At 42.8% G+C, this 144,179-nt stretch overlaps 2 long non-coding RNA genes and 1 other non-coding gene across 3 annotated transcripts in view; 1 reads left to right on the forward strand and 2 right to left on the reverse strand.

Annotated features, from left to right (window-relative positions):
- Window positions 1–2,324, reverse strand: part of LOC122460810 — a 22,108-nt gene extending 19,784 nt beyond the window's left edge. Inside the window, exon 1 of the long non-coding RNA XR_006282325.1 lies at window positions 2,284–2,324. This is a non-coding gene — a long non-coding RNA (uncharacterized LOC122460810). The remainder of the gene's footprint in view (window positions 1–2,283) is intronic.
- Window positions 2,325–14,984: 12,660 nt separating this feature from the next.
- TRNAQ-CUG lies at window positions 14,985–15,056 on the reverse strand. The gene has a single exon. It is a non-coding gene; the product is annotated as a tRNA-Gln (tRNA).
- A 13,872-nt stretch (window positions 15,057–28,928) lies between these two features.
- Window positions 28,929–55,823, forward strand: LOC122460708. The gene is made up of 4 exons (XR_006282165.1): window positions 28,929–29,246; window positions 45,483–47,856; window positions 54,943–55,144; window positions 55,532–55,823. It is a non-coding gene; the product is annotated as an uncharacterized LOC122460708 (long non-coding RNA).
- Window positions 55,824–144,179: the final 88,356 nt, after the last annotated feature.

Here is a 144,179-nt window from a genome sequence, read left to right on the forward strand (position 1 = left end):
TTCCATGGACAGGGTTATTAAAAAAAATACCTTAGCTTTCTCATTTGTTTTTCATAATTCATTGAATTCTTCTTACCATCCCATCATTCCTCCAGCTGCTGTCACAACTTTTATCCATCACCAAGGAGCTCAAACTGTTGATCAATCAGTCATCGTGCTCCGGGGCAAGCTGGCGTGTCATGTAAACAAGCCCTTAGATACAAGTTAGTTTCAAACAGGAGAACATCAAGGTGTGCCAGGAACTCCATATAGCGGGTTAGTGGGTGGCAAGTTAGTGCGCTACAGATTCACACTCTGGCTTGCAGTGCTTTCACACACTATGTAGACAAGCCCTAAGCTCAGAAACATGATAGACGCTGTCACTCAGCCTCTATGCCTCAATGTACCCATCTGCAAATAATACTAATCAACCACATGTTGATCTTGTGCGGCTTGCTTAATACAATTTTGATCCTTGGATGAATGTTGCTTTATAAGTGCCATGTATTTTTTTGGGTAAGTCACCTGACCTTGGGGGTCTGATCCTGCAAATACTTATTGTAGTGCTTGATATCTCAAGTAGTCCTTTTGAAGTCAATGGGATCACTCATGTAGTAAACAGTGAGCACTATGTTCAGAAATAAGTTATTTTGGTTTAGTTGGGTTTGGGTTTTTACGGGATTTGTCAGAGTGGATTGATTTAAATCAAGGTGATTTAAAATTAACTTTTCCATTTGTATTTCAATTATTTTCTAAATAAAGGTACATTCTCATTGTTTGATATAACTATTAAAACATTTTGATTTATAACTAGATAGAGCAGGGGTGGGCAGACTATGGCCCGGGGGCCACATTCAGCCATCCAGCCGTTTTAATCCGGCCCTCAAGCCGGGGTTTGCCCCACTCCATGCGGCTCCCAGAAGCAGTGGCATGTCCCCTCTCTGGCTTCTACATTTAGGGGCAACCAGGGGGCTCTGCATGCTGCCCCCACAGCTCCCATTGGCTGGGAACCATGGCCAATTGGAGCTGCAGGGGCAGTGTTCAGAAGCACCTGGCTGTGCCTCTCTGTAGGAGCTGGAGGGGGGACATGCCGCTGCTTCTGCGAGCTGCTTGAGGTAAGTGCCACCTGGAGCCTGCACCCCTGACCCCCTCCCGTTCTTCGACCCCCTGCCCCAGCCTGGAGCCCCCTCCCGCACCCTGAACTCCTCATTTCTGGTCTCACCCCTGAGCCTGCACCTCCTCCCGCACCCCAACCCCCAATTTTGTGAGCATTCATGGCCCGCCATACAATTTCCATACCCGGATGTGGCCTTGGGCCAAAAAGTTTGCACACCCCGAGATAGGGTCTTTACACTAGATTTGGTACATCTTTTCCTACCTAGGAAGGTAAAACACTATAACTACATACATTTATTTAAGCAATTGTGTAGCTTAATATCTTGAGATTCTTATTAATTGTACATTTTCACTGTTGGAAAATGGTGAATGATATGTTGGTTATTTACTACATAATTAACTTTTTGCTCATGTTTTCTGTTAAGCTACATTAGGATCGTAATTGGAATTTAATTAAACACACAAAACAGCATATAACATTTATTTTTAGTAAACAAAACAAGCCCCTAATACAGAATATGACCTATTGTGCTGTATTTATAAAGCTTGCCTTCAAAAGTTAGATATTTTCCCCCTGATTCTTTGTTTATATAGAAAAGCAGCCTTTAACTCAAAGTTTTTGATAGAGGTTCATGGATTTGGCATTTTTTTTAATTTAAATGTATTATAAGTTTAGGCCTTAACAAATTTTGTATTTAATTCAGATTTCATTTTAAACTGGTTTATTTTTAAACAGAAGAAAATATAATTTAAATAAGTCAAAACAATCCAAATTTATTGATTTATTTATTTTCAAAAGAATCATTGATTTTTATCTACCCTGGGATTTGGCCCTTGGATTATAACATCTGGTTTCTTTCAAGCTGCTTTACATTTTAAAGTGTGGCTTTGTCTATATATTTGTCTATACACACACAAAATGGGAAATGACTACCTAGGAAGGAGTACTGCGGAAAGGGATCTGGGGGTCATAGTGGATCAGAAGCTAAATATGAGTCAACAGCGTGATACTGTTGCAAAAAAAGCAAACATCATTCTGGAATGTATTAGCAAGAGTATTGTAAGAAAGACATGAAAGTAATTCTTCTGCTCTACTCCACGCTGATTAGGCCTCAACTGGAGTATTGTGTCCAGTTCTGGGCGTCACACTTCAGGAAAGATGTGGACAAATTGTAGAGAGTTAGGGACTCCAGATGTATTAATCTGGCCCTCAAGCTCCCACCAGGAAGCAGGGTCTGGGGCTTGCCCTGCTTTGTGCGGCTCCTGGAAGCAGTGGCATGTCCTCCCCTCCGGTTCCTATGCACAGGGGCAGCCAGGGGCTTCCATACGCTGCCTCTGACCCAAGCGCCACTCCCACAGCTCCCATTGGCTGGGAACCACGGCCAATGGGAGCTGCAGGGGTAGCGCCTGCGGACGGGGCAGCGCATAGAGCCTCCTGGCTGTGCCTCCGTGTAGGAGCTGGGGGGGGGACACATGCTGCTGCTTCTTGGAGCTGCTTGAGGTAAGCACCCCTCAGAGCCTGCACCCCTGACCCCCTCCCATGTCCCAACCCCCTGATCCAGCCCTGATCACCTCTGAGCCCCTCTGAGCCCCTCAGTCCCAGCCCGGAGCACCCTCCTGCACCCCCTCAGTCCCAGTCCGGAGCACCCTCCTGCACCCCCAACCCCTCATCCCCAGCCCCACCCCAGAGCTCGCACTCCTGGCCGGAGCCCTAACTCCCCTGTCCCTGCATCCCAACCCTCAATTTTGTGAGCATTCATGACCCACCATACAATTTCCATACCCAGATGTGGCCCTCGGGCCAAAAAGTTTGCCCACCCTTGGATTAAGCACTGGAATAAATTGCCTAGGGAGGTGGTGGAATCTCCATCATTGGAGATTTTTAAGAGCAGGTTGGACAAACACCTGTCAGAGATGGTCTAGATAATACTCAGTCCTGCCTTGAGTGCAGGGGACTGGACTAGATGATCTCTCGAGATCCCTTCCAGTTCTATGATTCTATATAAGCAAAATTAATAGAAAACCAGATTTAGGGTAGACTACTGGAGATATTCTGGCTCTTTATGGGTATGGTCTACTGCCCTGGGTGAGAGTAAGTAGCATTGATACATTTTGACCTATGTGTTACTAGTGAAATAGCCACCTGGTTGGCCGTCCTTATCGCCGTCTAGGATAGCTTCTTTAGAACAGGCATTTTATAATGCTAATTAAAATTTCCAACTTGGATTCATTTATTTACTAATTATGTTTCTCTACTGACTCAAGGAAAAATGAGCATTTGTTCTGAACATAAATCATTATCTGTGGAATATGAACATCAGGAGAGCAACAAATTAAGAATATCTTCATGAAATACCTGGGGAGTGGGGAAGGAGGGGAAAAATCCAATTTTGAAAGTGGTCTGAGCCTAAGAGACCGGAATAAAAAAAGCATGAATTGCTTAGTCTTCAGTAAATTTCCTACACTTGGGATGAAATTCACTGATCATGTGCAAAGCCTGTTCAAAGCTTCCTGCACCTGTGAGGCTCTGTTTTGGGGCTGCAGAAGGGTCTTTAGCATCACTGTAGGATGGTGTTCAATGCTGTTCTAGAACTGGCAGGTCCATAGTGGGAGGCCAAATGAAAGAAAAGGCCCTTAGCTGCAGAGTTTAAAACAAATCAGAACTATCTTTCCTTGCCAGGTCTTTATCTTCCACTCTTTAAAGTGTGCTCAGACCCTCCCCAGAGTGGTATGCCTCAATGACATTGTAAAGTAAACAGCACGGCATAAGGAACAAAATTGAGAGAAAATAACAGAGAGTTATTTGTCCCATATTTCTTGGAGGGACCCTCCCAAGTCTCTTTCTGTTCTCTGGAAACTGAGAATGAAGCTCTTTATTTACCCCATCCCATTCCCAACAGGCTTTGACAGAACCATAGAAAACATCTTAGCTGCCTTTTATATCCCAGCCTGCCCTGCTTATCTAGTCCTGTGAGAGAGAAGCTGGCTAGACCTACCTAAAGGCAGCTCACTAGAGAGGGCAGAAAGGGGCACCAGGCCCTCCTGCTTGTGGAACTTACCTCAAAGATGCTAAATCAGTGTTAGTGGGATGGGCTTTCTCATTCCCCAAACTGCCAATGTGAGACCATTGCCAATATGACCAATCCCAGATGTTCAAAAAATCACGAGGTAGGCCCCAAAATACCAGGAGATTGGCTTAAAAGTCATGAGATTTAAAAATAATAATACATTTTTTGGTTTTTGAACTTCTCGTGTGCACTCAGGTCACATTTGCAAACTTTTCTGTGCAACCTTGAAAGCTAGAAACTTGATTTATACTTTAAATGTCAGCTGAGATTTTCACATAATCACTTGCCTCTGGCAACTGAGGCCTGAAATAAAACCTCAACTATATTGAGATTTGTGATAAAGTCGTGGGAGCTGGTAATGCTATGTGACTTCTTCTTCCTGAGGAATCTCATCCTCTGGCTCGCAGCTATTATTCTTAGAATGGAGTAGGACTGGCTCACAACGGTTATGCTCTTAAACCTTAAAGGGCTGGTTTGGTATCAGAGATGAGCCATCGTACCTACCTATGGGGGTGTGGGGACAGAGTGAGGGCAGTCGCTTTAGCAGAAGTTACTGACTGAGCATGCTCAGTCTGTGTGAGCAGGCTCCATATAAGTCAAGCAGGAAATCTGGGGGAGCATGTGACCCCTCTTGTACAGCCAGTAACAGGGAGGTGCGGAAATAGTGTGGGAAAAGAGGCCATAGGACACACAATTATGCAGATCCAGTGGACTTAACACTTTTTGTAGAGAGGACACAGAGGTAGCAGTAACTATCCACCCTATCAATTGAAGTAGTGGCTGTCTTGCATCCGATCACATATTAAATTCATTCCACCTCATTTCCTGGTTACTGCCCAGCACAAAGCTCATTTAATTGATGTCTCTTCTAGTTAGAGTGCAGTCTTCCTGGCTTGTTACACAGACTCTGAATAAAATACATGTCAGGTTAGGAGAGATTTGCATTTAATCTTCAGTAAGGAAATGAATACTCTGTATACCAGTGAAGGTTATTAGATATTTCCTCCATGTTACACATCACATTGAATCTGAATACAACTCAGAAAGGAAACATAAAACATGGAAATTACAAAAGGGGCTGGGAAGCAAAACCACACAAATTTTTCTTAACAGGACTTATTTCACTTCTCTGAGCTCTGTTTGAAAAACCCAAAGGGTCTCCCAGGAATATAGAACCACAGGGTTAGAAGGGACCGCAAGGGTCATCTAGTCTAACCCCCTGACAAGATTCAGGATTTGTTGTGTCTAAACCATCCAAGACAGATGGCTATCCAGCTTCTTTTTGAAAACCTCCAGTGAAGGAGTGTCCACGACTTCCCTAGGCAGTTTCTTCCATTGTTCTACTGTTCTTACAGTTAGGAAGGTTTTCCCGAGATTTAATGTAAATCTGCTATGTTGTGGTTTGAACCCATTGCTTCTTGTCCCGCCCTCTGTGGCAAGAGAGAACAATTTTTCTCCATCTTTTTTTATGGCAGCCTTTTAAGTATTTGAAGACCCTATCATGCCCCCCACTTAATCTCCTCTTTTCCAAACAAAACATACCCAGGTCCTTTAGCCTTTGCTCATATGACTTGCATTCCATCTATTTGATCATCTTTGTTGCTCATCTCTGAATCCTTTACAGTTTCCCTACATCCTTTCTGTACAGTGGTAACCAAAACTGGACACAGTACTCCCGCTGAGGCCTAATCTGCTCCGAGTAGAGCAGTATTATCACCTCCCACGATTTGCATGCTATGCCTCTGTTAATGCAACCCAAAATTGACTTTTCTTTTTTTGCAACAGCATCCGCATTGTTGACTCATGTTGAGGTTGTGATCCACCACAACTCCGAGATCATTGTCAGCAGTGCTGCTGCCAAGCCAGTTATCCCCCATGTTGTATTTGTGCATTTGGTTTTTCTTTCCTAAATGTGACACCTTACATTTGTTGACTTTCATTTTGTTGTCTATAGCCCAGTTCTCCAATTTATCAGATCCAAAGTGTTTATCATCCAAAGTGTTTGCAACTCCCCTTGCTTTGTGTCATCTGCAGATTTGATCAGTATGCTCTCTGTTCCTACATCGAGGTCATTAATAAATATGTTAAATAACATAGAGCCAGAACAGATCCCTGTGGAATCCCATGTGAGACCTCCCTCCAATTCAACATCATTCCTTTAATAGTTACTCTTTGTGAGAGGTTGTTTAACCAATTTTGTATCCATTTAATGGTAGTTCTACAAAGCCCGCATTTCTCCAGCTTACTTATGAGAATGTCATGTAGGACTGTGTCAAAAGCTTTGCCAAAGTCCAGGTACATTATGTCCACGATATTTCCTCTATCCACCAAACCAGTTACCTTGTCAAAGGAGGAAATCAATCAGGTTTGGCGGCTAGTGATCACTCCTTGATCCTCCAGGTATTTGGAAATTTAATATTTTATATACATTGCTCTAGTAGCTTCCCAGGTATCGAGGTCAAGCTGACTAGTCTATAATTCCCTGGCTTCTCCTTTCCCCCCTTTTTAAATATGGGCACTCCAATAGCCTTTCTCCCATCTTTCAGGACCTCTCCTGTCATCCTTGAGTTTGCAAATATTATTGCCCGTGGCTCTGAGATTTCTTCAGCTAATTCCTTCAGCATCCTGGGGTGAATAGTTTCAGGCCCTGCTGACTTGAATTAATTCAAATTGGTCAGAAGTTCTTTGACCTATTCTGTAGTTATCCTGATCTGCATCCCTTTCCCTTTATAAAAAGAAAAGGAGTACTTGTGGCACCTTAGAGACTAATGACCCATCACTCTCACAGATCTTGGGAGACAGGCCAGTCCTTGCTTACAGACAGCCCCCCAATCTGAAGCAAATACTCACCAGCAACCACACACCACACAACAGAACCACTAACCCAGGAACCTATCCTTGCAACAAAGCCCGTTGCCAACTCTGTCCACATATCTATTCAGGGGACACCATCATAGGGCCTAATCACATCAGCCACACTATCAGAGGCTCGTTCACCTGCGCATCTACCAATGTGATATATGCCATCATGTGCCAGCAATGCCCCTCTGCCATGTACATTGGTCAAACCGGACAGTCTCTACGTAAAAGAATAAATGGACACAAATCAGATGTCAAGAATTATAACATTCAAAAACCAGTTGGAGAACACTTCAATCTCTCCGGTCACTCGATTACAGACCTGAGGGTGGCTATCCTTCAAAAAAAAAACTTCAAAAACAGACTCCAACGAGAGACTGCTGAATTGGAATTAATTTGCAAACTGGATACAATTAACTTAGGCTTGAATAGAGACTGGGAATGGATGAGTCATTACACAAAGTAAAACTATTTCCCCATGTTATTTCCCCCCCACCCCACCCCCATTGTTCCTCAGATGTTCTTGTTAACTGCTGGAAATAGCCTACCTTGCTTGTCACCATAAAAGGTTTTCCTCCTTTCCCCCCCCCGCTGCTGGTGATGGCTTATCTTAAGTGATCACTCTCCTTACAGTGTGTATGATAAAACCCATTGTTTCATGTTCTCTGTGTGTGTATATCAATCTCCCCTCTGTATTTTCCACCAAATGCATCCGATGAAGTGAGCTGTAGCTCACGAAAGCTTATGCTCAAATAAATTTGTTAGTCTCTAAGGTGCCACAAGTACTCCTTTTTTTTTTTTGCAAATACAGACTAACACAGCTGCTACTCTGAAACCTTTCCCTTTATAGTCTATGATAACTCTGCTAGTCATCTGGTCACATGTTTTTTGTGAGAAGACTGAAGCTAAGTAGGCATTGAGCAACTCTGCCTTCCTATCATCTTCTGTTAGCAGCTCACATTCTCCATTGAGTAACCTCATTGGTTTTTAGATCGCTAAAAAGCTCCTTGTGCAACCACATTGGCTTCTTGTGGCTCTCCTTATCTTTCCTCTGCATCAGAATAGCATGATGTTGGGCCTAGTATTACATCTTTTAGGAACTGTGAGCCCCTTTTGACTCCTTTTTGTCCTAATTGGTCTCTCCATGGGACTTTGCCTACTATTTCTTTGAGTTGGTTGAAATCTCCCTTTCTGAAGTCCAGTGTCCTTGTTTTGCTGTTCTCATGTCCTCCTTTGCTTAGGCTCTTGAATTCTATCATATCATGATCAATTCCTCCCCAGTACCCGATCACCTTCGTGTTCACAACTAAGTCATCTCTGTTAGTCAAAACCAGGTCCAAAAATGGATGTTCTCTCCTCCCCCTGCCCCCTGCAGTTGTTTCCTGAACTTTCTGAATCAGAAAGTTGTCCCCTGCGCATTCTAAGAACTTGCAGGACATATTATGTTTTGCTGTATTAGTCTTCCAACAGATATCAGAGAAGTTAATATATCCCTGATTTTGATAGCTTGGTCAGAATTGTGAGAAGCTGGATTTGGCAGAAGAAACAACTCCACTGCAGCTTACAGATCTGAAGTAATCTTTTTTCATGTCACTCCCTTGTCTTCCCTTGTCTTCCATCACTTGGTAGGAGGCAGTGTGGCCCAGTGGAAAAGGCACTGAATGGGGACTTGGGAGATCTAGCTGTTGTGTTCCTAGCTCTACATCATACCTGTTGTGTTACTTTAGGCAAATCACTTTACTCATCTGCAAAACAAAAATAGTCCACTTTGAGATCGATGCGTGAAAAGTGCTATATAAGATGACTCCTTCATTTCCATCTCTGACTGTTTTCACATTTCCCCTTATGTATGGAATGTCCTTTCCTTCACATTCAGGTCCCTCCCAAAGACTGCCTTCTTCCATAATGCCCATCAGAAGTGAATAAAATCTAACACTAAAATATCAATGTAGATATATTACGCCACTTTCTTTCTTCCTCTGGACTCCCTAGTGCATCACCTCTTCCCTTTATGAGAGGGGCTGTCTTATTTTGTGTCTTGTACAGGGCCAAACACATTGTTGGTATTTTGCATATTAATAATAGAGCCTGCAGCTATGAGTGTGAGAGGCTCAAAAGGGTGGTAAACGGCTATTAAATATTTTGAAAGTTGTCACAAAATGGAATTGTCATCCTCTGGCCAGCTCTAGTGTTTTCAGATCACAAAAGGAACCCTTATAGGCTGTTTTAGGATGATGTAGAAGAAACTCGCCTCTCCAATTAGCTCTTCCAGGCCAGTGTTGAAGACCCTTGGAAATATGTGTTCCTGCCACCCACACGAGTCCTTCTATGTGGGTGAAAAGAGAATGTCAGTCTGTATAACTATGCACCAAGCACCGTTCACCAGCACTCAGTTCTCATCCACATATTTAAACAATACCAGAATAATCCTTAGACTTACTGAGCATCTTATCTTTGGTAGAAAATGTAGTTATGGATTGTTCCCACAGCTGCCTCTTTCCTGCCTTTCACTTTATTTTTTTCCTAATACCCTTAGCTAAAACAGGTTATTGCAAAAAATCCATTTCAAAAGTACAATAGTTCTAAATTGAAAGAGTTCTAGAGGGCACCAAATCCAAAAGGAAATCCCCTCCTCCAGTGCAAATCAAGTCTCCTCTTTTATTTGTCTCCTTTTTTTAAAAATCAGGCACAGAGGTACCATAAAGGTTTTCTTTTCCTGTGTGAAGGCAGTAATAATAATAAGATAGCTCTATAAGATCGAGTGGTGTAATCAGACCCTGGAGCAAAGTTTTAATTTGATTTAAACCTACTGTAGTGGGCAGAGACTCTGAAATTCAGGTGTGAGTTGTGCAGAAATTGCTCTGCCATCTGAAATAATCTCTGACAGTAAGTGTATTTGGCGAATATTATTTAACAGCATGGAATGCTCATTCTAAGTTATTTGCTCATAATTGCAGTTAATACACAGAGTATACTTAATTAGCTGTTAAGATTATGCTGCTGGCTACACTTCAATCATCTCTGCTATTTAGTTCAAGTTATAATTGGCCACCCAGTAGCTAGGATCCATTAATTATTACCAATAAAAACAAAATCAGTGTTTCTATGGTTTCTTGTTTTGTCATTTATTGCATTGTCCAGTGTGTTTTGACCCCATTTGAAAAGTGTTTCTACAGCTACATGTACTGAATTTTGTCACCCCAAAGTGCATCCATTCTGAAATTGTGTCCATGAGGGCTTTCCCTCCCTTGTTGTCTCATCTTTGGAACCTGAGATTTGAACTTGACCGTCACAAAAATATCAGATTTTAGTGCCCACTTTTAAAAAAAATATATGCACAAAATATTTGCGCTATTGCACACTTAATTAGGGTATATAATTACCATGACTGCATACTAACTAGGTATTTCTGTACTCAAATGGCCAGCTATATGGAAACCTGTCCATTTGCAGATGCATTTGTGTGACTTGTGCATGCAATCATAGTAACTGTGGGCACAGATTAGACAAGCAACTGTGTGTACATTTAAAAAATGCTGGGTCCTTGAAATGTAACTGTGAACATGATCATGGATTTCCATGTCTATGGGGTCTCAATGATTTCCAAATCAAAGTTGATTACAAGTAAAAAGATCAGTTTTCTTAGGTGGTAATACTGGAAACTCAGTATGATATCTGAAAGCCAAGATCGGTTCTCTGAGTTTCATGCGTCACTACCAATAATGCAAGCTGAATTCTTTTTTCTGTTATGCCTGTCTTACAACCATAGGGTTTGCACAGGAATAAGGAAGGCAGTATAACCTAGTAGGTAGGGTAGTGGACTGGAATTTAGGAGAAATAGGCTCTATTCTTAGCTCTGCTGCTGGATGACTTCAGGTAAGTCACTTCCCTCCCTGTTCCTCAGTTTCCCTATCAGTAAAATGGAGACAATTATACTGACCTTCTTTGTGAAACGCTTTGAGTTCTAAAGATGAAAAAGTGCTGTGTAAGAGCTAGGTGGTATTATTATAAATGAGGGCATATTTGGAAGACCATTGGTCACATGTATAAATGAGGCCTGGATTTGGCCTGCAGGATCTTTGTTAGCGGTGACCATTCAGGAGATGGAAATAACTCATCTTGAGTTTTTGTGGGCACATTCAGCTTTCTCAGTGGCGTCATATGTGTATAATTAAGGACAGAATTTACTCTTGTAATTGCAGTGCATTCAATCCACAAACAAGAATAAAACCTCATGTCTTTCTCTCATAGCTGTGTTGATTTTGCAGGGCTAACAGGAGTAAAATGTACTCACACGTTGTTGGTGTTTGTTTTGTTTTGTTTTGTTTTTTATCACTACAATAATCAGATGTTCCTGAATATACACAGGGCAACAGTTTTCTTAAACTACTACTACCTCTGAACATCTACACCACAGTAGGGAAACGCTACCGGTAGACTATCTACACACCAGTTTTGAGCTGGATGAATTATACAGGCTGCCCAGACTGGCATTGAAAAATGTAGCTTTATGAAAGGCTTCCTCTTATCTCAGATACCACTTCATTTGTGACATGAGCTCCCACTAAGTTCCCAGCACTGCAGGAAGAAGTGAAGCATGGGGTTTATAATAAAGTATAGATTCTGACATTTAAGTCATTGAATGGCTTTGTACTATTCTGTTGACCAACACTGAAAATACTTTTTTTTATAAACTGTTGGTTATTTCAGATGCTTCAAAATGATGCTGCAGGTCAGGCTAGTTAGAAATAGGAGTTTTTAGGATCTTAGACCCCCTTTGATTTCTTTAATTATGTGAAAGCCTTGCTGGATTCTTGGCCCTCATTTTGTAAAACAAAGCCAGAATCACTGTAAAACAAAGCCAGTGCTCAAAATGGGTATATTTAAGAAAAATAATTTTGATAATTTTATGTGTGACAGATTTAGGAGTCCATGAAGGTGTCCCATTCCTCCCAAATGTAGGTAGGTCCTGCTTCCTGATGGAGGGCCTTAGACAGCTCCCAACAAAGCCAATTTTTTCCTTTACTTTAATGGGAACTGGATTCAGGCCCAAAACCTCCATGTGCAGTAGTCCTGCAGCCTCAAAATGTGAGGTGTATTTTGTCCTCCCAACCACCAGGCAGGACATCTTAATAAAATCCAATTATTCTGTTTTTTTCAGGAATTGTGAATTTCACCTATGAATGTCTAATTCTTTTTTGAAATTAACTATGATGTTGGTCTCAGAAAAATCATGCTATAATGAGTTCCATAGGTTAAACATTAAAAAAATCTGTAATCAGTTTTAAATTTGAATTTCAATTTGTTTAATTAAAGTTCAATCCAATGATATATTTAACTTATGTTATATTGTTCAATTTAAGTCTCAAACAAATTTTGAATTTGTTGTCTTTTACTGAGTACCTCTTATATGTATCTGTATTGCTACTGCTAAGTGCCTCTTTAACTTTACAGGGGACTGAATATATTTCAAGTTTTCTCCTGAAAAGGAAAATCTTGGCATAGAAATAACAAAGCATCAAAAAAATAAAAATTAAAAAGAGAAGGATGAGGGTAGAACATAGAAGAAATGTTGGAGCAAGTTGCTGTGGTTGTTTTGCCTCTTTTTTTCAGATGTACCTTCCCTCATGAAGGAGTTGGATTAGCTAGATTACCACATGTATTCATAATAGATTTCTTCATGAAAAGTAATGGGAAGTAGGGTTGCCAAGTGCTCACAATGCACAAAGCAATTACTTTTTCTTTCAAATAAAATTTTTCAGCTGAAGACATGGAGGTAATTACCTTTTGTTCATAATGATCTTTCATATAGGTCTAGCCATCCTTGAGGGCTACAGCTCCATCTGTGAAGCAATTACCAGATGATTGCTTCATTAATGTTTTTACTCAATACTTTGCTGATTAACCTTGTTAACTTGAGTACTGCCTATTGACATTTATGTCTTGTTGGCACAGTGCTTCATGAAGCATTGGTAAATGACATGGTGTTTCGATCCGCGGACAGTGAGAATGCAATATGATCAATTGCAAATTGACTTTAGTGCAAAATCAGAGTGTAGTTAACAATACTTCAGTGGATCATTCATACAGGCGGAGATAGAATTTTTACATTTAAGGCTATCTTACAGCTGATTATGAAATCCTGAAAGTAAATGAAATCTTAGAAAGCAAACTAAATGATGAATAACCGTGCTACAGGTGACCATGTATGTGATCCTTAGACATTCAGTTGCAAGTGTTTTATGTCAACTGATACAAGAGTCAAGAGCCTAAGTCAAATGGGTTTCATGACCCCGCATTACATTTTACACCTTTCAGAATTGTGTCGTATCTCATTGCTTTTCTACTATTTTCAGTAGACCATTTTCCAGCCAGTGCTAGAGGAGAAGAGCTCTGGCTAATGGACCCCAAAGAGTCCAGGCTCTCTGATATTTTCTTAACTCCAGCGGAAGTCCCTGCCTATACTGCAGCCATTTTATCTGTGAAACCCTTTGTCACACTGACTTGGGATCAAGCCTACATTATGGGACTGTGGGGGTCACAGGATTTAGGGAGCCCTAAAGACTGTGGTGTTGAATCTGATGACTGGTCAGACATTGTAGCACGATTATGAGAGTTTGTGGGCCTCCTGCAGTTTGGGGGTCTTAGTTCACAATCCCATTTGTTTCTCCTGTCATCCGCTGCCTGAGACTAGTTTTGACATGGGTTTAGGCTCCAGTCCAGCAAAGCATCTAAGAACGTGCTTGATTAATGGACTACTCCTATGCTTACTGTTATGCACCTGGTTAAGAGTGCTGCTGGATCAGGGTCTTCATCATTTATTTTGAAGTTGCATGCGTTCCTATTCCGGTCATAACAGTTCGTTTGCACAGAGTTTTGTTATCTCTGTATTTATAAGGGTCTCTGGGAGGTTTTGATAAGTGCATCCAGTTTCTCCTTACATTCATCCTCTTTGGTTGGTGTATATTGTCTTTGTATGATCATTCTTAAATCCCTGCATGCAGTCCTCCACAAGTATTCATATTAGTAACATGTATAGATCTTTCCACTAAACTTTTTGTAGGTAATTTAGGTGTTGTAGAGCTACTGTCATATCTGGAAATGACGTACTCAATAAAAGGAAGATTTCTTTCAGCACACCTCTCCACTGCAAATTCAGCAGGTTCCAGAGTCTAAAGAATTTTCATAAGGCACTGTCCATAATATGAAGTTATGGTTGCAAGCAGTTGCACTGGGTTTGTTTACTGTTTTAGTAGACACTTGTCTTAAAAAGTCAATGTGTATTTTCTATAATCTCATTGTACATCTCTGCATCACTGAAGTTCCTAAAGGCTCAGTGATTTGTAATGAGCAAGTAATAGAATCTGCTTAGATCAGGATTATTATTAGGTAGGCAGTAAGAACAAAATGTAGTGGTGATTTTCTCAGCAAAACTTGCACAGTCCCTTCAGTACCCAGTCAAACCCAGGACCTTTACAATTCTGTAACAGGAAAGATGCATGTGGCTCTAAACATTTTCTACATTCACACAATATTCCCTGGCTTTCAGCTTATTTGTTTTTCTTCAGTTAACATTGAATTCTCAACACCCACTTTTGCTCTGTGATGTGTTGCCTCTTGGTTTTTTTTTTGTTATGGAAATTAAATTAAACTTTGAATGTGAAGCTCTTGTTCTTTCTATCCAGAACAAATAATTTGATCTAGGCATGGTAAAAGATTGTTTGTTTGTCACCCATGTAAATCAAATCCTGTGAAATACTCTTGACTTCACAACTGTGAGTCATAAAACACAACAATTAATATTATGGCTCTATGATTCAGTTATGCTGATTTGGGATTCTGATATTCTTATTGAGAGTACAGATAAATAATTCAGTGTTGTGCCAGTGAGTGATTTCTAGATGAAAGCAAAAGTCAATTACTACTTAAAAAGTCAGATCACCTTGTGAAGTTGGAGAGACCAGGTTCCACTGAGATTTGAACTCAGATTACTGGATTCAGAGTCCAGAGTGCTAACCATTACACCATGGGACCACTAAAAAATTCAACCTTGCTTATAAGGGTGACAATTATTCAAATATTTTATTTGTTTATTTCTAATATGTGCCACCTGATAAAAAGTAAAGGCAATTGTACAAAATGCAAAGGGAAAGAAAACAGGGCCAGATTCTGGCCACCAAGAAGGCTGCTGTGCCCTGGCAGCATAAAACAGCTTTGAAGCTGCCCTAGAAGTGCACTGGGGAATCCCCAGCTGACACAAAGCTGGCTGTGCTGGCTCTACTCTGTGCCATGTTTTCCCCCTTGGTGGAGTTGGAGGCGGTGTAACTAGAGCTCTCTGAGCTCTGGCAATCCCATGCTCGATTGTTCTCTGATGGTGTATTGAAGCCAGGCCTAATTTAGAGCAGCACTGAGATCTGAGTTGCTTCGAATTATGGAGTGCTAGGGTTGCCAACCCCTCAGGATTGTTCTGGAATCTCCAGGAATTAAAAATTAATCTTTAATTAAAGACTATGCCATGTGATGAAACCTCCAGGAATACGACCCAACGAAAATTGGCAACTCTAGTCCCTACCTCCTTTGCATGGAGCTCTGGCATAGCCAAAAATGTAGACTTTTAGAACTCTTAATCAGAAAGATAAAATACTGAGAGCAGAAAGGGCTTTTTCTTCGCAGCAATGAGTGCTGAGCAAGTAAGGCCTTCCACTGTTTGTTGGTTTGTAGAAATATGAAGAATCAGCCAAGGTGCAAAGGACCTGTGTTGGGGTGTAGGGCCACTTCCTGATGCGCAGCAAGCCAGAGGCTAACCTCAGCTCAGCTTCACACCCATAGTCAAAGGACTATGCTGAACCTCAAGATGTGGAGTTTTCTACTTACTTTATAATAACCTATTTTACCTTCTTGATACTGACCCTTCAAGAAAAGTCCTTGCTCTCTGCAATATTTAGTTTTGTTTTTTTCTGTTGACTTGTTCTGCCAGTTTGCAAGACCGAACTGGGCCTAGTTCCTGTGCAACGAAGAGGCTACAAAGAGCCATTTTTGCCACCTGTGTAGGGTGCAGGCATAATGACAAATCTGTTTGTGCCCACTCATGGCCCCAGCCTCTTCAAAGATGGCAGAGAGGGAGTGGGGCAATGGTAGAGCTGAATGAGTGTAGGGGGCAGCAGACACTGTCCCATTTCCAAAGGCAGTAAAGTGGCAGAGCTCCCTATTTTGCCTACCAATGCCTCCAAAACCCTCTAATGTTAGAGGATAGGTTCAGGGAGACATGGTTCTGGGGTGTGTTAGGGGATGAAGTCACTGTGTTTGTTCATTGCTGAGGATGGTCCATAACTAGGACTGTTAGGCACTACCACAATAAGAATAATACTGTATATAATAATAAACAATAATGGTTGGCATTGTGGCATCAAAATGTTTAATATTGGCTCATATTTGTGAATCTGTAGTCACAGCTGGGTGAGGTTTGTGAATGAAACGGACCTACAGTCTGGGCAGAAGTTCTCAAACTGTGGTCCTTGAGCTCCGTTCAGGTGGTCCGCAGGAAGTTCCCCCTAAGGTGCGTGCCTAAGTGGCTGCACACGAGAGAATGAAGGGCCACCCATCTAATTAGTGGAGCCACGCAGACATGGCTCTACTAATTAGGTACCTGGACCCTGGAGAAGATGCACATGTAAGGTGAGGTGGTGGCCTTGGGGGGAAATAGGGGGTAGGTGGGAGGGGGCAGTGGGGTGAGAAGAGGGGGTGGGGGGAATTTGGGACATGCAGGGCTGCAGCAGCCAGAGAAAGAGGTGACTTCCCCAGCTCCAGGATTGTGGCTGCTGTGGCGGGGGAGAGACCCCCCACTCCTTCCCAGCCCTAGCTCCAGGACTGTGACTGCTGTGGCAGGGGAGAGAGGGCACATCCATTGCAGTAGAAAGGTAAGACTACTGATATTCATATATGAGTTGTGGACTTTTATTTGTAGAACAAAAAAAGTGAATTATTATTAAGTTTTTTTAATATAGCGCTTTTATCCAAACCATAGTTAGCTAATGGTGCAAACAACATTTGGAAAGATCATTAAGTGGTCCACCGACACCCTCAGCAATTTTCAAGTGGTCCATGAAAAAAAAAGTTTGAGAACCACTGGTCTAGGATAAGTCAGGATTAGTTTGAAGTTTGGTCTGAACATTTCCTACAGTTTTAACAATCTGAAATAAAAATATTTAATCATTAGACATGTCACAATAACAGCCTGAAGGAGCATCCTGTTAGCCTGTGCAATCATAACCTAGACTGATGATCATCTTCACTCGAGTTCTCAGTCTGTTTAGCCAAGGATACAGTTATTACATTGTAAACAGGAAGCACCCTCTAGTTACCATCTTCAGAAATAGGAGTGAAAGTGAATGCAGACCGAATGTGTGATTAGCTCCTTGGAACAGCCTTTTCGAATGATCAGTTCCCAGCTATGGTGGCACTAGTCGCACATCTGTAGCTCAGAGGTCTGGCAACATTTCCATGATACAACGTCCATTTTTCAAAAGCATTGTAACTTGGTTATAAAAATCCACTCCAGAGTAAAATCTGCCATACAGTGTCTTGTTCCTGGGTTAAACATTTTATTTATTTTAAAATCATGTAGACACTGAAGAAATTATGAGTGTAAGAAAGAAAAAGAAGAAATGAAAGCTTGGTGGATGCTTGCTTGTGCTCTGGTAGTTTAGAAAAGGATCTGATGTATAATTTAGAAAAAATTCATTATCTTAAAATCTATCAACCTTTCCATTTTAATGTGATCTGATATGTCCATTGGCCTAGGCATTTGTACCTAATTTATCACTATAGTATCATTAAGGGTGGGTGTAATAGGAGATGCTGACTCAGTACCCTGTCACTCAAATCCCCACCAATATAGCTTAATTGGGAGTTAATTAGAGGATCAATTTGAAAGAGGCACTAGAGTTGAAGGGCTAATTAGAAGGGGACACAACCCCAGCAGCTGGGAGCAGATAAATGGAGAGGAAGGAAACCCTAGAAGTAAGGAGTTGGCAGCCTGAAGGAAGATAGACCTGGCTGCTGCCCCACCCCACCCCACCCCACCCCACCGTGAGTGAGTGAGTGAGTGAGTGAGTGAGTGAGTTGGCTGGGACTTGTAAATATGTGAACAGCACTGCACAGGTTGAGTGGCTGTAACAGTATAATGTAGTGGTGAAGGAGACCTGAAGTGGGTGTGGTCTGTACTTAAGGCAACAAAGGATTCATAGAAGACTACCCTGTGACAGTGGGAAACCGGTAACTTTAAAGGGTTTTGTGCTGCATTACTTGCATGCCCAAAGGTGGCCAAGGCATATGGGATTAGACCAAAGGATGTGTGTGTTTTTTGGGTGTTTTTTTTTTTTTATGCATATTTGGGTCCCATCCTACCTGGTATCATTAGGAACTATCCAGTAATGGAGGGCACTCATCACCTTGTAGACGGGTCACTTACTTTACATCTATACTAGAATAAAAGACCTGTGTCAGAGCCACAGCTGGCCTGGGTCAGCTGATTTGGGCTTGGGGGAGCTTTGACTGTGGCACAGGTGCTGGGGGATGCTGCTGCACCCCCTGGCTTGAAGTGGTTTCCATTATATCCAGAGTTTACAGTTTGGTTCAATGGCTCTCATGCACCTCCCCTATAAAAATTGTTAAAACCCCCCTGGACTGCAGGGCTAGAAATTACTGTGTAGATTTTGGGCTTGGTCTGGATCCCTGGCTCTGGCACCCTCTGCCCTTGCAGGGTCCCAGAGCTGAGATTTTGTGAATCTGGTTGCTTGAGTGTTTCTGAAAGCCCTTGTTTTCATTACTCCTTTTCTATTTACTTTCTGAAACTTTCATTTGCTCGGAATAATGTTATTCATGCCTGGTGTCTACCCAAGGGCAAATTCTTTTGGTAAGTTTGGGAAAAAAAGTTGGTCTGTTTTTGAAACTGAGGAGAGTGAGAAAAATGCATTTTCCCAATTATTAAAGTGGTTTTATCTATTTTTTTAAACAATTTAGCTCCAAAGTAGACTAGGTTAGAAAGATGAATTCTGGCATGGAAATAGCCCTCACTAAGGGAATTGTTTCTGTTTTTACTGAATTCATAGTATTTGAAAAATCATAACTTGTTCATGCATTTAATTGGTGGTAACTTCTACCAGCATTCAGAATGAAAGATGGCTACACTGCATGTCCATGCATTGATAACTCAGGTATTCAGTGTATGTGTGTCTCCCCAGAAGGTATACACTGTACGGGTGGTACACAAATGTGCATGCAGTGACGCAATAATAGCCAGCCATATAATTCCAGATTATGGAATTTTTTTCTTAAACAAAAACAACCCAAAATTTCATTAAAATCCTTTATTTCAAGAACTTCAACACTTTAGTGAAAATCAGGAAATTTCAAAGAAAGCATTAAAGAAGCTATCGGAGCTCTTTGAGCCAAAACCATGTAGCAACCCCTATAAAATGCACCATGGCAGGGAATTTGCACAAAGACCCCTTGCCTCCCTTCTGCTGCCTGGTCCCTCATAGCCTTGCAGAGCTGGCTCCTGCCAGGCGGCACAGCTGCCTGTCTTGGTGCTCTGGGTGGTGTGGCTGTAGCACCGCCAGCCACCGGTGCTCCGGGCAGGGAGCCGGGTGGGCTCCGGGTGGTGGTCAGGGGGCAGAAGTGTGGATAGGGGTTGGGGCGGTCAGAGGGCGGGGAACAGGGGGGCTCAATGGGGGCAAGGGTCTGGGGGGTATTCAGGAAGGAGGTTGGGGTTGGATGGGGTGGCAGGGGACAGTCAGGGGACTGGGAGAAGGGGTGGTTGGATGGGGCAGGGGTCCCGGGAGGCAGTCAGGGAACAGGGGGGCTTACATAAGGGGTGGGGGGCCAGGCCATGCCTGGCTGTTTGGGGAGGCACAACCTCCCCTACCTGGCCCTCCATACAATTTCAGAAACCTGATGTGGCCCTCAGGCCAAAAAGTTTGCCCGCCCCGTTCTAGGTTAAGTTTTTTTGTGTTCACAGTTTAAAAGTTTTACCAAGTTGAAACTCACTTTTCATATTATCTAGCCATTCCCTAGTTAGTTTTAATGAAAACATTTAACCTTACATTTTGATGACTTCTTTCATTCCCTTTCATCTAGTGTCTCATTTAAAGTTTGTTTTCATTGTCTTCAGCTTTTAATGATTCCCCTGGACTGATTACACAACTGAAGTCCTTTGAAGAATGACAATTCAATGTACCTAATGGCAGATCCCAGAATGGAGTTTCATTTTAAAAGCAAAGTCAAGCAATGGATCTTTAACAACCTCTGCAACACTTTAGCAGCTTTTGATTTGATGGAAGATGGACTGTACACCCAATATAAAGACCCCAAGGAAGTCATGAGAGACCCAAACTCTCTTTTACGCTGTGGTGAAGCTGTAGAGTGCACGGTGATAGAAAAGACTGTCTCATGCCACTGCACTAGGACTCAAGTCTTGGGTTTACTTATCTGCTCTACCATATACTTGCCTAAGGCCACATGGAGACCTGATCTGAAGCCACTGAAGTCAGTAGAGAGGTTCTCTGACAACCTGGACTAGACAGACTAAAGGTGTTTAGATGCCTAAAGATGCTGAGAGATACCCAGTGGGATTTTCGAAGGTGCCTCATTGCCTAGGCTTAGGCAATCTTGAAAATCCAAGTAGGTGCCTCTCAGCATCTTTAGGCACCTAAATACCTTTGAAAATCTGGACCCATGTGCCTTTGTGAAGCATTAGCCCCATTTTATAGAGAGAGGTGGTGGGAGGATTAAGTCATTGAAATTTGTGAGATGCTCAGCTATTACAGTAGAGGTGCTATATAAGCATGTAAGTAAATAAAGAGGCATAGATCATGGCCCAGATTGATAGAAACTGTGTGGGCCCAAATCCATTCAAGCATTTCCTGGGAGATGGGTGGCTGTAGCACACTGTGCTCAAAGCAGCACCCTAGAACCCCCATATTCACCACTGTCCTAGACTTATGATAAGTTTTGTACAAAGTATGCCTTGTGAGCTATCATTTTAAAAGTCTTGATCTGTTGAACATTGATGTCCTATAGGATTGTATGTGCTATCATTGTATGTGAAGTTATAAAGTTTTTTGGGTGGGAGGGGGTGACTGAAATATGTTGTGAGGTTGGGAACACCCACAACCAGCCTTTCAGGTACAAGAATGGAGAAGCCAGATGTGCTAATGGCCCATTAAAGGCATTACACACTCACAAGGACTGTCCCAAGTACTGTATACAATGGAGACTTCTCAGAGATAGCACATAGACCAGGGATCGGCAACCTTTGGCACGTGGCCTGCCAGGGCAAGCCCCCTGGCGGGCTGAGCCAGTTTGTTTACCTGCTGTGTCCGCAGGTTTGGCCAATGGCAGTTCACTGCTCTAGGCCAATAGAAGCTGTGGGAAGCAGTGCAGGCCAAGGGATGTGCTGGCCGCTACTTTCCACAGCCCCAGCAGGCCTGGAATGGCAAACCATGGCCCGTGGGAGCTGCGATCGGCTGAACCTGCAGAGGCGGCAGGTAAACAAACCAGTCTGGCCCACCAAGGGGCTTACCCTGGCAGGCTGCCCGCCAAAGGTTGCCGATCCCTGACATAGAAGAGGGAGACTACTTGAGCCATGTCACAAGCATAGATGCTTCCAGCAAGCTGGAAGAAGCTATGAATGGGGAAGTGACATAATTTCTTGGCCTAGCTCTCCTCATAACTCAACACCTGAAAACACATCTGGAGAACCAAGACTTTGGGAGGTGGTCCCAGGCTCAAAAGAGGAATCCCAGCCTCTGTATGAAGGAACTATACCAAAGGTTGGCAACTTTCTACTCACATAAAACTGAACACCCTTGCCCTGCGTCTCCTCCAAGGCCCTGCCCCTGCTCACTCCATCCCCCACTTCCTCTGTCGCTCGCTCTCCCCACTCTGACTCATTTTCACTGGGCTGTCTCTGGGAACTGGGATGCAGGAGGGGGTGAGAGCTCAGTCTAGGGGTGCAGGCTCTGGGGTGGGGCCAGATATGAGGATTTCAGAGTGTGGGAGGGGGTTCCAGGCTGAGGCACTGGGTTGGGACGCAAGAGGGGGTGAGGGCTCCAGCTGGGGGTGTGGGCTGTGGGGTGGCGCCAGGTATGAGGGGTTTTGGGTGCAGGAGGTGGCTCCAGGCTGGGGTTTAGAGTGTGGGAGGTGGCCCTGGGCTGGGGTGTGTGTGGGGAGGTGAGGGCTCTGCCTGGGATGCAAACTCTAGGGTGAGGCTGGGGATGAGGAGTTTGCAGTGTGGGAGGGTGCTCCAGGCTGGGACCAAGGGGTTTGGAGGGCAGGAGGGAGATCAGGTCTGGGGCAGGGGGTTGAGGCATGGGTGGGGATGGGGGTGAGGGCTCCGGCTGAGGTGTGGGCTCTGGGGTGGGGCTGGGAATGAGGGGTTTGGGGTGCAGGAGGATACTCTGGCTGGAACTGAGGGGTTTGGAGGGTGGGAGGGGGATCAGTGCTGGGGTTGGGGTGTGTGGGTGTGTGTGAGGGCTCCAGCTGTGGGTATGGTGTCTGGGGTGGGTCTGGGGATGAGGGTTTCAGGGTGCAGGAGGGTGCTTTGGGCTGGGATAGAGGGATTTGGAGGGCAGGTAGTGGATCAGGGCTGGGACAGGGGCTGGGACATGGGGAAGTGAGGGCTCTGGCTGGGGGTGTGTGCTGTGGGGTAGAGATGAGGGGAATGAGGATTTTGGAGTGCAGGATGGTGCTCTGGCTGGAACCAAGGGGTTCGGAGGGCGGGAAAGGGATCAGGGCTGGGGCAGGAGGTTGGAGCCTAGGAGGGAGTCGGGGTGCAAGCTCTGGGTCACGCTTACCTCAAGGAGCTCCTGGAAGCAGTGGCATGTCCCCCCTCCAGTTCCTACACCCAGGTGGCTCTGTGCACTGCCCCATCTGCAGGTGCTGCCCCCACAGCTCCCATTGGCCGTGGTTCCCAGCCAATGGGAGCTCTGGGGGTGATGCTTGCAGGGGGATGGGGGAAGAGGTGGAGCCCCCTGGACACCAGAGGCAGAAGGAGGACATGCCAGCTGCTTCCCAGGAGCCATGCGGCATGGAGGATAGCAGGGAGCCTGCCAGCCCTGCTGCACGGCACTGCCCGGAGCCACCATGATCCCTTTTCGACCAGGTGTTCTGGTGAAAAAAACAGACACCTGGTCACCCTAAATATACCATCAGGGTGCTTGATTCAAATCCTGTCTAGTTTCTAGAACTGAGATTGTGATTCTACTTTTATTTCTTAGGTGACCAACTTCTGTCTGTACACTTAGTATTTATAATCACTTAAAATCTATTGTTCTGTAGTGAATAAATCTGTTTTATATTTTACTTAAAACAGTGGGTTTTGCTTGTGGTGCTTGGGAAATCTGTTCAGGAACAAGAGCTGGTGCATGTCCTCTCCACATAGAGGGAGGAGTGGAGTGGGTAATAAATTTACACTGGTTTCAGAGTAGCAGCCATGTTAGTATGTATCCGTAAAAAGAAAAGGAGTACTTGTGGCACCTTAGAGACTAACAAATTTATTAGAGCTTATGCATAAGCTCTAATAAATTTGTTCGTCTCTAAGGTGCCACAAGTATTCCTTTTCTTTAAACTTACACTGGTCAGACTTCTGGGGAGCTGTGGGAAACTGGCTGGAGTCTCTCTATTGTTGGTTCATGAATGGCTGGCAAAAGCATTCATGTAACTCAGTTTGGTGTGTCCCCGTCTGTGGATGTCTGTACAAGTGCAGTACTTGGAGGGGTTTGCAACTTGCCACAGCAGTGTGAGAGGGAGCCCAAGTTAGTAAGACAGAAGGGTCAGCAGTACCCGAGTTCCCACTTGCACTCCAGGGAACCCAGCAGAGTGGCGTCACAAAAATTGTGGAGCAAGCAGAGACTGTGATGACCTTCAACTACTGCCTGTTGCCATATTCCATTCCAGATGGCATTACAGTGGAACATTGCTAGAATATTCATGCACTCTGCCTTTCCATTCCAATCTCACTGAAATGAAGGTAGAAAAATGGCCCATGGGATTTTGGGGGAAGGGAAGCAAATAGGCCTTCACCTGGTGTACATAAGAATGGCCATACTGGGTCAGGCCAAAGGTCCATCCAGACCAGTATCCTGTCTACCGACAATGGCCAATGCCAGGTGCCTGAGAGGGAGTGAACCTAACAGGTAATGATCTAGTGATCTCTCTCCTGCCATCCATCTCCACCTTCTGACAAACAGAGGCTAGGGACACCATTCCTTTCCCATCCTGGCTAATAGCCATTAATGGACTTAACTGGATAAATTCATGGAGGTTCTCTTTTAAACCCTGTTATAGTCCTAGCCTTCAGAACCTCCTCAGGCAAGGAGTTCCATAGGTTGACTGTGCGCTGAGTGAAGAAGAACTTCCTTTTATTTGTTTTAAACCTGCTGCCCATTAATTTCATTTGGTGGCCCCGGTTCTTATATTATGGGAACAAATAAATAACTTTTCCTTATTCACTTTCTCCACATCACTCATGATTTTATATACCTCTACCATATCCCCTCTTAGTCTCCTCTTTTCCAAGCTGAAAAGTCCTAGCCTCTTTAATCTCTCCTCATATGGGACCCTTTCCAAACCCCTAATCATTTTAGTTGCCCTTTTCTGAACCTTTTCTAATGCCAGTATATCTTTTTTGAGCTGAGGGGACCACATCTATATGCAGTATTCAAGATGTGGGCGTACCATGGATTTATATAAGGGCAGTAAGATATTCTCCATCTTATTCTCTATCACTTTTTTAATGATTCTTAACATCCCGTTTGCTTTTTTAACTGCTGCTGCACACTGCATGGACATCTTCAGAAAACTATCCACGATGACTCCAAGATCTTTCTCCTGATTAGTTTTAGCTAAATTAGCCCCCATCAGATTGTATGTATAGTTGGGGTTATTTTTTCCAATGTGCATTACTTTACATTTATCCACATTAAATTTCATTTGCCATTTTGTTGCCCAATCACTTAGTTTTGTGAGATTTTTTTGAAGTTCTTCACAGTCTGCTTTGGTCTTAACCACCTTGAGCAGTTTAGTACTGTCTGCAAACTTTGCCACCTCACTATTTACCCCTTTCTCCAGATCATTTATGAATAAGCTAAATAGGATTGGTCCTAGGACTGACCCTTGGTGTAAGAAAATATGAAGTGTGTTCTTGCTTTATTGTCTATGGGGCCAGTCCTTCAGTGCAGGCCAAATGCTCCCTGGAAGTTTTGCCAGGCTAGAGATTGCCAGATAAAGGCCAAAGACAACAAAACCACAAAGACTGTGCATCAAATCATGCCCTGTGCAGGAGAAAGCAGCACAAGGGGCTGGGAACTTCAGGAATTTCACTTTGCCCTGGGATGGTCCAAAACACCTATACAAATATTATTGTTTACTAAGCTTTATTGATTTCTGTTGGACTTTTCTATATGGTTGGGGCTTCTGGGTTTCACGGAAGGGCAGATAAGAAGATTTTGCTTCTAAAGCACATCGTCTCCCCTTCTACACATTCTAGGCCATTTCAGAAGGTTATTTTCTCTTCCATACACATTCTTATTATTTGTGTAGAGGCTTCAACTGGGATTAGGGCCCTGTTGTGCCTGCACTGTACATACACATAGTAAGAAATACCTTCTGACCCAGAGTGTATGTTCTAAACAAACAGTACAGAAAAAAGAGTAGGAGAAAGGAAGCTTTCTCATTCCCATTTTAGAAACTTACCTAGGTGACTTACCTAAGGTCACACAGGTAGTCTATGGCAGAGACAGGATATTTACTCAGAATTTCTGAGTCCTAGTCCAGGGCCTTTACCACAAGATCAATTTTCCTGTCATGCCATGGGACCAGATGTTCTGGAGGTATTTGTCTAATTGAGTTTCACCTTCCATGTCAGGTGAAGTGAAAAAAGCAACCCCACTTCACAAAGAGTGAAAAAACAGATTAGGCTTTAAAATTTCTATCAGTTGTAATACTCTGAAATATTAACATGGTCCAGGAACAGTTCCATCCTTCTGAATGAAGCAATTTGAAGACATCTGTGAAAATGCACTAGCACAGGCTCTTGGAAACAAAAGATTACAAAAGATTTGAGTTTCTGATACAGGACATGTTGGCAGGATCCATCTGGGGATTAATTAGATTGTTTATGGGCATTTTTTTCTTGTTTTGCTTGGTAGGACAATTTTTTATTGATGTCTCGGTGTGCCTCATTCTTCTGTTGTTTTGTTTAAATTTGTTACTGTACATATGGTACCAGCCACAATCAACACACATTCCCTGTGGATAACATTTTCTGTGCTTATAATACTCAGTTAGGAACAGACAAACGTTTAAGCTTCTGAAACACCTGTGTTTTAGATCTGGGATTATCGCTTGATTGTAATGATATTTTTATACAAAGTTTGTCAGTAATGTGGGCCTGGTTTTTTTCTTTCTCAGTAGAAGAGGGAATTAGAAACTTCACTCAGGGATTCCCAGAATCTCTTTATTCATCATCTGGTTTCACTGATGTTTCCATCGTATCTCTGGAACTGTGCATGATTCAGTGCATCATATTTTTAAAAAATTCTACCAACACCAACATTCCATTTTTGTTATATCCTATTAATCCTCTGCTGCTCACAATACAGAAAGCAGGGGATATAATTTGCCACGAAGGAGTGAAAGAACAGTAAAAAGAAAAGGAGTACTTGTGGCACCTTAGAGACTAACAAATTTATTTGAGCATAAGCTTTCGTGAGCTACAGCTCACTTCATCGGATGCAGTGAAGTGAGCTCAAGCTCACGAAAGCTTATGCTCAAATAAATTTGTTAATCGCTAAGGTGCCACAAGTACTCCTTTTCTTTTTGCAAATACAGACTAACATGGCTGCTACCCTGAAACCTGAAAGAACAATTTAATCAGTTCCTAAACTCTTTTTTCCCCCCCTCTCTGAGTTTTAGGAATGGGCACTCTTCTTCAGTTACGCATGTGTTGCAGCTAATTCCAAAAGAGATGAAGGAGACACAGATACAAAGCAGTGTTCCATTAAAACAAAGAACAATAAACCCCTGTTCATGGTCCCAGGGCAATATGAATCTACAAGGTATTCCATTATTCTCCCTCACACACCCTATGTCACATGCACAAAGTTGCAAAGAACCAGTCCCTAGCTTCTGATTCACAAGGGAGTAGCATGTTATCTCTAATAAGAATTCCAGTGAGAGATTTTCTACGCCTATCCTGAATGCAAAACTTTAATCTTACTGGATAATTGTTTTGTAAAATCATCTGTGTCATCTAATGCACCAAGCATTTGTTTAAGAAGGAAAGGAAAGGAAAGGAAAGGAAAGGGCGCTTGGCAGACATTAATTGGGAAGCTGATTCCTAACGTTTCCTGTATGAATCATGTATAAAATGTGTGCTCATTATAACCACGGTGAAAATAATATTTCCTCAGCTACTTTGTTATCAAAACAAACAGATTTTTTCCACCTCAAACGTATGCCAATCACGAGTACAGGAAAGACCTTCCAATCTTGAAAGACAGTAGCTGGCTGGTTTCCCATCTATTTCCAATAATCTGCTTACTGGGTGTACATATCTGTCCATATTTCTGTCACACTCACCACACTGGTATCGGAATTCCAATACTATTTCTATGAAATGAGAAAACAGCAGGTAGGAATTTTGTATATAGAAGAAAGTCTCAGAAATTAAAGTCTGAAAAGCTAGTACAGTAGATGTCGCCAAGAAATATGAAAACAAATCAAATAGGATTTAGGTCAGAACAAGTAATTCTGCCATTATAATTACTTTTTTCTTCATTTCATGAGGTTTCTTTGTGTCTCTGCATTAGTACACATAATAGTCCCCTCTGTGATACACTAGATATTGCTGGAGATGTGTTTGAAAAGTAATGAGCACCTTGATTCAATATTCTTTTTGTTTCTATTTTTCTTTGGAGCCATTAGTCAAAACATTCAGTGGCACCATATTTATCACCTGTCAATTGAAGGCTCAGACCTGATCATCCTTATTTAAAATATTATTTCTTAATTGATATATACAATATATAACAATTACTCTAGAAATCACAAATTAGATATATGGGGTTCCTGCAAGAGATCCTGCAACCTTTTAACTCCTCAACAATATGAATAATAATGAATAATAAGATAACTTTAGAATGAACAGAGGCATTCACCTATAGTACCACAAGGCCACCGCTTTCACAGCATCCCCAGAAAGGTGCCATCATAAATGTCAGTGTATCTTAAATCAAAGTGTGTCCAAGTAAAAAACACAACACTTAAGTATAACACAAACAAAATAAGTTTCTATATGGAATGCTTGCATGAAGCAAGGACATGCTTGAAGCCATTGTAGCCAGAGATAAAGGTCTTGCAAAATGTGAATCAACGTACCCTTTAACTCTTTCATAGTTTTAATATACTTCACATGATCCCAAACTAAAAACTATTTAGTCCCCCAACAGACAAAATACTCCACCCGCTGAGTTATTTGTCTCTCCTCACTAAACACACCATGGCTCCTTATGGCATCCTCCTTCAGTGCCAAATTGTGCCTATTTGGAGTGTGATGGGGTGTTCACCCCACACCAGAGAGGAAGGGATTAATGGAGGCCTCATGGGTCACACCCTGCCATACCCTGTCCCAGAAAGGACCAGTAGAGGTGAGTCTTCCAAGCATCCTAGGGAGGCGGTACAGGAAGCAGTCAATTAGAAGGAGGCTGCATGGAGTAGCCCATCAGAGCCCAGTGGGCTCACATAAAAGGGAGCTCCAGGGCAGAGCAGAGTCAGTGGTTGCTAGGTGTTCAGGCTATGAGGATTGTGTCTCTAAGGTGCCACAAGTACTCCTTTTCTTTTTGAGAGAATAGGAAGTACCTTGGACAGAGCAACTGCTAGCAGGGACTGAGGGAGCTGCTAACTCTAGCTGGCTCAAGGCCCTGAGAAGAGGGTGAAGAAAGTGCTGGGAACATGGGGAAGTGGCTCAGGGGACAGAAGCAGCATGGAGTGAAGTTAAAGAGATGCAGCAGGAGGCTGTTATCCACAGGGTCTCTGAGCTGGGACCTGGAGTGGCAGGGGCCTGGGTCTGCAGATGGAGAAGACAGCAGGAGAGGCACCACAAGGAGAGGGTGCACTGGCTGGCAGAGCTAATCCCTATAATGGCCAGCTGGTGATGTTGCTGGGGTAAGTCAACCCTGCACATGGAGCTACATAGAGGGAGTGCACAATCTTTGCCACCTCTTAAAATGGTGCAGCATATATGACAGCTGCAGGGGTGAAAGTAAGTCTAGGAACTTACTGGTAAGGGGCTGGGCTGGGGCTGGCTCTGGCCCCTGGAAGGGGTGGGGCCTTGGGTGCAAGGGGTGGGGCAGGGGGAGGTCAGAGCCAGCCCTGTACCGACAAGTGCCTCCTTCCCTCTCCCAGGGGTAACAGCGGCAGCTGGGGGCTCTGGCAGCGGTTTAAAGGGCCCTGGGCGGTAGTGGCGGCCGGAACTCTGGGCCCTTTAAATCGTCCCCAGAACCCCACTGCTGCTTCCCCAGGGCTCTGGCAGCAGGGCTCTGGGGATGGGGCTCTGGCTGCCACTACCACCCTGGCCCTTTAAATTGTCCCCAGAGCCTGCCGGAGCCCTGGGGAAGCAGCAGCGGGGCTCTGGGGACGATTTAAAGGGCCCAGGGCTCGGCCGCTGCTACCACCCCAGGCCCTTTAAATCACTGCCCCAGCCCCGCCACTGCTACCCCAGGGCTCTGACAATTTAAAGGGCCAGGAGCTCCAAACGCTCCTGGGAGCCGCAGGCCCTTTAAATGGCACCTGAGGAAGCCGATCCACGCCGGTACGCCGTACGGGCTTACTTTCACCTCTGGGCAGCTCTTGCTGGGGGCTGAACTAGGGATATCTAGAGCAATAGACATGAGTTGCCTGAGGCAAGATTCAGGTGCTAGAGCTAGGGGCTGTAAGAGATTCACATCGTCAGTGATGAGGCACAGAGGGAAACACAACACACTAGGGTTACCACCTGGCTAGTATTTGACTGGCCTGGCTGGGTTTTTTTATGGATTTGCTGGTGGTCAGAAAAATAATTTAATCTGCCAGGTTTTTTTATGTTTGTGTAAAGATTTGTGTTATCACAATACACTGGGATAGCTAATGTTAAAACTTTCTGTGGCCAGATAGAGGCTGCAGTGTTCCCACTTCCACAGTTTAAGCAATAACAGATCAAAACTGTTGAAAATACAGCAGTTGTCTGCCTACCACCAAACCTTTGGACTGACGAGAGGAATCGCTCAGTTGTTGAAGTGGTCAAAAGGGAGTTTAGCAACCTCAGCTATTTCTGTCTAGAATTCTATGAAGTTGCTGATGAAAATAAGAAGTTGCTGGAAATAGCAAAATCAATTGGCAAATGCAAAGTCAAGAAACAGACTCAAAGGATTTTCTTTCTCTGAAGTTCCAAAACATTCACATTCAAGTGTATATAATTAAAATATGTAATCAGTACAGTTTAAGGGGGGGGAAAACAAACAGAGCAGCTTGGAGAAACATGACCAAGGTAAGAAAATGATGTTCTCAATCTTGTCTATATATGTTCTCTCTCTAGTAGCTGTTGAAGTGGGGGTTTGCAGAGTTGCCTGGTCATTGGGGTTTGGGGTTGCAGTGGAGTTGCCTTTGTGGGGCGTGGAGATGGGTGCTGAGGTTTTTTGCGTTTCAAAGGTGGTAACTCTACAACACCCCCTGACTGCCAGTGGGTTGCTCTCTAACTCCTCTCTGCTTCCAGCCAGCCCACTACCCAGTGTGGAGGGGGGCAGAGCCACAGATGCCGACTTTCCAAAGTGCTGCAGGGTGCTTGAGCCCCGGTTCTGCCCCAGGCCCCTATCCTGCCTTTTCCAGCCCCTTCTCCATCCCCTCCCCTGAGCACACCATGTCCTCGCTCCTCCCCACTCTCTTCCAGCCTTCTGCAGGCCTCGAAACAGCTGATTGCAGCTGGCAGGAGGGGTGGGGAGGGGAGGTGCTGATCTGCAGGGTCTGTTGGCAGGCAGGAGGTGCTGGGAGTGCATGGGGGGAAGCTGATAGGGGGCTGCCATGGGTGCTCCAGCCCCAGAGCATCTATGGAGTCAGCACCTATGGACAGAGCCATGGCCATGCCTCATCCCTGCCACCTCCCCACTGCTTCTGGGGCATTTGCAGGGAGCATTCCTTGTGCTCAAGAAGAGGCAGGGAGAGCAGTTGGGCCTGCCCCATGCATGGGGAGTGCCAGGGAAGGGGAGCAAAGGCCCCCTGTGCCCCCTTCCTTCCTTGCATGGAGTAAGTGTTGTGCGGATGCAGGGTGGGTACATCTTCCAGCTTGGGGTGTGTGTGGGGGAGAAGCAATGTCTTTCCGCAACCCCGCTCCCTCCACTTCCAGCTTTTGGCTGGCCATGAGAGGGAGGAGAAGAGAAGGCTCAGCAACCTCTCTCCTCCTGCCTAGTTGTTGGGGTCCACTGGGAGGAGGCAATTGCAATTTCATCTCCTTGCCAGGAGGGGCTGCGATGTTCCCTGGCTGGGCAGGCAGGAGCCTGTCACTGTGGCTTCTATCTGTGGCTAGCTCAGATTCTGCCTTGCCTGAACTCTGCCAGTGCTGGTTGGGTTAGTCCAGGGGCTGGTTTTGTGGTGCTGCAGGTGAATGTCCCTTCTCCTCTTCCCCCTCTTTTCCGGACACAATTCCTTCACTGCCATCCTGCGCATTTGCTGCCAACAGTTGGGTCCTTTTGTATTTTTACTGTCGGGGGGTGGGCAATCCATGCCCACCGTGGGCAATCCATGCCCACCGTGGGCAATCCATGCCCACCGTGGGCCCCTGCTAACTCTTTGTAAAGGCAGGTCACAGGAGGGGTATTGAAAGGAAGGGGACCTACTATGGTAGCAACATGCCACAGTGTCCAATTGGGCAATAGCTGTGGTGTAGCCTGCTGTGCCAGGTGAGGTGAATAGTTAGCATCAAGGCCTCTTTTGGCAGTGGCCAGGGGGCCCAGAACCCATAATTTAACTGGGGGATTGATCTTGATTTCATTTGCTAAGAGGCCAGAGAGGAACCCATGGCAGTGGGAGCAGCAGGTGGGGTGAGAGAGAAGAAACTTAACTACCTTCTCGACACCGAGGGTCAGATGTTCAGCTGGTGTAAATCAGTGAACTATCAGAATCAATGGAGTTTTACCAATTTATACCAGCTGAAGGAATCTCATCAGGGGATCTAGTAGGCAATGCATTTTAATCTCTACCATCAGGTATCTCTGAATAGTCCTGGCCTGGAGCACTCAAGGATTTTGCAGTTTCAACAAAGCAGGTGCAGCATGTTTTACTCAGTTGAGATATGATCTGAAAGCATGTGTAAAAAGCAACTGTGGACCCCAGCATTATCTAATCTCTGCTTTTCTCAGTGCTGATAACCTCCCTTCTTCACAAAGGGAAAGAGCAGTGAATAGTTGTATGTGCCTTTTTTGTAGAAGCCTGATTCCATAAAACACACAGTTCTACACTGAGCTTTGCTTTTCGCCTTGATTATGCATGATAATAAACATATCAAGTCACCGTTCACATACAAAAACATTTCTGTTTATCATGCAAAGCTGCTACCAAGAAAAATATATTTTTCTCCTTAGTGAATCTTTAATTGTTCTACCTTACCTTTTGCATCTGAAATATGGTCTTGAACATAAACAATTCGTTGCATTGTCCTTTGGTCCTGGTGTCAAGATCATGACCACAAAAAGGTCCAGAGTTCTGTGCAACTCCACTGATGTTAATGAGGTCATGTTACCTGCAGGTACATCTACATGTCAAGCAGAAATCCGCAGCAGTGAATCTCCGAGCTCAGGGCTACAGACTTGGGCTCATGCCCTGGTGCTAAGAATAACTGTGAGTTTTGGGCTTGGGCTCAGAAGCTCACCCCCTTCACCTGGCTTCAGAGCCCAAGCTTCAGCCTGAGCCCAAATGTCTACACAACTATTTTTTAGCACCATAGCAAATCAGACTCTTTAGTCCCAGGCTCTGAAACTCACTGCCGCGGGTTTCTGCTTGCCATGCAGATGCATCCAGAGAGTCAACTTTGACTCAAAGCACTTACTTCAGAGGCAGTTTTATCTGAAATAGCTTCAGAATTTGATTGCTTAATCCTGGAGGTGTACCATAGTCTGAGCCTTTATTATAACACGTTCTCATAAGGAGGCAGAACTAAGATTGAAAGAGGTTTTTTGACTTCTGAATCCTTCACTTGGCAACCTTATATGGAGGGAAAGGTTGTATGACCTATAAAGTTTTGTTAAAATGATTTTGATATTGCTCAAATCTAATGCAAATTTTTGATGGTAACAAGCCTGAGCCAAACACTCCTGAACTTGGAATGGGTGAGATGGAGGGATGGAGGCCTGCAAGCTCTCAAATTTCCCAGTTGCCTCCTGACTCTGTAATAAGCGGAACCAAACCCCTGTCTCCAAACAACTCCAAACTTTAGAGGGGTTTGAAATCCAGATCCAAAATTTTGCCTTGGGGCACATTTTGACATCTCGCTGTGCACTATTGTATCTATTACAGGAGCTGGCTATCTTTCTGCATGTGCATTGTCTGTCAGTTTGGTTTGAGTCATTTTTTTTACATTTTCTGTTAATAGATTTGCAATTGCTGAGAATAGCTCAAGCTTTTCCTTGGAGACTTAGGTCTTTGGCTTGATTTACTGTCCTCTTGGAGGAGGGATGCTTTAGGTGAACTGTAATCCAGGCAAAAGGCTCTGAGTACATAGCTTCCTCCTTCCTATGGAGGAATTGCACTCAGGAAGGATTGCATTTTACGAGCATTCTTTGATATGAATTCAGGTGCTATTCTTTTCGATTTATAAAATCAGTGGATAAAGATCACACAAAGTAATTAAGTACTTCTAGAGGATTTTAGGTTTGTGTTTTTATATTATAATATGAGAGAGAGAATCAGTTTTATTTTCTCTTCACTGTTTGTTTAGTGCATCCTCTAATAGGGCCTTATCTGAAGTCTTTCTATTGAGTTCAATGGCCTTTGAATCAGGCCTTCAAATGCCTTGGGCCAAACCCTGCTCTGTTCTACATCTCATGCTATGCCATCAGAATCCCTGGAATTTCATAGGCAGTGAAACCGCGTAGAATTGGTCCCCTTGTCTAAATGTTTGCTTTCAAGAAAGAAATGTGTTGCCAGCAATATACTGAAGTTAGCTTGACTAAGGTTCTGTGAGAACATTTTTCCTTGGACAGTTGTTCCTGTAATGTGTGATTGTTTGCAGCATGTATGATTATGAAAAAGCTCAATTTAAAATTGCGCTAAGGACTATATCTTTCTTCAGAATAATTTTTCCGCAAACAGTGTTACTAAGAACATAATTTGGCATTGCGGGTGACATTCACCCTCATGCTGCAAGTAGAACTTAAGTGATGTCATCCTATGGTGACCCTTTGCATAGAAATGAATTGCACGCTCTGAGAGGAAAGCATTATACTTTGGCTGCACCATTGCTTAAAGAAAATCCTTTCTTCCCCCTCCATCCCCCCACCATTTGTCACACTGGCTGAATAACCCTCAAATGTTAATTCTAAATTGCGATCACAAATGCAAAATGCTTTGACTCTTCTGCATGGCTTCCTCTCTTTCAGATGCCTCTCTCCATAAAACTATAAAACTTAGTCCAAAATCACTTGGAAAAGAACAGCCATCTAAAATTTTGGCCTGATGCTCAGTCTTTTGAGACCAAGCTGGCTTCTGCTATTTAATTCTTAGTTTAAAGGAGCACCAGCTTTAATCATCATAGTAGCTATCTATGTAAAATCTAAAGGGATTGTAAATGCATACAGTAGTAAATACTTTTAAAGTATAAGCTTGCTCAGATAATCCATTTGAAAGCAGGCTTTTCACTGAGATTACTGTTGGGTTCCAGCCACAGCATTTTTAACAGGTTTGAGGTATTTGGACCTGTGAGATTGGTTTGGCCCCATCTGTTGGGAGTTCTGAATTTTGCTTGAGGAACCCACACTAAGATCACTTTATTGTTACAATGTACTTAACTGTGAGCTTACTGTGTGCCTGATTTTTTCTATTCTGCTTCATCCCTTCTTAAAGAATAGTAGAGTAATGATCCTAACCACTGAAGATTAGTGGTACTCCGGTGTTTTGGAAACTTACTATAGCACGCTTGAATAAAGATCTAAAGTAATATATTGTCATGTTTACTGCATTGATGATCTTAGCCATCAGGTGCCTACCATAATGTCCATTTTTAATGCAATCTGAAACTAAACATTGTGAGCATTTGATAATAGCCCTTAGCACTTCAAAATTTTACATTTTAATCAGCTCCATTTACTTTCCTCATGATTTTCAGAATAAGTTCTTAAAATTAAAGATAATGCAATACTTATTATGCTTTCTGGAAAGCTCTGTAATCAAGATTTGCTAATAGTGAAAATTCATGATTGATGCTGCTGTTTTCAATTGATGAGCAGTTTTATGCTCACAAGGTTCCATAGCTGGCAGCTGCTCACTGTTCTACAATCTAAACAGTGAATTATGAAACTGGAATGCAATTAGATCAGTTGTGTTCAACACTAAAAGTAGACTTTAAAACGCCCCATGTGTCAAGGCTGATTCCCCACTCTGGATCCAGGAAGGCACACTTGGGAATCCCTCCTTGTGGGGTATCCTCAAGTCCTTTCATCCCCCCCTCCAGGGAAGAGCTGAGAGAAGAAAAAGGAAATCAGCTGTTGCCACCAGCTAATTAAACAAGATATGCACAAACCTCTTAGGACACACAAACCCAATCCTGTTCTTAAAAAGGTAAATTTTATTAAAAGAAAATACATTTGGAACTTAAGCTATTGCTAGATTTAAAAAGAGCAAATATAATAATTAAGCATCAAGAATGGTTTTCTTGAGGTCCAGCTTAATGGTTACAAGCAAAACAAAAGCATTTGGGGGTTAGCACAGAGGAGTCCACAAGCCATAAAGAAATAAAAGATCTTTCTAGACATTTCCTGATCTACTTACATATCCTGGGGTTCAAATGAGTAGTTCTAGGCATGATCTGATGATTTTCCATACCTGGCTCAAAGCTTCTACAGCATAGTCCCAGCCCTGTCTCTGCTCTGTCCCCTCTCTCCGGAGAATAACAGACAGACAAAGGAGAAGTGTTTTCTCAATTTTAAAAAGTTCTAGCCCTCCCATTGGCTCTTCTGGTCAGGTGTCCACTCCCTTCCTTTTACCTATGGGCTTTTTCAACCCTGTACAGGTAAAGCAAGTAGAGAACAGCTACTAACAGGGATTTTGAGCTAACTGGCTGGCTAGGTGCCCATAAAAGGGAGCTTACCCCTCCCCCCACTTCATTTATCACACCACGTTTATAAAGTTTACAATATTCATGCAAACTTGGTGTATAATGGCTTCTAAAACAGTTGGTTTTAACCATCTCACCTGCTCTCTAATCTATCTGTCCCAGGGCTAATATTGTAAACCTCTAAGCATATTTAAACAGTTGCTACATTTTAAAAATCAATCTGCCACAAAAATGTTTCCTCCATGTCTCACAAATGTGGAATTCCCCTCAGCTCCATAGACTAGTTGAAGGCCCAGCTCTTGCAAAACCCAGTAACAAATTTGAGGTTTCACATCTTATGACCAGGGATCATAATTTTCGAAGATAAAAATACAATTCTCTGATTTTAAAAAAACATAATTCCACAATTACAATGAAATCAGTCAGCTGGAACCCTGCTGCCCAGAGCTGTCAGCCAGAGCCCCACCAGATTCTTTAGAAAAATGCAAATTCTGTTTTTCCGTGGCAAACAGATTTCTAGGATCTCTGCTCATGACCTTGCAGGGCTAGAAATGGGAGCTTTATACCACTGTGAAGGGACAGTCACACACCCTTCACCTTCCAATGGACCCACAATATGGAACATTCCAAAGTTTATAGAAAAACTATTTTAGATCATTTTAGGGGTGCTTTAAATGCATTGGTCTTAATTCTGCTGTCCTTCAGAGTCTTGGACAGTTAAAACCTAGCTCCAGAAGACTAACTCTCTAAAATGTATATGAAATAGTACAGGAAAAACCAGGTTGCATATAAAGAATACATGATGGTGTGGCATAAAGGCTTTATTGGCATTCATGTGTGATGACTTGTGTAATTCACTCAATGCATGGCCATCCATGAGTAATGCCATCATCAAACTCATGTTGATAAAACTTTTCTCTCACAATCATCTATCCCATATACATCAAATATTTAAATTTAAACATAATAATGTAGTTGGCCACCACAACAACAATCCCTAAAACAATCTAAACATTAGTAATTCTAGAACACTGACTTCAAATGTCCAGAAACATCTTTTCCAGAGCTGGGTGGGAAAGTTTTCCTGCTCCATGAAAAACTGACATTTCCAAAAACTTCCCAGTCCACATTGGGACAAACCCAAGACCTTTCAAATTTCATTGTGGAAAATCACACACACACACATTCCAGAATAGCCAATAGCCCAGGGCACCTATCTGAGATGTGGGAGGCTTGAACTTGACTTTTCCATGTCCAGGCAAATGTTCCAAACTACCTGGCTACTTGCTATTCTGGAAGATGTTTGTGTTTGTGAGCACTCTGACCTACGTACAGCAGGCACATACTAAACCCCATGTATCTTATTCCGTGGAGGACATGTTATCCTAGAACTGGAAGGAACCTCAAGAGGTCATCTAGTCCAGTCCCCTGCATTCATGGCAGGACTATTATCTAGATTATCCTTGACAGGTGTTTGTCTAACTTGCTCTTAAATCTTCAATGATGGAGATTCCACAACCTTTGTAGGCAATTTATTCCAGTGCTTAACCACTTTGACAGTTAGGAAGTTTTTCCTAATGTCCAACCTAAACCTCCCTTGCTGCAATTTAAGACCATTGCTTCTTGTCCTATCCTTAGAGCTTAAGAAAAAACATTTTTCTTGCTCCTCCTTGTAAAAACCTTTAACATACTTGAAAACTGTTATCATGTCCCCCTCAGTCTTCCCTTTTCCAGACTAAACAAGCCCAATTTTTTTCAATCTTCCCTCATAGGTCATGTTTTCTAGACCTTTAATCATTTTTGTTGCTCTTCTCTGGACTCTCTCCAATTTGTCCACATCTTTCCTGAAATGTGGTGTCCAGGACTGGACACACTACTCCAGTTGAGGCCTAATCAGCACTGAGTAGAATGGAAGAATTACTTCTCGTGTCTTGCTTACAACACTCCTGCTAATATATCCCAGAAGAATGTTCGCTTTTTTGGCAACAGCATTACATTGCTGACTCATTTAGCTTGTGGTCCACTGACCCCCAGATCCCTTTCCGCAGTACTCCTTTCTAGGCCATCATTTCCCATTTTGTATGTATGCAACTGATTGTTCCTTCCTAAATGAAGACTAAATCTGTTAGTTCTTAAGGTGCCACCAGACTCCTCGTTACTTTGCATTTGTCCTTATTGAATTTCATCCTATTTACTTCAGATCATTTCTCCAATTTGTCCAGATCACTTTGAATTTTAATCCTATCCTCCAAAGCACTTGCAACCCCTCCCAGCTTGGTATCAACCAAAAACTTTAAGTGTACTTTCTATGCCATTATCTAAATCATTGATATTGAACAGAACTGGACCCAGGACTGATCCCTGTGAGACCCCACTCATTATGCCCTTCCAGCATGACTGTGAACCACTGATAACTATTGTCTGGGAATGACTTTCCAACCAGTTTTGCACCCACCTTATAGTAGCTCCATCTAGGTTGCATTTCCCTAGTTTGTTTATGAGAAGGTCATGCAAGACAGTTGCTGAATAAGGAAGCTTGCAGGGACTGTTCAGGGCATATCAACTCCCGCATGGCTTGTGTCTCTCTGTGCCCCGCACTTTCCATTGTTTTTCTCTGCTCTTGGCTTTCTCCTTCTAGCTTCCATGGTGCTGCTCAACCTTGGCTCTCTGAATATTAATGGATGCCAGGATGGTCATAAAATGGTGCAGCTTTTTGAATTTCGTAGACAAAAATGGGCAGATGTTGGTGTTTTTGCAAGAGACACATTCAGATCCTGATAATCAGGTGTGGAGGGGAGGCTGTTTGAAGGGGAAGGTTTCTTGTGTCTTGTGCCAATGTCAGTGCTGAGGTATCTGTTCTTTTCTCCCGTGGCATGGGGGAAGCTCTCTGGAAGGAGATTGGGCTAGGCTGACTCCTCTTGCTGAGAGCACATACTGGTGGCTTTAAATATTCTTACTATCTATGCCCCTACTCTGGAGTGGCATTGTTTCCTTTCTGCAGACACTTGCCCAGGCCTTGCTTAGCTGTGATCCTGCAAGTATTCTTCTCCTGGGGGAGACTTCCGCTGTACTGTAGACTGTTTTAGACCAGAATAATGAAGAGACACATCAGTCAGCCAGGGAACTGCTTTGTCTCCTGCAGACCTTTAGGTTGGTGGATGTCTGGAGGTTCTCACTTCATGTTAGGCAGTACTTCTGGCCAAAGGCTACTCCCAACCACATCTCGGGCTAAATTGGATCACTTTTATACCAGGAAGTCCAGTGTGAGTGTTCGTTTGGTCCTGTCTCCCACACACTTGTCTGATCATCATTACATCTCTGATACTGTCTTTCTCCCTGTATGTGCTTCCTACTGGCACTTTATTGCCAAGCTGTTGCAGTACTTGAATTTTATCCAGGTATTTGCTGTGTTCTGGGAGCCTTGGTGGCAGCAGAAGCCCTTGTATGAGTCTCTGAGATGGTGGGATATTGGGAAGGTCCAGATCCAGTTCTGCTAGCAATACATCCAGGCTGTTACATGAGCCTTGGATGTGCTATAAGTGCTTTAGAACAAGACACTTTGGGCCTTCATGGTAGCTTTGTGAGGAATCGGGTGCAGATCCATCAAACTCTTATTGAGAAGTACCAGCTTCTGCAGTGCTGGCTGGAGGAGAAGGTGCAGTGAGCCCTGGCTCGGTCTAGTGTGGCCAGATGTCCTGATTTTATAGGGACATTCCCTATTTTGGGCCTTTTTCTCACATAGGCACCCATTCTCCCCTCCCCACCCACCTCCTGTCCTGATTTTTGACGCTTGCTATCTGGTCAGCTGAGCTGGGTCTATTTCACTCACTGCACAACATCAATGCTCTCGTGGTTATTTTTTTTTTCCTTTGGAGAAAGACTATGGCCCATTAGCAGATTCCCTGTCTCTGGCTGCCTGGTGGTCATCTGACTGCTGACTCTGCAGAGATCTGGAAAGTAGCTGCTTCCTTTTACAGTGCTCTGTGTTTGCCTGAAACCTGTGATGTGCAGGCAGTGAAGGAGCTGTACCTCAGTCTGATTGGCAAGGAGCTATGGTGTCTGGATGCCCCCTTGTTTACAGGAGGTCTTTGTTGTGGCCTACTTGCTCTCTATAGACAAGGCCCTGAATATCACAGGGCTGCCCTTTGAATTTTATAAACATTTTTTGGCATCTTATTAATTCTGAATATTTCCTGGTGGTGTCTCCTTCCTTTCCAGGAGAAGGAGCTGCCCCTCAGCAGCCACAGGACAGGAATCATCCTGCTGCCCAAGAAAGCAGACTTCCCTTCTGTTTTGACTATAAAATCTTATTCAGGGCCTAGTTTCCCATTCTGGTTTTGAGACCCACCATACAAGAGACTAGAACCATTATCCTTTCCACTGTGCATGTATTGGTGGCAAGTGCCAGATGAATATATTAATTAAAACTGAAGCGTTACCAAGGGAAAAGAGGTGCTATTGTGTAGAATGTATCCCATTTCTATTTGTAGTCTGAAAAATTGTTGTAGTACTTATGATACTCCCATATGCCCAGTAAGCAGACAGATGTGGGGCAGAGATAAGGTTGTTTGTGGAATGCTAAGTCTGAATATCCTGTGTTTGTGTGTTTTTTTGTTTAGTTTTTTTAATAAACTATGCCATTGTAACAACATTCATTTTGCTTAAGACACGCATGTTTTAAGCCCTAGCTTCACCTTGATGAAATATTTTGTTTCAGATAACTTAATTGTTTGAAACAGAAACCACTAAATGTAGTCTTCTCATGTCCTTTGTGCAAATCTCAGTAGTAATTGCTACAGTCAAATCCTGTAGTCTTTACTCTAGCATAACTCCTATTGAATGCCAACTTTATTTTGTCCCTTCCTTTATCTGAAGCACTTAACCTACATACACCTATTCTTGTTGAGAAAATAAGGCTTTTCAGCTCTGGTTGTCAATCAGTCTTAAGTAATTCACCCTTAATTCTGCAGCATTCTTTCCCCATTCCTTTGTAATTTCTTCCTAAGCACATTCTACTTGTTCCTAGACAGATTAATCTCGCTAAAGATGTTATCATGCCAAGCCTGCACAGAATTAACAGAGTTAAGCCAAATCCAAAATTACAATAGATTTCATGGTTTATTATGCATCTCACAGCACTGCTAGGCCTGGCTCATTGGCAAGTCTAATTGGTACTCTCAGTTCAGCTACAGCCCATCGAGGTTCTGCCGCCCACGTATGGCAGGTTTTCAGCCAGCCAGAACGTTCAAGGAGCTGTCAGGGAAGCCAGCTCAGCTTTGCTTGCTATCTCTGCTTGTTGAGTTGACATGAGGCAAGTTATTACCATATAAATGAGATCAAGTCTTGGATAATTGCTGACTGAAAGTAAAACTGAACTGAATTGCTTGTGGCCGGAACTATTAAATGTACCCATCTATTTTTTTTAATCTTTTTGCCCCCTCCCCACTTCTATCCGTTAGCCAATTCTATAAAGAGCCCTTAGGTCTTCAATTAGGCTACCAACTGTAGATTGATTTTTTTTAGATTTAGCACTTTCTAGGGCTCCTTTCAATTCTCCTCCATTTGCCATCATGAATCTGTACCTACTCTTGCACAAACCTTACAATGATAAGAAATTGTTCTGTAGGTGGATATGGATGACAGTCAGCCTGACACAAATAACCCAAGAGAGTCAAGTTATCCAATTCATTACTATGATCTTCTCAAAAAATTCAAAGAATATGCTTTTGGTTGACTTGCTAAAAACAACCCTTCTTGCACCTTCCTCTGATGTATGTGGTAGTGGCCACTGTGGGGGACAGAATACTAGGTGGATGATTCTGCTGTGGTATGGCAATTCTTATGTTCTCTGCCTCTAATCCTTGGAATGCTGTTTGGAGTGTCTGATGGGACCCCCAGGATACCACCTGGAACTGTGGGACTGGCAAACCTTATCTCACCAGCCTGTTATCTCTCTCAATGCTTTCCTAGTGACAAGCAGCAAACCCCTCCAGGTGCTGTTATCATTCAGCCACCAACATGCAGAGGCACACCCAGCTAAGCTGCATGAATACTCTGCTGCTGTTTCCCTGTGTATAGTTCATGAATCTTCCAAGCCCCTAGCCATGCACTCCAGGAATATACCATCTTGCACTATTCAAGAGCAGGGCTTGAGTAGTGCAAGATGGTTTTATTAACTAGTTCACCTCTTTGTCAAAGGATATGCACTGATTTTGTAACCTGAGCAGTTTTCCTAAGCAATCTTGACAAACTCACTGGTAAGGATAAAACATTTAAAGTAAGTCTTAACAACTACACACAAATTTTAAGTGATTATAAGTGATCGGCATAAACGTCGATAGTTATAAAAAAAAATTAAAAGTAAGCATGCAGTCCAAATCCTAAAGTATTTGGATTGAGCAGTTTCTCTCGCCCACCTGGATGTTGCAGGCAGGTTACAGTCCTTAATACATCAGCTTTCCCTTTAAGCCTGGGACCAGTCTCTCCTCAATTCAAGTCTGTCTTCCCAGCGTTTTTGTTGCTTTCAGTGTAGGTGGGGGAGGAGAAAGGTGATCTCATGATGCCTCTGTCCCGTATTTTATACCTTCAGTCCATATGCCTGGAAAACACTAGCCCAGACATGTCCTGGTGGGCTTTGAGTCTCAGAGTTGAGCAAGCCCCATTGTATGGTGCTTCTGCAATTACAAAATCCTTTGTTTACAAGTCCCCTGCTGCTGATGGTAGTTTAATGCCCAACTGGGTGTGGGTCACCTCCTTCATTATCGGAGAACTAACAGTGGGTGACTCCCAAACTCACAACATATTTCAATAACAGCCATACAGCAAAACATCTTAACTTCATACACACTAACTATATATAGTGTGTACATATAAATTATATATATGACAGAACAATGGGTTTCAGCAGATCATGGCCTTTCCTATAACATCTTACATGGCATGCTTTGTATGAAATGTCACAACCCTATACAAATGACGAATAGGGATCACAGGGTGCTATTTTGAGGCACAGGGTGCTACTAGCTAACGGGAAAAATAGCGATAGGTATGGATGGAGCAATATCTGCCATTCCTCCTCTCCCATATCGCATAGAGAATCCAAAAGAAATGATGATCTTTCATACTTCTCAGCAGTGAAATCTGAAGGGGTCATATTTGAATGACTGAAATAAAAGGAAATGATTTAAAACAAAACCCTGGGTGCTTTTTCTTTTACATTTGGCTGAAGCTGATCTACTCAGCAATTTACTTTAAAAATTAATTCAAATTGACTTGGATAGGAACACCGCAGATTGAAAACTGGCTGAGACACAATAAACCAAGGGTAAAGACAAACAATACACTGAGTTGGGGAAGATGTTTGGGGGTGGGTGGGAGTTTCTGCCAGGACTGGCATCTGGTCCCCTTGTGTGTATACATTATGATGGTCTTTAATTACAAGATCACACACTATTGATTCCACAGGACACCTGCCTCATTTAATGTGCAGGCTGGACACACAATTAAGTTGCATAAGAACTGCCAGATTTATGGCTGCCTAACTTTGGAGTGCTTGGTTTTGCAACCCAATAACTTTTTTGTAATGTAGTTTTTTAATATGTTTATATTTATATATGTAATGAGAGAGAAACTGGCTTCTGCTCTTCAACAATATATGATTAATGTAATCACCAAGCAGGGGGAGAAATGTTTTAGTGTGTTGCAAATGGATGTTAGTAATAGAATGGCATTAACAAATTGGCTCTAGTCTTAAAAATGACTCTCATAATGGCTTTTCTGCATCCCATGCTGATTGTCTTTCAATGACTCTAGATCAAAATTTTTCAGTTTACAAACCAAAAAAACCTGACTCACCCCTTTCTCCCGCCCCCCCCACCAAATGATGGTGCTTTATATTCATTCTGAGATCTGAAAGTCAAACTGTGCTCTTTCTGGCTTGCCTGTCATCAGTAATAAATTCTGCAGGCCAAATTCTAGTTGCACAGTGTAACTAAAGCAGAATTTAGCCCTGCAACAGGAATTTAGTTAACAATTCTGCTACTGAGGCATAAGCCAGTATATGATCCAACTCTCTCTCCATACCTGTGGTTTAACTTTAACATGCTTTCAGGTATAAAAGATTTATAAAAATATATTTTGGGATCTGGTTCTCTAGTACTTATCCCAGTTTAACTTCAGTGTGGTGATATATAACATGGCCAGAGGAGAGAGAGGAGTTCAGTTCAGACAGAATATCAGGAAAATTTTCCTTAATGAAATTTATTAATCTCTGGCATATTCTCCCCAGGGAAATGGTGGAGGCTCTATTGGTTGGCACACTTAAAACACAGAACTCTAGAAGATATAGGGTGTGACAGAGATGGACATGAAGATGCATAGGTATTACAATGATTAAGAATGCCCAAGATACATCAGGGAGAGAGAATGAGGTAATATCTTTTACTGAATCAACTTGTGTTGGCGAGAGGCAAGCTTTCAAGCTTACACAGAGCTCTTCTGTGACTCGAAAAAGCTTGTCTCTCGCCAACAGACATTGGTCCAATAAAAGGTATTACCTCACCCATCTTACCCCTCTCATATCCTGGAACCAACATGGCTACAACATCACTGCATACGGGATTGTGCCATCTCTGATTCATTTGATTCTATACCCATAAACAGCTAGGCATTCAGTGCTTAAATATCTAATAAAAATGTTTCAGGGAACTGGGCAGAGTAAACTAACTCTAAATCTGCTGGGAATATAATGTAAAACACAAAGGTGAACCTGAAAACTGTTCCTTCTTAACCATAGGTGTAGTTTGATTTCTATTTTTGGGGGGGGGAGGAGCTCCAGTCAAGCTGATGGGGCTGTATGTGAGTGGGGAGCAAATTCCATGCCTGCCTGAGACTTGCAATTTAGTGTGGGGGGGGCAATACCCCCCCCCGTTTTCCCCAAGCTACACCCAAGTTCTTAACCCATCTTCTGTCTTCTTGCAAAGCCACCATCTGACTGCCACTTTATGTTACTTAACACCTTCAGAATATCCTTCACCTCTGTTAGATCTCTTACCTGCAGTAAGGAGATTGCTAGCAGGATGATTTCTTTTCATTTTCCTTGCCAGGAAAAAATAGAGGAACACCAGGTCCAAGAGGACAGGAAAAGGCTACAGTTTAACTTCCCAATGCTACTTAATAGCACAAACTTTTAAATACATAAATCCTTAAACTGCAGAGAAGATCATTTGAAAGGCAAGACTGCAGCAGCCAGCTATTGCAGAGAAAATGGGCTACATCAAACAAAAAAGGGAAATGAGGAACTTGTTTAGGAATAGAATTAAGCTAAAGCATGGAATTTTCATGAAATATGAATCATTCTATGGGTGGGCTGGTGCCTGGAGGATACTGGAGCACAGACAAGGAGGGAGAGAACATCTGAGGATTTGAAAAGAAAAGTCAAACAGTAGAGGCAGCATGAATGAACAGGAGGATTAATACTTCAGAAGTCCTCTTTAAAATCATGTTGTTACAGTGCTTGAGGCATTAAATTTGCCAGGCTGACTACTGTGGGAAATCAGTTTGGCTTAAGCACTGTGCAACCATGGAGAATTCACAGAAGTTTTCAACCAGGCTAATACATTATGCATCCGAGTTGGACAGAAGAAAACGTAAATCTTAAACATAATTTATGGAGCGGGAGAGAAGTGTGGAGTTTAAAAATGCAGTATGAAGGGGATGCCAATGAGAAGGAATCGTGTGAAGAGGAACAGGCAAGGATGAGGGAAATGTTACAAGGAGGCACTTAAAGAAATGTTAGCTCTGGGAGATGAACTTATTTTACTAATGGGGAAAATGAGGCATTGCCCATTATCACATGGGGGGCCAGTAACAATAGGAACAACTGGTCTCATAACTAGCATTTCTCATTGCTGTCAATAAATGGTGATGCATACACACACTACTTACTGAAAGGAAAAGCAAAATTCATGTACAAAGGTATGATGCTCATGTGTGGCATATACCTTCAGCTAATCTTTAGTATCTTCTCCTCTGCCACCCCCAAACCAGCAGAGCTCTACTGGGCAGCAGTGTCCTTCCTGGATCTCTAGAGGAACTATCTTCCCTCCTGTTCCAAGCTGGGAATACGGAAGGGAGGTCAGGGATTCAAATTCAGTGTGAACTAACTTATGGAAAGTTACCTTTTATAGCACAAACGGGCAGGGGCAGGGATTGATGTGTTCAGTAGAATCCAGCAACATGTAGCCGTAGAAGAGACCACCAGCCCTTGCTTTCAGTCAAAACTGGTTCTTGGTTGTGAAATAAAGGGGCTTTAATTTGATCATCCTGTATTACCTAACACATGGTTTGAAGAAACAGAAGTCCAGTGAACAAGACAACTTCATTTTCTAAGGCTATTCTTTTTCTCCTCTGCAGGTGGCTCTTCACATTGTATGTTTTACTTTGTCTCTGCTCTGCAGTAATTCTTGGCAAAACTATTCCTGAGAGTTTGGTAATTGAAGCAGAATACATCTTCTTTTTAAAGAACAAACTAATTCCACCCTCTCCCCCAAAACACACCTAAAACCAAAGCCCAAAACAAATGCTGCACAGGGAATTTCATGTATTCTAAAAGGAAGCCTAAGCAAGGCAGTAAATTAATGATCACATTAACCCATCTGTAATGCTGGTTTTGGAGACCTAGATTCTGTTGCTCATCTGGCAGAGCTAGAAAAGTGTCATTAATCCACATGAATGTTTCCTATCTAAACAAATCTTACTATGAGCAGAGCTGCACTTTCTGACTTCAGGGAGCTCTGTTCTGAATGCACCACTAGCAAAACCATGGTCAATAAGGTATACCTCTCAGTAAATTCTGTAAAAGGCACAGCCTTAGAGAACAAATGTGTTGCTGACTATTTTCCCCCCCTCCCCGCATCTGTATAAAAAGATGGAAGGGGTGGCAGGGAAAGGAGGGTGAATTAAAAATATTGTTTAGCTACAAAATTAAGCAATGAAAAAGTGGTAAGAAACACAAATCTCCAAAAGCACTGAGGTCAGGACTCTTAAAGGTATTTAGGTGCTCAACTCCCATTGAGGATCTGGGTTTGAGTTCAGCCAGGAAGCAGGATTTCAAAATTGTTGGTAGATAAGGATTAAATTGTCACCCCTGTATGCGCCACTGGTGAACGTTCTAACGTTCAGCATTGAAACTCCGACTGGAAACGCCTTCCCTCTGCAGGAGTTTACAGGGAGTGCCCACTCACTTGGTTACTGGCCGTGTACACGGGTGCTATGGAAGCAACCATCAGAGCTGCTGTTTGACACTCCTGTGGAGACAATTACTACTTTCCTTTATAGGCTCTGCTTCTACAGTGAACTTGGTGCAGGTAGACAGGCTTGCCCTTGGCGGGAGGGGGGGCTTAATTGAAATTGTAATAGTCAATAAGGCTCTGCATGGGTGCAGGGATTTGCTCAAAGCAAGTTTGGGCCTTGGTTTATGTATGTATGTGTTGTGGCTGAGGGGTGGGATATTGAGCCATTTTCATGTTGTTTGAATGCCATTGGGGGCATCTGTTATGATATTTGGCCACAGTGCTTGTCTAAAGTTCTTGCTTTTAGCTATTCTTTTTTACCTTCAGAACTGAGTCTTCTGGCCCAAATGAATTAAATATAATACAGTCCTAGTATTCTATCCAAACTATACCTACACTCCTGAAGGCAATACAATTATTATTCAGTTTACAGTTAGTCTCTGCTGGAGACAGAGTTTTATTCACTTTGTGGATTCCTTTCTATCTCTCCTTCATAGAATTCTCCTTCAAAGCCTCTTCAAGCCTGTTTCTTCCTTTTTTCCTTTACACAAGGAAATTTTTGCTTAAAAAAAAAATAAAAATCAAGGTCTCATTGCTGAACAAAGCCTCTGCAGCCATAATTACTAAGCTTTTGTTAGCCTAATTAGTGGCAAAGTCTGACTAGAACCTGGGGTGGGTAGAATTCCCCAGCTGAATTTTATAATCATATGACTCCTCAGTTTACAAATGAGTGAATTTATTCCTCCATAGGAATGGAACTGATCTTGCAGTACTTCAGCAGATAACATTCTTATCAAAGTCACTGGAAGTCATGCCTGGGTAAGGATTTGAGGATGAGGTGCTAGGTCTGTTAGTTTTAACTAGCTCCTTTAACTGTTCCTTAACTGACATCAATAAATCTGTTAATGTTAATCCTAATGCAAATAGTCAGAATAGAGCATGGGAAGGTATCAGCACTTGGTATTTCTACATCTGCTTTTGTTGCCCATCTAGTATTTTTATTCACCTCATTTTGTAGCCTCAAGTACAGTTCATGAAAGATGGACCTGAGAACAATGTATAGGTGTAGAAGGCAGGGTTTTATTCCTGTAAAGTACTACTGCCTACAACTTCTCTGTGGCTTTTAAGTCATTTAACCTTTTGTAAATTAATAGGAGCTGGTCTAATAGTATTTAACGAATACACAATTGGGTGAGTTTTTGGCTTTGAAAGTCATTTGTTATTTGCAGTTAAATATTTGACCTATCTGTGAATTATCTAACATTGCTATTCAAAATTAAAACTGATCACTCAAGTCACTAATAATATCTAGCTCTTCTATAGCACTCTTCTCCAAGTGCTTTACAAAGGAAGGTAAATACCATTATCTCCATTGTACAGACAAGGAAACTGAGTCACAGAGGTGAAGCGATAGCTGCATCATCATCTGAAAGGTGAATGACAGAACCAGGAATAGAACCTACAGTTCCTGAGTGTCAGTCTATGGCTCTATTAGCTAGGTCACATTATTTCCCTCTAGATTATAACCTCTGTGGTGTAGGGGATTTGTCTTAGGTGCTTGAATGTATGTGGCATAAATTGGAACCTCTAGGTACTATCATAGTCTAACTATTTAATAATACTGGGATGAATAAACTTTCAGTGTTTGAATAAATGAATCTGGTAGACCAGTTTGCAAGCTGTTTAAGATCCTGGGCATCACAGTACTACTTGCACACGTATTCTATATCACTATTTATTGATAAAACTGCTACCTTCACACTTACAGATAATGTCTTTAAATATCTGCCTGCCTAAGGAAGCAATGAACCAAATTCATCCCTGGTGTAGTTTAGCCTAATATATTTTAGAAATGCTCATGTGATTTGGTTTCTGTATTTTACTAGTCTGTTGCATATGTTGATGACAAATTTGGGAGGTAACATGTATCGTATGCTGTCAAGGTTCCTTCCCCACTCTGAACTCCTAGGGTACAGATGAGGGGACCTTCATGAAAAACCCCCTAAGCTTATTTTTACCAGTTTAGGTTAAAACTTCCCCAAGGTACAAACTATTTTACCTTTTTGTCCCTGGACTTTATTGCTGCCACCACAAAGCGTCTAACAAAATATAACTGGGAAAGAGCCCACAAAATCGTCTTCCCCCCCAAAATCTCCCCAAGCCCTACACCCCCTTTCCTGGGGAAGGCTTGATAAAAATCCTCACCAAATTGCATAGGTGAGCACAGACCCAAACCCTTGGATCTTAAAAACAAGGAAAAAAGCAATCAGGTTCTTAAAAGAATTTTAATTGAAGAAAAAGTAAAAGAATCACCTCTGTAAAATTGGAGGTAAATACCATACAGGGTAATCAGATTAAAAACATAGAGAATCCCTCTAGGCAAAACCTTCTTACAAAAAGACACAAAAACCCAGAACATACATTCCGTTCAGCACAACTTATTTTATCAGCCATTTAAACAAAACAGCATCTAATGCATATCTAACTAGATTGTTATTAACCCTTTACAGGAGTTCTGACCTGCTTTCCTGCTCTGGTCCCAGCAAAAGCAAAAAAACAGACTGAGAGAACCCTTTGTTTTCCCTCCCCTCCAGCTTTGAAAGTCTCCTCATTGGTCATTTTGGTCAGGTGCCAGTGAGGTTATCTTTAGCTTCTTAACCCTTTGGCCAGGAGGGATTTAAAGGTGGTTAACTTTCCCTTTATATTTATGACATATGCTTTAAAGCAGAGGTTCCCAAACTGTGGTTCTTGAACTCCATTCAGGTGGTCTACAGGAAGTTCCCCCTAAGGTGCACACTCAGGTGTCTGCACATGAGAGAATGAACAGCCATCCATCTAATTATTAGAGCCACACAGGCAGGGCTTTACTAATTAGGTGCCTGGATCCTGGAGAAGATGCACATGTAAGGTGAGGTGGTGGCCTTGGGGGGGGGGGGGGGAGGAATAGGGGGTAGGTGGGAGGGGGCAGTGGGGTGAGAAAAGGGGGTGGGGGGAATTTGGGATGTGCAGGGCTGTGGTGGCCAGAGAAAGAGGTGACTTTCCCCAGCTCCAGGACTGTGGCTGCTGTGGCAGGGGAGAGGACCCTACCCCCTTCCTAGCCCTAGCTCAGGGGCTGCCTTGGCAGGGGAGAGAGGGCACATCCATCGCAGTAGAAAGACTACTGATATTAATATACGAGTTGTGTGCTTTTATTTGTAGAACAAAGAAGTGAACTATTAAGTTTTTTTTTTAATATAGCGCTTTTATCCAAACCATAGTTAGCTAATGGTACAAACAACATTTGGAAAGATCATTAAGTGATCTACCGACACCCTCAGCAATTTTCAAGTTTCAGAGTAGCAGCCGTGTTAGTCTGTATTTGCAAAAAGAAAAGGAGTACTTGTGGCACCTTAGAGACTAACAAATTTATTTGAGCATAAGCTTTCGTGAGCTACAGCTCACTTCATCGGATGCATTTTGAAGTGAGCTGTAGCTCATGAAAGCTTATGCTCAAATAAATTTGTTAGTCTCTAAGGTGCCACAAGTACTCCTTTTCTTTTAGCAATTTTCAAGTGGTTCATGGGGGGGGAGGGGGCAGAAGTTTTGAGAACCACTGGTCTAGGGTAAGTCAGGATTAGTTTGAAGTTTGGTCTGAACATTTCCTACAGTTTTAATAATCTGAAATAAAAATATTTAATCATTAGACATGTCACAATAACAGCCAGAAGGAGCATCCTGTTAGCCTGTGCAATCATAACCTAGACTGATGATCATCTTCACTTGAGTTCTCAGTCTATTTAGCTGAGGATACAGTTATTACATCGTAAACAGGAAGCACCCTCTAGTTACCATCTTCAGAAATAGGAGTGAAAGTGAATGCAGACCAAATGTGTGATTAGCTCCTTGGAACAGCCTTTTCGAATGATCAGTTCCCAGCTATGGTGGCACTAGTTGTACATCTGTAGCTCAGAGGTCTGGCAACATTTCCATAATACGTCCCCCATTTTTCAAAAGCATTATAACTTGGTTATAAAAATCCACTCCAGAGTAAAACCTGCCATACAGTGTCTTGTTCCTGGGTTAAACATTTTATTTATTTTAAAATCATGTAGACACTGAAGAAATTATGAGTGTAAGAAAAAAAAAAAGAAGAAATGAAAGCTTGGTGGATGCTTGCTTGTGCTCTGGTAGTTTAGAAAAGGATCTGATGTATAATTTAGAAAAAATTCATTATCTTAAAATCTATCAACCTTTCCATTTTAATGTGATCTGATATGTCCATTGGCCTAGGCATTTGTACCTAATTTATCACTATAGTATCATTAAGGGTGGGTGTAATAGGAGATGCTGACTCAAATCCCCACCAATATAGCTTAATTGGGAGTTAATTAGAGGATCAATTTGAAAGAGGCACTAGAGTTGAAGGGCTAATTAGAAGGGGACACAACCCCAGCAGCTGAGAGCAGATAAATGGAGAGGAAGGAAGCCCTAGAAGTAGGTAGCTGATAGTATGAAGGAAGTTGGACCCTGGCTGCGGCCGCTCCCTTCCCCCTCCCCCCAAAGTAAGTGAGGGAGATGGCTGGGACTTATAAATATGTGAACAGCACTGCACAGGTTGGGTGTCTGTAACAGTATAATGTAGTGGTGAAGGAGACTGAAGTGGGTGTGGTCTGTACTTAAGGCGAGAAAGGACTCACAGGAGACCACCCTGTGACAGTGGGAAATGGGTAACTTTAAAGGGTTTTGTGCTGCGTTCCTTGCATGCCAAAAGGTGTGCAAGGAATATGGGATTGGATCAAAGGATGTATGTGTGGGTGTTTTTTTTGCTTTTGTTTTTTTGATGTATATTTGGGTCCCATCCTACCTAGTATCATTAGGAACCATCCGGTAATGGAGGGCACTCACCACCTTGTAGACTGTTCACTCGCTTTACATCTATACTAGAATAAAAGACCTGTGTTAGAGCCATAGCTGGCCTGGGTCAGCTGATTTGGGCTTGGGGGAGCTTTGACTGTGGCACAAGTGCTGGGGGATGCTGCTGCACCCCCTGGCTTGAAGTGGTTTCCATTATATCCAGAGTTTACAGTTTGGTTCAATGGCTCTCGAGCACCTCCCCTATAAAAATTGTTAAAACCCCCCTGGATTGCAGGGCTAGAAATTGCTGTGTGGATTTTGGGCTTGGTCTGGATCTCTGGCTCTGGGACCCTCTGCCCTTGCAGGGTCCCAGAGCTGGGACTTTGTGCATCTGGTTGCTTGAGTGTTTCTGTAAGCCCTTGTTTTCATTACTCCTTTTCTATTTACTTTCTTAAACTTTCATTTGCTCGGAATAACTTTTTTCAGGCCTGGTGTCTACCCAAGGGCAAATTCTTTTGGTAAGTTTGGGGGAAAAAAAGGTTTCTCAGTTTTTGAAACTGAGAAGAGTGAGAAAAATGCATTTTCCCAATTATTAAAGTGGTTTTATCTATTTTTTAAACAATTTAGCTCCAAAGTAGACTAGGTTAGAAAGATGAATTCTGGCATGGAAATAGCCCTCACTAAGGGAATTGTTTCTGTTTTTACTGAATTCATAGTATTTGAAAAATCATAACTTGTTCATGCATTTAATTGGTGGTAACTTCTACCAGCATTCAGAATGAAAGATGGCTACACTGCATGTCCATGCATTGATAACTCAGGTATTCAGTGTATGTGTGTCTCCCCAGAAGGTATACACTGTACGGGTGGTACACAAATGTGCATGCAGTGACACAATAATAGCCAGCCATATAATTCCAGATTATGGAATTTTTTTCTTAAACAAAAACAACCCAAAATTTCATTAAAATCCTTTATTTCAAGAACTTCAACACTTTAGTGAAAATCAGGAAATTTCAAAGAAAGCATTAAAGAAGCTATCGGAGCTCGAACACCAACAATCAGCCTTTCAGGTATAAGAATGAAGAAGCCAGATGTGCTAATGGCCCATTAAAGGCATTACACACTCACAAGGACTGTCCCAAGTACTGAATAGAAGGGAGACTTCTCAGAGATAGCACATAGACCAGGGATCAGCAACCTTTGGCACGTGGCCTGCCAGGGCAAGCCCCCTGGCGGGCTGAGCCAGTTTGTTTACCTGCCGTGTCCACAGGTTTGACCAATGGCAGTTCACTGCTTTAGGCCAATAGAGGCTGCGGGAAATGGCGCAGGCCAAGGGATGTGCTGGCCGCTACTTTCCACAGCCCCCGCTGGCCTGGAATGGCAAACCATGGCCAGTGGGAGCTGCGATCGGCTGAACTTGCAGAGGCAGCAGGTAAACAAACCAGTCCGGCCCGCCAAGGGACTTACCCTGGCAGGCTGCCTGCCAAGGTTGCCGATCCGTGACATAGAAGTGGGAGACTACTTGAACCATGTCACAAGCATAGATGCTTCCAGCAAGCTGGAAGAAGCTATGAATGGGGAAGTGACATAATTTCTTGGCCTAGCTCTCCTCATAACTCAACATCTGAAAACACATCTGGAGAACCAAGACTTTGGGAGGTGGTCCCAGGCTCAGCCTGTGTATGAAGGAACTATACCAAAGGTTGCCAACTTTCTACTCACATAAAACTGAACACCCTTGCCCTGCGTCTCCTCCAAGGCCTTGCCCCTGTTCACTCCATCCCCCACTTCCTCTGTCGCTCGCTCTCCCCACTCTGACTCATTTTCACTGGGCTGTCTCTGAGGGCTGGGATGCAGGAGGGGATGAGAGCTTTAAAGCATATTAAAATACAGGATATTTCTGCATTCCTAGCTGTTAACTGTGTGTGTGTGTGTGGGGGGGGGGGGGGCTAGAGATGGGATGCAGAGGTATCCTGTACATATTTACAATTATTAGTCTGAGTAAAGACACACAATCGTGCACCTCCAACTGCACTGAATATAAAAATGGTCTTATGTCAGATTTGAGTGCTTTATTTTCTTGACTGCTATAGATCTCTTTATTTAAAAAAAAAAAAAGTAGCTAATTTTCTTCCTTGGAACCAAATCCTGCAGTGCTTATTTTAAATAAGATCCCCATAGACTTCAGTGGGGGGTTTTGCCCAAATAAAGACAATAGGATTGGCCGTATATAGGGCCACTGAAGTCAGTGGAAAGATTCCTATTGACTTTAAAAGGTTTTGGATCACACCCTTAGTTCTCAGTGGTGATGGTGATGTCAATAGACTCGGTGGCAATGGAATCAGACTTCCAGATTATTGGCCTGATTATGCAAATATATGTGCATACGGGTTTGGCTACTCAGGTGAGTGATTTGGCTGTGTGACTTCTGATGCAGCCCTTTGCCTTCAGTAAAAAGGCAAGAGATCCAGAATGCGCCATGTGCAACACATGAAAACATGATCCTTTCCCTGAAGAGCACACATTACATGTGAATGTGGAGAGGGTGATAGTGGACCAGCTCAGGAAGGTGTTCAGTATGCAGGGAGCATCATGACAAGATGTGGAGACGCTTCTTGGAAAAGTGGACAATAAATGTGGTGAGTCCGGCATTGTTACAGTAGCATAGTGCTGGGTGGGGCTGGTAATATGAAAAGACCCTAGGGCCTAAGTCAGGAGTGGTATTATTTAAGACCTTGAAGTCTGAGTTTTGGGAGTTTGTAGGAGCAGAGATCTAATCCTTTCTTTGTATGTACATGTGTGATTTTTATCTAGTAATGTAGTGTGTTGTCCACAGCACATGTGTTCACTATACTGTTTTGTTTATGATGTTATCCTCCAAGATCTATCTTCTCCACTATGACCTGCACTGATTATTAGAAATTTGTAATAAAAATATTTTAAACGTGAGGCGGGGGACAGTTGTGAAGTGCAAAGGGCTCTAGCAGTTGCATTGCTCAAGCCTTGCTTTCTCTCCAAATCCATAGGTTCCTTCACTTTCTGAATGCAATCTATATAGAGACCCAACCCATCACAGGCTAACTGTTTCCAGCATGATTTTTATCTAGGTCAAACACGCTGAAGTTGAGTAAGTCACAAATTTTAAATTTTATCAGATGGTCATCTGTTAATTCATAGAATTCTCCAAACTTGATCCAGTGTGTATATGCATCTGTGCTGCATTGTTACAATTGATAAAAACAAACTTGACATATTTAGGTCATGCAAGAGCACCTAAAAATTAGACAGTTGTGTCTTTATGAATACTTGTTTTTGTGAGACCTGGAAAGTTCTTGTCAGAACCAAAGGTCCAGTAAAATATTCATTATAGGAAAAAATAAAAATCAGAGCTGTTAGTGGCAAAATTGTTGAAAAGATTACTTAACTTTAAGTGAGGGAGGGTGGTGTATTGGGTAGGGTGTTAGCAGTGGCAGATTAGCCACTGGGTTTATGGGGTCCATGCCCAGGGACCACAGCCAGCTGCAGAGCCCTGGAGCCCCAGGCAGAGAGCCTCTGTGTCCCGACCTGCTCCTGGGCAGCAGCGCCGTGTGGGGTGGCTATGGTGCCAGGGGAAGCCCCCTGCACCTGCCTGACCCTGACAGCAGCTGGGGGGATGGTGGAGGAAGCCCCCAGCACCTCCCTGACCCTGTCCCCAGCAGAAGCTGGGGGCAGGTGATGGCAGGGGAAGCTCCAGGACTGGAGAAGCTCTCTCTACTTGCCGCGGCCTCAGGGTTGGGGGAGTTCTCACTGCCTGCTGTGGCCTGGGGCTGTGGCAGTGAGGGACAGAGCTTCTCTAGTTTTGGGGCCAGAGTGGGAAGCAGAAAGTAGCAAATGGGTTGCCGGGCTGCAGTGGGGGAGCAGAAAGGGGGGACCCTGGGTGGAACAGAGGCTGGGCCCTTAGGAAGGGGCAGAAAGGGTGGGGTCATGGGTGGGGCTGCACGCAGAGGGGGCAGAATGGGAGCAGGACTGGAGATGGGTGGGGTGGGGAGAGGCCACCCCACTTGCTCTGGCCCAGGGCCCCAGGAAACCTTAATCCACCTCTAGGTGTTAGCCTAGGACTTGGGAGACCTGGGTTCAATTCCCTGCTTGGGCATAAATTTCCTGTGTGATGTAGAGCGAGCCAGTTAGTCTGTGTGCATGCTACAGCTTATGTTGGTATAAATTATGTCACTCTGGGGTGTGAATAAGCCACTCCCCTGGGCCATGTAAGTTACACGGAGTTAAGCACCGCTGTGGACAGCACTACATTAGCAGGAAAGCTGATGTAGCTACTGTTGCTCATGTGGGCTGGAGTAATTAAGTCAATGGGAGAGCTCATGGTGGGTGAAAGGTGTAACTGCTGCACACCTCAAGAAGAATCTATATTTTGCCAAGAAAAAAATCTGTGGGGAACATGAATTCCGCACATGCGCATTGATGCAGAATTACCCCTGAGTGTAGTGTAGATAGATCCTAGTAATTACTGCAGTAGTGCATGTCCACAGTACCCTCCTTGGGTTGGTGGTGTGTCCTCACCAAAAATGGGAAATTAAAAAATTTCAACCAGCTGTACTATTGGTCGATGTGAGGCAATCAAACAGAACCTAATGGGTGAATAAAGTAGGAACAGAAGAAAGTTCTCAGATCCCAATTCTAGGATTTCATGGTTCTAACTGAGTGGTGAATTTGAACTCCTGCATTTGCCACTTATTCTCTACTCTTTATCAGGCAATTTAAAAGGTCTACACAAATGTCATGCTTGAGCCTCACAAATCTCTCAGAGAAATTTTTTAATTTCCCAATTTGATTAAATTTTCCACGGAAATTCTGAATTTTGTTTTTTAAAAAAAATAGAGGGGAAATTTTTGAATGAATTTTTCATGTCCCCCGTCCCCCTCCATTTTTTTTTTTTCAACGCTCTGTAATTCACAGCTATAGATAACTGGTAGTAAAAGAAACATGGTGGGTTGGTTCTTACCTGAATACAATGGGTGAGGAAGATGGTCAAAATAACTGGTAGACAGCATGGGTTCAAAAGTCTTCTCTGCCCCACCGGTGTACAATAAACCCACTTTATGATGGCCGAGTTACTGCAGATTTACAACAATAGAGCTTAGAGCACGTTTAGTGCCGGATACAGACATAATGGCCTGAAAGTTAATCCTGTATTTTTCAAGGAAAAAGTAGGAGTGAGAAGAAAGTTGCATAACTACAGTGCTGTTTCTTCTGACATTCAATGTAGGAGATATGATGGCACAAGGGAACAGGTTTTCTGAAATGGTGGATGGTCTTATAACTGACCTCACCCCAGTTATATCTACCTAACACAAAAACAATGTTTGGCCAGCAGCTCACAAATATACACAAACAGATGAATTATCTTTCTCCTGCCATCTGTTAGCATTCAAAAATCTCACTGACTTCAACAGGAGTTCCTGTTGCAATCAAATGTGACTTCATACATGTGCACACAACTAATTAGCAGAGATCAAATCCTGGACATTCAGCACTGAATGCATAAGCTTCTACATCTAACCTGAAATAAAGCTCCTTCAGCTGAGTAGCAGGTTGTTCTGGGCCTGGACATGATCAGAAACACTAAATGCCCCAACAACTGCTATGTGGGTGAAACCAGACAATCACTACGCTCTCAAACTCTCACAGAAAAATGATAAAACAAGAACTCACCCTATCACCGTTTTCACAAAGTGATCGCTCTATATCTGACCGCTCCATCCTCATTCTAAAAGGAAACCTGCACCCTGCCTTCAAAAGACAAGCCTGGGAGCTTAAATTCAGAACTTTGCTAGATCCTAAAAATCATGGACTGAGTAGATGCTGGATTTGTGGCTTACTACAACAATCTATAACTCACTAACACACCCTGCCACAAGCTGCCTTTTTTCATTGCTTCCTGACAGCATCTAGAATTCAGTCTTAGGGCAAATCTACAGAATAGCAGAGTAGTTGCGCTGCTTTAGTGCATCTAGTGAAGACACTCTATGCAGATGGGAGAGTGTCTCCTGCCAACACAGTGCTGGTGTGGATAGCACAGAACTTGTGTCACTCGGGGGAATAGGGGAGGCTTTTTTACATCCCTGAACAATGTAAATTAGATCAGTGTAAGTGGTAGCGTAGACCTGCCTGAAGTCTTTGTCAGCAGAGAAGTAGTGAGCTGGATTTGCATGACAGTAACAATTCTGTGAGCCACTGCTAACAGCAAAGAGGTTTGCTCTGCTAAGGAAGACCTGGTACATCTTTAAGAAGCTGGTCGCTTGTGAATCCTTTGATCCTAAAACAAAGGGCAGGTAGGTTTAAAAATTCTAACAAATCTTGAAGGCTGTGCTGAGGCATCATTACTGGCCTCAACAATAACAAAACAATAGCAGAAATTTTCTTAGCCTTTTGTCATGTTGAACTGATTCTAACATAAGCTTAAACCCCAAGGCCCATGTTTGCCAAGTAGGGGTCTGCTCTTCATACAGTCTGGCACCACAGGCAGTCTTGATCCACCAGCAAAGAGCCTGATCCCAGATCCATGCATGTGGTCCAGTTTTACTCTAGTGCCAGTGAATTGTAGTAGAGATTGAATTCCCTAATCACACTCCTCTGCTAAAAGAGGGAGCACTTTGGCTTTGCCCCTGACTTTGCAGTCTGGAAATATGTGTGACCGGGACTATCACCAGAGGCCACTGAGTTTCTGAAACCATTGAGGGAAGAGGTTAACGACTCCCTGAGAGGTATCAAAGGACCTGTGACTGAGGGGTTGGGGATGGTAAACAAATAGAGAAATGCATGTTAGTTCATGGGGAATCCTGCAATGGTCATGGGAAGATAAAATGGTTGCAGTAACTGGCAGCGGCTTAGCTAAAAATCCACAAAGAGATGATTAAAGAGAAACAAACAACTCTGCATGTCTTGTGCTGGAGACCAAGATAGCACCTGCAGTAAGGGGCCACAGTGTGTCCTGCTGAGTTGTTACTATTTCTATATCCCCTACCACCATTGGCAGACCTACACTTCACCGTCCACTGGAAAATTTGTATTTGCTGCACTACAGTGTAGGTTTCTCTTGATAGCAAGAGCAGCATTAGTGGGCTATCCATTATCTGTAACTTACTGTGATCATGCTGTAGACCTTTGTGGAGAGATGCACAGCTCCCCTGACAGCTAGATCAAGTTTAACTGTGGTTCAGGATGTCAAAGTCTGAGTGAAGAGAGAGCTAGAGGGAGGGACTTTGGATGTGCCCTTACTCCTCAGGTTTTCCCTGCTGTCCCACTGGAGGATACCAAATGGGACCATTTCTGTGTTGCACATTGATCAGGCTGCATACAAAGTAGGTGGTTTGGCTTGTGTATAGAATTTTGAGGAAGCAAGTTGCTACACCTTTTTGTGCATACACCACAGGGGTTGCCCTAAGTCAGGAACCGTCTCAGTGGTCCCCCCCACCCCCTCGCAAGCATACCAATGAGGTAAGGAACAGGAGAAAGGAGAAACAGCCCTGCAGGGCTTGCCTTAATAAGCTTCTCTGGAGTTCCACTATTGTATGATACTTTCCCAAGAATTGGATCACCACTTCCTTGAGGCTCTTCCACTTGAATGGAACACCTAGTATGAGGCAGCTAAGATGTAAGTATCCAGGCAGTGGAGCCAGGGCATTCCAGGATGAAAACTGCAGTACGGGTATGGTTTTCCTACCAATTGTGCAACTGCCTTACAGTAGGTTTGTCTAGGCTATATTTCCCTAGTTTGCTTATGACAGGATCATGTGAGATAGTATTAAAAGCCCTGCTTAAGTTGAGAGATGTCACATCTACTACTTTCCTCCTATCCACCAGGTTTGTTACCCTGCCAAAGAAGGGTATTAGGTTGGTTTGAAATGATTTTGTTCTTGACAAATCCATGTTGTTTGTTCATATCACCTTATCTTCTAGGTGCTTATAAATTGACTGCTACATTATCTTTCCAAAATTAAGCTGACTGGTCTATAATTCCATAGGTTGTCCTTATGCCTCTTTTTATAGATAGGCACTATATTTGCCCTTTTCTAATCCTCTGGGATCTCTTCCCTCCTCCATGAATTCTCTAAGATAATTGCTAATGGCCCATAGATCTCTTCAGCCAGTTCCTTAAGTATTCATGGATGTATTTAATCAGGCCCTGCTGTCTTGAAGACACCTAACTTGTCTATGTAATTATTCTTTCCCTATTTTAGCTTCAGATCCTATCCCATTTACATGTACGTTCACTATGTTAGTTATCTAATCACTCTTAACCTTTTTGGTAAAACTGAAACAAAAAAGGCATTCAACGCTTTGGCCATTGCTGCATTTTCTGTTCTCTTTCCTTCCTCATTAAGTAACAGGTCTACCCTGTCCTTAGTCGTCGTCTTGCTTCTCATGTATTTGTAGATTATTTTTTGTTGTTGCCCTTTATGTCCCTATGTTTAATCTCATTTTGTGCCTTGGCCTTTCTAATTTTGTCCCTACATACTTGTGTTTGTGTTTTTTATAGTTATGCTTTTTTAATTTGACCTAGTTTCCACTTTTTGTTTGACTCTATTTATTTATTTATTTATTTATTTATTTATTTATTTTCCAGTTTCCTATCACAGAAGATCTCCTGGTTAAGAAGTATAGTAAAAGACCACCTTGGCTTATCTTTCCTATGCATTCTCTTTAAAAAAAACTGCCATCCCTCCTGAACCCTTTCCCCTTCGACTTGCTTCCCACCTGATCTAACCTACCAATTCTCTGAGTTTGCTAAAGTCTGCCTTTTTGAAGTTCATTGCCTCAATGTTCCCCCACACCACTGGCTCCTTGTCCCATTCTCCTTTCCCAGTCCATACTAGTTCTCTCTCTCTGCATGCTGGCGCCTCATCAGATCTCTCTCCATTCCCTCCTTACGTCCTGCCCCACTAGTTCTCCATCCCAGTCTTCCCCCCCACCCCAACCTAACTCAGAATCCCAGTTTCTCTCTCCCTCCCCTCTCCCCTAGCAAGCCTTCAGTCCTACTTCCCCTCCTAGGATCCTTGTCTCAATCAATACTGCCCCCATGGGTCTGGCTCTTCAGATTGAAATAAGACAAAAATTTTTAACAAGGAGGGTAATTAGCCATTGGAATAATTTACCAAGGTTTCTGGTAGTTTCTGCATCACTGGCAATTTTGAAATAAAGATTGGATGTCTTTCCAAAGATATGCTGTAGTACAGTGGTTCTCAACTGTGGGCCACCGTTTGTTCAGGGAAAGCCCCTGGCGCGCCAGGCCGGTTTGTTTACCTGCCGCATCTGTAGGTTCAGCCGATCGCGGCTCCCACTAGCCGCAGTTTGCTACTCCACGCCAATGGGGGCTGCAGGAAGGGCAGCCAGCACATCCCTGAGCCCGTGCCACTTCTTGCACCCTCCCCCCCCCCCCCCATTTGCCTGAAGTGGCGAACCAGGGCCAGTGGGAGCCGTGATCGGCCGAACCTGTGGACGCAGCAGGTAAACAAACCGTCCCGGCACGCCAGGGGCTTTACCTGAACAAATGGTGGACCATTGTTGAGAACCACTGTTCTAGTGGAAACAGGAATTAATTCAGGGAAATTCTATGGCTTGTATTATGCAGTAGGTCAAACTAGATGATCATAATGGTCCCGTCTGGCTTTATAATCTATGAATTATCTGAAAAAGAAAGTGAAAGCTAAATCCAAAACTTTAAGCAGCAATTATGCCCCAGTTGCTCAGCATTGAGTGTTTTTTCTTTCATACAGTGAATTATCCGGAAACATTCAAGTCTCTCCCAATCTTCATCTGCTGGGAGGTGCTCGAAGTCTCACCCCAGGTTACAGGAGAGACTTGACCCAAGCACAGGGAGACTCCTTTTTTTTTTTTTTTTTTTTTTTTTTTTCCCCCCCACAATCAGCTGATTTGTTTTTTTGTGTTTTTGTTTTTCTTTACTATAGAAAAGGGGACATGTCTAATCTCTTTTAGCCATGAAGTTCCAAGTTCAAGTTGCTCTTTCTCCACAGGCTGGCAGTACTGCAGAGGTAACCATGTCACACCATCTTTGTTTCCTTTAAGCAGCCTGTCAAGTGAAATAATTGCTGGGTGAATCTGTCAGATGGAAATCCATCCAGATGGGACATTGTGTCCATTCCAAATCTCATGTCACCTTGACCACCTTTCTCCCAGGGTTAGACAGTTTTTCGTTATTGCTTTTTGATGATGATTTTTGTAGGGCTGTCAATTAATCACGGTTAACTCACGCGATTAACTCAAAATTAATCTTGATTAAAAAAAATTAATAGTGATTATTCACAGTTTCAATCGCACTGTTAAAAATAGAATACCAGTTGACATTTATTAAATATTTTTGGATGTTTTTCTACATTTTCAAATATATTGATTTCAGTTACAACACAGAACACAAAGTGTACACTGCTCACTTTATATTACTTTTGATTACAAATATTTGCATTGTAAAAATGACAAAAGAAATAGTATTTCAATTCAACTCATGCAAGTACGGTAGTGCAATCTGTTTATCATGAAAGTTCAATGTACAAATGTAGATTTTTTTTTTTTGCGTTACATAACTGCACTCAAAAACAAAACCATGTAAATCTTCAAAGTCTTCAAGTTCACTCAGTCCTACTTCTTGTTCAGCCAATAACTAAGAGAAACAAGTTTGTTTACATGTATGGACGATAATGCTGCCCATTTCTTATTTACCATGTCACCTGAAATTGAGAACAGGCGTTTGCATGGCATTGTTGCCAGCATCGCAAGATATTTACATGCCAGATGTGCTAAAGATTCTTATGTCCCTTCATGCTTCAACCACCATTCCAGAGGACATGCGTCAATGCTGAAGACAGATTCTGCTCGATAACAATCCAAAGCAGTGCGGACTGATGCATGTTCATGAGTCAGATGCCACCAACAGAAGGTTGACTTTCTTTTTTGGTAGTTTGGGTTCTGTAGTTTCTGCATCAGTGTTGCTCTTTTAAGACTGCTGAAAGTATGCTCCACACCTCATCCCTCTCAGAATTTGGAAGGCATTTCAGATTCTTAAACCTTTAGAAATGTGATATTGGAACCTCATTTGATTTACATAATCACAGGTTTCAGAGTAGCAGCCGTGTTAGTCTGTATTCGCAAAAAGAAAAGGAGTACTTGTGGCACCTTAGAGACTAACAAATTTATTAGAGCATACGAAAGCTTATGCTCTAATAAATTTGTTAGTCTCTAAGGTGCCACAAGTACTCCTTTTCTTTATTTGATTTAAGAACACTTTCACTGCAGATTTGACAAAACAAAGAACATATATGCTGGTCATCATCCTAGACTACCAGAACACACAATATAGTACAGAATGCAGGCAAAACAATGGTGCAGGAGATATACAATTCTCCTCCAAGAAGTTCAGTCACAAATTTAATTAACAAATTTTTTTTAAACAAGCATCATCAGCATGGAAGCATGTCCTCTGGAATGGTGTCCGAAGCATGAAGAGGCATTTGAATGTTTAGCATATCTGGCACGTAAATACCTTGCAATGACAGCTACAAAAGTGCCCTGTGAACGCCTTTTCTCACTTTCAGGTGACACTGTAAATAGGAAGTGGGCAGCATTATCTTCCATAAATCTAAACAAACTTGTTTCTCTTAGCTATTGGCTGAACAAGAAGTAGGACTGAGTGAACTTGTAGGCTCTAAAGTTTTTTACAATGTTTTGTTTTTTTGAGTGCAGTTATGTAACAAAAAAATCTACATTTGAAAATTGCACTTTCACAATAAACAGATTGCACTACAGTAATTGTATGAGGTGAATTGAAATACTATTTTTTTTCATTTTTACAATGCAAATATTTGTAATCAAAAGTAATATAAAGTGAGCAGTGTACACTTTGTGTTCTGTGTTGTAACTGAAATCAATATAATTGAAAATGTAGAAAACATCCAAACATATTTAAATAAATGGTATTCTATTAACAGCATGATTAATTGGAAAATTAATTGCAATTTTTTAAATCTCTTGACAGCCCCTTTTTTTTTTTTTTTTTTTTTTTTTGGTCCTGATTCATGATGATCTGTGGCGGCAAAACAATAGAAAGAGCTTGTCTGTCTCTGACATTGAGTTATACAAAGCACTGTCCAAGCCCACAGAAGAGAGAGAGAGTGTGCAATCAATCTCATATTCAACACATTCCTGATATATATCATTTTCCTTGTATAATAGCAAGCTCTGGAAATTGAAACATGCCATTAAATTCTTCTTTTCAGCAACACCCTTCTTCTAAAATGTGATCAAGTCAAATAGCATGCCTAGACTCATCTTTCCTCCCAATAAACTTCCATATAAAATTTCAGTGATGAATCTGGTCATTATATTGACCCTTTTAATAGATAAGCAATACCTGCAGCTTCAGGCAATGTATTTTCAAGGAGAAGTAAGCAATCCATCTCCTATTATTTAGAATGTTAATTGGCTTTAAGGTCATTGTGGCTCATTCACCCATCTGTGAAGAAGTATCATAGCTAACCTTTCACAGGAAAAGGTTTGAAGGGGAAATTCAAAGTAACAGGGATGATAAAGACTTATTCATCTTGGCACCTATGTTGCTGATATCACCTATCTGTGAATGCAGGCCATGATAGGCATTTTCCTTGACCCACTGGCTATTTTACTAAATTTAGGAGATTCTTATAATTACAAAACACTTTCATATTGCACTGTCCCAGATGCTCAGATACTGTAGTGATGGGCATGAGATTTTGAATACAGTAGAACTGTGACAGCAGTAAAATTGCTGTGTAATATCTAAGAATATTGAAATAACATTATGAACACTGTACATGACCTAATCAGTAATAGGAAGTTATAGTACATTGTGTTATAAGACTTTCCTGAATGAATACATTGATCTAGCTTCATAGAAGACTGTGGAAAGAACAAATAGGAAGAAAATGGCCCCAGATAAGGACTTTCTAGCTTTATCCATTGGTTTTTTGTTTTTTTTAAGTGAGCGCCAACAGCTTTAAAGATCTTGCATATTGTCTCTAACAAGTGTAAGCCTTGTTCTGCCAATGCTCATGACCACGCACCCTACAATTGTCTTGTGACCCCCCCCCCTTTTTGGATCAGGACCCTGTGCAGCTCCACTAATTATGTGGGTGGCTCTTCATTTTCTCGTGTGGGGCCAACCAGGCACGCACCTTAGAGGGAACTATCCGCGGACTGCCTGAATGGAGCTTGCGGACCACTGGTGGTCCATGGACCACAGTTTGAGATCCTCTGGTTTAGAGTGTGTTTGTATAATATAAATACATACTTTGTATAAATACCTGTGTTGTGATTGGAATTAGTATTAGGTGACCCTCAGAGGTCCAGTTTGATTCAGAAAAGCTCCCAAAAGTTCAGATACCAATTTGGACCATATGAGAACCTCTTGAGACACTGGAAATATTGATAATTTTCCTATTTCTTGTGTCTGGCTGGGCAGCAAGTGCTACAAAAATATCTTAAGCTTGGTGTTTCAGCATATTTGCTCCCACACGGAAATGGGAAGAAAAGCTAACAATGTTTCTAAGCAGCAAAAATGGTTAAATAACTGATAACCGTCTGTCGGAGCACCTTACATTCTTTAACATATTTATCCTCACCACATCTCTGTGTGGCAGAGAAGTACTTTCCTTCCCCATGTTATGGGTGGAGTACTGAAAGATTAAGTGACTAGCACAAGGTCGTATAGGCAGTCAGTAGCAGGAAATTGAACCTAGGTCTTGTGTCCTAAACAAGCACCCAAACCACTGGACCATTATTCTTCTCTATTTTGCCTCTACTTAGTTTGCCTCCTGGTGGAATCTTCCCACTAGGAGGTAAACATCCTTCTGATCAGACAATCAGGATTTCCCCATGTTCTGCATTAGGTGGAACCCTTATCTTAGAATCATAGAACTGGAAGGGACCTCGAGAGATCATCTAGTCCAGTCCCTTGCACTCAAGGCAGGACTAAGTATTATCTAGACCATCTTGCATGAGATGGGACCTTCTTTGCAAAATAAAGGCCTGATCCTGTGAGGAGCTGAGCACCTCTGGCAATGTACTCGGTACCTCGCTCAACTCCTATCAACTTCTTCAGAGCTGAGGTATCTGAGTGTGCCATCAGATAGGCCCTTAAGGGTATCCGAGAAAGCTGGGGAATCCTAGACTGGCTGGTGAGTTTCCCGTGACAACTTGCTTTAATGGGATGGAACGTGATGATCGGAACTACTTTAGTCCTTCAGGCAAAAGTTCTTCTTTGGGTTAAATATAGAAAAATGTAAATATAATCACCATGTTGCTCCTTGAGTGAGAAAAATAAGGGTCAGATGGCTGGGGCTTTTGCTGCATATGCAATGAGTTTTCAGACACTGAGGTGGGGGAATGAAAAGACAATCACTGCACAGACAAGCTGCACAGGTTACAAATCTTTGCCATAGGATTTCATAATACGTACCAGATAATGTACCTCTAAGCTGCTGCAGAACACTGCAGGTTGTGGGGCATTTGTTCTGGAGATAATCCATAGTGTTTATAATGCATTTTGTTGCATATATTGTGTACATCTCCTGTTGTGTGATGTAATGTAACATGGCATGTGGTGTTATAAATAGAATAGAGATCTTGGGGAAAAAAAACCTGCCTGGCAGGCAGGCTCACTGTCTGTCTCTCTCTCTCTCTCTCTCTTTTTGAAATGCTTTCTCAGCTCTCACTATGCTAACTTTTTTTTACCAACAGGCACTGTCCTTTCTCCCACCCTGCAGTTCAGGTTTCTATGAATCTGTCAGACTGGAATGGTTCTCTCCCAAATTTCCTCTTTGTCAACTGCACAGCAGAGGCACTAAGACTTCAGGGGACCAGCTTCCTGCTACAATCGCTCTTTCTCTATGCGTTTGTCTGTCCATTTCTAATACACTCCTCTCCATGGGCAAGATCCTACTCTTTAGTACCCTGGTGTAATTACACTGAAGTCCATGGAGTTAATCCACATGTATAATAGCATAACTGAGATCAGAATCTGGCCTTTCTATCTTCTCCCTAATGTTTCTTTCCCTCTTCTCCTCCCTTTTAGCATCACAGTTAAGGCTTCATGATGGTCCTTTTTTACTGGTTCAGTAAAAAAGGATGCACAAAATAGAATGATCTATGGTAGCCCTTGTGCTGTGGCCGACAATGTACTTCTGAAAAAAGTTCTAGGGGTATTTAGCAACCACATTTGGTTAAGAGCTTGGTCTTAAGTCTCCTGGTGCTTCTAGAATTGCTCCAGGGCACTGACTGAGAGGAAATACTGAATTACTAGCATCAATTTCAGAGCCACCTGGGTTTTCCATAGAGGTCTCCTATCCAGCTACTAACTAACACTCTCTTAACGTGAGAGTTTTCAGACTCAAACGTACAGATTTTTAAGGTCAGAAGGGACCATCATGATCATTTAGTCTGGGTTTCTGTATACTGCAGGCCACAAACTCACCCACCTGTCCTGTAATAGACCTATAACATCTGGCTGAGTTACTGAAGTCCTAAAATCATGATTTAAAGACTTCAAGTTGCAGCAAATCCACCATTTACACCGATTTAAACCTGCAAGTGATCCGTGCCTCATGCTGCAGAGGAAGGAGAGTTGATAAGATCATATCCTAAGTGATATGGCTACCTAATTATAGCCTACTACCCAATAGTTATCAGGCTAGAAAACATCAGACATACAAACTGATCTAATGTGCAATTCTTTAGGCTTGTTGGGACTTGTACTCCATTATAGAATCCTAGTGCAGGAAATATAGGCATACTTTGGTGGCTGTGTTTGTTTTTCATTAGCAACATGTAGTTGTTTTGCCTTCACTTCTCCTATAAAATATAGACTGTAAAGCGTTAGGATCAGTTTCAGAAATAGAGTGCAGTTAAACCAGAGTAAACAAACTACATTCATTTTTCAGTATAGGACCCTTTGTTTCCCACAAGTGCATCCCACAGATTTTTAAGGAAATTGTAAATATGAATGATTGTGCGATGATTTATCAATGTATTTTCCTGGGCAGCAAATAATAAGCTGTTCCTGTGGTTTCTGAACTAAAATCCTTAAACACACCAAACCAAGACAGAGTAGCTGGGAGTGTTAAGGACTTAGAGTGCCTGAATAATGTGTTGCAATATGGACAGGTGTATGACCCAGAGTTGATTAAGGTGCAAGTTTAGGTTTGGTGTTTTTTTCTGCCTCTTTGAAAGGTCCTTTACAGGGTTCCTTTCCCATCCATTGGTTTGTTTGTCACAACTTTATTGGTGAAATCTTCTCCTCTCTGGCCCAGCTGACTACTGTTGACTTCAGTGGGCATTGGATGAGGCCCTTAATAACTTGTGGCTTTTTTTTTTTTTTTTTCAAAAATGCTAAAATTCCTTATAGCCTCTTCACTGCAAAATGTGTCAAAAACAAGAGTATTATGGCAGTCCATTTTTGTAAGATTTACACCACACTCTCACCCTCACTCTTTCCTCCCCCAAATCCTAAGGATTTCTGATACAGCGATAGACAAATCCCTAAAAAGATCGAGCTGTCTGATAATGTTCACTGTCCTTTGGTTGCATTGTGCATTAGAGCCATCATCTACCAACTGAAAAATTACTCAGGCATTAATTTTTGAAGGATGTATCTTTCTTTTTTAAAGGTTAGATCAGGCTCCATGCAGTTCCTGAAATGTAAAAAAGCAGAATGCAACTACCAATTAATCAGTCTGTTTACAGACTTCCCACTGATTTGAGTCCCTACACATGAAATCATTAACCAGAGAGAATGTTAGCACATGAATGCTGCATTGATTTGTAGTTCCATACATTGTGTTTGGCTCAGTAGCCTAGAAAAAATAAAACAGATTCAGCCTAAAGCAACATAAGTCTTGTTAAATCTCACAATTGATGCTTCTGTCTAAAGTGTTAGAAATTAAGAACATGTTTATGTCCATCTTCACATGCTATCTTGAAAAAGGAACATTTTACTGGATTAAATTTTTAATGACTTTCTTTTTTTAACTTTTCCTCTCCCTTTATTCAGCTACACTCAAACAGCATCTTCAGTTAAATCTCATCTACTATGATGCTCCCAATTTTGGGGGTCAAATGTACCCATCTGGATGCACTACATTTAATGTTCTGCTCCTTTTATTTTATTTTATAGATATTCTTTGCATTAGGGCTTCCCTTTATCTCTTGGATTTATTCTCTTCAAGTTTCAGGGATTTATTTGTATTTTTTTTTCCTTATGGAAGAATGGTCAAAGTAATGAAATGACAGTTTGTGTTCCTGTCTTTCCTCATACAGCTTTTTTCCTCTGGTTACAAACATTTGTTCCTCCTTACCAGGAACATCTGGAACTAGTATATGACATTCAGTGCAGGCTCAACAAGGCTAGACTCTGGCAACTGTATTTAGATGCATATGACAACCATGTATTATACCTCATAATATTCCCCAGTTTTGATGCTTGGGGGCAGTGCTGCATGGTGCAGTATAGCAGGCATAGATTTAGTAAGAATTTCAGGGTTCCCAGTTCCCAAGCCGGGGGAGTTCAGGTATGTTATAAAAGGTAGTACACTGCGGCTGAAGCACAGACCAAAAATGACTTTCTCAGTGCATGAGTTCATCCTTTTGGCCAGGTGGTACTAGGGAGGGATTGCAAGTGCTTTGGAGGATAGGATTAAAATTCAAAATGATTTGGACAAAATGGAGAAATGATCTGAAGTAAATAGGATGAAATTCAATAAGGACAAATGCAAAGTACTCCACTTAGAAATGATTAGTTGCACACGTACAAAGTGGAAAATGACTGCCTAGGAAGGAGTACTTGGGTCATAGTAGATCACAAGCTAAATAATGAGTCAACAGTGTAACTAACTTGCCAAAAAAAAAAAAAAAAAGGCAAACATCATTCTGGGATGTATTAGCAGGAGAGTTGTAAGCAAGACCTGAGAAATAATTCTTCTACTCTGCACTGATAAGGCCTCAACTGGAATATTGTCCATTACTGGACACCACATTTCAGGAAAGATGTGGATAAATTTGAGACAGTCCAGAGAAAAGCAACAAAAATGGTTAAAGGTCTTGAAAGCATGACCTATGAAGATTGAAAAAAAATTAGTCTGGAGAAGAGAAGACTGAGGGGAGACATAACAGTTTTCAAGTACATAAAAGGTTGTTACAAGCGAGAGAGAGAGAGGGAGAGAGATTGTTCTCATTAACCTCTGAAGATTGCTTCTTGTCCTATGGGCCTAAATTGCAGGAAGGGAGGTCTAGGTTGGACATTAGGAAAAGCTTTCTAATTTTCAGGGTAGTTAAGCATTGGAACAAATTGCCTAAGGAGGTTGCAGAATCTCTATCATTGATGGTTTTTAAGAACAGGTTAGGCAACATCTGTCAGGAATGGTCTAGCTATTATGTAGTCCTGCCATGAGTGCAGGGGACTGGACTAGATGACTTTTCAAGGTACCTTCCAGTCCTATGATTCTATGATTGACATTGTTTTTGCCCTCCCATGGCTGAAGGATTAAAGCAGTTGTGGTTGTTTGTTGGCATTGGGGAAGGGACAGAAGAAGTTTAAATGGGGGTGGAGGGTGGGCAGGCATTGACAGATCTCAAAATGTTTAGTGCTCTATTAAATTGCCATCAATGTATGGGCCAAATGAAGGGCTTGATTCAGCAAGGTATTGAAGTTAATGGGACTGATCATATGGTTAAAGTTAAGCATGAGCTTAAAAACCTCCCTGAATCTAGGCCTAATTCCTGGTGTTACTTAATGGATTTTAGTAGCATTATCCAGGGATGATTTCGCCCATTGCCTTATTAATGAGACATATAAATAGAACAGTAGTAGTTTTGGCTGGCAGGTGAGCATAAACTCGAACCCCCTTATCTTCCCTAGTCCTCTTTGATTAGACCCAGTGACAGTGAGGGAGACCTGAGGCTCAAGTTTCTGATAAGTTACTATCTCCACTACAACACATGCAGAGATTCTTATTGCAGCAGGAGTAGTCTCTGAATCAGTCAGCTGCACATTACAAATTATTAGTAAAATATTGTTGTAAATGAATTGAAAATGAAGTGGGGTCAGACTTAATCATTTTTTGTTTAAAAACTAGGGCTGTCAATTAATCACAGTTAACTCGTGATTATCTCAAAATTAATCACAATTAAAAATTAATCATGATCGCACTGTTAAACAATAGAATACCAATTGAAATTTATTAAATATTTTTTGGATGTTTTTCTACGTTTTCAACTACATTGATTTCAGTTATAACACAGAACACAAAGTATACAGTGCTCACTTTATATTTTTATTACAAATATTTGCACTGTAAAAATGATAAAGAAATAGCATTTTTCAGTTCACCTCATACAAGTACCACAATGCAATCTCTTTATTGTGAAAGTGCAGCTTACAAATGTAAGGTTTTTGTTACATAACTGCATTTAAAAACAAAACAATGTAAAACGTTAGAGCCTACAAGTCCACTCAGTCCTACTTCTTGTTCAGCCAATCACTAAGACAAACAAACAAGATTGTTTACATTTACAGGAGCTAATGCTGCCCACTTCTTATTTACAATGTCACCTGAAAGTGAGAACAGGCATTTGCCTGGCACTTTTGTAGCCAGCACTGCAAGGTATTTACATGCCAGGTATGCTAAACATTTGTATGCCCCTTCATGCTTCAGCCACCATTCCAGAGGACATGCTTCCATGCTGATGATGCTTATTTAAAAAAAAAAGCGTTAATTAAATTTGTGACTGAACTCCTTGGGGGAGAATTGTATGTCTCCTGCTCTGTTTTACTTGCATTCTGCCATATATTTCATGTTATAGCAGTCTTGGATGATGACCCAGCACATGTTGTTCATTTTAAGAACACTTTCACTGCAGATCTGACAAAACGCAAAGAAGGTACTAATGAGAGATTTCTAAAGATAGCTACAGCACTTGACCCAAGGTTTAAGAATCGGAAGTGCCTTCCAAAAGCTGAGAGGGATGAGGTGTGGAGCCATGCTTTCAGAAGTCTTAAAAGAGCAACATTCCGATGTGAAAACTACAGAACTTTCACCAAAAAGGAAAATCAACCTTCTGCTGGTGGCATCTGACTCCGATGATGAAAGTGAACATGCATCAGTCTGCACTGCTTTGGTTTGTTCTCGAGCAGAACCTGTCATTGGCATGGATGCATGTCTTCTGGAAGGTGGTTGAAGCATGAAAGGACATATGAACCTTTAGCACATATGGCATATAAATATCTTGCAGCACTGGCTACAACAGTGTCATGTAAACACCTGTTCTCGCTTTCGGGTGACCTTGTAAACAGAAAGTGAACAGCATTATCTCCTGCAAGTATAAACAAACTTGTATATCTGAGCCATTGCCTGTACAAGAAGTAGGATTGAGTGGACTTGTAGACTCTAAAGTTTTACATTGTTTTGTTTGAGTGCAGTGTGGTTTTTTTTTTTGTTTTCTTTTTTGCACATAATTCTACATTTGTAAGCTCAACTTTCATGATGGAGAGAATGCATTACAGTACTTGTATTAGGTGAATTGAAAACTACTATTTCTTTTTTACTGTGCAAATATTTGTAATAAAAATAAAGTGAGCACTGTACACTTTGTATTCTGTGTGGTAATTGAAATCAATATATTTGAAAATGTGGAAAACATTCAAAAATATTTAAATACGTGGTATTCTGTTTAACAGTTATGTGATTAATCACGATTAATTTTGTTAATCACTTGACAGCCCTATTAAAAACATATTTCCTTATTCATAGGACCATCATCTCCTGGAGAGCCAGGAAGAATGAACTTGTAGTTAAGATGCAAGACTAGACACAAAGAGATCATGCTCTCTTTCCAGCACAGTCACTCCATCCCTCTATGCCACATTAGCCCTACCTCCTAAAACTCTTTTGATTGTGGAATAAGTCTTTTTTATTTATTTATTTTTTTCTCGGATACAGTTACCCAGTGATAGATCAGTCGGTCAACTCATTGGGTGAAGGCGGAGTCACAAACTGTTGGAGAACTGAGGGAGGAATTGCTTTTAGAAGCATTTATATAGTGTGCTTGGGAGAATGTAAACTTGGGTGTGCTTTCACCAGCCATCTAAGCTAGCAGAGACTATGGAGTTCATGGAGGCAGAACAGCTGCAGAGACCAACAGAACCATGACTAAACGACAGTCAATTGAATAAATCAAGAATAACCTTCAGGGAGAGAACCAAAGGGACTTTAAAACCAATAGGGAGCTAACAACATATCCCACTGTGTGTTTTTGCCTATGAGCAACAAGCACATGTTCAAAAGTTCTGTCTCATAAGGGAATGTGATTCTGAGGAGGACGCTTGCTCACACAAGTGGGGAGTTACCATTCCTCCTCTTGTCTGTTCTTTTTGTACAGAATCTTTGGCCCTTTCCACAGTTTCATGGTGGGGAGACATGGTCTTGCGGAGGCTCTCTGTGCCTATGCAGATAGGAAGGAGATAGTAACTGGCCTAGTGTACTCCTGCTGCACCTAAACTTTGGCGAGGAATGCCTTGTTACACCCTGAGCTCCTCTGACAACAGGACCTGGGTTGGCTACCTGCATCATAGAATAAGTCTACGCTGCAATAAAAGACCCCTGGCTGGCCTGGGCTTGCGGGGTTAGGGCTGCAGGGCTATAAAATTGCGGTGTAGATGTTCAGGACTCCCAGGGCTGTCCCTTAGCAGTGATTTCCCCTGTGAGTAGGGAATAAAAGGGACTATATCTCCGTGTGTGTGGATACACACATTGTGGTATAAAAGTGGATATATTTCTGTGACTCCTTGTATCCAGGAGACACTGAGCAGATCATGAGAAACAACAGGAATCTTTAGTAGTTTGGTTCAGAAAGGATGGCGCAGGGAGAAGAAACCAGAGAGCATACCCTGACCATGGCTCTAAGCAGAGAGGTATGGAGCAGGCTGACAGTATTTGCCTGAAACTCCCCATTCAGTTAGTAGGTGTTCTTTTTCTGAGTAAGGGTTGAGTGGGTTCTGCTGAGCTGCTCTTGCAGGGGACTCATTAACCTTCCTGGATATAAAGGAGTTAATCCTAACTCCCTGGGGACAGAGGATCTAGGATGGGGGCTGAGCAGTCCTGAAGGGGGATTTCTAGGAGCAGCCAAGCCTGGGGAGAAACGGAACAGAACTGTGTGTGTATATTAACACACAAAACAGTAAGATAATATATAAAGTCAGATCTCCAGAAGAGGATGGTTTTTGTGGAGAAGATTGGGAAAGATATTTGCTCACACTCCAGTATGGTAACCGGTTATGCCAAATGTTTGTTCTGCCACAGCAGAGACTCGGCCAGAATCCTCGTGACCCATAAAAAGCAGATAGTGAACCAAAGAGTAAACCAGGAGTTTTCCATTGTCTAAGCCGTGCTGTGTATGTCTCATCTGTCAGTTGAAAATTGGTTTTTCCATAGCTCCCTGAAAGCTGCACAGAACAGCCAGTGTATTTGTCTTCACCAGCTAGCAGCCAGAGAGTGGAGCTGAATTATCCGGTTAGTGGAGTTGCCTGTCGCTGCATGCATCCTAGATATTATAACAGCTGAGATGCAAACTTGGACCCCCATTGTCCATAATCAGATCAATTAAAATGGAGCCTGTCCTCTGTAAGCTGTGTCAAACTTTTCATAGGTAGAAGATACTTTGTGCACATATTTGTACATCTATTTTAGCAAAACCACCTACCTTTTAACTAATTCTGATTTTGGCATAAACCTTTCCATTGGTGTTCTCAGGTGCAATTGCATAAAACCTATGGTGGTTTGATTGATTTCCTCCCCCCCCCCACACACACTTTGTTTAATACATTTCTGAATCTTGTTATTAAACAAGGAGCTGGTTTATTCTCCTATTGATTCCTCGCAGAAGTTATTAGCCCCTATCACCAATGAGGGCCAACAAAACAAAATAAACTATTCTTAAGGTGTAACCTGTCAAAGATAGGAGTTTAAAAAATGTCCTCAACATGAGTAATTGTTTCCTGTGTTATCTGGAGAGAAAATAGATTTACTTCTCAGAAACATACCCAGACTGCTAAAATTGGCCACTTTCACAGAACCTAATTATTTATTTCCCCCCTCTTCCCTTCTAAGAGTTCAGTTTTGATATGGAAACTATCTTTTGAGCTACAGCGATTCAAGGTTTAACTTATCACAGTGCATTTTCTGGTCATTCATCATTGTACTATGTGGGCCTCTTTCTTCCACCTCACCACCCTATTTGTAACATTTCCTGCATGCTTATTTCTAGGATTTTGATTTCTGTCACACTCTAGGAAACCTCATGGATGACTCTCAACAATTGTGGATTAAAAATCATAAGTTCCCATTTCTCCTCCTAAGGTGTATTCCTCTTCACAAAGTCTTGTGTCCCAAATTTTCCACCCTACTGACACTGCTATTCTGAAAGACTGTGGAACAGAGTTCATCTGCAACCAACCCTGCTTTGACTGATAGAGTGGGTGTGGGATTTGAACCCAGGACCTTTAGCACAAGGCACTGCTGCTTGAGATAAACATCATTCTGGGATGTATTAGCAGGAGTATTGTAAGCAAGAGACGAGAAGTAATTTTTCCGCTTTACCCCTTGCTGATTAGGCCTCATCTGGAGTATTGTGTTCAGTTCAGGGCACCACATTTCAGGAAGGATCTGGAAAAATTGGAGAGAGTCCAGAGAAGAGCAACCAAAATGATTAAAGGTCTAGAAAACATGACCTATGAGTGAAGATTGAAAAAATTGGGTTTGCTTCATCTGGAAAAGAGAAGACTGAGAGGGGACATAATAGTTTTCAAGTACAGTGACTCCTCGCGTAACATAGTTATGTTCCTGAAAAATGCTACTTAAAGTGAAACAATGTTAAGCAAATCCAATTTCCCCACAAGAATTAATGTAAATGGCAGGGTTAGGTTCCAGGGAATTTTTTTTCACCAGACTAAAGACATACAGAATAAGTTTTAAACAATTTAATACTGTACACATCAATGATGATTGTGAAGCTTGGTGGAGTCATAGGGTATGTCTACACTACGAAATTAAGTCGAATTTATAGAAGTTGGTTTTGTAGAAAGCGTTTTTATACAGTTAAATGTGTGTGTCCCCACACAAATGCTCTAAGTGCATGTAGTCAGCGGAGTGTGTCCACAGTACCAAGGCAACCGTTGACTTCCGGAGCTTTGCCCTATGGGTAGCTATCCCACAGTTCCCGCAGTCTCCACCACCCATTTGAATTCTGGGTAGAAATCCCAGTGCCTGATGGGGCTAAAACATTGTCGCGAGTGGTTCTGGGTACATATCGTCAGGCCCCCGTTCCTTCCCTCCGTAAAAGCAAGGGCAGACAATCGTTTTGCGCCTTTTTTCCTGAGTTACCTGTGCAGACGCCATACCACGGCAAGCATGGAGCCTGCTCAGCTAACCATCACCATATGTCTCCTGGGTGCTGGCGGACATGTACTGCATTGCTACACAGCAGCAGGTTATTGCCTTTTGGCAGCAGACAGTGCAGTATGACTGGTAGCCATCGTCGACATAGTCCTGGGCACTCCTTTAACCGGGCGCCTGGGCAAACGTGGGAGTGACTCAGCCAGGTCATTTCCCTTGTTTCGTCTCATGGCGATTGAGTCCTACCGGCAGTGCACTGTCTTTTAATCTGCAGCTAGCAGAAGACGATGGCCAGCAGTCATACTGCACTGTCTTCTGCCGAGCACCCAGGAGGTGACGATGGCTAGCGGTCGTACTGCATAGTCTGCTGCCAGCAAGATGTATAAAGATAGATGAAGTGGCTCAAAACAAGAAATAGACCAGATTTGTTTTGTATTCATTTTCTCCTCCCTCCATCCCTCCCTCTGTGAAGTCAACAGCCTGCTAAACCCAGATTTGAGTTCTATCCTTGAGGCAGCCATTCAGTTTCTCGCAAAGCCACCACCTTTGTTGATTTTAATTCCCTGTAAGCCAACCCTGTAAGCCATGTTGTCAGTCGCCCCTCCCTCCGTCAGGGCAACAGCAGACAATCGTTCCGTGCCTTTTTTCTGTGCAGACGCCATACCACGGCAAGCATGGAGCCTGCTGAGATCCCTTTGGCAATTAGGAGCACATTAAACCACATGCATTATCCAGCAGTATATGCAGCACCAGAACCTAGCAAAGTGAAACCGGGTGAGTAGGCGACGTCAGCACGGTTATGGGAGTGATGAGGACATGGACACAGACTTCTCTCAAAGCACATGCCCTGGCAATGTGAGCATCATGGTGCTAATGGGGCAGGCTCATGTGGTGGAACGCCGATTCTGGGCTCGGGAAACAAGCACAGACTGGTGGGACCGCATAGTGTTGCAGGTCTGGGACGATTCCCAGTGGCTGCAAAACTTTCGTATGCGTAAGGGCACTTTCATGGAACTTTGTGACTTGCTTTCCCCTGCCCTGAGGCACAAGAATACCAAGATGAGAGCAGCCCTCACAGTTGAGAAGCGAGTGGCAATAGCCCTGTGGAAGCTTGCAACGCCAGACAGCTACCGGTCAGTCGGGAATCAATTTGGAGTGGGCAAATCTACTGTGGGGGCTGCTGTGATGCAAGTAGCCAATGCAATCAAAGATCTGCTGATATCAAGGGTAGTGACCCTGGGAAATGTGCCGGTCATAGTGGATAGCGTTGCTGCAATGGGATTCCCTAACTGTGGTGGGGCCATAGACGGAACCCATATCCTTATCTTGGCACCGGAGCACCAAGCCGGCGAGTACATAAACCGCAAGGGGTACTTTTCAATAGTGCTGCAAGCACTGGTGAATCACAAGGGACGTTTCACCAACATCAACGTGGATGGCCGGGAAAGGTACATGACGCTCGCATCTTCAGGAACTCTGGTCTGTTTCAAAAGCTGCAGGAAGGGACTTTATTCCCAGACCAGAAAATAACCATTGGATATGTTGAAATGCCTATAGTTATCCTTGGGGACCCAGCCTACACCTTAATGCCATGGCTCATGAAGCCATACATAGGCAGCCTGGAGAGTAGTCAGGAGCTGTTCAACTACAGGCTAAGCAAGTGCAGAATGGTGGTAGAATGTGCATTTGGACATTTAAAAGTGCACTGGCGCAGTTTACTGACTTGGTTAGACCTCAGCAAAACCAATATACCCCCTGTTATTACTGCTTGCTGTGCGCTCCACAATAGCTGTGAGAGTAAGGGAGAGACGTTTATGGCGAGGTGGGAGATTGAGGCAAATCGCCTGGCTGCTGGTTACGCACAGCCAGACACCAGGACAGTTAGAAGAGCACAGGACCGTGCGGTGCGCATCAGAGAAGCTTTCAAAACCAGTTTCATGACTGGCCAGACTACAGTGTGACAGTTCTGTTTGCTTCTCCTTGATGAAACCCCCCACCCCTTGGTTCACTCTACTTCCCTGTAAGCTAACCACCCTCCCCACCTCCCTTCGATCACCGCTTGCAGAGGCAATAAAGTCATTGTTGCTTCACATTCATGCATTCTTTATTAATTCATCACACAAATAGGGGGATACTTACCAAGGTAGCCCAGGAGCGGTGGTGAAGGAGGGAAGGACAAAGCCACACAGCACTTTAAAAGTTTAAAACTTATTGAATGCCAGCCTTCTGTTATTTGGGAAATCCTCTGGGGTGGAGTGGCTAGGTGGCCGGAGGCCCCCCCCCACCGTGTTCTTGGGTGTCTGGGTGAGTAGGCTATGGAACTTGGGGAGGAGGGCGGTTGGTTACACAGGGGCTGTAGCAGTGGTCTGTGCTCCTCCTGCCTTTCCTGCAGCTCAACCATACGCTGGAGCATATTAGTTTGATCCTCCAGCAGCCTCAGCATTGAATTCTGCCTCCTCTCATCACGCTGCCGCCACCTTTCAGCTTCAGCCCTCTCTTCAGCCCACCGCTTACTCTCTTCAGCCCGCCACCTCTCCTTCCGGTCATTTTGTGCTTTCCTGCACTCTGACATTGTCTGCCTCCATGCATTCGTCTGTGCTCTGTCAGTGTAGGAAGACAGCATGAGCTTAGAGAACATTTCATTGCGAGTACTTTTTTTGCCTTCTAATCTTCGCTAGCATCTGGGAAGGAGAAGATCCTGTGATCCTTGAAACACATGCAGCTGGTGGAGGAAAAAAAGGGACAGTTATATTTGAAAAGACACATTTTATAGAAGAATGGGTACACTCTTTCACGGTAAACCTTGTTGTTAACATTACATACATAGCACATGTGCTTTCGTTACAAGGTCACATTTTGCCTCCCCCCCCCCCCCCCCGCGTGGCTAGCAGCGGGGAACATTTCTGTTCAGCCACAGGCAAACAGCCCAGCAGGAACGGGCACCCCTGAATGTCCCCTTAAGAAAAGCACCCTATTTCAACCAGGTGACCATGAATGATATCGCTCTCCTGAAGATAATACAGAGAGATAAAGAACAGATGTTTTTTGAACGCCAGCAAACATACACTGCAATGCTTTGTTCTACAATGATTCCCGAGTACATGCTACTGGTATGGAGTGGTAAAGTGTCCTACCATGGTGGTTGGAATAAGGCTGCCCTCCCTAGAAACCTTTTGCAAAGGCTTTGGAAGTATATCCAGGAGAGCCACGAATGCCAGGGCAAATTAATCATCAAACATGCTGGCTTTTAAACCTTGTATAGTATTTTAAAAGGTACACTCACCAGAGGTCCCTTCTTCGCCTCGTGGGTCCAGGAGGCAGCTTTGGGTGGGTTCGGGGGGTACTGGCTCCAGGTCCAGGGTGAGAAACAGTTCCTGGCTGTCAGGAAAACCGGTTTTTCTGCTTGTTTGCAGTGAGCTATCTACAACCTCCTCATCATCATCTTCCTCGTCCCCAAAACCTGCTTCTGTGTTGCCTCCATCTCCATGGAAGGAGTCAAACAACATGGCTGGGATAGTGGTGGCTGAACCCCCTAAAATGGCATGCAGCTCAACATAGAAGCGGCATGTTTGGGGCTCTGACCCGGAGCAGCCGTTGGCCTATCTGGTTTTCTGGTAGGCTTGCCTCAGCTCCTTAAGTTTCACCTGGCCCTGCTTTGAGTCCCTGTTATGGCCTCTGTCCTTCATGCCATGGGAGATTTTGACAAATGTTTTGGCATTTCGAAAACTGGAACGTAAATCTGATAGCACGGATTCCTCTCCCCATACAGCGATCAGATCCCATACCTCCCATTCGGTCCATGCTGGAGCTCTTTTGCGATTCTGGGACTCCATCATGGTCACCTCTGCTGATGAGCTCTGCATGGTCACCTGCAGCTTGCCACACTGGCCAAACAGGAAAGTGAAATTCAAAAGTTCGCGGGCCTTTTCCTGTCTACCTGGTCAGTGCATCTGAGTTGAGAGTGCTGTCCAGAGCGGTCACAATGGAGCACTCTGGGATAGCTCCCGGAGGCCAATACCATCTAATTGCATCTACAGTACCCCAAATTCGACCCAGCAAAACTGATTTCAGCGCTAATCCCCTTGTCGGGGGTGGAGTAAGGAACTCGATTTTAAGAGCCCTTTAAGTTGAAAAAAAGGGCTTCGTCATGTGGACGGGTGCAGGGTTACATCGATTTAACACTGCTAAATTTGACCTCAATGCCTAGTGTAGACCAGGGCATAGGGTGGGATATTTCCCAGGGAATGCCTTACTGCTAAATGATGAACTAACATTCGGCTGAGCCCTCAAGGGTTAACATGTTAATGTAGCCTAACACTCTACCAGGCAGCACAAATGGAGGGAGGGGAGACAGCATGGCAGAGAGAGATGGAGACACACGCACTGTGTGAATGTGTCGGAGAGAGAGAGAGACAGAGACCCACATCATGTGTGTGGGAGAGAGAGACGGGCATCTCCCCTTTAAGTACGTTGACCCCACTCTAAGTACACTGCCTTTTTAAGTAGATCCCCAAGTTGAGACAGCAGCTGCTGCCAGCAAGCTCCCTCCGTCCTGAGCCCTGTCGTGTCCCCCCTCCACCTCCCGTTCTGTGAAGATGGTGTACAGGAGCGGGGGGAGGGGGACACTCTGACATTAGCCCTCCTCTTCCCCCCCACCCCTTGCACAGCAAGCAGGAGGCTCCGGAGAGCAGCCCCAAGGCAGAGGGCAGGACCAGCACATGGCAGTGGGGGGAGGGACAGCTAAACTGCCGGCAATCGATAGCCTGCTGGGCGGCTGCCACACAGGGAACTTAGGGGAACGGGGAGCTGATGGGGGGCTGCCGGTCCACCCTGGTTCCAAGCCCCCACCAGCTAGTGCCAAGGGGCTGCTCTTCTTGCAAGCAGTGGACAAAGCTGGTGGCTGCCAAACAACGTTATAAGGGAGCATTGTGCAACTTTAAACAAGCATATTCCCTAATTGATCTGCAACATAACAACAAAACAGCATTAATCTGGATGATTTTAAGTGAGGAGTTACTGTACGTAAAAAGTTGTTACAAGGAGGAAGAAAAATTGTTCTTCTTAACCTCTGAGCGTAGGACAAGAAGCAATGGACTTAAATTGCAGCAAGGGAGGTTAAGGTTGGATATTAGGAAAAACTTCCTAACTGTCAGAGTGGTTAAGCACTGGAATAAATCCTAGGGAGGTTGTAGAATCTCCATCAATGGAGATTTTTATGAGCAAGTTAAACCATCCCTGACAGGTGTTTGTCCAGAATAGATAATACTTAGTCCTAACATGAGTGCAGGGGACTGGACTAGATGACCTCTCGTGGTCCCTTCTAGTCCTGTGATTCTATGACTGTTCCCACTAACTAATGGCAGTATGAGATTCATAAACCTCTTGGGTACATCAGTTACTAGAGAGAACAAAGAGAGACACTCTTTTAGTGTGGGTTACACATCCACTTCAGCAAATTGGCTAGTACTGGCTGGTGAGTAAAAGGAGTGGCAAAGCTATGGGCCTGATTCTCCTCTCTTGCATGGGTGTAAATCATGGGAGCTCCATTGTTCCACCAGCATAAATATGGTGTCAGGGAAAAATCAGACCTAATAACTTGATGATTTAAAACCTCTAAAACAATGAGATTTGTCATGGAAATCATGGCTGTAATTAAAAAGGGACCTCTACTTTTAGACAACAGAAAACAGAGAGAGGACTGTCTTAACTTTTTCAGGGGTCCTGGAAGCTTTTGTGTAGGACTTGGTAGACTGAGTTGGTGAATGGCAATTTTTTAGATGTGCACCACTTCCAACTTCTGAGGATTTGATTCATGTTTAAAATCAAACCCCCAGGGTGCTCTTTTGTGGTTTTGAGCCCACTTTTAGTCTAAACATATAAAGTTAACCAGTGAACTGGTTTATAGGTACATTACATTAATCTACTGGCCACTGTAAGAGAGAGGACCCTGGGCTAGATGGACCACTGGTCTGACCCAATCTGGTCATTCTTATGTTCTTAATCTTCTGGTCAGGTCACCTACAGCTGGCTGTGAAAGGGAAAAAATATAAATATTGAGCTAAATGTTAATTTTGTGTAACAAGCTGGTCAGAAGTACAGGGACCTTGTTATGATCTGCACATGTATTTATAAATAGATTTCAACAGAATGCTTTTAACTGCACTGTTTTTGCTTGGAATCAGAAAGCCTACCAAAATAAATGTATCATCTATAATGCAGCAGTACCCCTCAAATCACAATCCAGTTGCCATGCTTTGCTCACAAGAGACCTGGGAAGGAATAAGAACAGTAGAGTCAGAGAAAGACGGACATTCTTTTGGATTCTTAAATTCTAGGGTTGACCCCTCTGAAAAATAAAACAGAGGTAAAATTAGCTACTAGCTTGACTAAGGAAAAGAGTTGGAAAATAAAAGCTTTGAAACCTCACTAATAGCTGTAAGATGCTACGCTGAAGACTAGTTTTATGCTATTCTGTTAATAGCTATATATAGTTGACACGTAGTCATTTAAAAAGAATCTGGATGCAAAAGGAAGAAAGCATTCAGTAATGGTTTGGTTTTTGCAAACACGGTTGGATTTTGTCAGCCTTTTAGAGTTTCACTGCATATTTTCCACCTAAAAAGTTCACCATGGCTGTTAAGGAAAATTGATTTTTTAAAATGAATATTTATTATTTGTTTTCTGGGTGTGTCTAAATGCCTCTACCAGGGCTGGGATTGTGCTAGGCATCATACAAACGGAATAGAAGATGATTCTTGCCCTCTCGAGCTTAAAATCAAATCAGACAAATAGATAAACAACAAAAAATCATTTCTAATGAAATGAAAGCATTTGTTATGCAACAATCACAATTATTCATTGTTATGCAACAATTCACAACTTCATCAGATGCAACCGATGAAGTGAACTGTAGCTCACGAAAGCTTATGCTCAAATAAATTTGTTAGTCTCTAAGGTGCCACAAGTCCTCCTTTTCTTTTTACATTTACTCTGACACCTTCATTGAGGATGTCTGAAATATTTATTCCACTTGCTTAAGAATTCTTGTGTTGAATTATTATCACTGCCTTCTCTCTCCTTCACCTCTATTGTTCTGTCTTGTGACATCTTTCTATGGATATAACTTATCACAGGGTCTAAAACAAATTGTTGAAATAACTAGGCCTCAGATGGAATGTGTTCGTGATAGGTGTGAATATTCTTATTCTAGGTGATTGTATTGGTAGCTTAAGAAAAGAAATACTAAAGTGTGTGGTGGGGGGGAGGAAATTTCCTATGATTAGGAATCAATAACATTGTAGAAAGGAGGTAAATCATTTACAATTTTCAAGGAAATAAACTGATGATAACAGGCAAATAGTTATTTCACTAAGTTTAGCTTGAGCAGCTGGGAAATGCTAAACAACGAGTGATTGGTGCTCATAGTGATAGAAGCTTTAGATTCTTCTAGATGGGCTATTCTCAGCAGCTTCACTTGGTTTTGTTTTTACTCTCTCCCCAGCTCAAGGGATTATAAAAGCTAAAGCAAATGGGTCTTGAGATCCGTTCCCCGGATTCTTTAATCAGTGTCTCACTCTGATTCAGAGGTGGTTGCCTGCCCTTTATCTCTGTGACTAGCAAGGAATATTCCTGATACACTGGCAGAAGTGCTTTGCTCCAACACCCTAACTGGCTGTGAGTCACTTCTAGATTCTGGTACAATGATGGAGGTGCCAGTGAGGACCTTCAAGAGGCATATTTATTATTCAATATTTATACAGCCCCAATGTGCTTGACAGAATAAGACAAAGTCCTGCTCCAAAGAACTCTAAGCACCTAATTCTGGACTTTTTGGCATAAAGGAATTACTTGGGTTTTGTAGGGTCATTATGCTGGTCCTATACTGTCCTTCCTCTTTGCAGCTGCCGGTGAAGGGATGTGCCAGAGGTGGTCCCAAAAGTTGCAGGGATATAGTTGGAGATTGTCACAGCCCAGGCATAAATCAGAATAACCCTTGAAGATGCTTTCTCAAGTCAGCAATGTGATGCAACTGTAAAATAGGTAAATGCGATCTTAGGACGTCTTAGTCAAAGCATTTCCAGTAGCGATAGAGAAGTATTAATGCCATTGTACAAGGCACTGGTAAGACCTCATTTGGAATAATGTGTAAAACTCTGGTCACCCAATTTCAATAAAGATGAATTTAAACTGGACAGATGCAGAGAAGAACTACTAGGATGATCACAGGAATGGAGGGCCTATTTTATGAGATGAAGCTGGAAGAACTTGGTTTGTTTAGTCTAGCAAAATACATTAGGATGGTAAATACCAGGGAGCATGGAGAGCTATTTAAAGTAAAGGACAATGTTGGCACAAGAACAAAAGGGTAAACTGGCCATGAACAAATTCAGGCTGGAAATTAGAGGACGGTATCTAACCATCAGAGGGGTGAAGTTCTGGAACAGCCTCCCAACAGGAGTTGTGGAGGGAAACAACTAAATTAGCTTTAAGAGAGAGCTGGACAAATTTAGAAGTGCAGTTGTCTGATGGGTTGCTTGTGATGGTGGGAGGCAGGGCTCAACAGCTCTGGAGGGTCACTTCTGGTTTATATCTCATGTTCCTAACGCTCATGCTTCAGGGTTTCAGCCAGCCACTGGCAAGGGTCATAAAGGGATATTTTTCCCCTTAGTGTATTCTGTGAGGATTTTTTCTCTTTCTCCTCTGAAGCCTCAAGGATGACCAAGGCTGGAGAGGGGACATTGGGAAAGGTGGGCTGGTACTGTGAGGGATTTTTGAGCCTTCTTTCTCTCAGGTGCATGCCTGGCTGGTTCTTACTTACATGCTCAGGATCTAACTGATCACCATATACGGGGTCAGGAAGGAATTTCCCCCCGGCCCAGATTGGCATTAATCTTGGGGAGATTTTACCTTCCTCTGCAGTGTGGGGATGCAGGTCACTTGCCAGGTTGATCTGGATCCATCTCACTTTATCATTTCCCTGTCATTGCAGAGGCCTTAAGCACTGGTACCCTCCATCCCTTCTGTTCTCTGCCTGTGGCACACAATACTCTAATCTTCTTTGGGTCTCATTTACTTTGGCCTCTTTTATGTTGGTTTCAGTGTGTTGGTGGCCTGTGGTATACAGGAGGTCAAACTAGATCTAGTGGTCCCTTCTGGCCTTAAACTGTATGATATTGAAATGGCCTAGCTAGTCCGTAGCAGCCCCAGCAGCCCAGAGGTGAAAAGATTAGTGTATAGACACCTTTGTTCCTCTCCATCCCAAGCTACACCTCCTGAGAGGCACAGCTAGAATCTAAGCCTAAATTTAGACATCATATGGTGAGTCCTTCACGCAAGATTTCACTTACTCAAACCCAAGCAAATGGCAGACTTTACAAATACAATGACAAGGAAGGCAAGAGAAACAGACTGAACAACTCTTTAGAGTGACAGCTGGGCAGCCAAACCACCCAAAACTGACACCAACACATGAAATTTGGCAAGAGTCATTAACCCCCCAGTCAAGGCCTGATCATCTGTTGCAGGAATGAATCATGAAAGGTACTGGAAAAGTCATCAAGACTTATTTGAAATGCTGGTGACACCCCATATAAATATAGATACAGGAGAAAAAGACACAAGCTCAGGGGTTGGGGATATGAGAGGATTTGTGTCAGTACCAACAAACAAAACACAGATCCATGGTATTGTGGGTTATTTTTCCGCTGGTGCCAGCTTGCTTGTAGAGTGTTTGAAAAAGAAACAATTTCCACACCCCTGGTGGGGACAGATTATTGCTTAATAATAGTAATAATAATAATAATAATATAATACCACTTTCTTTTACAAATTTCCTTGCTAATTGCAGGAAAAACAGAAGAATTACCTCCAAGCTGTCCTTATTTTGTTCTATAGTCAGGCTAGTGAAATAACCCCACGCACTGGTCATTTATGAAATTCATGAGGTAGTGTACCTCAGTTTCCCCTCTTGTACAACAGTCTATGTTTGCAATAGTTTCTCTGCTGTACCAAGCTTTAAGTTTATTCTCAGATAATAGCTGAGACGCAGCTTCAGATTTTAGCACTGTACACGCGCGCACACACACACACACACACACACACACATATATCCCTTAAGGTTAACCTGTCCCCCTTGCTTTCAGGCTTGACTTGTTTTTTCACCTCCCTTTCCTGGAGGGCCATAATCTGAGTCTTCTAGTAGCTTGTTTGCTGACCAGATGTATTCATTATTTGCAGCTCCTTTGTGTCCATCAGCTAGGTAATTTGAATTTACACAGAGGCTTACTAGCTTGCTTTTGGATCCAAAACTATTAGTAGCTCAGAGACTGTCTTAAAAGGGAAACATTCCACTTCCACTAGAGTTTGGATAACTTTCCACTTTCATCTCCTGCTCCAAATCACACAGAGATCTGAAAAAGAATGCACAACCTATTGTGGATCCTTTTGGAGCCCTATTAAGATTTTATTTAAGTATCATGTTTTATTTGCATTTCTTTTACCTCTTCTCCAATATACACTGCACATGTCCTGGGAAAATGCACATTCCTTCCATATAGTTTAACCTCCATAACATTATATTAGCCATATTAATTTTACACACAGTGTAACTGCCTCCCCCATGCCCACGGAGTTTTCATGCACACCCACCAAAGTGACAGTCTGATTCCCCAGAGCCACCCCAAGGCTCAGTTTTCCCATCATTCCTCCCCTTTTCCTTTTCTTTTACCTGTGCACACACAAAATTCTCTTTTGCCTAACATTTCTTGCACTGCGATTACTCTTTTTTACACAACTGTACCCAATTACACTCCCATCTTGTACAACTAGACAAAACCAGGGGCAGCCAAGTTAAGTTCCAATAGAAACCCCTTACATCCTTTAGTGATTTTGATTACATTATCCAATAGTCAAATCATTTGGATCAGATTCTCTCTACCTGCTGCCTGCAGCAGTCCCTTATAGACCATTTCTGTGGGAAAAGGGCCTATTTTCCCTCAGAATAGCTGTAAAGGCTTCTGGGGACGGAAGCATAGTGGCGGTAGTAGCCACTCTACCTGACCCCCTTGGATAATTTAATTATCAAGCTTCCATCCAATGTGACCGCACAGAGTTGCACATACAGTTACATTTATATAACTGGATTTTATCATTAAACAAAAACTTCCTTCTTGTAACACCACAACTGTTACTCTTTTAATGTCTTCACAACAGTTACCTTTTACCATTTCCACAACTCCCAAATGTTTACTTTCCTACAAACCCTGTATTATCAATTTTTGCAAAAGCTATTGGTAACTTTTCACTCACTTCTTTAAACCAGGTTTCAGAGTAGCAGCCATGTTAGTCTGTATTCGCAGAAAGAAAAGGAGTACTTGTGGCACCTTAGAGACTAACAAATTTATTTGAGCATAAGCTTTCGTGAGCTACAGCTCACTTCTGCACTAATGCATCCAATGAAGTGAGCTGTAGCTCACGAAAGCTTATGCTCAAATAAATTTGTTAGTCTCTAAGGTGCCACAAGTACTCCTTTTCTTTTTTCTTTAAACCACTTACTCCTACATTTAGTTCTTTAAGGTAGTGCAATTTGTCTGTAACAACTTAGCCACCAAGTACAATTATTGCCACACAGCTGCCTTAACCTGTTCTGTCTTTGCCTTGAGACTGTTCAAAGAGGCAGTAAAACGTTTGTCTACATGGATGCCCATGGATCTTTTACTCCAAAAATTCTAGTGGAATACAGCAGACCTCCGTCATACTTTGTCCAAAATAACCAACATTTCACATAAGTATCCAAAGTACCCTCCATTAAAACTTCAGAAAAACAAAAGGGTGGAAAGGCAGGGGGAGAGGTGGAAAGAAACTAATTAAGCCTGTCAGGTCAGTTTAAAGTATAGGCTACCAGCAGCAAATTAAGTAAACCGAGAAAAAGAAGAAGGAAAAGAAGAAAAGGACATAGTTAGTTCTGAGCCAAGAGTAGGCTCCCTGGGTTGAAACAGTTGGGAACCCTTATCCCCAGGTTCTTATTCTGGCTCTGGGAGAAGAGTTGGGGTTGTTACCTGCTCCTGCAAACCCTGCCATTTTGCACTTTGAAACCTTTTTTTTTTCTTCCCCTTCTTTCTCTCCACTCCACTGGAACCAAGTCCCAGCTCCAGTCTCTAAAGGTAGTCTGTGAACTCTGCTTTTGACTTTAAACCCTGTTGTGCCAAATCATCTTTAATCACCCCTAACTAATTTACAGCCCTTCAGCAGCCCTTGCTGAAGCAGCACCAAACTTGAAAGATTACTGGCAGTTTCCCATAATGCTGCCTTTACTTCAAACCTCTCACAAGCGGACTGAAGTGCCTCCTTTCCCTGGAAGGCATTCAGTCCCAATGGGCGTGAACCTTCTTCCACTACCCATATACCAAGGAGGGTGGGTTCCTCAGCCACCCCCCATCCCTGTGGGTCCCCTAACACTTTCTCCATTTCCTTTTTAATCTCATCCCAGGTTGACCCCTACACCTGTATGGGCCCTGGTTCTTCCTTATCCATTTATCCAAAAAATCCTTTACCCTGGCTTGCCAGAACCCGCAACTACCATCACGAGAGTTTGCGATACCCCCTCCAAGCAGCTTGCTCAGACTGTTGGGGAGGGGGACTTACAGGCTGCCACTCACCTATCCGATGCAATGCATCTGAGTCACCAGCACCAAGATGTTAGGGGGCTTATTCCTTCACCCACTTACTTCCCTGGTCCTTCTCGCATGAACAGAGAGCAACAATACCGAAGTCCAAAGCTGCAAACAATTCGATGTTTATTGGGGTGAACTTCCAGCAAGCATGACTCCAGTTTCCTTCCTTAGTGTCCCCCTTCCCAGCTCTGACACTACAGAGCCTTACACCTGTGTCCCTGTTCCCATTCCTGCCCTTAGCTAAACATGATTCCAATTTCCCCACCCCCATTCCCTGTTCCCATTCTCCCCCACACGTTCTGATTGCAGACTATATAGTAAAACTTGAGTTCTGCTTAGCTATACCTTAAGCAATCATTTTACTGAAATTTAACTAACCAATCCTAACATATTGTAGCATGATTATTTAACCAATTATATCCCACCACCTTAATTAGTTTACACCCAGCAAAATTAATTATACAGCAGACAGAAACAATCACCGAACCAGACAGAGATTATACAGACAAACAATAGGGAAATGGGGACTACAGTGGTAGAACAACAAAGAAATGAGGATTTCACATCCCAGCTATTGATAAGTGAGTTCTTGCCAGACAGGATGCTATCAAACTAAGTTTCCTTTTATATCTTCTAGGCACTTCCCTTTCTCTGGAGGCGATAGGCATTATCAGGACAGGATTGTATCCTAACGGCCCAATAGCACCTTATTTCAATGTGACTAATTTGGAATGTGAGGAGGTGACCGGTCGCTTCCCAGCTTATGGCTGCCTCTGTTGCTTAGCCAAAGGCCTTAGCTTAAGAACAGGGCCTCAGACTGTCACAGTTCTTACATCGGCAGACAGTGATATTGATTTTCTTTTATACCTCTATAACTAGCTAAGTGGTAAGAATACACCTAAATTCTTAGAGTAAAGGCCTTTACAGACAGGCCTGAGTATCTATATCCTAACAAATAGCATCACTGCCAATCTCACTAAGTGCAGAGACATTATAAGCACCTTGACAAAGTCACTAAGTCCAAGTGTTTAGTCAGATACGAGTTATTGGGCTCTATACAAGGGCAACCAGTTAAAATTCTATTGCCTGTATTATACATGAGGTCAGACTAGATGATCCAATGGTCTTTTCTTACTTTAAAATCTTTTAATCAAAGGCACCTGACTGAAGTTCTGTGGTGATCATTTTTCAGTGAGTAATTATGAAAACCATATCCTAAGAAAACCAAACACATATGTACAGGAAGGGTACTGTGATAGATATGACAATCTCCTGCAATCTCCTTAAGAGACCATATTGAATTAGGTTTATGTATTAAGGTGGCCTGGGATTGTTTGTAACTTCCCTCCTGGGGACTTGTGACGGACATGAGATGTGGGAAGAGTAAAGGAGTTTAAAATACGTTTGAAAATGTGCCAGACGAGTAAGGACTTTGGGGACAATAAGTGATAAGTGGATTTCCTGGAGAATTCCTAAGGATAGGCTAATGCAAATTCCCCAACTCCAATTATGCAAATCCCAGTCTTTTGAAGCTACACCCTGAGGATCATCTGTCTGCTGATCACCTGTTACTGTAGGTGAAGATCAAAGACTCGAGGTGTGAAAAGAAATGGCTGATGTGTCCAGCCTTTGTACTGCTTCTGGATCTAAGTTGAACGAACTTGTAACCATGAGGAAAATCCAGCTGTGAGTTTTGAAGGGCTGATACCTACCAGAGCCCTAGATTGGAGTTGGGGGTGGTCTCTGGAAAGCTTTTTAGCATGTGTGTGGGTTATTTTATTATTTTAATAGGTTTTCTCTGTAATGCTTTTACTTTAAGAGTGAATGTGCTTGCTTAGAAGGAGATCATAAATAACCACGTGCAGGACACAGAGCATAGCACACAAAGCCAAGGTACTAGCTGACCTCAGGAGGTCATTTAGTCCAATCCCCTGCTCAAAGCAGGACCATTCCCCTACTAAATCATCCCAGCCAGGGCTTTGTCAAGCCTGACTGTAAAAACTTCTAAGGAAGGAGAGTCCACCACCTCCTTAGGTAACTCATTCCAATGTTTCACCACCCTCCTAGTGAAAAAGTTTTTCCTAATATCCAATCTAAACCTCCCCCATGCAACTTGAGACTATTACTCCTCATTCTGTCATCTGCTACCACTGAGAACAGTCTAGATCTATCCTCTTTGGAACCCCTTTTCAGGTAGTTGAAAGCAGCTATCAAATCCCCCCTCATTCTTCTCTTCCTCAGACTAAACAATCCCAGTTCCCACAGCCTCTCCTCATAAGTCATGTGTTCTAGTCCCCTAATCATTTTTGTTGCCCTCCGCTGGACATTTTCCAATTTTTCCACATCCTTCTTGTAGTGTGGGGCCCAAAACTGGACACAGTATTCCAGATGAGGCCTCACCAATGACGAATAGAGGAGTACGATCACACCCCTTGATCTGCTGGCAATCCCCTACTTATACATCCCAAAATGCCATTGACTTTCTTGGCAACAACGGCACACTGTTGACTCGTATCCAGCTTCTCGTCTACTGTAACCCCTAGGTCCTTTTCTGCAGAACTGCTGCCTAGCCATTCAGTCTTTAGTCTGTAGTGGTGCATGGGATTCTTTCTTCCTAAGTGCAGGACTCTGCTGAACCTCATCAGATTTCTTTTGGCCCAATCCTCTAATTTGTCTAGGGTCCTCTGTATCCTATCCCTACCCTCCAGCGTATCTACCTCTCCTCCCAGTTTAGTGTCATCTGCAAACTTGCTGAGGGTGCAATCCACACCATCCTCTAGATCATTAATGAAGATATTGAACAAAACCGGCCTGAGGACCGACCCTTGGGGCACTCCACTTGATACCGGCTGCCAACTAGACATGGAGCCATTGATCACTACCCATTGAGCCCGACAATCTAGCCAGCTTTCTATCCACCTTATAGTCCATTCATCCAGCCCATACTTCTTTAACTTACTGGCAAGAATACTGTAGGAGACCGTGTCAAAAGCTTTGCTAAAGTCAAGAAACAACACCTCTACTGCTTTCCCCTCATCCACAGAGCCAGTTATCTCACCATAGAAGGCAATTAGATTAGTCAGGCATTACTTGCCCTTGGTGAATCCATGCTGACTGTTCCTGATCATTTTCCTCTTCTCTAAGTGCTTCAGAATTGATTCCTTGAGGACCTGCTCCATGATTTTTCCAGGGACTGAGGTGAGGCTGACTGGCCTGTAGTTCCCAGGATCCTTCTTCCCTTTTTTAAAGATGGGCACTACATTAGCCTTTTTTCAGTCATCCGGGACCTCCCCTGATCGCCATGAATTTTTAAAGATAATGGCCAATGGCTCTGCAATCACATCCGCCAACTCCTTTAGCACTCTCGGATGCAGCGCATCTGGCCCCATAGACTTGTGCTCATCCAGCTTTTCTAAATAGTCCCAAACCACTTCTTTCTTCACAGAGGGCTGGTCACCTCCTCCCCATGCTGTGCTGCCCAGTACAGCAGTCTGGGAGCTGACCTTGTTTGTGAAGACAGAGGCAAAAAAAGCATTGAGTACATTAGCTTTTTCCACATCCTCTATCACTAGGTTGCCTCCCTCATTCAGTAAGGGGCCCACACTTTCCTTGACTTTCTTCTTGTTGCTAACATACCTGAAGAAACCCTTCTTGTTACTCTTAACATCTCTTGCTAGCTGCACCTCCAGGTGTGATTTGGCCTTCCTGATTTCACTCCTGCATGCCCGAGCAATATTTTTATACTCTTCCCTGGTCATTTGTCCAGTCTTCCACTTCTTGTAAGCTTCTTTTTTGTGTTTAAATCAGCGAGGATTTCACTGTTAAGCAAGCTGGTCACTTGCCATATTTACTTTTCTTTCTACACATTGGGATGGTTTGTCCCTGTAACCTCAATGAGGATTCTTTAAAATACAGCCAGCTCTCCTGTACTCCTTTCCCCTTCATGTTATTCTTCCAGGGGATCCTGCCCACTAGTTCCCTGAGGTTGTCAAAATCTGCTTTTCTGAAGTCCAGGGTCCGTATTCTGCTGCTCTCCTTTCTTCCCTGTGTCAGGATTCTGAACTCGACCATCTCATGGTCACTGCCTCCCATGTTCCCATCCACTTTTGCTTCCCCTACTAATTCTTCCCAGTTTGTGAGCAGGAAGTCAAGAAGAGCTCTGCCCCTAGTTGGTTCCTCCAGTACTTGCACCAGGAAATTGTCCCCTACACTTTCCAAAAACTTCCTGGATTGTCTGTGCACCGTTGTATTGCTCTCCCAGCAGATATCAGGGTGATTGAAGTCTCCCATGAGAACCAGGGCCTGCGATCTAGTAACTTCCGTGAGTTGCCAGAAGAAAGCCTCGTCCACCTCATCCCCCTGTTCCGGTGGTCTATAGCAGACTCCCACCACGACATCACTCTTGTTGCTCACGCTTCTAAACTTAATCCAGAGATGCTCAGGTTTTTCTGCAGTTTCATACTGGAGCTCTGAGCAGTCATACTGCTCTCTTACATACAATGAAACTCTGCCACGTTTTCTGCCCTGCCTGTCCTTTCTGAACAGTTTATATCCATCCATGACAGTACTCCAGTCATGTGAGTTATCCCACCAAGTCTCTGTTATTCCAATCACATCATAATTCCTTGACTATGCCAGGACTTCCATTTCTCTCTGCTTGTTTCCCAGGCTCTTTGCATTTGTGTATATACTTGAGATAACCTGCTGTTTGTCCTGCTTTCTTAGTATGAAGGAGGAGCACTCCCCTTTTGCGTTCTCCTGCTTCCTCCCGGTATCCCACGTCCCCACTTATCTCAGGGCTTTGGTCTCCAAAATGATGACTGGGAGCCAGAAATCTTCAAGTGTGTGCCACTGAAGAACCATGAACGGGGAACACAGGTGCAGTTACCTTCAAACTGTGACAAGCATGTCTCCACTTGGAGCTGGAGGTGTATGTTCCAACTCAAGCAGATACATCTGCACCAGGTGTGATCAAGCTAGGTGGGTGATGAAAGTGGGGAGGAGAGGTAGCTGTTGTGAGTACAAACCTTGGGTCTTGGATAGCATCATACTTGGGATAGCTAGCCTCTCACACTGCTTGTGCAGCTGCGGCTCTGCTCTATTACTAACATGCTAGCTTGATCAGAGCTTGTGTGAGGATGTCGTCTTGAGCCAGAATTTACACCTTCCAGCTCCAGTGTAGACATACTTGAAGAAGTAAACTTTAATTGTCCTTAAAATCGGTCGATCAGTTATAACTTCTGTTACAAAACTAAAAGGAATGTTGGAGGGGATGTAAAGCAGCTAAGAAAGAGATATAAAAATAAGCATCAAATTGCTAGTTTGCGAATGATTATGCTAATGCCTGTACTAAGCCTCCAAGCATACCCCATGGGAATTAGATAGTTGCAGATCTGTGAGCAGGCTCAATCTTAGCTAGATGCTTATGCACTTAATAAAAACCTTCTGCTGTGTCTCCTGCCAAACCTGATCTGTGAGCGCTTACTAAACATTTGAGGGATTTCCTGGGGAGGAGTCTTGAAGAGGGATTCCACGGTGAGAGGACAAAGGAGGTGGGGAAGAAGGGATCTTGATGGATGAGGAGAGGGATTTGCTCTAATTCTGAAGGTGAGCAAGCTTCCTCTTCCCATTTATCTTGAAGTCATGTGGTTAACTTTCCCTCGTTCTTTTGCCTGCTTCTTCAATGCTGACCCAGCTCAAGACAAATATACACATACTCTTGCTGATTTAGTATATCTATGTGAAAACAAGTCATCTTGTAGCCCAATGCTTTGGAAGCCTCCCTTCTCTTTCTATTGCTTTCTGTGCCTAATTGAGGCTGCATATTCTTCTATTTTCTTGTCTGTGGTATGCCCTGAGGCCTTGCAGTATATAAATACATAACATGAATTCCCCTCTTTTGCTGGTATAGACCTCAGAGAGAGTGGAAGAGATCAGATCACAGATGGCTAGTTTGACCATGGCCCTCCTTGCTTCCCTGGCTGCTGTAGCTTGCGGTGGGGAATGGATTACTATTGGGCACCCTCCATCTGACAGGTAGATGTTTTAGAGGAAACTCCTGCCCTCTCTTGCCTCTATCTCTAATGACTGCAGTTTGCTCTTAACCTTCTCTGCTGCATATGCAAGGGATGAGTCACTGGTTTCTATTCTGTCCTTTCCAGCAAGACAGGATATTTGCTGTACTGGATCCTCTCTACCACCGCATCAACACATCAGGCAAGTCTGGAAAGGCTCCCGCTGCTACCCCTTTGCTACAGCCATGAGAGTGGGGCAGACAGAGATGGGGCAGGCTTATTTCTGTTTTAGGAGTGAGGACTCCTCAGGGCCCCTGAACACCCCTGAAATGTAACACATAGAACTATTATCACACCGCTAAATTCACCTTGTTTCATATTACACCAAAAAAACTACATTAGAAGAATATTAAGGTTGCAAAGTGCTCATATATTGGGAGATGTCTCCCTCGTGCATTATGGTCTTTAATTACATGATCACATGCTATTTTTTTTCTCATGGGTCCCCTGCCTCATTCAGTGGCAGCAAGAGAAACAGTCTCCCTGCTCACAATTCTTATGTTTTGGCGCACAGCAGCTGGGAGGAGCATTTGCAGGGAAAGTCCTGCTCTGCTCCCCAGCCCTGGGCTGGAGCATACTCAGTACACATGGAATCTGCAGAGAATTTAGCTCTAAGATGTCTCTACTTAGAATGTGCCAACTGAGATTTTTTCTAAGGCTAATAACTTGGCCAAATGTTGGTAGTTTTTTATGGGAATAACAAAAGGCATGTCCCTGATACAGCAGCACCTCCTGCCAAATATCATGGTCCTGTTCCAAAGCATGGGGGCACTACAGCATCCTCCATGAATTTAGTTCTCTAGTTGAAGTGTGGCAAAGTCTTATTATGGGACAGGTCAGGCAACCTTATCTTTCAGCAGCTCCACCTATAATACTGGTAACATTCTGCTTGTGGGCATACATGCAGGGTCCCTGTTAATTTCGATGCACTGTAAATGGGAGCCATGTCTGAGTTTCATCCTGCATGGTATTGACTCACAGGTCCAGAATTGGCTTTAAGTTACTGGTATCTAATGAGAGATTTTTAGACTCCTCTACCCCCACTTTCCTGCACACGTGGTCCCAACATGGATTCTCTGTGCTCTGTAATTACTGTTCTCTCCCAGTGGAATCACATCTTGACCTTTTAACAATGTACTAGCTGTAAATGCAGACACAGAGAAATGCACCTCAGCAAATGATCTTTCGCAGATCTTGTGACAGCTGGTGTTCATGAATGTTTTCTGTAGTGCAATGTACTACCACAGACTAGACCATCATGTGCTGCATGGAGGTGGAAATGCAGGTTAGATGGCTCCTGCAGACTGCATTTTCACAATATATTAGACCGACAGTTATGCTTGTGTTCATTAATCATATTCTAATTCCCACCCTGCGCTCCGTGGCCCAAAGAGGCAATGCAATTGGTGTGGGCAGCCCGTACAGCAGATCTCCACCCCATGTATGCTGTGGGTCTGTGCTCTGTGGGCCTTCATTGGTAGTACAACTCTGAACAAAGGGAAAGCACGGCTGGTGAATCTGTGACTATGTGGATCCACCAGCTAATCTTCCATACATGGGAGGAATCACATCAGCCAGTGAGACTAATGCAGTTCTAGTGTCATGGATTGGCTCTGCGATCACACTGTGGCTTTAAGGAAGGAGTCTGCCTGTGGGATTCCGATGAATGCAGCATATGTATCTGGGCTGTGTGCATGGTCCAGGATTTGGCCTGTATGAAACCCCTGAGATTTTTCAGTTCCTAGCTAAAAAAGTGTGCTCCATCAGGTATATAGATAAGGCATTTGGAGGCTCCTTAGAGCTCAAGAGCTCTCAGAGGGTTGTCCTGTCCTTCATCCCTCCCTCTGTCCGTTCAGCCCTCCAATAAGTTAAATAAAATAGATTTCATTAGGTAAATATATGCAAACTGTTCCTCTGTCATTCATTTTTATGTGTACAGTTGCCCAGCAGCCCTATTATCTACCCTCAGATGACAGTGACTAGCCTGACAATTGCTTTGTGACTAAGAGAGCCCTGAGCAGGCTGTCTGGGGTGGAAATGAAGAGTATGAGTGGAAGGAATGCTAGGCTTCTTTTTATATGGTTGCCACATCTAAGGCTATTTACAGGATTAGCAATTTGCAACTCAGGATGGACTTCCTGGGCCCGATTCTGGAGTTACTCAATGTGAGTAACTCAGACTAACTTCAGCAGAAGAGCCTCAATCCAGCAGCTATAGAATTTGGCCCACTGCCTTTCAAGAGAGCATATTGTCTAAAAGTGGATAATTAAAATTATGCTGTGATTTTTTCTTATTGATATATTTTAAATTAGAGAGAGAAATTTGTACAACCCAACACAATACAAATCTTATTTAAAGTTTGGCTTCTCTCAGTGTGGCATTGACACCTGAATAGAAACAATCTAACATGCCCTAAAGGCAGATTTGTGGTATATGTCACCCTATTAAACAGTCTCCAACAAGACTAGAAATTTTAAAAAGGCAACTGTAACTTGGAGCAAATATCAGCCTAATTATTTGTGATGGCATGTATCATGTATTTAAGGCAAGCCCCTGGAATAAGACAACTGTTTTATTTATTTTTTATTTTTTTCCCTTTTCTTATACTGTTCTTTTAATATTCTTAACCCCTTCAGTCAAATAATCGAAGATGATGTTTCTTCTTCTCCTGTTGAAACCCCTAGAAAGGAATAGAAAGAGAGACACACTTAGGGTTTCATTCTAGCCTTGCATTCTTTTCTGTAGACTGAATTTTAAAGATAGTGTCCTGTTGGCTGAAAGCCTTTTAGGAATTATGCAGATTTCATGATATATCTTATCTGTACATTTATTCCCATTGCGGTACCGAAGCTTCAGTCTAAAGCTTTAGGTTTGGGAAGCCTTTAAATGAAAAGGAGGCTGTGCAATAATACTATTACTACCCAGTGAAGCACCTATAAGCGTGGCTTCCATTCCACTTGTTATCCTGGGTTTACAAAGGCCATGTTACAAATGCGTTTGCTGGCAGGGTGTTGACATCTTACCATGGAAAATGGAAACTAGCTGTATAACTCAAAATATCAGTGTCATGCCTTCTGGGACTTCCAGCTGAAAAAATTCTGATTGGAAATGGCTTTGCACAGACGAACCACGAGATGTGTGGAGAAGAATACCCTGCCTTGTTAGCAAGGAATTTCTGCTGTAAGCCGGGGGCTTACCAGTTGGAAACAAGCAAGGAGAAGAAAGACCTTGGTGTATTAGTTGATCACATAATAATTGAGCCACCCCACTATCATGTGGGCATGAAAAAGGCAAATGAGATCCTAGGAAGAATCAGGCCAGGTATGCCCAGTAGAGATAGGGAAGTATTAATGCTATTGTATAAGGCACTGGTAAGACCTCATTTGGAATACTGTATAAAGTGCTGGTCACCTGTTTTCAAGAAAGATGAATTCAAACTGGAACAAGTGCAGAGAAGGGCTACGAGGATGATTGGGGAATAGAAACTGTGATGAGAGACAAGAAGAGCTTGGCTTGTTTAGCCTAGCAAAATGAAGGCTGAGAAGGGCTGTAATTGTTCTCAATAAATAGATGGGGAGTGAGTGTGTAACTTGTGAATGTGGGGGCGGGAGGGTAAACAACATGGAGGAAGAAGAGCTATTTAAACTAAAGGACAATGTTAGCACAAGAACCAATGGGTATATTGTGACGTTATTTGATTAAAATATGACCATATAGATCATTGTTGCAACCACTGTTATATATTTACAACAAATTTTGTACAAAGATTGTCAAGTAAGGTGTCTATGGAAAGGTTATGAATATCCTGAATATGATAATGCTATTGGTATGCATGTATCATTTTTGTATTTGAAGCTATAAGTATTGGCTCTATACCTGGATTTCAAATGTTGGCTCCAGGGGTAGTGCCCACAAGGTAGTTAGCCAGCACATCTTGGAGGGACTATTCAAATTGAGTGGCCTATCAAAAGAGCATTTAACTCACAATGGAAGATGCCTATTTACCCTGAATGGACGCTCCTGTGGACATGCTGTTTGAGGTATAGGTAATGACTTCTACCATGACTAAGTAAAGTTATGCATGAATGTGTGACTTGCCCTTGTGACTCCAAACCCCATCTTATCACCTGTGATTTTTCACTAGCCGTGCTGAGAGCTTTATTTGAAACATTGGGTTTCCTTCTACATGGCAGAAGCTATTAAAGGCCCTGGAAACACCTCATTTTTGCCTCTTTCCTGTTCAAGCCTCTGGACTATGGACTTATACTAATGGGAGCATTCTAACCAAGGGACTGAGGTCCTTCCAATGATTTGGAAGCAACCAGAGACTTGACTTAAGCCAGCAGTTTATTCCATCACTGCTACAAACCTGAACCAAGAACTTTGCAATTACTCTATGTATTTGATTCCTTTAGCCAATTTTAACTCTCACCTTCCTTTCTTTCTTTATATAAATAAACCTCTAGATTTTAGATACTAAAGGACTGGCATCAGAGTGATTTTGGGGTAAGATCTGAGTTGCATATTGACCTGGGTGTGTGGCTGGTCCTTTGGGATCAGAAGAACCTTTTGTTTGATGAGACTGGTTTTAAAGAACCACTCATCTTTAAATTCAGTGTTTTGGGGGGCAATACAAGGACTGGAATACCTAAGGAAACTGCTTTCCTGACTTCTTGTTAGCCAGCGTGGCGAGACAGAAGTTTACTTTTGTTGCTGGTTTGGTATATCACATGGAAGAATAACCACCTGTTTTGGGGTGTATCTGTCCTATTTTTCAGCAGTTTGTCCTGAATTTGGTATTCTCAGTTTTGACCCACGGAGGCACAGTTACAGTATACTGGCCATGAATAAATTTCGGCAAGAAATTAGAAGGTTTCTAACCATCAGAGAACTAAGGTTTTGGACCAGCGTTTTAATAAGAGCAGTGGGAGCAAAAACCTAACTGGTTTGTAGATGGAGCTTGATAAATTTATGAATGGGATTATATAACAGAGTTCAGAGTAGCAACCGTGTTAGTCTGTATTTGCAAAAAGAAAAGGAGTACTTGTGGAACCTTAGAGACTAACAAATTTATTTGAGCATAAGCTTTCGTGAGCTACAGCTCACTTCGTCGGATGCATTTGGTGGAAAATACAGAGGGGAGATTTATATACACATTTCCCCTCTGTATTTTCCACCAAATGCATCCGACGAAGTGAGCTGTAGCTCACGAAAACTTATGCTCAAATAAATTTGTTAGTCTCTAAGGTGCCACAAGTACTCCTTATAACAGAGTTGCCTCCAATAACAGGGAACTCAACACCATGACCCAGGAGGTCCCTTCCAGTACCATGTTCTTATGAGTGGAAAAATGCTCACTTCCTCAGAGCAGCCTGATCTGTGTATTACTCTTGGAAGTTTTAGGTAGTAATCATCTAATTGCAGATGGGATAAACAAATCCTTTAGGTAGCTGTGAAGCAGGAAGATTAGGATACACAGTCTCAGCCTAAAACAAGGGGGTTGGTTCTAAGACCACATTTACAGGATGGGGGACTCCATTCTGGGAAGCAGCAGCTCTGCAAAAGACTTGAGGATCACGGTGGATAATCAGCTGAACATGAGCTCCCAGTCCGATGCTGTAGCCAAAATACAATCCTTGGAGGTATGAACAGGGGAATCTTGAGTTGGTGTAGGGAGCTACATTACCACTGTATTTGGCACTGGTGTGACGGCTGTTGGAATACTTGCTCCAGTTCTGATGTCCACAATTCAAGGCTGATGATAAATTGGAGAGGGTTCAGAGAAGAGCCATGATAATGATTAAGGGGTTGGAAAATGTGCCTTACAGTGAAAGTATTACAGGGTGGCCTTCCCCTTTAAGGATGGGGAGGCCTGGGCCTAATCAGTCCCACCTGTGCTGTAATTAACAGCATCCCAGCCTCTGCAAGTGGGACTAAGGGGGTCAGGTGTTAATATGGCACAAACCTGGACCTCATAATGAAAAGGCTTAAGAGAACAGAGTCAGGGAGAAGCTGTGATAGGAGCCATAGGGAACAGTTTAGACTCCTGTGGAAAATCCTGAGATAGGACCTATCAGAAACAGGGAGGACCTGGGAGAAACTGCCAGAGTCCCTGGGGAAGAGAGGCAGTGGGGCAAAAAGGGCAGAAGCACAGTTGGCTGGATGTTTTGTTTGGTTGTTTAAATTGAACTTTTGTCATCCTGGAAGGGGACTGAATTTTAAATGTGACCTAACTGCAGAGAAAAGTCTCTCAGAAAAGAACCATAGCAGAACCAGATCAGCCAACAAAATGGGATGCTAGAGCAGAAGAGTCCCTGCAAAGCCACTCTGATGCCAGGGAGTGCTATGGCTATGAGTGGAACTGCTTACTGGGAGACTGGAGGAACTCAATTTGTCTAGCTTAACAAAGAGAAGGTTAAGGGGTGACTTGCTTGCAGTTCATAAGTACCTACATGGAGAATAAAAATGTGATAATGGGATCTTCAGGATAGCAGACAAAGGTAGAATATGATCCAAGGGCTGTCAACTGAAGCTAGGCAAATTCATACTGGGAATATGGTATACATTTTTAAAAGTGAAGGTAATTAATCACTGGGACAATTTACCATGGGTTCTGATGCATTCTCTATTGCAAGCAATTGTTAAATCAAGGTTGGAGTCTTTCAAGAGAGATACTCTAGTTGAAACAGGAATTTACTCAGGGAAGTCCCACAGGCCTTTGTTATACAAGATGTAGCCTTTTATTTTTATTTAAAGTGAATTTAGTACTGTGGAATTACACCACCGTGGGTTCAGCTCTACAGTGGCAACTGTTTCAAGCTTAACAGACTGAAAGTCACCTCTGCCACTTGTTTCAGATTTAGACTCTCTAGGAACACATACAAATCAACGACAGTGGCCACATATACATGTCACAGGTAAAAGGTTTAGTCTGTTTTACAAGTTTTATTAAAATTACAATTAAAGTCATGATTACCCAAGCATATAGAAATTCTATACAGACCTATGCACAAGTTACAAATATAGTCAAACTTACACCCTACTAGATTATGTTAGGGTCTGATGGAGTCTCTCATGGATTGATCATCAGTAGAGAGATGGTACTGGCTGGAGTTTCCCATAGAGAGCTCAATTTTCCTAATTATGGCACCCTTTTTTTATAATGTGATTCTGACTATACCTCATTAGCATTTATGAACATAGTGCACCCAATAGTCAGGGCATGTGCTAGAAAAATGTGACTACTGGGTAATTTGTAAGCAAAAAATTATTCTTATTGTTCATTTATCACAATATCCCTCATTGGTACATCTTTTTCCATAAACTGGTGGCATAGGGTCATTCTTTGGTCACTTACTTATGTCCAGTATTTAGAGTTGCCAACTCTCCAGGTTTGTCCTGGAGTCTCCAGGAATTAAAGATGAATCTTTAATAAAATATTATGTCATATGATGAAACCTCCAGGAACATGTCTGACCGGAACTGGCAACCCTACAAGCATTTCTGAACTCTGTAGCCTAGTATGGTTAAGCTAAAATCTTACAGGCCTTGGCCTGTAGGGCCTGCCTTTCAGCCCTATGTACTTAGAGACCTAATACATAATGATTCCTTCTAACTACTGATCAATCTTATATAACCCTACAATTTAACTTTATTTAGCATACAATGATTATACACAACAGAACATGTTAGTTAATCATAACATCACACAATAAATGAACAATAAAGTAAAATCATTGGCTACAAGGAGATCAGACTAGATGATCACAGTGGTCCTGTCTGGCATTATTATCTGTGAGTAAATGCAAACTAAAACAGACTGCCAAAATAGAACGAACATGTGGACATAACCACAAAGTATGCCATTGTGTACTTTGTCCCAATCCTCTTTGTCCCTTTCTTTCACTCCCTAATTCATACTTTCTTTCACATTATCTCCTGTTCTTGATTTTGGAGCCACCATCTACTAGAGCTGGCCAGAAAACAAGAATTCAGTTTTGTGAAAAACTGAGGCTTCAGAATTTGTTTTCATTTCTCACTGGAAGCAAAGCAAGCTCTTTTGAAATTTGTGATATGGAAGATTCAGGTTCAAGCCCCTCTTCCAAATCAGGCAGAGCAGGGACTTGAACAAAGTTTTGGTTTTGATGAATTGGCATTTTCCAATGAAAACATGGTTCAGAGAAAAATTCCCAATCATCTCCCATATATCAAACATCATCCTTGTCCTTCAAATCTTGCTTTAAAACCTACTTCTTTTGTGAAGCTTCCTGCTGTTGACTTCACTGATGTTTCCACACCTCCTTATATTTGAGCAGATGTCTCATGTCCTACATTGTTTAATTTATGTTGTATGATCTTAAGGGCAGGGGCTTTGACTTTTGATGATTTGTCATCATGAGTGCTGATGGCTTTTTCAAGTGATAATAATGCAGCCTCTTAGCATCCCCTCTAGCTATTTAATTTTTTTGAACAGAATTTTAAAGTGACTGGTGTCCTCCTGAGTGTAGCTTATACAGCAGAGAACTTTTTAAGTCACATAAGCAACAAAACTAGGTTTAATCTCAGTGTGCATTTCCAATCTAAGGCCCCAGTTCTGCCAGCACTTATGCACATTGGCATATTATAAGGAACTCCAAATCTGTCACACATGTGCTTCACTCCAGCCATGTGAGTAATCCTATTGGAATCAATGGGACTACTCCCTGGTTTAGGCACGTGCACTGCTACAGGCTGGGGACCGACTGGCTAAGCAGCAGTTTTGCAGAAAAGGACCTGGGGATTACAGTGGATGAGGAGCTGGATATGAGTCAGCAGCAATCCCTTATTGCCAAGAAGGCTAACAGCATATTGGGCTGCATTAGTAGGAGCATTGCCAGCAGATCGAGGGAAGTGTTTATTCCCCTCTATTCAGCACTGGTGAGGCCACACCTGGAGTATTTCATCCAGTTTTGGGCCCTCCCGTGACAGAAAGGATGTAGACAAAGTGGAGAGAGTCCAGTGGAGGGCAACGAAAATGATCAGGGAGCTGGGACACATGACTTACAAGGAGCAGCTGCAGGAACTGGGCTTATTTAATCTGCAGAAGAGAAGAATGAGGGGGGATTTGATAGCTGCTTTCAACTACCTGAAGGGGGGTTCCAAAGAGGATGGAGCTTGGCTGTTCTCAGTGGTGGCAGATGATGGAACAAGGACTAATGGTCTCAAGGTGCAGTGGGGGAGGTCTAGGTTGGATATTAGGAAACATTTCACTAGGAGGCTGGTGAAGCACTGGAATGGTTTACCTAGGGAGGTGGTGGAATCGCCATCGTTAGAGGTTTTTAAGGTCCAGCTTGACAAAGCCCTGGCTGGGAGGATTTAGTTGGTGTTGGTCCTGTTTTAAGCAGGGGATTGGACTAGATGATCTCCTGAGGACTCCTCCAACCCTAATATCCTATGATTCTATGATACTTGTTAAATGTTTTTTTAGGATCAAGGCTTAATATTTTATTATTTATAACAGGGTCTAAGGATTTCAAATCACTTTTCAAATATTAGTGAAACTCTTGCGAGTTAGGGAAATATCCACGTTTATAGATTGGGAAACTGAGGTACAGAATGGTTATGGGACGTGTCCAAAGTCATACAAGAACCAGTGGGAGAATAAGATATAAAACCCAGATCTCCTGACTCCCATTTTTATGCCTCAACAAGACAATGCTCCCTCCCTCTCCCCAATTTAAGAAAACAAGCCTTTCTAAAAATTTCAAATGCAATAATAAAAAGGTGTATATACTTTCTTATTGCAAGAGCTAGAGTCTGGACTTTTCCTTTCAAGTGCATATAAAAACAGCAGGTGAAGTCCTCCAATAATCTTGCACAAGACAGATTTATTTGAAAGCATCCATTTTCATTAGTTTAGACCCACTTTGACTGGTAATCAAATGAAACACCACTCAGACAGTTAATTAAGTTTATATGGGTCTTCAAAATACAGAAAGCTCCAAGATCAAGCTGCTATTCAGCCTTTTATTGACGGTGTACAGATGGGATAAAAATTGAATGTGTTCTTAAAGGTATATCAGATAGGATTCATGAAGGAGCACCTAGATGTCTCTTGGGTAAATATATGTAAAATACAACAGCTGGGTCTTCTGGGTCCACTTGGGAAGTCCAATAGTGGAACCAACAGTAATTTTACAGGCATCTCATAGTGACTCCACAGTTGGATTATATCCTAAAGTGGGACATAAATTGCTGTTACTTGCTAAAAGTAGGGGGCCAGTTAGCATGAGATTTCACACATTTGTTGTTTTGCCCTTTGAATTATCTATGGAATTTTTGTTTAATTTCTTTTTATAAATATGCAAGCCTATGAGGGCAGGGTGTGACATTCCCCAGGGTACAATCAAGCTGATTGACAGCTGTGTCCCCTCAGTTCTTCAGCCTGGGGTGCCTTTTACACTGCTTTGCTATAAGAGCAACCAACCACTCCTGTCTACTCACACACAGCCTTCAGCATGTAAATCACTTCCAGATATGAGTGCCATAGCAAGCCACTCATGAATTACATTACAGGGAAGCACCAGCAAACTCACAGACTTTCCCCCAGAAACGTGTGTCTTATATGGCCAAGCACTTGCTTGGACAATAAAGGTCATATGAAGTCCATCATTCATTAATAAAAAATCTGGTGCACAAACCTTGTTATCCCAAATGGAGTTTCCCAAACACTTCAATCCAAATACACTGGTTTGGATAAAACAATGAAACAAGTTTATTAAATACAGAAAGATGGATTTTAAGTGACTACAAGTAATGAAGCATACAAGTCAAAATTGGTTACAAGGAAATCAAAGTTAAGTGAGGGGTTGTGTTTTATCAAGTTAAGTGAATACAAAGCAAAGGTCTCTCTCACCATATGTTCTAGCAGTCTTGCAGACTGAGCCTATTTCAGCCAGGTCAGTGCTGCTTCCTTTGTTTTTCTGGGATTGATGATGCCATGGATAGAGAATAAGGGAGAGATGATTTGGGGTGTCTGCCCTCTTCTCTTATAGTCCTTTCTCTTATGCAAGAATCATCTCCAACTGATGTTCCGGAGACAGAAAGTCTGTGTGGCCAGGAACCTGAAGCTGTTTCTTGGTCAAAATGTCAAATTAAACCAATGGGGGTTAGGTGCCTAAAATGTTTGCAGATCTGGGGCTAGAAGTTAAACTAGCAGTGTCAAAACTATGATTTTAATAAATGATAAAAGCTGGAATTTGAATTGCACCATGGCTCCATCCAAGCACTTGCAAACAAGGATACTGTGCAAACTGGTTTCTGAGAAGTGTCTTACCTTGTAAGTGTCAGATGGCTGAATGAGTGGAACAGGTAGTGGTTTTGTTGATACTGGACTGTGAAAATTCTAAAACAGTTGAAAAGTTAACAGTAATTGTTGAAATATACCTGTCAGCCTGTGTCTTAGTTAATGCAAATGTTGCTCAATTAAAGGCACCCTATGGATTGATATAAAACCTTTTAGAGACTTTTATTCTGAAGTGGATTCATTTATTTGAACTATGCAGATAAAATATTGCATCTATAATTTGAAAATGGTTAAGGATCATATTTTCAAAATATATAAGAAAACTGCAGCACAATTCATAAGAATGATGTGAAAACTCCATGGGGATAATTTAGCTGTAATAAATTTAGCCTATTAAGAGTCAACCTACCATATTTTTTTCACTTGTGTGGCCCAGTGGTGGTATTATGTGATATCTTTGTGCTTTACTGCTTCATTAGTGAACTGGCTCTCCTTATTTACTGATTTTACAGTCTAGTAAGGTACTGTAAATAGCATGCTGTTCTCATTTGTGATGTCTGTAAGACATAAGGCCATCTAGTCATTTGCAAGTGTGAGTTTAATTTTTTGTTGGAAAAACAACCTGTAGGACATGTAATGCATCCGATGAAGTGAGCTGTAGCTCACGAAAGCTTATGCTCTAATAAATTTGTTAGTCTCTAAGGTGCCACCGGTACTCCTTTTCTTTTTGAGAATACAGACTAACACGGCTGCTACTCTGAAACCTGTAGGACATGTAAGTTTTCTATTGCTGAAGTCCTATCTTTGTCATTGTAAGTTCCCTCTTCTATGTGCATTCTCTCTGTACCAGTGACTGAGCAAGTTAATCATTTTAAGATGGGGGTGGGGGGGAAGAGGAGATTTCAAGTCAGTTTCATTCCTGATGTAAGTCTATGGGCTTCAGTAGAGTTGTGCTAGGTGTGAATTTGATCCATTTAGCTGCTCTTGTGCCACACAGAGTACTGAGTGCACAACTATCTCTGTACCATCTTTCTTGGAAACTGCAGATGTAGGCTGACCATATTTCCTCATGGGAAAATGGGACAGCGCACGGGGCTGGCCCAAGCTGCTTACCTGAGCCCTGCCCCCTGTTCTCCCTCCTGCACATGGGGCTGGCCTGTGCTCTGCCCCCCTCTCCCTCTCCATGCATGGGGCTGACCCAAGTCACTGGCTTGAGCCCTATCTCCCCCAAGTGCAGGGCTTGCATCCAAGCCCAGCCTGCTCCCTGCGTGGGACTGACTTCGCTCTTTGCCCAAGCCCTGCTGTTCCACCCCACCCCACATGGGGCTGGCATCTCCACCTGCCTGAGCCCTACCTGCTCCCCATGCAGCTGGCTGTCACTGCTTGCCCGAACCCTGCCTTCCGGCTCTGCAGCTGGCGTCACTGCACACTAGAGCCCTGTTTTCCCTTCTCCCTGCAGGGCTGGCATCGCTGCTGTCCCCCTTATGTTCCTCTGTACCCTGATAGGGGTGCGTGCCCCCCGGGACAGGGCTTAAAAAAGGGACTATCTTGACCAAAACGGCATGTACAGTCACCCTAAGCAGATGCCACACAGTATGCTAAAGCAGTCTGCACAAATTCTTACCTGCACAATCAAGGTCATTACATATTTGATACAAGCCATTTTGTGTTAAACAAATCACTCATTCAAGTGGGTCCCCTTTCTCTCAACACATTGACCAATGTGCTCTTTCTGCACATGCTCTGCTTTCCCTCTAATGGACCTGGAAAGATTTGATGCAGAGAAGAATAGCTTGTGACAAGAGGATAATCTCCAGCCTGTTCTGATTGGATGAAAGTCAGGAAAGTAGGGGCAGATTGATGTCAGCAACAGGAGATGATTAGTTTGGAAGTCTTTCATCTCTCAATCAAGAAACTTGTTTCTTTGCTTCCTGTCTTCCTGTTGTTCTTTGATGCTGCCACTCAAATCCCCCATGACAGTGTTGTCTCTTCCAATAAAAGTCTCTTGGAAAAGCCTGCATTTCTAAACACCACAAGATGAAATCTAGACTGCAGAAATGATACTTTTTACTGACAATTTTATCATATTGTAACCACTCATATATTGGAATGTTTTTACACTAGATCTCTGGGTGACCTAGTAGCATAGTTAAGCCAAGATGTTTCTATGGCTTGGATGTTGTGAATTTTCAATACAGGCATACATAGAAATTCTCATTCTCTCTCTCGCTCTCTACTAAATACTTTCTCTAGTGGCAGGTGAAGGAGTCTTTTATTTTTATTTTTTAATTTCTCAGGCAGTCTGTGCCATTTTTGATTAATCTAATAGGAACATAATTCCAAAAATTGAGTTACTTACAAATGGCATTGGATACAATGAAGTGAGCTGTAGCTCATGGAAGCTTATGCTCAAATAAATTTGTTAGTCTCTAAGGTGCCACAAGTACTCCTTTTCTTTTAAACCAAAAACAAAGTCCAATTGGACAGGTTTTCACCAGCAACCTAGAAACAGGGACGTATTTCCTAGCAAACCCCTTTGAGCCCCTATTGAGTGCCAGAATTTGCAATTCATGGCGGTTTAATGACTGACGCTAAACCAGACAAAACTTGGTGTCTGCAGCTGAGTTTCACTCCTAATTTTCAGGTTTTTTTGAAGTTTGACTCAAAGAAAAGCCAGGTAGTACTAAAAAGGAAGGATTGTCCAGGGGTTAATCCACTACTTTTGGGAGCAATTCCCTACCCCAGACTTCCTATATGACCTTAGGACAATTGCTTAGGGCTAGATTCACAAGGGGGACTTAGGTGCCCTGCCAACTTGTGAAGTCACAACCCCAAGTTAGATGCCCAGTCTACCTATACAGTGCAGGGAGAGAGTTTGGTACCTTGGAATGGGATTCACAGAAGTGAACCGGCTGAGTGGGGAGCTGCCTAAGCCAGCCTGTAGGAATGCTGAGGAGAGAGGTGTGGCCTAAGCCGCATCCCGCAAGGGGAGTTAGGTACTTCCCTCCACTGGGGATTCACAGCTATGAAGCCAAGTTAGTCAGTTTTTGTGAACAGCAAAGGGGAGGGAAGTGCCACCACGGCCTGTCCCCAACAACCCCATTGTGAGAGCACTCCCCCAAAATATGGAAGATCCAGGTTCAAATCTCTACTCTGCATGATGCAGATCAGGGACTTGCACCCAGGTCTCTTACCTGAGTGACCTACCCATGGGCTATAGGGTATTCCAGAGCCAAGGTCACTCACTTTCTCCTGTTGGAGCTGTTCCAGTGTGGATAAGTAATCAAATATTCCATGTGCCAGAGAGTGTGAGATTGCCTTAAATATCACTGGACTATAGAGCCATGTACCTGGGAGGTGAGAGACCCAGGTTCAAATCTCTATTCTTCCCTTTTCCATGGGCCTGTTCCAGATGATGTCCTCTAAAGCAATCTCTGAGCATGCCTACTAAATCAGCTCCCAAGACGAGATAAGCATGGGAATGTGAATCTTGCTGGGGTTTAGACATGTTAGGCGCTGAATGGTATGAGGACTTAAGCACCTGTGAACATGCCCAGATGCTTAAATGTTGTATTTAGGCACCTAACTGCCACTTTATGCACCTAAAATCCCTTTGTGAATGTAGCCCTTAGTCTTTCTGTACTTCACTTTGCCATCTCTGGAATGAGGATTATAGCAATTTCCTACCTTGCAGGGGTGTTGTGAAGATCATACATTCAATGGGTGCACAAGCCTGTATCTACAAAAGGGGGATTGTGGGGGAGTTCAGAGCTCTCCTACCGGATTGGGCCGTGCAGGCAAGATAGGAGTACCTCCACCTATCTTCACCTGGATTGAGGATCAAGTGGGGCTTAGGTGTGAGGTAGGGATCCTGATGCCTAGAATGAGGTGTTTTGTGCATGCCCTAAGCAGACACCTGGGGAACTTTTACAGGGAAAATTTAGGCACCTACTGGGTTAGGTGGCAACAGACAAGGGGTTTTGTGGCTTATAGTAGTACCTAAACTGGGGGTTAGGTATCTTAAGCCCTTTGTGGATCTGATAGGTGGGGCCCACTGGCAGCGGGAGGCGCTGGGGGGAGAGGGAGAAGCTGATTGACGGGGCCGCCGGTGGGCACCCACTATGTTTTTCCCATGACATTTTTTCCCATGAGTCCGCTCCTGTGTGCCCATCTCATTCTTAATCCTTTGATTCATCCAATCTTGTCTCATTTCTTAGGTTATTTCTGTGCTTCTAAAAAGAGGGTTTTTTACAGGGAGATAACGAAGGCGTGGTAGTTATCTTGCTGTAAAACCCTATTGAAGACAAGGCACCTGTAGATTTCATTTTGAGGTAGCTAGGCGAGGTCAGCACTAAACCACCTGCCTGGGGTTGAACTTGCCTTGTTGACCTTGTGGTAAAACTCTGGTGCTTTGCCTCCATTAGAATTTTACAGCAGGACACTAATATGTGTGAGTTAACTGATAGTTACAGATCAGGCAGAGTGACTGTTGGTGGGTGATTGTTATGTGCCTTGAGTGATACACAGTTGGAGTATGAAAAAAGATATGGAGAGGAAAAGGGGGAAGGGATCAGACCAAGTGCTAAAGAGAGGCAACACAGCATAGGGCCCACGAGGATTTATAGAAGGGCTGAGAATGATTCATAATACAAAAAGCTGAAAGAACTATTATATCTGGTAAACATCAATAAAGAAATATCATTAACACAAAGATTGCATGGCTTACCAACACAAACCCAAAGATTGCATGGCTTACCAACCTGAGGAATATAACAATCTCCAGGATTCACTGAAAGGAGTATTTGATTTGTATTGGTGTTATGAAAATGAAGTTACAAAGATTAGGGTACAGAACATCTTCTAGCCAGATCAGGGGAATTGGGATTCCCCAATCTCTTGCCAACTTTCTCTGTGGCCTTATATGAGTTACTTTTATCTCAATGACTTAATTTCTCCATCTGTAAAATAGTTATGTTGATACTTACCTACTTCACAGAGCATTTGTGAGACTTAATATTTGTAATTGCTTTCCACTTCGAGAGGTTTTAATCAAAGGACCTCAAAGTATATTGTTATCAAAGTTCAAAAGTTAATGCACAGTATGAACATAAATATGATTGACAGTCACAAAGATTTGTTTGTATGCAAGTTGTGGTGGCCCTGCTTTGCGTTTATGTGTCAAAGTTCTTTTAAGAGATGGCTTTATACCTAAAAATATTACTATATATGGAATTCAATGAGTTTATCTACTGTAACTGTGGAACACAAATCTGTAAACCTGTCATTGTTCACATAGATTTCTGCTGCCTTGCTACAAAGTCTCCCAGATTTTTGGAGGAATTTGTGATTTATGAACATGTTAGCATTAAGCAGAATTGCCAACCTAACATGTTCATCAATGAATTTGAAAATAAGATTGAGCCAAGTCACAGAATCAATACTATATATAGAATTGTAGAATCATAGAATATCAAGGTTGGAAGGGACCTCAGGAGGTCATCTAGTCCAACCCCCTGCTCAAAGCAAGACCAATCCACAATGAAATCATCCCAGCCAGGGCTTTGTCAAGCCTGACCTTAAACACTTCTAAGGAAGGAGATTCCACCACCTCCCTAGGTAACACATTCCAGTGTTTCACCACCCTCCTAGTGAAAAAGATTTTCCTAATATCCAACCTAAACCTTCCCCACTGCAACTTGAGATCATTACTCCTCGTTCTGTCATCTGCTACCACTGAAAACAGTCTAGATTCATCCTCTTTGGAACCCCCTTTCAGGTAGTTGAAAGTAGCTCTCAAATCCCCCCTCATTCTTCTCTTCCTCAGACTAAACAATCCCAGTTCCCTCAGCCTCTCCTCATAAGTCATGTGTTCCAGTCCCCTAATCATTTTTGTTGCCCTCCGCTGGACATTTTCCAATTTTTCCACATCCTTCTTGTAGTGTGGGGCCCAAAAATGGACACAGTACTCCAGATGAAGCCTCACCAATGTCAAATAGAGGAGAATGATCACGTCCCTTGATCTGCTGGCAATGCCCCTACTTATACATCCCAAAATGCCATTGGCCTTCTTGGCATCAAGGGCACACTGTTGCCTCATATCCAGCTTCTCATCCATTGTAACCCCTTGGTCCTTTTCTGCAGAACTGCTGCCTAGCCATTCGATCCCTAGTCTGTAGTGGTGCATGGGATTCTTCCATCCTAAGTGCAGGACTCTGCACTTGTCCTTGTTGAACCTCATCAGATTTCTTTTGGCCCAATCCTCTAATTTGTCTAGGGCCCTCTGTATCCTATCCCTACCCTCCAGCATATCTACCTCTCCTCCCAGTTTAGTGTCATCTGCAAACTTGCTGAGGGTGCAATCCACACCATCCTCGAGATCATTAATGAAGATATTGAACAAAACTGGCCTGAGGTCCGACCCTTGGGGCACTCCACTTAATATCTGCTGCCAACTAGAAATGGAGCCATTGATCACTACCCATTGAGCCCGACAATCTAGCCAGCTTTCTATCCACCTTATAGTCCATTCATCCAGCCCATACTACTTTAACTTACTGGCAAGAATACTGTAGGAGACCGTGTCAAAAGCTTTGCTAAAGTCAAGGAACACCACGTCCACTGCTTTCCCCTCATTCAGAGCCAGTTATCTCATCATAGATGGCAATTAGATTAGTCAGGCATGACTTGCCCTTGGTGAATCCATGCTGACTGTTCCTGATCACTTTCCTCTCCTCTAAGTGCTTCAGAATTGAATATATCACATCACACGTTAAATGGGTCTCATACCACATACAATGCCCTGGATGTAACTATTTGGATTGAAACAGACTCAGTTTATAACTGCCCATCTTAAGCCACAATCCTGCAACCTGTTCCATAAGGGCAGAGCCTTATGCCTGAGCAGAGCCCATTGGTGCAAGGATCCAATCACACTGATCCACTTTCAGGATGGGGGCATGTGACTTTGCACCATAAAAATGCCCCTTTTTGTGATAAAGGACACAGATTGTTCAAGTCAGAAAAATAAACCATGCTCAGTCAAGTCTTGTTTCTTTTGTTGTTATGAATTCTTATTGAGGACCTTTAGGAAAACAATGTATTTCTTTCAAGCATAGTCTTTTAAACCTATTTCAAAAGTATTAAACAAATTGGCAGGAGCCTCTAGAAATGTGCAGTAGGAGCACAATAGTCAGCTCTTCTGTGTAAAAGCCTGAAGTAAAGCTTGGTGTTTCCTGAGAAAAAATAAATATCCTTCAATTCTCAGCTTCTTGCACTCACCAGCGCAGCATGTGGAAAATGCCTGACAGTCCACGTTCATGGTTCAGCAGACAGGACTAAAACCACAAAGCATGCTCTGAAATGCAGTAGTAAGCACAAAGCCTCAGCAAATCAAAGCAGTAAACATGATGACTCCGGCTTTATTTTGCGGAATCTTCAAAACTTAATTGGAAACTGTGCACTCCCAGCACAACACAGGAGCTGCAAGACCGTAACCAGCATATTTGAAATGAGGCTGTTCCATTTGTGATTTGTCCCCGTGTTGCACTGAGCTGAGGGATGATTGACTGCATTTCACCATTAACTCGCAGAGAGTTCTAAGAGGAAAAAAACCCAACAAACCCCAACAACAACAAGAAAACAAAAACACCAAAACAAAAACAACAAAACAAACCTAACATAATAAATATGATAAAAAAACCCCTACTACTGCTGTGGATCCGATGCTAGTACCACACAGGAAAACTTCTTGGTCTTCAGCAGAGTTACTCCCGATTTACCATAGTCCAAGTCAGATCAGGGTCAAGGCAACATTTTCAGGTTTGGGTGGGCTCCAATGACCTTTCTGACTGGTTCCCATAGTTTTGCTTAAAGTTTTGGAGCAAAGCCAGCATAGTTTTGTTAACCTGTACACATTGCCTATGGCTGTGTGTTCAAACTTTGATTGGGTTCTTGTGGGAGGAGAGATTTTTAGAAGCCACTGGAATGCCTTGGAACATTGGGCTCTAAAAATGCACATCTATATACACAGAGCAAAAATTTCTGCTTCCTTTTTTTGTTTAAAGCTTTCAGTCTCTAAAATATTCTGCACAATTCTCTTTCTTTCTGTGTATGACCCTGAAGCAAACAGTGTTGCTAACAATTACAATATATGGTCTTTTCTTAAAGCCCTAGTTCCTGGAGTCATGATGTTTTATGTGAGCATCTCACTTTTGTTTTTTTTAATGCATGCTTCTAGCCCTCCTAGGTGTGGAGAAAAATATAACATGAGCCCTAAATGCTCAAAAGCCCAGAAGGCAAATAAAAAGAACATCAACATTTTATTATTTTAAATCTCATTGATTTAAAAATAATCTCATGTTTTTTGGAGACTCGCTCATGATTTTTAACACTTGAGACTCGTAATATTGAACTAGATGACAACTTTGTGTGATTTCAGAGTTCACATTGATAGGTTTGCAAATCCTGGTGGATTGAGTGGTTAAAGAAAATCACCACCAGTGGTTAGAGCACTCATCCAGGATGTGGGAGAACCAGGTTCAATTACCCCTCTGCCATGGGGGGGGGGGAAGGTATTTGAACAGGAGGCTCTCCCACTTCTCAGGAGACGGCTCTAATCAGTAAGCTATGGGATATTCTGATGTGCGGCTTCCTCAGTTTCTCCTGTTGATGCTGTTCCATCTTGTACAAGTAATTAAAGAGTAATTGGAGCAGGGGGACTGGACCCTGGATCTCCTACCTCCCAGGTGAATGCTCACCCTAACCATAGGCTATGGAGTCATTCTCATGCTCTCTCTCTCTAGCCCAATGATGGGTGAGTGCTCTAACTTGGCTAAAAGTTAAAAGAGATGTGGTGGCACCACCTCCTCCTCTTGGGCTTGCCTACCAGTTTGGTTCCCTCAGGCAAGATAGGGGAACACCTGTCTTCCCCTGTTTGAGGAGCCTACTGGAGTTTAGGTAGCCAGACACCTAGAGTGAGGCAGCAGTGCACATGCTCAGAGGCAGAAATTTAGGGAAACTCTTAGAGCAAAAATGTAGGTGTGGCATCAGTTTAGGTGCCTGCAGGGCAGCAGCTGAGTGAGAGTTTGTGGATTGCAGTGGTGCCTAAGCCCCTTTGAGGATCTGAACCTAGGACCCTATTCCAAAAGAGACTTCTGGAGCCTTATTGAACGTTTATGGGACTTAGGGACTATGAAAAGGTTGCCCTTTACCATTTGTTTTTCAGAAATGAAATATTGAAAAGAGAGAGAAAAACAGTCATTGGAGGAATAGTGTTGGATTTGAATGTATTTCCAGTCAAACAGTATTTTGTAGCAGTGCTTCAAATCGATATGGGAAAATCATGACTCTGAAGGTCAGTGAATTAATATTTAAAACAATTAGAATGTCTTGGGCATTATTTATTTTGTTAATAGTCATATTTATTATGGCAGTGCCTGGGGGCCAACTGAAAACAGGGTCCCACTGTGATAGGTGCTGTACAAAAACAGTGGTAGATGGCCCCTGCCTGAAGATCTTATAATTTAAATAGGCAAGTCAGGCACAGGGGGAAGCAGAGTGAACAATGGGTGGTGGCAAACAGCATGTTAGTGCCACGGTTTCTCTTTTCATTTTTTCCCTGTTGGTTTGCTTTTTGGGTGGGTTGACTTAGGTGGGAAAAGGTTACATGGAAAGACAGGGAAGAGTGAAGGGGACAGAGCAGGTAAGAAGAGGAACAGGAAGAGGGGAAGGTGTGTATTCCAGACACATAATATCACAGGCATCACAGTTTCCTAACTGCTAACACCATCCATTGACCTGTGTGAAATGAGTTGGTTATTATTTGTATTCAGTAGCTTTCAGAGGCCACAGTCAGGATCAGACACCCATCATACTGGGCATTATACAAACATGTTATCAAAGAGCTTAGTCTAGATCCAAGTAGCTACATCAAAAACAAACAAAACCCTCCTCCACATATAATATATAGTACTGTTGGCAAGACTAGAGGTGAAATCGGGCTTAATGGTCAGTGAGACTGGACTGCTATATGTAGTAGCTGCTGTAGCAGGATTGAAGCAGGCTGATGGGTAAGTGTGGAGATTAGCTTGCACTACAGCCTTTCCAAGCTGCCCTGTGGATAAAATGAGAACTTTTCCCCCTAGAATTGTCAACCCCCTCACTTGTAATAACAATAGCAACATAGTGCTACTTTTTGAAGAATCATCTTTTCATCGCGTTACTGGGAGGCAGATTAAGGGGCAGAATGTAAGAATGTGTACTGGCAGAGTGTTCATTTGGACCCCATTATTAAATGCAGAAACAGATGCCCGTTATTGGGCTATCTCTCTTAGAATATAATTACAGAGTCTGAATCGACACCTTGCCATTACATGCTCTGTCTCTTATTCTCCTTTCCTATTGCCTGCTGAAAAGATGATGATGCTTGAAAACTTCCTGTTTCACTGCTTTGTTTGCCAATAAAAGATATTGCCTACAGCTTTATGTGGCTGACAGTTTTTATTTGGCTCTGCTTAGCAGTTATAGAGCACTTGAAATTAATTTGAAGCAACCACAGAATACACAGAATGCTTATTGAACTCAGAAGGAGAGAACTGCTTTCATAGATTCATACATTCATAGATACTAAGGTCAGAAGGGACCACTGATCATCTAGTCCGACCTCCTGCACAGCGCAGGCCACAGAATGTCACCCACCACTCCTATGAAAAACCTCACCCATGTCTGAGCTATTGAAGTCCTCAAATCATGGTTCAAAACTTCAAGGAGCAGAGAAGCCTCCCTCCAGTCAACCATGCCCCATGCTACAGAGGAAGGCAAAAAAACCTCCAGGGCCTCTCCAATCTGCCCTGGAGGAAAACTCCCTCCCGACCCCAAACATGGCAATCAGCCAAACCCTGAGCACATGGGCAAGATTCACCAGCCAGATACCCAGGAAAGAATTTTCTATAGTAAATCAGATCCCATCCATCTAATATCCCATCTCAGGGGATTTGGCCTATTTACCCTGAATATTTAAAGATCAATTACTTACCAAAATCCCATTATCCCATCATACCATCTCCTCCATAAACTTATCGAGTAGAATCTTAAAACCAGATAGATCTTTTGCCCCCACTGCTTCCCTTGGAAGGCTATTCCAAAACTTCACTCCTCTGATGGTTAAAAACCTTCGTCTGATTTCGAGTCTAAACTTCCTGGTGGCCAGTTTATACCCATTTGTTCTTGTGTCCACATTGGTGCTGAGCTTAAATAATTCTTCTCCCTCTCCTGTATTTATCCCTCTGATATATTTATAGAGAGCAATCATATCTCCCCTCAACCTTCTTTTAGTTAGGCTAAACAAGCCAAGCTCCTTAAGTCTCCTTTCATAAGACAAGTTTTCCATTCCTCGGATCATCCTAGTAGCCCTTCTCTGTACCTGCTCCAGTTTGAATTCATCCTTTTTAAACATGGGAGACCAGAACTGCACACAGTATTCTAGGTGAGGTCTCACCAGTGCCTTGTATAACGGTACTAAAACCTCCTTATCCCTACTGGAAATGCCTCTCCTGATGCATCCCAAAACCGCATTAGCTTTTTTCACAGCCATATCACATTGGCAGCTCATAGTCATCCTATGATCAACCAATACTCCAAGGTCCTTCTCCTCTTCCGTTACTTCTAATTGATGCGTCCCCAACTTATAACTAAAATTCTTGTTATTAATCCCTAAATGCATAACCTTACACTTCTCACTATTAAATTTCATCCTATTACTATTAGTCCAGTTTACAAGGTCATCCAGATCCTCCTGTATAATATCCCGATCCTTCTCCGAATTGGCAATACCTCCCAGCTTTGTATCATCCACAAACTTTATTAGCACACTCCCACTTTTTGTGCCAAGGTCAGTAACAAAAAGATTAAATAAGATTGGTCCCAAAACCGATCCCTGAGGAACTCCACTGGTAACCTCCCTCCAACCTGACAGTTCGCCTTTCAGTAGGACCCGTTGCAGTCTCCCCTTTAACCAATTCCTTATCCACCTTTTGATGTTCATATTGATCCCCATCTTCTCCAATTTAACTAATAATTCCCCATGTGGCAAGGTATCAAATGCCTTACTGAAATCTAGGTAAATTAGATCCACTGCATTTCCTTTATCTAAAAAATCTGTTCTTTTTTGAAAAAGGAGATCAGGTTGGTTTGGCACGATCTACCTTTTGTAAAACCATGTTGTATTTTGTCCCATTTACCATTGACTTCAGTGTCGTTAACTAATTTCTCCTTCAAAATTTTTTCCAGGACCTTGCATACTACAGATGTCAAACTAACTGGCCTGTAGTTACCTGGATCACTTTTTTTTCCTTTCTTAAAAATAGGAACTATATTAGCAATTCTCCAATCATTCGGTACTATTCCTGAGTTTACAGATTCATTAAAAATTTTTGCTAATGGGCTTGCAATTTCAGGTGCCAATTCCTTTAATATTCTTGGATGAAGATTATCTGGGCCCCCCGATTTAGTCCCATTAAGCTGTTTCAGTTTCGCTTCTACCTCAGATATGGTAATATCTACCTCTATATCCTCCTTCCCATTTGTCATGCTACCATTATCCCCAAGATCCTCTTTAGCCTTATTAAAGACTGAGGCAAAGTATTTGTTTAGATATTGGGCCATGCCTAGATTATCTTTAACCTCCGCTCCATCCTCAGTGTTAAGCGGCCCCACTTCTTCCTTCTTAGTTTTCTTCTTATTTATATGGCTATAGAACCTTTTACTATTGGTTTTAATTCCCTTTGCAAGGTCCAACTCTACTTGACTTTTAGCCTCTCTGACTTTATCCCTACATCTTCTGACCTCAATTAGGTAGCTTTCCTTGCTGATCCCTCCCATCTTCCACTCCCTGTATGCTTTCTGCTTCTTCATAATCACCTCTCTAAGATGCTTGCTCATTCAGCTTGGTCTACAACTCCTTCCTATGAATTTTTTCCCCTTTCTTGGGATACAGGCTTCTGATAGCTTCTGCAGTTTTGATTTAAAGTAATCCCAGGCCTCAACTACCTTTAGATCCATAAGTTCTTCAGTCCAATCCACTTCCCTAACTAATTGCCTTAATTTTTGAAAGTCAGCCCTTTTGAAATCAAAAACCCTAGTTGCAGATTTATTTTTGTTAATCCTTCCATTTAGTTTGAACTGAATTAGCTCATGATCACTTGAGCCAAGATTGTCCCCTACAACCATTTCTTCTATGAGGTCCTCACTACTCACCAAAATTAAATCTAAAATGGCATCCCCTCTAGTCGGTTCAGCAACTACTTGATGAAGGAATCCATCAGCTATCGCATCTAGGAAAATCTGAGCCCTATTATTATTACTAGCACTGGTCTTCCAGTCTATATCTGGGAAGTTAAAGTCTCCCATGATCATGCAGTTTCCATTAGTCTTTAATCAAGTAAATACATTAAAAAGGGCTCTATCCATATCCAAATTAGATCCTGGAGGTCTATAGCACACCCCAAGCACTATCGTAGGAGAGGCTTTACTAGTTTTCTTCCCCAATGTAATTTTTGCCCAGACAGACTCTGTCTTATCCATTGCATCGCTTCTTATTTCTTTACATTCTAACTCATCGTTGATATACAATGTTATTCCACCCCCTTTACCTTTGTTTCTGTCTTTCCTAAACAGCACATACCCTTCAATACCTGTAGTCCAGTCATGACTACTATTCCACCATGTTTCTGTTATCCCTATAATATCTGGTTTCACTTCCTGCACCAGTAGCTCTAGTTCCTCCATTTTGTTACCTAGACTCCTCGCATTGGTGTATAAACATCTTAATTTTTGCTGTTTGGCCTCGCTCACATTTTGTACCCTATTAGGCACAGTCATTCTACATCCAGTATAACCTATTAGACTAGTATCCACACTGCCCTCGCTCCTTATATACATTCTCCTACCCATGGCTGTATCCTTTCTTACTTCATCTTCTTCCCTCTCAATGCTAAAATCTGGCGTGGAGATTACCTACACATCTCCCAACCATCTCCCCCAAATTCCTAGTTTAAAGCTCTCTATCAGTTGTGCCAGCCTCGATCCTAGAAGTCTATTTCCTTCCCTACTCAGATGAAGTCCATCCCGAGAGAACTGACCTCTGTCCGTGAATGCCTCCCAGTGGCCATACATCCCAAAGCCCTCCTTATAGCACCACTGCCTAAGCCATCTGTTGACAGTCATAATCTTGTCACACCTTTGTTGCCCTTCTCTAGGAACAGGAAGGATCCCGCTAAAGATCACCTGAGCCTCAATTTCCTTAAGCGTCTTCCCCAGCCTAGCATAGTCTCCCTTGATACTTTCCAGCGAGAATCTGGCTGTATCATTTGTTCCCACATGAAGGATAATTAGGGGATTCTTTCCCGCTCCCTTGAGGATCCTTTTCAACCTCAGGTCTACATCCCGTATCTTAGCACCCGGAAGACAGCACACCCTTCTATTCTCAGGATCAGCTCTAGTTACAGGCCTGTCTATTCTTCTCAATAAAGAGTCCCCGATCACATAGACCGGCCTTTTCCTGGTGACAGTGCTATTCTCCAGTCTCTCCCCTGTTCCCTCTGGCTGCAAGTTCTTTCCATTCCTATTTTCCCTTACAACTCTCTTCAACCCTGTATCCTCCTGGGGCTCATATTTGGTGTAGTCTCCCTTGATTCTTCCCCTTTTTCTATAGGGCTAGCCTCTCTTCTCTTCTTCCTTACCCTTCCACCTTCAACAAGTACCTGCTGAGCCCCTTCTTCATTTTCCAACTCTGCAAACCTGTTCCTAAGCTCTATTTCTCCTTCACTAGCCCGTCTTTTTCTCTGCCTGGTTCTTTGAGTCACATGTTTCCACTGACCACTTTCCTCATCCAGTCTCTCCTCAAAATTCCCCAGCCCTGCTTCCATCCGTGAGTCTGAGCTTTTCCCTTCAGATACCTCATATCTTTGCTCCATCATCTGCTCAAACCCCTTCCTAAACTCAACCAGACTTTCCACCTGCATCTCCAAACCTCGGATCTTTTCCTCCATCAGCTCTATCAGACGGCATTTCATGCAGAAAAAACTCTTACCGGTTCCCCCCTCCAGGATCATGTACATACCACAGCTTCCACATCCAGTCATCCTCAATGTGTCTTTCACTGCAGGAGTCACTCCCACAGCTGCCTCTGTATCTGTCATCTCCTTCCCACCTAAATCCTGTTAATCTGGGAAACACAAGCCACACCAAAAAGACCACCTCCCCAGCAAAAGCAAACCCCAAACAAGCACAATCCAAACTCCCCTGTTTAGAGCTCTGTTTGTAGCTCCTGTGCTGCTGCAGCTGTCTGTGCCACTGCCTGACTGGCTGGCTACCTTTATAGGGCCCCTAGTCAGAAGCCCCACCCCCTAGGCAGGGCTCAGCTGCTCTCTCAGCACAAAGCCCCACCCCCTAATCAGGCTCAGCTGCTCTCCCAGCACAAAACCCCTACACACACACAAATACAAATACAAAAAATACAAAACCAAGTACAACTACCTTCTCCTCCAACAGAACTCCCACTCAAACTCCCCTGTTTAGAGCTCTGTTTGCTAGCTCCTGTGCCGCTGCAGCTGTCTGTCTTTCCCTAATGTCGTCTATGGAGGCAGATCTCCTATTGATCCAACAACAGGATTCATGCTAATAATTCTTGTTAATGCTGATGACGGTAATGAAAACACATCCCCTTGCAATTTTCAGGTGGGATTTTGGGTGGGTAGTAACTATGCTTGATTTTTTTTCCCAAAGTGGAGCTAACATATTTAAAGCCTATACTGAGATAGTATGAGCTGAGAATTGCCACCCTCCATCTCTCCTGAAGGACTCTGCCACTCTGGTGGTAGTTTCCTATTGTGATTAGGCACCAGAAGATGGTACCTGGGAGGAATGTGAGATGGACACTAGTCCAGTGATGCTGGGGATTGTGTTGTGTTCCTGTCTCAGTGATATCTTTGTGGTTTTCCATAGCTGAGTAAGGAAGCCCCTTAGGGCAGGCTTTTTTCCATCCTCTGCAGAAAGCCAGTGAGATGGGCAGAGCCAGTTAGGGACTCAACTCAGGGCTGGACGTCTGACAAAACAAGTCAGCAGTGACTGGAAGATGAATCCTTATATAGGGTAAGGATATTAAAATTTTTGCATTATGAGGAACTCTGAGGCCCTGTGTCACCATCATGGTAAAGAGCAAGGTTTTACTTTCCTGTGCATAAATGACATGGGATGTTGTATCTATAATATTTTGAAAAAGAAGCTTTTATTTTTGGCAACTTTCTTGCAACGTTTTATTACTATTCCTGCACATACACATCCATTTCTGTGACTTCCCTGTTGTGAATCTGAGTGTAAGGCTGTGGAAGAACAAAGCCCTATTTTCAGTGCTAGTGATTATTTACGTAGACTGTAGTGCCATTTTTGTCCTCGAAGCACATTATGTAATACTGGGTGCTGTGTTCAGTGGGACAGTTAAAGTGGGAGGTGTAGTTCCAAACTAGCTCATTTGAAGGAGCTGTCAATGCTGGTTCCTGCTGACAGACTGGCGGCGCCCCATTATGGTTCCTGTTCATGGACCAGCAGTCCCCCTTGGGATGTATGAGAATGGTGGAGGTCAGGAAATTTAAACCCAGAATTAAAAAGAGGCAGTGTGTGGGGGGATGACTGGGCCCCTCACCATGACTATGGGGATGCTTTTCTGATGGAATTAGCTGTTAGTCAGAAAAGCCCAATCCAGAAAGGGTTCAAGACAAATTAAAGTTGAATCTTGTCTAGGGAGATTAAAGAACCACCATAAGATACAGCTACCAGAAAGAAAAGGAGTACTTGTGGCACCTTAGAGACTAACAAATTTATTAGAGCATAAGCTTTCGTGAGCTACAGCTCACTTGAAGTGAGCTGTAGCTCACGAAAGCTTATGCTCTAATAAATTTGTTAGTCGCTAAGGTGCCACAAGTACTCCTTTTCTTTTTGCGAATACAGACTAACACGGCTGCTACTCTGAAATCAGCTACCAGAATTGACTGTTTCATTCTTATTGAAACAGCTGTTTTCAGGTTCTGTGCCTGTACATCCCTCCCTCCATTTATAGTGCAATATGAGCACATTATGTAATACTGGGTGCTGTGTTCAGTGGGACAGTTAAAGTGGGAGGTGTAGTTCCAAACTAGCTCATTTGAAGGAGCTGTCAATGCTGGTTCCTGCTGACAGACTAGCGGCGCCCCATTATGGTTCCTGTTCATGGACCAGCAGTCCCCCTTGGGATGTATGAGAATGGTGGAGGTCAGGAAATTTAAACCCAGAATTAAAAAGAGGCAGTGTGTGGGGGGATGACTGGGCCCCTCACCATGACTATGGGGATGCTTTTCTGATGGAATTAGCTGTTAGTCAGAAAAGCCCAATCCAGAAAGGGTTCAAGACAAATTAAAGTTGAATCTTGTCTAGGGAGATTAAAGAACCACCATAAGATACAGCTACCAGAAAGAAAAGGAGTACTTGTGGCACCTTAGCGACTAACAAATTTATTAGAGCATAAGCTTTCGTGAGCTACAGCTCACTTGAAGTGAGCTGTAGCTCACGAAAGCTTATGCTCTAATAAATTTGTTAGTCGCTAAGGTGCCACAAGTACTCCTTTTCTTTTTGCGAATACAGACTAACACGGCTGCTACTCTGAAATCAGCTACCAGAAGTGACTGTTTCATTCTTATTGAAACAGCTGTTTTCAGGTTCTGTGCCTGTACATCCCTCCCTCCATTTATAGTGCAATATGAGCACAGCTGATCATTTGCATCCTGAGTTCCAAATGGAGACCACATGAGACATTCATCTTTCTGCATCAGTCCTTTGACCCCTTTCACACTGTTTCCATGTGTGCTGCTATTTCAACTGGCCCTACAGGAATTTTCCTCAGTAGAAACTTTCCAGTGGCCTGAGAGTTACTATGCATTCTCCAAAGTATGAGCTCTCAGTAACTCCTGGGAGTTATGTTAGTATTCTTCTTGTGTGAGTCAGGCACTTTCTGCAGCACTAGTCATATTATAAACTTGCTCTATAGCTTTAACATGCTTTTAAAACTTTGGGGAGGTCTGTCTGCCTGCCAAAGGCTGCTGCTATCTGTCTGTGTGGATGAGGCATCTGAGGAACAAATTAATAAATACTTATAAATGTGTTTGTGTAGGAGGGAGATGTTCATTGGTTGAGCTGATTTTACTTCTGTGTCTGATGTGTCATTTCCCCAGCTGTCTCTCTGTGCAGCACATGACAAGTATTGCAACACAGCTGTGATTGCCCAGTGATGTCTCCATCCTGTGAGAAAGGGTTGTTTCATTTCATACATCAAACTCAAGGCATAGTGATTCAACAGAGCCAGAGTATTATCCCATACCTTTGGCACAAAGCAGATATTAAAGTGAAATATAGCTATTGGTTCCCCTTGCAGTTTGTCCGTTCTTTGTTTTTTGAATGATCTGACAAGGTGCACAGATACCACTGTGATGGGTATGGTATAAGTACATAGACCAGTAGAAGGAGTCAGGTCACTTAGAAGTACCCAAGTTTGATAGCTATATATTCTGTATTTAAATAATAGCTTACATGTGGCTTCACCATTTAGGATTAATGTGGCACCCTAACTCATGCTAAGACTTTATTTTACACTACACCTTCACGTATTCTCAATCTCTATGCTAAATTTCATGACATATCATAGACAAAAAGGAAAAGGAAGGAGGAGGTTGGTATTTGCACCCTGAGGCATCCTGTATAAACCAGGCATGTTAGATTTTCTGGTATGGATTTTCTGAGGCTTCCACAAGGGTGCTTACTTAATCTAATATAGCACCTGAGTGATTGTTATCTTTTGGTAGACTGGGTATAGATTCAATTTCTCTTTACATCAATTTATCTAGACTGCAGCACAATGAACAAAAAAGCTGAATGGGATGATGCAAAGCCAAAGACCTGTAAGTATTACTTAATGAAATCAATTAGATGAGTCACTTAGATATTTCTGTATATTCAGTTTCCAATATGAGATTTAAAACCTGGTGAAACTTCATTCTCCCTAATCATTTTAGGTACATTTGCAAAACAGATTAGTCCTTTGTAAGGTTAATTTTGAACCCGAAAACTTCAGCAGATAGGAGCATCTGCAGAAGCAGCCAAAGCAGGGGTCTTTGGACATTCAGAGAACTTTCTACAGTTTTCACTGGCCTTTCTCTGCTCTGTACTGATTGGTTGTTTGCTTCAACCCTCCCCTCAGTCTTTTCACCTCAGCTTCACTCCACATCTGCTCTTCTTACCCTCTTCACCCTACTCAATCTCCCTCATCCACCTTCCCCTCAATGTTCTCCCTCCCTTCGCTTTCCTTTCCATTTAGCTTTTCCCTTCCTGAGTTACTCCCCCCAACCCCACAATGGTAGAATTAACATGATGTTTGCTGCCATTGCATTGTTCTTTCTGCTTGTGTGTTCTACCCCTTCCCACCCTGTCTTGTCCCATCTCTTTAGATTGTAAGATCTTTGGGGACAGGGACTGTCTACTACTCTGTGTTTGTTCAACACCTGTCACAATGGGGCCCTATTTTTGGTTGGTCCTTAGGCACTACTGTAATAAACACAATTAATAACACCAAAACCAAGTCCTTTTTCATCACATTGCCTACAAGAAGTGCACACCATAGAACAAGGGTATAATGAGGCCCAGCATCTGCAGGCTTCATCCTGAGAAGTTTTGATCCCCTGCGACTCTCATTGATTTCACCGTTTTCATTGCAAGTTGCACTGATACATTTATTTCATAGTTAATGTCTGGAGTTATTTTGGATTGGTCAGCATACTTTCTCCATAATGACTGTAAATGGGGGAAAAGATTAACAAGGGGCCTTTAAGGAAGTGTGGAGCTGGGTAGGTTTGCTTTTCATTGGCTTAACCGTGCAAGGTAACTTGTCTAGTTGATTTCATTTACTGTACACTAATATCTTTGACTCTTTTATTCTAATAGAGACAGAACAGTAACTGTGGACTGTCTCTTCACTTTAATCTCATAGATCTCAAAAGAGACTTTATGAATGATTGGTTGCAGCATCCTGATGAATTAGGGAAAGTAAAATGTCAAATTTAGAATATCACTATTATGTCAACATGCCAATTTTTTGACTGCCATGCTAGCCAGCTGCATTCAAAAGTGCACTTACCTTTTTATTACTGTGAAGAATAACAAGATTTATTTTTTTCTGAAAGGAATTGGTAAAGATTATTTATATTCACAATGATATCCTATTAAAAAGAAAAAAATAATCTAAAGTATTTCTTAATTTTCCAATCCAAGGAAATAAAATCCTACATGCAACTGGTATGACAACAGTATGTAGTAGTGCTCCTCACCTGTGGCACATGATGCCACTTCCACAGTGAGGATAAGGCATTGGCACACCCGCGAGCGTGACACACTACATCATCATTGGTCTCTGACTTGAAGGGAAGCATGGAGGGAATGGCTGATACGCTGTGGTCTCCTGATCACTGCAATGGTTGTGGTGGCTGATGTGGTCAAGTGCCTCACTTGGTATCCCCTCACCACAATTCACAAGTTCTGAAGTCAAGAGGTGGGGCTAGCTTGGGAAAATTGGGAACAAGCCTACAGGGAAGGAAGAGGCTGAATTTAGGGAATGTTAGTGAAAAGGGCAGAATGGAGGTGCAGTGGGGTGGAGAAAGATGGGAAAGAGAGAGGCAAAACTAGGGAAGAGGAGTAAAGAAACAGATGCAGGAAAGGAGGAATGGAGAGGAGGGTTAATAGATATTGACACCAGGCAGAAACCACCCAACTTTGCTGTTGGCTCTTGTTCTGGATGGCTTCACCATCCACAGTATACTCTGTTTTGCATAAATATTAACATATGCTCCCTGTAATCACTGTGTCCTACTGTTCAGAGGGGTGTGGTCTGAGTTTCTGGAAGCCAGGAGCCTATGAGTTCTAATCCTGTCTCAGATACTGATTGCCTGCATCCCAAAATGAGCAACTGATGTTCATCATTAATGCATGGGGTATTGGGATAATGTGCATTTGATTATATGATCTCAGTAGTTAAACATTCTTAGATGAGGTGATTTATGCAGGGCAGAATCCCAGAGAGATATTCTAGCAGGTTCCTAGTATCTGTTTCTATGGTTACAATTGCAAAACATAACCCCCCTGCTTTTAAATTGTTCATAACTATGTGAAATGATCACTTTGGGGGCTGAAATTTTGTATGTTTGGTGTCTTCCCTGAGGTAATTATTTTCGTTTTAAAATTATTCTTAAAGAAAGCTGGAATAAATACTATTTTGCCATTTTTGAGAGAGCCAAATGGAAAAAATACTTTTCTCACATGCTGAGAAATAGTATGAGCTCAAAACTAAAGATTGCATTATAATGCAGCTGCACAAGGATGGGTGTGAGGGCGAGAGGTTGGTCATCAGGTGGTTAAATCTGTCTTGATTTTGGCATTTTCTGACTATTGAATTCATCTCCTCTCCCCAAAAGTCGTTCCAAGCCAAAGCTTTTCTCCCACCACTGTTGCACAATGTCATTTTTATATCAATCTCCCCTCTGTTTTTTCCACCAAATGCATCCGATGAAGTGAGCTGTAGCTCACGAAAGCTTATGCTCTAATAAATTTGTTAGTCTCTAAGGTGCCACAAGTACTCCTTTTCTTTTTGCGAATACAGACTAACACGGCTACTACTCTGAAAAATGTCATTTTTGTTCACCACAGGGGTGGAGTGTCCTACACCAGAGCTGTCGTTGTCCTCCACCCTTATAACCATTGCATCTCAGTGATGCTCTGTGTACTGTGTGCACACAGTCTTTGAATCATTTTGTGTTCTTTTGAGATGAAAGGCATTGTCCAGAGGTAAATAGTATTAGAACGGTGACCCAAAGATGAAAAGCTCAATACCCGCTTAGCTATATTTGCTGAGCTATCCATTCCTTTTGAACGCATGGTTTGCCCTCCCCAATAATTAGTTTCTATATTACATTAGCAGCTCTCTTTCTCTTCCCTTTATATGTTTTCCAAACCAAATTGTGTTCTGAGAGCAACTGTTACCCCTTTTGAATGCACTTACAAAAGGGTCAGTCAGCGCACTTATAGTTTTTGCTTAGGCAACTGGCCAGCCAGCACACAGGCTAAAACAACATTTTATTTTTAAATTGAATTTGAATGGAATGCCTTGGTGTAGTAATGCCTAAGTGCCTAAATACATTTTGGAAATGAGATTTAGGCTCCTAAATCAGTTAGGCAGTGCTACACTGAGCACAGCAATGCTTAAATGCCCTTCAAAATCTGGGCCAGAGACTCTAGCCTTCCATAGTTAAACTTGATTTATAAACCCATTTCCCTCTCTCTCTGTGTCTGATTTCACTAAAATCAAATCAATCCACCTGAAATTTCAGAGGCATAATCTTATGCAAGGGTGGAACTTTTTTGGTAAGTATGAGGCAAATTGGGACAAAGCTTTTTTGAAAGACATCAGAGTTCATAAAATGAGGTGATTTCACTTTCTTTCTAACTGAAAAAATGGCCAGGCTGGTATGGGGGGAGAGAGGTCCACAAGGGAAGGTGTATTCTAGGGTAGCAGGACCTGGGATGTTGAGTCTAAGTGCTACCCTTCTAGTAGCTGAAATTGTATAAGGGGTTTCTATACCTTGGGAACTTTGTCTACTTTTGATTTAAGTACACAGACAAATAGTACTTGTTCTTATGCTGGAGGGTTGGGGCCTTTGGAGTATGGGCATCACAGATCTTATTGAAATTACCATGTTCCAATCAGGCTCCAGGAGAGAACAGTTAAATGCCCTTTTGTTTAGTGATAGCTCAGGCAATAGGAGCTTTCGCCCAGAACACAGGCCACCTACATAGCCAGAGCAGGAGTTGAGCCATGTTGCCAAATGGGTTCTTCAGTTAGTCTGATAATCCCCTGTCACTGTGTTTGTTGATTGGGTTGCTGCTGTGGGTCTGAGGCAGAAACACACAGAGAAGTCACCAGAAAACCATGGTCAGCCAAAGGACTTTTAGCATGACCCTCAGAAAAAGCTGAGAGAGAGCTTTTGGGTAGAGTGCTGGCTGGAAAGGGATTTGAAACTGAGCAAACACTCTTCCGCTGTTTGATTCCTTCTGTGTTCAGGGAAACAAGACTTTGTAAATAGACAGGATTGCATCACAGAAATATCTGATTCCATCATCAATTTTTCCTCCTAATGGAAACAACAAGCATTATCCTGAATTTTGGCTAAATGCTTAAGTCAGAAGGGGTAACAGTATGTGTTCTGTTGGGTGGATGTGGCACATTGTGGTCCCTGTCTGGTAGTAACAGACTTTTTTGATTATGTGATTAATTACATATCCAGGAGACATACTTTATGAGGTTTTATTGTTGAATACAAAAAATATACAATAAGAATGGGAAAAACAACTGCAAACAATTAAAAGAGAGCTCAGAAAGAAGAAAAAGGATAAAGATCCAGAGGGAGGAGTTATGTCAGAGAAGGAAATCACCAGAAAATCATGGTCAAGGACACTTATTCATATTTGAACTAGCTTAATTTTGGATTTTTCAGTCAAACCAGAGGTACCCCCTACTATTTTTATTAGTGCTGGATGAACTTCCAAAGGGTTAGAGGTTTGTTTGGAGGAGCACCTAAAATTTTAGATGCTTATATATATTCTTGGTTCTGATATTGCAGCCTGTAGTCACATGAAGACAGTGGAAGTTGAGACTTTTCAGTATATCACAGGAGGTGCTGACCACACCTTCTAGGATCAGGTCCCTAAGTATTCAGTGAATATAAGTACAATAGTTTATATACTAACTGCTTCATTTTTTAGCTAGTAGTGCTTGTGGGCCACTGATTTCAGCAGAAATAACACCAGGAATGAATTTTAAAAAGTGGCTCTGTTTCTTTGTTTAAATGTATCAAAATTAATAATAGAGTTAATGCAGCATATATGTTTTTGGCATTTGGCCTCTCTGGTAAGGCCAAAGTCTGCCTTCATATCAGTTAAATGAACTCAACGGTGGAAGAGGAGGAATGCTCTTGTGATAAAAACACTGGCCTGAGTCTTGAGAGACCTAGGTTCATTCCCAGGCCTGCCATAGAGTTTCTTTGTGCCCTTGGGAAAGTTCCCTTATTTTCTCTGAGCCTCTATTCCTCATTGTAAAATGGGAATGACAAAACTACTTTTGCTCATCCTTTGTCTGTCTTGACTGTTTATATTGTAAGCTCTTTGGAGAATGGCCTCTCTTTCATTATATGTACATACAGTACCTTACATAATGGATTCCTGATCTCAGACAGGTTTCAGAGTAGCAGCCGTGTTAGTCTGTATTCGCAAAAAAGAAAAGGAGTACTTGTGGCACCTTAGAGACTAACAAATTTATTTGAGCATAAGCTTTCGTGAGCTACATCATTTCACTTCACTTCATCGGATGCATTCCTTCATTCATTCGGATGATCTCAGACAGGGTCTCTAGCTGTACGATAATATTAATGGTTTCCAAGCTACATAGCAAACATTTGTCCTTCTAATTGGCAATTCTCACTTTTGTTTGACTGCTGTCTGGTGGAAAAACTTTCTAAGTTTATAAACTCAAATTAAATGAACTGATTCTAGTTTGGATTCCTCTCAGAGTGATTTTTGGCATGCAGGAAATAAATTACAGTATATTAAAAAAACAAAACAGCTGCTTCCATTTTGATGGAATATATCATGATTTAATAAAGACAGTCACCTGCTGCTGCGTAAAATCCTAATTAAGCAATATATGAATCAGATCAAAATTAGCTATAAAGCAATTACTATTTTATAACTGCTGCAAGGAATGTATAACAATTACTATGTGAAAGGCTTCCTTAAGCGTGTTATGGCTATCATCACTTCTTTAATATGCTGAGAGGGATGTAAAGCTTCTATTGCCTATGGCATATATTGTATAAAGTCTCCGTCATGGAAATTTAGATTTCAAAACATAAAATTACCAGTTTAAGATTGGAACATCCATCATGTTTAAAAAACACCTGTTTGTTTTGTTTGTTCCTAAACATCAAAAGTAATTAATTTAACTGTAATTCAAGCTGTTAAAACAGTCATCAGAAAATGTGGGCCAAAATATTTTACAATTAAGTTTTCATAATTTGAATAGGCTGCATCTGCGTTAAACAAGCTTGTTTAAACCTGGCAATGTTTGTATTGTCAAAGTCAGGTCTTGAACTTAATATGTCACCAAAGGGAAACCCCATTGATTGGTTATAATGTCTTGTGCCTGCCTGATTCTGCAGCTGCATCTGTGTGAATGGCCTTCTGTACCCATAGAAAGCCCTGTTGACTTGAGTTGGGTTCCATTCAGGTGCAGAGGTTTGTACTCATGACTGCAGTTGCAGAGTTAGAGGTGTCACTCGGTCAATAATCAGTCAAAACAATCTTTAGGCATAACTGTCACTGTCTTGCTATTTCCATCCAGTAACTGTAAAATGTGTTTCTAGCTCACTGGAAACTGTCATTTTACTTCCCTGCAGCAGGTCTGGTCTGATGATGGCTTAGACTGAGGGTAAGAGAGGGTCAAAAGCTGCCCTTATCTACACCAGTGCAACCACACTAATGAGAATGGGGTTGCACAGAGTTAGTGGAGGGCTGAATTTAGCCCATGTAGAGCTTTGGAGGCTAATTGTCATTAGGATCACAGTGCACATATTAGCCTGCAGGCTTTATGGTTAGAAGGATGAGGTTTAAACCAGGAAAAGAAAGTAACCTCCTGGATTGGATAGCAAAACCTCAAGTGCTCTAATTCACTGAGATAAAGGAGATCTCTCCAGAGTCAGCCATGGTTGTAAAAGATAAATATTATATCTTGAAAAGCATGATCTGTTTTCAAGCACTAATCTACTTTGCTTGAGCCAAACTCTTCTTTTCCACAGTGAGACTGTTTTGCAATATTCTGATGGATTATGGGACTATAAAATATGCTAAATAGAAAGAAAATAGAGATCCTAGTTTGCCTGATCTTGGATATAAAATGTAACTTTCTTTTAGAGTTCTCATTTATTTTTAAGAGTTCCTTTAGAAAAATTGAAATAACAATTTGAATAAAACAAAAATTAGGGGAGTTAGTTGTGTGCCCTGCCTCGGTTTCCCCTTTCAGAATCTGTGACAGAATGTATCCCTGTAGTCACACCCTCTACACTGTTGTAATAATCTTTTTACAAAGTATGTCCTGTGAGGTGTCGCCTGACAACTCATAATTTGCTGGTCATTATTGTCCTCATAAAATATGCATGGCAACATTGCATGTGAAGTTATAAGATTCCACTACATGGTGTTATTAAGATGTGTTCCAAGTTGAGCATGGCAAACAGGTCTGTCTTAAACAAAGGAATGTGTGCTTGGCTTAATTCGCATTTAAGCAGAGAACAGAGTCATCAAGCAGGAAGGGAAACAAAGGAAGTTCACACAGGTGAGAGAAAATATCGGGAATCTATCCTTCCTCATAGATTTTTTGTCTCTTGGTAGGGGACTGAAACTATAAGGAGGGACAAACACCCCAAGGCACCCTCCCCCTCCCTCTCTCTCTCTTTCCCTGCCCATTGCTCAGGAAGTGACAAAGGAAGCATTCATTGGATTCTGGGAGAAGGGGTCCTGACCTAAGAAGTTTGGTCAGTAAGACTGCTGAAAGCATGTGGTGAGAACTTTGCTTTGAATTTAACATAGTTTAAGTTAGGTGCCAGTTGTGTTTTCTCTTTATTTTCTTGTAACCATTTCTGACCTTTATGCCTCATTACTTGTACTCATTTAAAATCAATCTCTTTGTACTTAATAAACTTGTTTTATTGTTTCATCTAATCCAGTGTGTTTAAGTTGAAGTGTCTGGGAAACTCCATTTGGACTGGCAAGTTGTGTGCATATTATTTCTGTTAAAGAAATAATGGACTTTTTATATACTTTGTATTTTCCAGGAGAAGGCTGGGCAGTACAAGACATACATTTCTGGGGGGAAATCTAAGACTGGCAGTGCATTAGGATCACCCTGCAGTATAACCAAGGCTGGTGAGAGCCAGAATGTAATCCAAGTGTGGCTGGCAGGCTGCAGTTACATACAAACACTCAGGGTGTGACTTGCATGCTGAAAGGCTGCTTGTGAGCAGCCTGAGTGGGAACTCCTTCAGCAAGGCATTGTAAGGCACCCACAGTTACAGGGCAGGGGTGACACAGCTGCTCATTAGTCTGGATTGTACTCTGGTATGTCACAGAATCGCAGTAAATCCACTTCAGGCTCTCTTGACGCAATAATACTCTGCTTGGGGGTGTTTATTACAAAAACCTTGTGAAAATAGTACAAAACATAAGTCTCCTAACATATAGTACATTTCTCACCCCAGTGAAACCAGTCATTAGGCTCAACACTTCTCACACCTCGGTATCCCAAATACCATGCCCTGATGCCTTTGACCATCTCCAGGCTCCCTTCCTCCAGGCTTCAGTCCTCTTTGGTCTTCTGGCCCTGAACAGCCACCCCGACCCTTCCAACTGGAGTGCAACCCTACTCTTCCCAGCGGGAACCCTTAGTGCCTCTCTGCTCCTGACCCCAGCTCTCCAGTTTAAAGCCACCAGGCAACTGCCTCTGCTACTGCTGCTCCTCCTGCCTTGAGTCCTCACCAACCCTCTGGCTCTGGCTCCCTGACTTGGGGACATTAGCCAGCAAACCTTTCTTGCTGCTGTCTCCCATGTCCCAAACATATGGTCTCTGACAGATCTTCCTTCTACTGATTGACTCACTAGATCTCTCCTCTCCTGAGATTCTCTCTTGTCTTTGACAGCTCTCAGGTGCTGCTCCACCCTCTTAATTGGCCAAATGGGAGCCTCAGTTCTGGCACTGGGGAGCTGGACCTACTTTAGTTACTGGTACCAGGCAGCCTAAGACGGAGCCATTACCAGCTGGCAGAGTTTAGAACAGTCCCCAGGATCAGAGAGTTGTAACCAGCTACCAGTACAGACTGGGAACAGTAGAGTATCTGGACATTCTGCACACCCACACCCACCACGGTTTCCCTTGTCTGTGTTCCCAATATTACCTAAGAGTATTCAAATGGAAAGAATTTTCACAATGCATTTTCACCCTTTGTTGTTTATCTATAGTAGCTCCTGCATTTCATTCTCCCTGAACAACCAAAATAACTACTTGTGTTCACTCCCTGTTTCAAATATGCCAGCACTGTGCAGAACTCTTTCAGTTGCAAACACTGCAAGGGAACATTTTTAAATCCAAACACAGAGCAGTTCTCATTTTAACTTAAAATCATTTCCATTCAAATTAAACTTGGTAAAACATTGTCTTTGTCATGCAGTTTAGGTCTGAAATTTAATGTCCCTTAAAGATGTAATAATTTCAACTGAATAGATGCATTTCAGGGGTGTCACTAAAGAGTGGTTTGTAGTAGCTTTAAAAATTTCTTGACAGCTTTGTTGGACTGAAATTGTCTCTAAATCATTCCTGTTCCCTGTTTGTGTTCCTTGGGCAGCTTGTTAACATCTATTTACTTTGCATTCATTTTATGTTTTGTGATTTTATTCCTTTACTGATTCTGTTGAGATGTTCTTTCTCATCATCATGTTGCTCCAAAATTTCTACAAGGTCTACAGTTCTTTTCCCCTACCCCTTCCTATCTTCAAAAATAGATATTCTATTGTTGTGCTATATCCTTTTGAGGGCCATTGTGGTTTAGCATGTGTATGTGGTTGCTGCAGTCCTTCCCCAGGTCCTCACTTTTTGAGCAACAGTCTCTCCAGAGTCTGGCATTCTTTTCTATTGGAGTTCACCTTTCTTGGTTTAGGAGTGTAAGCAGGGTCTGAACGAGCTCTCCCCTAACATCTAGTGATGAGTTGGGGGAAAAAGACTTCAGGAACAGACTATGTTTGCATACATGCCTTCTCTGCCTAAGTGTGCAGTATGATAGAGCTGCTTTGCCAAAATGATCACTTTTGGCTGCTGTTGGGTGTACAAATCGCTTTAATATTGAGTGTAGGGGTAATGAGGTATCCTTATCGTATGAATAAAGGGCAGCAGAACTGTACTTAACCTGCCTTGCTTGAGGGGGTCACCTTAAATTGACCCTCATTTGCTAAACCAGGAGTAGGGATGCCAAATCCCAGTGTAGGGGAGAGAGCGTGCCTAAGGAGTCTAGTTAGACCTCCCCTCCAGTGTTTAAAGACAGAGCTGATTAGATTCAGTTGAGAATCCTTGTTTTTTTTCAGTGAACACTAGAATTGAAAAAAGAAAAGGAGTACCCGTGGCACCTTAGAGACTAACAAATTTATTAGAGCATAAGCTTTCGTGAGCTACAGCTCACTTCATCGGATGCATTCAGATGAATGCTGTAGCTCACGAAAGCTTATGCTCTAATAAATTTGTTAGTCTCTAAGGTGCCACGGGTACTCCTTTTCTTTTTGCGAATACAGACTAACACGGCTGCTACTCTGAAACTAGAATTGAAATTGCTGATAACCAGATGCTGTGCTTTAGACCTGCTGTGGGACTGTGTTGCAGTGAAAGAGACGGCACAGCCTTCACTAGCGGTGAGGTTCCCCACTACCTGCTGAAATCACTGAGAGCTCTGTCAAGTGGTGGAACGTCAGAATGTGACATCACAGCAGAGAGACAGCGGTAGTGGCGGCAGCAGTGGCCGATGGTGGCAGAGTGAACAGTGGCATATATGAACCAGGTGCAGTGGTGGTGCAGCAGCTGTGGTGTTACTCGATGCTTCCCTCTCCCCAGGCTGGGAGGGAAACTCATGTGAATCCACCTCTGATCTCCAGATCTTTGCTGACCAAGGACAGCAGCTGTGAGTGGGGTGCAGTGGAGGGAGAGGGGAGTGTCGCATTAAAGGAGCATTTGTTTGTTTGGACTTTCTCACCGCAAGGTGAGAAATTGAGATAAAGGCCATTGCCTAATGCCCACTGGTGTGTGTGTGTTTGCTCATTGTCATATGCTTTTGAATCTTGGTTGTTTCCCCAAATTAACGCTGGGTTCTTTCCACTTTTTTATTAAAGGTTTTCTTTGCTATACACAGTACTTGAGGGCAGGGAAGTATTGCTGCTGAGAGGTGCCCAGGGATGGTGTTTAATTTTTCCAGATTACTGGGTGGGGACTTGAGCTGGTTTTATTTTGCATTGTAAAGAGGAGCGCCTAGATATTGACCCCAGCCCTTGTTGCTGCTAACTTCACTGGCAGCAGGGTTACAGAAGTACAATCACACCACCTCCAGCTGGCTCCTAAAAGACATAGGGGAGCTCACCCCCTCCCTCTATATTGAACATTCATCCATAGGCTCTAGATAATAAAGCCTTTGGCTACTCTGACCTCATCACAGCCCTTCATTACTTTCCCCTCAATTTTGGCCCTTTTCAGAGTATTCCAAGAAATCATCCTGTTGTCAGACTCCCAGGTCCCCTTTATCCCTCACAGGCTTCCTCTCCACCTCTTGTTTTTTGTTTTTGTTTTTCCCAATTTCCTCCTAAACCCCTGTTCTACACCTATGATGCTCCTTTTATACACTTCTTCCTAGAGCCTTTTTGTCTTGAAGAGATTTAACATCCCTTCTCTTTCCCCATCTTCCTTCTCAATACAGATATCCACAGGCTAGTCCTTCCCAGGAGCTCTCCCTTAGCTTAGCCCTTTCCAGATTCTGCAGGCAGGGAGAACCACCACAGATCTTATTCACTTCCAAGTCTATCTCACACTGAACAACAGGACCAGCCTTTAGACAGTTCCAATATACTCTGGGAACTATCCCCTGAATGCCTCTGGTCATAGCAGTCCTACGCTGTTGCTATACAGAACGCTGCTAGCAGGCAGGGGAGAATAGCTGGGAAACAAGTCCCATCTCAGCACCCAGGAGACTGGGAAAGGGTAAAGGGGACCTCACTCACCCTTCTAGCTAAGAAGTTATGGACGGGGAAGGGGAAGAGAAATGGAAATACTCTTCTGTTCCAGCAGCCTGAGAGGGATGGAAGAGGTATCTTCAAGTTTATCAGACACAAGTCAGAGAGTGATATAGAAGATGGAACTTTTGAGCCAGGGTTCAGGGACAAAGGCTGTGAGTTTTGTATTTATTCATATTTAAAAGAAAAGCCAGACTGCAGGGAAGAAGCAAGTGTGTGCATTCTGGGTTGTGAACAAGGTGAGTTTGCCACCTGCTTACAGAGAGAAATCTCTGTACATAAATAAATATGCATAGATAAACAAAATATCATAACATTGTTTCCATTCTGTCCTTCAAGAAAGCTATCTTATTCTAATGTATTTCAATGGAGTTCTGTTTTCTCCTGCTAGGCATTTATAACTTACTCACCTCTGAGGTGTTTTCCCTATTTTTCTTCTTGAATGCCCTTGTTTATGGCTTATAAATACTGTACTGGCAGGTCTGAGGAAACAGTTTTAGTGATAATTACCCCGTTTTGATATTTATAGAGACTGGTGCTTCATGAATGTTGGATGTGTTTCAGACAGTATTGTCTCTGTGTAGAAATTCATTACAGGGCTGTTTTTCTATAAATATTTTAAAATTTGGTATCTAGCAATAGATTTTTTTCTTTAAAAACAAAGTTGGATAAAATAACACATGAATGTCGGTGTCTGGACAGTTTGGTCAATCATATGCTGTGTCACATCACAGGTATTAGGTTTAGAAAGGTTTGTTAGATCACTCCGATTAGGGCATTGGCCTAGAACATGGGTCAGCAACCTATGGCACGTGTGCCAAAGATGGCATGCGAGCTGATTTTTAATGGCACACTGCTGCCTGCCGTGTCCCAGCTGCCGGCCTTGCTCTGTCCGCTGCTGAAACCAGGCCGGGACCCCGGCAGGCAGCAGTGTGCCATTATAAAAAAATCCTGCCCGCCCTGGGCCGCTCTTCCCCACCCCGTGGTGGCAGGGTGAAGAAGCTTGGTCCTGCTGGCTGCTGCTGCAGGGCAGGCAAGTTTCCCCCCTCCTGCCTCTTCTCCCAGCGTGCTGGGTTCCTGCCCCATCTCCTCTCCCTCCCTGCTGCCGAACAGCTGATGGCCCTTGCGGCGGCAGGGGCGGGGTGGGGGAGAAGCGGAGCCGCAGCGCACTCGCTGCTCCGGGCAGGAGGCGGCGAAGAGGGGGGGACGGGGCCGTGGGGATGGGGAATGGAATCAGGACATATCCCCTCCAGCCCCTGCCATGAGCCGCTCTGGGCAGGGGGCTGGGAGCACCCCCACGACCCCAGCCCACACCCCCAGCCCCCTGCCCTGACCCCTACACCCTCCCACACACACCTAAGCCCCCTGCCTGACCCTTGCACCTCCCCACACACCCTCCCAGCCCTCTGCCCTGACCCCTGCTACCCCCCATGATCCCAGCTTTGACTCCAGCACCCCCCACACATGCCCCCAGCCCTCTGCCCTGACTTCTGCACCTTCCTCACACACCCCCAGCCTCCCCACACCCTATGTCCTGACTCTTGCACCCCCCACATTCTCATTCGCACCCCCACCCTGAGCACCAAACGGGAGCTCCTGCACACCCCCCCCCAACATTCCCACCTGCACCCCTCGCACCAAATGGGAGCTGCCCAGGTAAGCGCTCCACACCCAAACCTCCTGCCTCAACCCTGAGCCCTGTCCCTCATTCTAGCTCCTGGCCAGACCCTGCACCCCAACCCCCAGCCTGCTCCTTCACCCCCAGCCCTGTACTCAGCGCACTCCCACCCTCATCTCAGTGCAGAGAGAGGAAGAGAATGGCTAGAACAGGGAGAAGATAGGTACCTACTCTATGTGGACGGGGCTGGGACCCCAGACTGGCAGCGGGCTGAGCGGGGCCGGCAGCTGGGACCCTGGCTGGCAGGAGCCAGCGGATGGAATCCCAGACTGGCAACGGGCTGAGCCTCTCAGCCCACTGCCAGTCTGGGGTCTCTGCCGCCGGCCCTGGTCAGCCCGCTGCCGGTCTGGAGTTCTGGCTACCGGCCCCTTGCCAGCCGGGATCCCGGCTGCAGGCCCCGCTCAGCCTGCTGCTGGCTTAGGTGAATGGAACCCCAGGCCGGCAGCGGGCTGAGCGGGCCGGCGGCGTAAGATCAGCATTTTAATTTAATTTTAAATGGAGCTTCTTAAACATTTTGAAAACCTTGTTTACTTTACATATGACAATAGTTTAGTTATATAATATATAGACTTATAGAGAGAGACCTTCTAAAAATGTTAAAATGTATTATTGGCACTTGAAACCTTAAATTAAAGTGAATAAATGAAGACTCGGCACACCACTTCTGAAAGGTTGCCGACCCTTGGCCTAGAGCTTGGGAGACCCAGATTCAAGTCCCTGCTCTGTCACAGATTTTCTATCTGACCGTGGGCAAGTCATTTAGTCTTTCTGTGCCTTAGACCCCAACACTGTAAAATGAGGATAACAGCACTTCCAGGGGAAGCACCTCACCGGGTTTAGTGGGGATAAATACATTAATTATTATGACACATTCAGATGCCTACAATAATGGAGGCCATTTAAGTACCTACCGATGCAGGACTTCCTGTCTTTACTTTAATACACATCAACAACTTGCTCTGTCTCTCTTAAGCCACTCCGCATGAGCCAGATTTGGGTGAGGATTAATATAAATACCGAAGAACTTTAAACTAAATTTTTGCCTGGCCTCTCAGATGGTGAAGGGCAACCAGGAGCATCCCCCAGCTCTTATCTGTAAACTCTGGGCTTAAATTCTGCTCCCTTTTTCTTGCAAGAGTGGCGCATTTAGCACAACCAGACCGAAGTCATTAAGCAGCATGAACTAGAAAATGGAAATCCTGTTGTGACATTCTATACTTTGGGGGAGCATCCTGTAACCCCCATATTCCTCATTTTTAAATAATTGTGATCTTGCATATAAAACACGACTTGAAAGATATCAGGGGAAAGGTTATGATCTGCTGAAAGACACCGTTCTATCTAAATATGTGTATCACCAATGCATATGAAATTCTATGAATTGTTAAATGATTTTCATGAAAATATGCTGTGGGTTTGGGAGGCGCCCAGATACTAGTTATACAGAGCCAATGACAAGGGAGATAACCAACACAGCACCTGGAGGGGTTTGCTGCTGGTCACTAGCCAGGCATTGTGAGAGACAGCCCAGGCTGGCGAGAGTTCAGGGGGCAGAGTGGTCCTACGGTCCCAGGCTGCGCCCCAGGGATCCCATCACAGGGGTGCCGCAAGCAGAGTGAAATGCACAGTTTGTTGCACTGAGCAAGGTTTGCACTTCATACACTGGTGTAAAGATTTTAAGTGAGGCTTTAAGTGTGGTGGCTCAGGACAGTCAGGAGGAGGCTACCGGTTTGTTGTTGTCTGTTTGCTTATTTTGGGAAAGGGAACTAGGGACAGAAAAGCAGGAAAATGAGTATAAGCAGTGAGGCTATTGCAAATTTGGAGCTTTTGTGGCTGCAAGTTGCAGAAAAGGAGAGAGAGCACCAGAGAATATTGGAACAGAAAGAACTGGAGATAAAGGAGAAGTAGGAGGAAAGAGAAAGAGAGCGAAAAGACCAACTGGACCTGCTAGAGAGGCAGAACCAGAACCCAACAACCCCAGCTATTCCCATCACTCCAAAAATCCACAATTGGGACCATTTATGTCCTGTAAACAGTGAAAAAGACAATATTGCTGAATATCTGATCACTTTTGAAAGGCTGTGTTCAATGCATGAAATCCCTGATGCCAAGAGAATTCCTACCCTGATTGCAAAATGAACTGGTAAAGCTCTAAGTGTATTCAATTAAATGCCCAATGTGGATGCTTTAGACTATTGTAAATTCAACCACTATTTTGCAAAGAGAAAAGGAGTACCCGTGGCACCTTAGAGACTAACAAATTTATTGGAGCATAAGCTTTCGTGAGCTACAGCTCACTTCATCGGATGCATTTGGTGGAAAAAGCAGAGGAGAGATTTATATATATACACACACACACACACACACAGAACATGAAACAATGGGTTTATCATACACACTGTAAGGAGAGTGATCACTTAAGATAAGCCATCACCAGCGGGGGGGGAGGAGGGAAGGAGGAAAACCTTTCATGGTGACAAGCAAGGTAGGCTAATTCCAGCAGTTAACAAGAATATCAGAGGAACAGTGGGGGGTGCGGTGGGAGGGAGAAATACCATGGGGAAATAGTTTTACTTTGTGTAATGACTCATCCATTCCCAGTCTCTATTCAAGCCTAAATTAATTGTATCCAGTTTGCAAATTAATTCCAATTCAGCAGTCTCTCATTGGAGTCTGTTTTTGAAGCTTTTTTGTTGAAGTATAGCCACTCTTAGGTCTGTGATCGAGTGACCAGAGAGATTGAAGTGTTCTCCAACTGGTTTTTGAATGTTATAATTCTTGATGTCTGATTTGTGTCCATTCATTCTTTTACGTAGAGACTGTCCAGTTTGGCCAATGTACATGGCAGAGGGGCATTGCTGGCACATGATGGCATATATCACATTGGTAGATGCGCAGGTGAACGAGCCTCTGATAGTGTGGCTGATGTGATTAGGCCCTATGATGGTATCCCCTGAATAGATATGTGGACAGAGTTGGCAATGGGCTTTGTTGCAAGGATAGGTTCCTGGGTTAGTGGTTCTGTTGTGTGGTGTGTGGTTGCTGGTGAGTATTTGCTTCAGATTGGGGGGCTGTCTGTAAGCAAGGACTGGCCTGTCTCCCAAGATCTGTGAGAGTGATGGGTCATCCTTCAGGATAGGTTGTAGATCCTTGATGATGCGTTGGAGAGGTTTTAGTTGGGGGCTGAAGGTGATGGCTGGTGGCGTTCTGTTGTTTTCTTTGTTGGGCCTGTCCTGTAGTAGGTGACTTCTGGGTACTCTTCTGGCTCTGTCAATCTGTTTCTTCACTTCAGCAGGTGGGTATTGTAGTTGTAGGAATGCATGATAGAGATCTTGTAGGTGTTTGTCTCTGTCTGAGGGGTTGGAGCAAATGCGGTTATATCGTGGCGCTTGGCTGTAGACAATGGATCGAGTGGTATGATCTGGATGAAAGCTAGAGGCATGTAGGTAGGAATAGCGGTCAGTAGGTTTCCGATATAGGGTGGTGTTTATGTGACCATCGCTTATTAGCACCGTAGTGTCCAGGAAGTGGATCTCTTGTCTGGACTGGTCCAGGCTGAGGTTGATGGTGGGATGGAAATTGCTGAAATCATGGTGGAATTCCTCAAGAGCTTCTTTTCCATGGGTCCAGATGATGAAGATGTCATCAATGTAGCGTAAATAGAGTAGGGGCATTAGGGGACGAGAGCTGAGGAAGCGTTGTTCTAAGTCAGCCATAAAAATGTTGGCATACTGTGGGGCCATGCGGGTACCCATCGCAGTGACATTTGGTGACAATGTATACCTTCAAATCAGCGGCATGATAAACCCATTGTTTCATGTTCTCTGTGTGTGTGTGTGTGTATATAAATCTCTCCTCTGCTTTTTCCACCAAATGCATCCGATGAAGTGAGCTGTAGCTCACGAAAGCTTATGCTCTAATAAATTTGTTAGTCTCAAAGGTGCCCCGGGTACTCCTTTTCTTTTTGCGAATACAGACTAACACGGCTGCTACTCTGAAACCTGTTATTTTGAAAGGTTTCAGATTACCCCTGAAACATATAGAGTTACATTTAGGAATCTTAAGAAGGATATTGGTATTAGTAATGGGGAATATGTGAACAGAATGAAAAATTTGAGGGGGAAATGGGTGAAGGGCAAAGGTGTTACAAGCTTTGAAGGAATATTTGATCTTGTTGCTCAAGAGCATTTCCTAGGCATTTGTAAGGCAGAGCTAAAGCAGTGTTTATGGGACAAAAATGTAAAGTCTGTGGACGAGACAGCATCTGTAGCTGATGCCTTTGAACACAGTCCCAGGCTGGGCCCTGGGGATCCCGTCACACCTATCACATGGATGGCCTTCCTCTGTTAAAGGTTGAACGATCGGAGATGTCTGTACTCGCCACAGATCCACGCTTAAACAGGAACAGTATATGTATCATCAACATTCTTTACCCCTCAATTGGGAGGGATCCCATAAAGGGAGGGGTGCAACATATTCCTCTTTAATATCCATA

The sequence above is a fragment of the Dermochelys coriacea genome, chromosome 6 (assembly GCF_009764565.3).
Source record: "Dermochelys coriacea isolate rDerCor1 chromosome 6, rDerCor1.pri.v4, whole genome shotgun sequence".
NCBI lineage: Eukaryota > Metazoa > Chordata > Testudines > Dermochelyidae > Dermochelys > Dermochelys coriacea.